Raw genomic sequence first — 139,607 nt, 5'->3', positions numbered from 1 at the left:
CTGTGGTGATGGCAGTCCTCTTCCCGAAGTCCCGTTCGAGGTCCTCAGACTCTCTACCCAGCATCCTCTCGGCCTCTGCAGGAAGTAAGATCCTTCCAAGCGTGCATCACACACCTTTTTAGCTCGGATTGTTCATCCGCTTGACAGATGCCCTTATCAGAGTGCGTGGTGAAGAGGGGAATCCAATAAGTGCACATGGCAGAGGGGTTTGTAGAAGGGGGGAGTGTTGATGTTTCGATGGGAGGGAGGCTGGGCCCCCGACGGCAGGAAGACACGACTCTGCACGACAGGACAGAAGGTCCAGCAGTCGCACTAGCTCCTGTGGCTCACTGTGTATAAGGTCACAGTCAAAGAGCAAATCCAATATCCAGACAGGCTGGCGGGCAGACGGGCGGGCAAACAGGCTGGCGGGCAGGTAGGGGCACGGGCAGGAACGCATTTAGAAAGTCAGAGATAAATCTCAGTCTACTCTCAGCTGTTCTACAAGCTGCCTGGAGGAGGGTGGGTGGAGAAGCAGACAGAAGAACAGAAACAGGGGCTATAAGACAGGCAAACACGGGAACAACCTTCACATGCAATATCTGTGATTCAAATATCTGATGAAAGGAAGGTAACATGTACAATTACGTTCTCATGCTCAGGTTCTGCCCCTAAATACAGTTCACTTACAGCTTTACTGAACAAACAACTCCACTCCGCTCATCTAGTTATTTGTAATATATAGTTTCAGGCTTTTATACAAAACAGTGCAGTGTTAAGTGCTCCAGTATGACTATTTGAACTGTTCATTTTCTAAGAAAATGGGAGGGCAGGGAACATGTTAGTCATGACATGACATGCAGCATTTTATTTGGATTTGTATTCAAAAGCAAATGTAGTGGTTTTTATTTTTTTACAACTACATTTTATATAAAGCACATTATTTCAAACAAGTAATACAGTAACTACATATCGTTGTTAGATTAAAAACACTAATACAATATTTAAAAAGTGTAACAATTGCAAGGCCTTGTATGTATATATACAGTAAAACTATAAATAAGTTACTAAATCCATGAAACACACACACACTTTTTATATTTATATTTTTTTTTCAATATATAGATAAAAAAGTTACTATACATTTTAAAAAAAAAACATGGCAGAGAGCAGTTTGCATAGACAGATTAATACAGACATACAGGTCTGTCTGTTTACTGCAGTGTGTGAGACCAGCAGCTCTTTAGCTTTAATCTCTGCAGAGCCTATAGTGGGCGACGTCGTCGTTTGCATTTATACTTGTGTGCTGCGTCTGCATCGTTTTGCCATTCGTGTCTGAAAGTGAGCTGATCATGTTGGACTTGGAGCTAAAAAAATATTGAAGCGCAGATTGTCAGAGCTATGAAAACAAGAAAACAGCATATGTCTACACTGGCAGAATACGAGCTATTGTGTTAGCATGGTGAGCAAACTAAATACAATTATAGCCACCACCACCCAACCCCCCCAGACTCACTAACACACACACACACATATACACACACTCTCTCTCCGTTACATTTTGTTTCATAGAGGCCTCATTATGTATTTAAGCAGCATACTACCAAGAAGACGAGTCACAGTTGTTGCCGTGTGCTTTGTTGAAATGTGTACTTACATCCCTGGGAAGGTCTCAGAAAATGGCATAGTTAATAGCATAGAGCATGCAATTACATGACAACTATGACCATAGATTTAGCACAGGATTGTAAATCAATCTTTAGTGTTGGGAAGGTAATTTCTGAAATATAGGTTACAGTTTACTATCTTATTAAAAATGTAAGGAATGAACTTATTTCAAGTCTTTCATAAAAGTCAAGTAAATTATTACATTTGGTTACTTTTTGATTACTTTTAATGTTTTAACTGGACAAAAAGCAGAAAAGTCCTCTGAAGATTCTATTTTCAGGTTTAGGGCTTTTATGGAGCTTTTTTAAATTTCCTAAGTAAATTAATGTTGAATTTTCGGCACGTAAAGGTTACCTGCTGTGGAGTGGTGTGTCGATCGCAGGCCTAACAGACTCAGGCTGCCAGGAGCAAACTGCATGGGTTTGACTGGCTGATAACAGGTGGTGAAAATCGAAACAATGTATCAAAAATAATGCTCAAAATTAGCTTTTCTATAATGTACCAAAGTCATCCTGCCTACACACATACTCCTCCTTTTTTCTTATTTAACTTGATTTTTTTTACAGTTACTCTGCAGGTAAATTTCATGCATTGCATACATTTACTTTTAAAAATCACACACAATTTACGTTACATTACATGTTACTGTAAGTAGCACACTACCAGTGTACACTGCTTATCACACACTGCTTATAAGGCGATATCATTTGCAGTCAGTAATTTCAAGTAAATCAGCTAATTCTAAGATCACGCTGCATAATTCTAAAACTGTGTTAACTTTTTTAATTTTTTTATATTTTTCAAGTACATCCATAGAACAATTTCAGCCAGGTTATATATACTTATATATCTACGTATAAGGAGACGATACATCTCTGCTTTCACTAAGCAGAGTAAAAATCCATGACTTTATGCTTTGCTGTGCAATTGTGACCTTAACCACATAAGTCCTTCCACCAGCCTCTGCTTCAACTCACTAATCGAGTCATGTTTGTGGGGTTGAAATGTTGGTTAAGTAATCTCATGAAAATGCTATCCCCTTAATATCTTTTTTGTGATTTACTTGCCCCAGCTCTGGTGCCATGTGGGGTGGTCAGATTGTCAGTTTCCCCCCACTCCAGTCTAGTTTGCAGGGCACTGGATCATATTAGCGTTATTGTAATGGGATGTAATAAGATTATTCAAATCCCTCTATTTCACAGTGGGCGAATGTGATGCTGGGGCTCATCCATGTAAAGGGCCCTTTGACAGAAACTGTGTCTCTGTGCTAAACCCTGGAAATTCCCAGCCAAGAGGATTCTCCATGCCACTCCCCAGAGACACCACTCATATCAGTGCCACTGTCTGTCTGTCACTGTGCACGGGTGTGTGCATGTGTGCGTGTGTGTGTGTGTGCACGCATGTGTAAGATTGCAATTTTTCAGTCTCTTCTTCCACACAGCAATTAAAGATCCAATTGATTTCCCTGCCTACACTGATTACCTGCTTCACTAGTTTGGTTTTTCTATGATATCTGATTAAACAGGGAGCTGGAACAATAACGTGTACACCTTACCTTTAAATACAATGCCTTCAAAAGGAAAAAGAAAAACATTTACTAACAGAATGAATAATTATCCACAGAAAATGTATGGCAGGAATTTTGTTAGCAGTTAACTATTTAAGTACTTTTAGCTTCTTAAAGGCCGAGATGTCTTTGTTTCATACGGTAGGAAATACTTTAGAAATATTGAATTTGCTGGCACCTGATAGCATATTTTTCAATATTTGTGGAAATTTATAGAAAAAAAACAATGATTATTATATCCACTGATTGTGCATTTAGCTACAATCTGATGTAACGCCAACATTTTCTGTGTACAAAACAAAGCTAAATGTGCATTTAACTCTGACATTTCCTTCTCAGATATCATGAATCAAGTTAAAATATACACTTAAGGTTGGTGTTTGATGAGAAGATGGTGTCATCCTAACAAACAATCGTATCCCCTCATTATATGTGTTCTCATGGCAAGCTATGCAACAGATCAAACAGACATTTCAGCAGAGCAATAAATGTCAACGAACCATGTACGCCTGACACACGTTCGATTTTTCTGCTGGTGGCACTAGAGGGAACGAGAAAACATCAAAGTTACTATAGGAGGCCAATTCTGATCGGGCATTGCACATATACATGTGTGGCGTCGTAGAATTCTTGCCTTCACTGCACAACGATTTTGCCAAATCCACGACAAGTCGGACGTATTTGCAAAATGCCTGATATCAATCGTCTCTAAGTACACAACTTGCAGTGTTCAATTTGAGAAATTCAAACATCGTGCAAGTAAGTAAATAAAGTGCACACAGAAGTGCACAAACTAAAGTATACAAATTAAGACTGGATGACTCTTGTTTGTTTTTTAAAGCAGCTTAAGGTTAAAACAATTAAAGTAGTGGACTAATATAATAAAGAGTAGTCTTGTGACCTATGAAGAAGCTATGAAGGAATACATCATAGGCAGTTTGCTGTAGTTCATATTTCGCAGCCCTCTCAGCTCTACTTACTGTAACTCAACTTCCACCCCTATGTCTCCACAATCAGTAAACTGACCACATTCCCAACACTCAAATCAACCTCATTTCTTCATTGTCCACTTCTCATAGAGCTGCTGCTGATGAACATGATTAATCTATCATTTCCGGACAACAATAGCAATCTGCCTCTCAAAAGCGATGGCGCTAAACATGGCCATCAAATAGCCCCACATTACAATCTGTGACTGAGCTTACATCAAAGCAACCCCCATCAGAATCAACAACGTGGTCAGCTGAAGCACCACCCACCCTAACCCAACCCCTTTCTCCTCCATCTACACTGTCCCCCACCCCACCCCCGACAGATCAGTCTGTAATAACCACAGTAAGACCAAACAAAACAGAGACAACAGGCTCTGAATGAATAAGTATGCCTTGGGTTTGGCCGCGCAGTGATAGAAGTAATTTCCTCCTCGATGGGTCACTCCATTACAATTACCCTGTAATACTTATCCAGGAAAACAAAAGGCCTGCTGTGTGCAGGAGTGGCTGCAGGGATCTGACGGATAGACGGAAAGGGAGAGAGAGAAAGGAGATGCTGTAGGTATAGAAGGATGGATATGGAAGAGTTGGGGGTGGGGGGAGGTGGGGGGGGCAGTAGGAGATGAAGGGACAGAGGGAGGAAATCACAGCGCAATAAGAGCCCTCTCATTAGGGCCTGTCTTTATCACTGTGCAGCTCCTATGAGACGTGGCAGATGAGAGGAGGGAACAGAAGGCCAGGAGGAGAGCAGGGCTCAGATTAGGATCCTTATTGCTATGATAATCACTGTTTGTCATCCAATGCGCACGTTTCACACCTGTGGTAAATGCAGATGGGTTAGCTAGTTAAGGTCTCAGTCGTTTGTTTGTGTGTGTGTGTGTGTGTGTGTGTGTGTGTGTGTGTGTGTGTGTGTGTGTGTGTGAAGCTCATGTATTTGTGCTTGTGAGTGCGAGATGAGCAGAGTGTGTGTGCCTTTCTGGTGCATGGAGGGTGCGCACGTGAACGCAAGTGCAGACGCATTTAGAATGAACAAATAGATAAAGATAGAATTAAATAAATAAGTAACAATCACATGCATTGCTCTCGGTGCCTGGCAACCGGATCTCTCCGTTGCCTTGGAAACAGTTGCTACAGAAAGTGAGGTGATTGGCAACCGTGACAACGAGGAGGGAATAACATTTGACCCCGCTCGCTGACGAGGGGGGGGCAAGTTGGGGTGGGGGTTGGGGTGGAGGCAGGAGGGGGGGTAGCAGAGGAGAGAAGAAGAAACATAGAATAGTAGATGGAAGATAGTATCAGATGTGAGCACATTTAGAAATTCAGCCTCTGAAGCCGCTTTGCTCTCACTCGTTCCTTAAGACACACGCACATACACACACACACACACATACACACACACACACATGCATATATATAATATACACAATATACACACACGCATGCACACATATATAATACACACACACACACACATGCAACCTCTTCCCCCCTGGCTCAAACACACATGCTCACACATTTACTGATACTGTAAGACCATGCATTAGGACACACACAAACAAACACACACACGCTCGAGCTTTAACATACCAACACTTGTGCCAACCCGAACTCACACTCTGCCACCCACCACCATTACACACATACACACAGTTGTCTTCAGGACTCGCCACATTTTTTACACTCTAAGTGTACACCTCCCCTATCGTATGTAAAATCTGCACAGGGCGTGTTTGAAAAAATTGCATGAAGGTGTGTCTGTGTGCAAAGTCTAAGTATGTTGTAAAACACAGAGCACGCGTTTAGGAACAAATACCCCCGGTATTAATCTGGGGAAGCATCGTTTTGCTCCTAAAGCTTCACTATGTGGAGTCACAGACAACTCTGGTGCCAAGAGGAGAGCCTCTCCCCCACACCCCACCAGTCTTTCCTCCTCTACTGTTGCACTTTCCACATCTTTCCATCCCTCTCTTCACTCTTTCCTTCTCTCTGCCTTGCTAAACTAATAAGGGTGTGATTAATGGTCTGCTAATTGCTGTAATCTCAGTTAATTAGTGTGGAGATTCTTCAGTTGTGGAGTGCTTAGGGAAAGATGCATGTTGATCTGGAGGTAAGGAACTGGCAACACTCCTCGTAGATGGCAAGGCAGATGCGCATGCATCCACAGAAACACTGAGTTGTGGTGCTGCTTCATTCCAAGGCTGCTTTTTACACATCAACACATGCAGACGAGTTACTGCCTTTAAAACATGAGAGACAGACTCTCAAGACTTCAAAGATATACATCATACTTTGTGCAACAACTCTGTGGTGTGGTGGCAATTCACAATTATCTGGACTTTTTTTGTTGCAGCTCAAATATCAGAAAATAGTGTAAACGTCCACCACATTTTGCCAGAGACACTCCCAAATGGCAGTCCTCAGGATAACGATACTTGGACAAAAAACAGAAAATAGGCCGGAAACATGATCATTTGAGAAACAGGAACCAGCGATGAATGTGATGCAGTTAATCAATATGTGACTGATCTGGTATCAAAATATCAAGAAGCAGCTTAGTCACACCTTAGCTCAGTAAAATAACTGTAACATAAAAAAATGAATCTCAATGAAACCTCAGATTAAAACTTCTACATATATAATATATATATGTAGTGATATTTGTTTAATCTTTGTGACTGTCATTGCTCCCTGTCATGAACAGCCTGACAAATAGATTTTACACTTCACACAGTCTTCTAATGATTTGCAAAAGACTGGATGACAGTTCTTGGGGTAAAGAGGGGGAGTATGAAAACACTCTAAACACCTTGGTTTGTCTGATTGTTGACTTCTTGACACTTTTCTAAATAAACCTTGACGACACAGAAAAATAAGACGCTTTTTGATCTCAGACATGTACTTGCTTATGATTTTTCTTTTGTAACAATTCGTCTAACCAAAAGAGAATGGAATCAAAAATAAATCAGGGCTGAGAAACATGTTGCTCTCCTGATCACGATAAAATACTTCACTAGAGAAGAACACACACACATCCCTAAAGACTGACATAAACGTTCATAACCACTTTGTTAGGTACACCCTTTTTACCTTCAGAAACTACTGTAATTATTTATGATGGAATCAACAAGAGGTTGGAAATGTTCATTAGAGATTTTGGTCTATGTTGACATGACAGCATCACACAGTTGCACATCCATGATGAGAATCTCCACCTTCACCCATAGGTCCCATAGATCCCATAGGTCCCATAGGTGCACTATTGGATTGAGATCTTGTGATTGTAGACATCTTATTCAAGAAACCAGTTTGAGATGATCTGAGCTCTGGTGTAACCATCAGAAGATGGGTACAGTGCGATCATCAAGGAATGGACACCGTCGGCAACAATACTCATGTAGGCTGTAGAATTTAAACAATGTTCAGGTATTACTAACGGTCCCCAAGTGTGCCAAGAAAGTATCCCTACACCATTACACCACCAGCAGCCTGAACTGTTGATACAAGGCGGGATGGAGCCATGCTTTGAATTAATCCAAACCAAATTTTGACCCTACAATTCAAATGTCACAACAGAAATGAATACTAACAGACTAGGCAAGATTTTTCCAATCTTCTTTTATGAATTTGTACAAAGGTAGCCTCAGTTTCCTGTTCTTAGCTGGTGGCTGAAACACCTGGCATGCTCTTCTGCTGCTGTAGGTCATCTGCTGCACACACATACACACAGTTGTGTTGTGAATTTGGGGATGCTCTTCTGCATGTCTTGGTTGTGATCAGCGGTTATTTCAATTACTGTTGCCTTCCAATCAGCTCAAAGAAGTCTGGCCCATTTTCCTCTCACCTCTGGCATTAACGAGGCATTTTTACCCAGAGAGCTGCCGCTGACTGGAAACATTTTTTTTCTGTAAATCCAAGAGATGGTTGTGTGTGAAAATCCCCACAGTTTTTTCTTACCCTTCTGGTGCTCAGTTTGAACTTCACCAGGTTATCTTGTGTACCTAGAAAAGTGATTTTAATCTCTGTACTTGCATAAAAAATAATATATATCACTTACAAAGATGTTTCTTGAGGCTTCTAATTGCCAAAGCGTTAGCCTCAGCCTCAGACTACCAAAAGATGAATTGTATTTGTCACATCCATTGGAAATAATCTTACCACAAACACAATAAAAGTCTGCCGAGTAAAAATTGTTTTCTGTGTTCGCTCTGGTGATGCAAAATGTAAAAACGAAACTAAATTTGCTTCAGGTCATATTCAAGATATTTGCATTGGAAGCAACTCAGCTGGTTCACATCCATCCCCAGCTTACTTTCTGTCTCTTTAACGCAAAAAGACTAGATCATTATTGATGCTATCACATGTCTTTGTTTCATATTTTAAATTAATATTCTTAAATCTATTTTTCTTGCATAAGTATTTGCTTCATCACAAAAGCCTGAGCTTCAAAAATCTTCCCTCTGAAGCAGACTCTTTGACCCATATACCCAGCGTGGCTACAGTGCCTGGTGTGTCTTTCTGGGTGTGTTTTCAACTGAAAGGTGTGAAGACTGGAGCCTCAGCCCTGAGGACATACATGTACCCTCAGTGTCACACACACACTCAACAACACACAGCTTCTCACATACACACCGACACACACACACACAGAGAGCAGATGTGGTAGTGTGGATGCACATGTAGCCAGTGTCTCGCCTCTAACGGTGAGGTGGGCTCCAGGTAACCCGGAGTGACAGCTAGGTGTCTGCAGGACGCTGTCCAGACGTGTGAAGAATGGGACAGCTGGATTGCCTCCCAGATGTGGCAGGACTCGTCAAATGCACGCCCCGTAAACTGACACACACGCACCAGATGTGGCAGCGGGAGTCATAACACAGAAGGCCCCAGCTGTTCACATGTCAAGGAAAAGAAGGGACCAGCTCTTCTTGTCTGATGGCGCTCATCAAACTTCCCAGGATAGAGGACAAGTGGGGTTAAATCATAGTGACAGTAGGTGCCAGTCTGGGTAAAAGGATGGCAGGTGCATATGAATCTGAGCGTGTGTTTGCGCCTTTGTGAATCTGAACACGTTTTGTTTACTCTTGAAAAAGCTTTTCTCCAGCGTTTTGTTAGTTGCTACAGTAGTTAGTTTAGTTGTGTGGGTGTAGAATGGAATAGATTGCGGCATGGCACAACACAAACTTATGGCACCCCCCCCCCCCCCCCCCCCTTTTTATTTTTTTTTTTCTAACGCCTCCGCACACCCCCACACACACACTGGGACCTGGCATAGGCTGTTCTGTTATACCCATTAGAGTGTAACAGCTTTACATTAGCACATCACCAATATTATGTAACGTGGTACAGAGATACATGTTAAAATTCAGCCTCGCAGGCTGATGGGCTCTATCTGGTGGGATTTGGAAGTTTCAGGATTTTCTTTGCACACTCTTTACTCTCCACTTTCTAATAAATGCAGGCCGCAGATTTGAGTATTCCACTGATGTAGGAGCTGACTGGGAAGGAAAAGCCACCCCTTTCTGGGCCCTCTGAAGTAGTTACTGGAGGACAGTATCAAGTATGCCATCTTGTGTTCGTCATCAGAACAACAACAACTTCAAAGAGTTGATGGAGGACTGAAGGGATTTCTCCTTATTCCACTGTGTTTTTGTCACTCTGTCATGTGTAATCACTGTACAGTCGTGCTCTTGTTCTTATTAAAAAATGGGTAGGAGCGATAAATTGGTCAGAAATTACCACATTTGGATGAGAACACAGAGCGCCAATTTATCAGCTAATAATAGCAGTGCTAAGTAATGGGCTAATAATACACTAAAACTTTTCTCACCAAAACTGAAACATACGCCTATTCTGCAGCCCACACCTCACAGAAAACCATATTGTTCACCGGATAATTCTATTAAGAATGCTCCAAAATCTACCACCAGGACAAACATGGTAACAAGGACGAGCTCAGTGACTCAAATTAGCCAAGGTCTCAGTCACACAGGCCCAGAGACCAGTCAATCTGGGATCCTCACAGGATTCCTTGTGATTTTCTTGGTTGGAAGCACATTGCTTTGGTCACTCATTGTTTGAATGATGGAGGCCAACTTGTCTGCAAGCACTCACTAACTCCTGAGCTGTAGCAAAACTAGCTCCTTAACTCTGAAACCAACATACTTCAAAAGACTGGACAGCAACAGCTTTCTGTTCCATCACTATTTCTTAGAGAGTAGTTGGCAAGTGTTTGCAGAACAGTCAAAGTGTTCTGTACAAACTACAAGCAACCTCAGCAGCTAGATTTCAGTTTCATAGTGCAACCAGTTGGAGAATACTAATTTTTCCCTAGTGATTGATGGTTTCCAGGCAGTCACCAACCAATCTGACTAGGGCCTAATGTAAGCCCTCAAAAAAGCTACTAGCTAGAGCTGCTTCAGTCGTCACACCTCACAAAACAAACAAACAAAAATCAATAGCCCCAGATCACCCGTTGTACATTTGTTTTAAAGGGGAACTTATTCATAGAGGCCGACCCCCCTTTTATGTGTACCAGGCTGAGGTAAATATGATTTTTAATGCTTTAGAATATGGAGGGCCACTCCAGGACCTGCCGTTTTGGGCACTTCCACAATGGCTTCACTATTCAGAGGTTTATGCTTGGTACTTCCAGGCACATTAACATTAAGCAAGAATAAATTAAATTCTAGGTTCTGGATTTTTTCTCTCTCCAGGTTTTATAATACAAGTGATAAAAAGTGATAGAAATGAGTCTGAAGCTCTAAAAATGTTTCATTAATGTATTCTGAATCAGTCGTGTTCCTATTTGGCTAGTTAGAAAGCACTTTGTATTACTCATGCACCATTAGCTGGAGAAGCACTTTTACTTCCAGGGTTCTCTACTATCCCTATTAGTATGAGCCTAAACCATTTGCATTTCTTTTTCACATTTTAATTTCAAATAGTCCACCAAATATCATGATTATATGAGCCTTTAAGTAGCGTGTAATATCTGCAAGGAGCTGAAGAAGTTGCCGTTAAACTTAACACCTCCTAAATCAGAGGAGTGGGAGGACTCGACTTTATTCACCTATGGATACATAGATTATAAAAAAAGATATGAAACAGTTTGTCAAAACGTGTCGCAGCGCATCGATAATTGTGCTTTGAACAGAAATAACTATGAGAAGTAACAGGTTTCTGACAAAGATATTATATCGGGCTAAAATTATCATCGTGTGTGCTGCACAGCCGCTCCTACATCTTGACCTTCTCCCACAACTGAAATGAAACAATTAAACTTAAGATGGATTTAAATTGCATGTTTATTTGTTGAATAATGGCTGTTCTTAACTCACTACCTGCAACAGAGTGCCAATTAGTCTCCTCCCGAGATAATGAAATATTTTGAGCCTTGGTAAGTTCAAACATTGCTCAGAGGGCCCAAGGGAGGTTAATAATTACAGTAATTGACTAAGGAAGGCAACACAATGATTTATTCTGCCAAGTGTTTTCCTGGGATTACAACTAATTTTATTGCTTTATAAATTCCAAACACGCATAAACTGGAGAATAAAGGCGTCACAGCGTCAATATATTAATAATGCACTACAACGACTACACTTCTGCACTGTACTCTCACGCAGATAAAGATGTGTTTCTGCACACGTGCACTCAGACGCACTGTCAGACTATAATATTTCAAGCTGAAGACACGCTGCATCTGTTAAAATATTTAGGTTTGTGCTGTAGACACTTGTGCATTTGTCTGTTTTCAAACATTCTCATACTCTTTCCTTTCTGGAACAGATGGCTCAGTATTTCCTCATTATTCAGTATACTCATCCATGTCAAGTGCAGTTCTGGGTAAACTTTCATCCTCACTTCTATTTTTCTCTGCTGGTGTTTTATGCGTGCTATTCAGATAATTTCATTATCCTTTGTGGCCTTCTCTTGGCGCCTGATTGTGTTTTATAGGTTATCTGAGAAAAGATCCAATCAAGGCACCAAATGCCCCTGACCTGAGGGCAAAGCTGTTGACATTTCCTGTGAGTCTGTGGCCCCATCTCATGACTGTCTCTATTTCAGTTGGGTTGGGGGTGTGGGGGGCAGTGGCAGCTTCTCTGCTTTCCCCAGCGTTTATCCACTTGTGCTGAAGAAAAATGAGCAAAGACTTTGATTATTTAACAGTGCTGTATCTGAGACTCAATTATACCCCTAAGTAGCTTTCTGCACGAGCCACATGGTGCAGGGCAACAAAAAGTTCATAGACAGAAACAGCTCTTACACAGATACTGCAGTTGTGTGGAAAAGAAACAGAACTCTATGCAATCCTGTGAAATCCTAAGGAGGAGGTTGTAGAGCAACATTTGGCTGCAGTAAATTGAAGTAATCCTTTTCTGTATGACTGTAGGTGTCTTTTACCTTTGCTTATAATGCACGCTACTACTAATTAATATTAATATTAATATTAATATTATTGCATTTTGGTGTTTATTTATAGTTTACACCATAAGCCAGAAAATGCTCAGAATTACAATTAAATAAATAAAAAAATGTAATAGAAAGATAGACTGTAAGACACGTGTCTCATCTTATCTTATGTTATCTTATTAAAAATGACTCATATCATTGCATTGGATGTCATCACTTACTTATATTTCTTGGCACTATCCCACAGATGCTGGAGAATCTTTTTTTTTCATTACAGTGAGTTGCTCGTTGTCCTCGACCTGTTTTCTTCAGTCAGTTAATCTGTTGTCATATCAACTTTAATGTCCAAACTTTATTTTTTTTGTACTTGAGCTTTGTTTCATTGCGTCCCACTGCGAGTGTCTCGGGGCGATGTTCAGAAATCCCATTCTTTCAGCCCGATATTTCTTTTTTTTTTTCTTTGCTTAAAAAAACATCACTGTTGAAACTGTTTGGAAAGCTGCGCCTTTTCTGGCTTTGTCTTTGCACGCCATCCTTCAAGTTTCTTCAATCAGACCTTCTCCTGGTTTCTTGATTTAGAGATGCAGGTTTCACTACGTTCTCCACTTCACCTGGATGAAAACATGTTTCCTTATATAGAAAAATGGAGATTGCACAAACATCTTAGTTCTGAATGATTTACTAACATATGCATGGAAGTAAGTGCGCAAGCTTCATAAATCCCAGGTAAGTTTCTATGCACTGGGAAGCTGGTAAGACAAAGACCTTTCACATCCTGTATGCACATCAGCCAACTGCCTCGAAAAGTTCAGAGCTGTGGGTGTTTGAAAATGGCTAAAGTGTACACATTTCCTTTTTGCCACTGGTGTGAAGTCATGGTGTCACAATCAGGCTAGACTCTACTTCAGTATTTCTTTCAAGTGTATTCCTGGTGATAATTGTCCATATAATAACACAAATTATCACCCAGCAGACCAGTTCCAATAGAATAATTGGCAACATTCTGATTTTAATGAGGTTAAGAAAAAAATGACTGTGTGACTAAACAAAAATGTGGACTCATATTAAATATATACATCTTAAACTTCCATATTCATAAATCTCACAGGTTTAATATTATGGTTTAATTACAGCTATGCATGTACAGAGAAAGCAGAGAGAATGTGACCTCAGTGTCCTCAAAGTTGGCTGCAACCCTGGTAAACCTTTTTTTTAAGATGTCTGTAGCTATCAAATACAACAACCCCTACACTTACTATACACCTCCCATAGCTTTTTCCAGTGATGTGGATACACATAGCTCTGCAGGCACATTGTTCACATCACTACACCTTCTCCTGCTCAAATAAACACTTTACCAGCTCACCTCACTACGAGCAAAGGTCCAGGCTATAAGTGATCTGCTCTGCACTCTTGACATTTTAATATGATATATATCTTGCCCTGTTCAGCATATGGATGTCCACTGCAGGGCTACTGGAAACCAACTGCCTCTTTGTCCTGGGCTACAAGCCAACAACCTTTCTCCTTCCAGCAATTACTCTCAAGGTTGAAAAAAAGGCCACTACACCCAGACTTTATGCTTCATCCAAATAGAACCAACAGAGATGGCACCGGCCCAAACTCTCAGCCGGCCTGCAGATCACTACACTGCCCTGCTGTGGCTTGCCCTTACACCTTGATGAGAACAGCCCTCTGTCCTGCAGTGAGATGAAGTAGCCTGCTGTATTCAATTGCGCTTGTAATATAATAAACAATGTCACTGTTGCACTCATTATCATCATCATTACGGGTTAATTACAGTCAGTCATCAGGGACGTGAAATTTCCATGCTTGAAAATGTAAATTAAGGATTTGTTTAGTGAATCTGACTAAATTAATTAAATCTATCAGATAACAAAAGCTTTCTAAAACCCCTCTGAGGTTTTTAGGAATCCAGCGGAGAGTTGACGGGTTTTGTTTGTTGATTATTAACAACCATCTTGTACCTGTTTACCAATTTGGCATCAAAGTGCAGTAAAGAATGTAAATTGCATCATTTTGCACCCAGTTATGAGTCACTCTCACCAATTTCACACCATGACTGAGAATCAGTTTTTCGCACCCAACAACACAACAGGAGCGTTGGAGATCTACAGTAGGCTACGCAATACAAGAAACATTTTAAATGAACCTCTTATGTTGCTTTTTTAATCATAATTCAGTGTTACAAATATGGATGCTCATATTAGACAGGCCAAAGTTTCAAGTAGTCCCACTGAACTCAGGCAGCTCTGCTTGTCACCACAGACGCTCCACTCATCTGCCTTCGTGAGGGGCAGCCAATCAAAAGACAGTTTGCTCAAAGGGAAAGGAGCTAAACCTGTTTCAGAGAGTGGGTGATATGCAGGGCTGCTACTGAGACCCAGCAGGAGATAAATTATTTTGAACTGCAAATCCATCCATTCTCTTCCACTTATCCTTATCAGGCTCACGAAGTGGCTGGAGCCTATCCCAGCTACCATAGAGCGAGAGGCCGGGTACACCCTAGACAGATGGCCAGTCTGTCACAGGCCTAACACAGAGAGACAGAGAATCATTCGCACTCACTTTCACACCTATGGGCAATTTAGAATCCCCAATTAATCTAACTCCATTAATTTCAAATCTTGCAAAGCTAATAAAGTCCAAAAAATAAAGTTAAGGAGCTGGAAATGAGCATAACAGGTTTAATCTGTGTTTTCTGCGCATTTAGGATCTTGTCATGTAATTCTTGGCAAGAAATAGAATAAGTTTATCATCATTATTAACCTGCTCTTACATCCTCTCTGATAGTGCTGATTAGCCGTTATTTTTTGAAGTTCGTTTATTAATTATTAGTTGAGATGAGGATTGCTAGCAGTCCTGTTTTCAGTGTTTGTCTTATCGGTTTGGTTTTCGAATATTAGTTTAGCCCATTGTGTGGTTGGTTCATGGCCCTCTTTCTCTTTTGTTTGTTTCTGCACAGCCTCTATCTTCTTATTTGAGTTCGATTTTTGTAAGTAATTGTTTTTGCATGATTAAAACAATTTTGAAGTGCAGCTGGGTTGTCCCATCTCATATTTTAGGTTCCTCTGACCCATGGAGTCACCGTAATAAAAATTATTGATTTATTTCTTTAACGTATACTCTACAGGGTAATTGCATCGAAATTAAAAATGTGATTGCACTTTTGGTTTTCTTTGTGCAGGTTTTCACATATGTGAGATCTCTGCTGTCACCCCAATGTAATGAAGTCAGTAAAAATGTGGTTATGGTTACAAAATGTGCAGAATACAGTCAAGTGTTTCCATCAGGACTTTTTGTAGAAAAGATTAAACCTTCTCACTGCAAGACCACTGTAATTTCTGTAGTAGTTTCAACCTGAATTTTATTTATATGGTGCCAAATCACAACAGCAGGCTTTATATTGTAAGGTAAAGACTTTACAATTATACAGAGACATCATATGAACAACCACTTGGTGACAGTGGGAAGGAAAAACTCCTTTTAAACATTTTAACAGGAAGAAACCTCTGGCAGAATCAGGCTCAGGGAGGGGCAACCATCTGTGTTGGCCAGTTAGGTGCAAGGGGAAAGAGAAAATAACAGAGACAGACAGGACAAAAGTCACACTATGGGAGAGAACCAGAGACGAATAATACCTAATGAATAAACGCAGAGTTGTTCATAAAGCCATAGAGAGGGCAGTGCATCATGGGAAGCATGACAAACAACAACAAACAAAAAGAAAAATGTAGAAAAACTAAGGAGCCCTGTGCATCAGAGGCACATACTACCTTTGCAGAAAATAATTCTTTTTCTTCTTGTTTTTTGTGTAATTGCCTACCAGTCTCTGATGTTGGCTTACTTAAATTTTGTATTCACTTCTTGCAAAATTCCTCCCAGTGGAGCGGTCTGGGGGATTTGCAGTGTGTGCTGCTTGTTTCAAATCCCCTCTGTAGAATTTAAATCTGAGCTTTTACCAGGTTATTTCATAACCATGTCTTCTTTTTAAACCATTCCTTGGTGGATTTGATGTGTGATTAGGATCATGATCCTTGTAAAACGTCTAAAATATTTCTGGTTCTACTTAGCTTTTAGAAAGGTGGCCTCACATTATGTTCAAGCATTTATTGATACGATGTGGAATTTGTAGCTCGGCGATGACAGCAAGCTGAAATCCCTGAGGCAGCAAAGCAACCCTAAACCATTACATTTCCAGGTCCATGTTTCACAGCAGGTTCTTCTCCCAAGGAACTGTCTTTGATCTACACTAAACATGTCTGTTACTGCGGCCAAACAGCTCTATCGCTGATTCATCTGACCAGAAAACAGTTTTCTCAAAGGATCTGCCTTTAACCAAGTGGCAAAGACAATGGTACAGTTTCTTTTTAACACATAAGTCTTATATGTGTGGCTCCATAGTGTGGTTAGACATTTGCCTAAAAAATGAACCACAGCCACATGCCCCATGGCCTGGGTTTGAGTCCAGTGTGAATCCCTTAGCTGTGTGTCTTCCCCCCAAAATAATAATAATTAAAAAAAAAAAAAAGTCCCCCATCTGGCCGAGACCTTTCTGCGTGGAATTTACATGTTCTCCCGTGTCTGCATGGGTTCTTTCTAGGTACCCTGGCTTCTCCCACAGTCCAAAGACATGTAAGTAATGGTGTTAGGTTAATCGGTGGTTCTAAATTGCCTATAAGTATGAATGTGAGTCTAAATGGTTGTCTGTGTTAGTCCTTTGTCAGATTGGCAACCTTTCCAGGATGTACCCTGCCTCTCGCCCTATTATAGCTGGGATAGGCTTCAGTGGAAGAGATAGATGGATGGATATTGCATTGGAAAGGTCATAGTCTCATAGCATGACACTCATGTAATGAATAGGAGAATGCATATAAAGCATAAATATTTACTACGTTTCTGTTCACCTCCAAACTGTGATGAACTTTAATGTTCTTTACAGAAAGCAGAGGTTTTTCTTCCACTATAATTCAGGACTTTGCAACTGCTTCCTTCAGTTTCTGTGATGCGTTTTCAGGTCTTGTTTTGAATTATATCATCTTTTACTGTGTTGAAACTGATCAGACTACCAGTCCTGAACAAAGAAATCTATGGGATGTCAGACTCATATGCATTCACCTCTGTTATTTGCTATAATAAAATTGTATTAAAAAGCTAGATAAATATGGCGTACCTACTCTTTTTATGCATCATTTTTTAAAACTTTGGCTCTGTAGACCATTACAGGGGATTTTAAACCAATCAATCAATGTGTGACTGAAGTGCAGACTTTCAGCTCTAATTAAAGGGCTTTAACAAAAGTATTGTGTGACTGTTGCATTGAAATCTGCATTTAATTATGAGTCATTATTCATCTCTGGCTCTCTTCCATATGATATATTTTATCTTTTCTCCCTTCCCACATCCCAGATGGCTGCCCCTACCTGAGCCTGGTTCTGCTGGAGGTTTCTTTTTGTTAAAAATGAGTTTTTCTTCCCACTGTCACCAAAGTGCTTGCTCACAAGGGATTGTTTGATTGTTGGGGTTTCTCTGTATTATTGTCTCTTAACTTTACAATATTAAGCACCTTGAGGTGAATTTTGTTGTGATTTGGTGTTATATAAATAAAATTGAATTCAATTAAATAGAATTACAAAAAAAATAAAAAATAAAATAAATAAATAAAATAGAATTACAACCACTTTTATGCACAGTCATCAATATTCAAAGGCTCAAAAGGAACTTAACAAACGAACATAACATTGATTATTGACTGCTTTATGTCTAAAGCCCCTGAACATCACCAAATGCTGTGGTTCCTCCTTTGCTCTACATGTCACCTGCTACTTCTATCAGCAGTCACATCAGCAATAAACACTAGTGATGCACTTCAAGTGGGGAAAAGGCCTAACCTGACCGTGAAACTGCTTGACAGCCAATTGTCCAATTGGTTTTGAGCTTCTTAAAGTGTATAAAAATGGCTGCAAATCCTAACCAGTTACTCTGATACTTCTGGTAAAGCCCTAGAATTAAAGCTGAAAGCCTTCACTTCAATCACATTTTGATTGTTGGTTTAAAATCCAGTGTGGAGTTGCCAGTTAATGCAGAGGCCTGAGCTTGAATCTGCCTGGAGGCCATTTACTACATGTCTTTCCCTTGGTCTCTCTACCAGCTTTCCTATCACAAAATTGGTATCACTGTCTAAACACTTATGGACCTAAATGAACGTACTTAATGCACATAATGTGCTTTTTGTGTTGACAACCATAGTAAACATTATACTGTACATGCTTCACTTAGAGTAGGCCACTATGGAAGCTAAATTCAATTGTAATGGTATGGAGGCACACAATTTCTGGTAATGACACTGACACATTGTAACCCAATGCCACTGGGAAACCAAGTGATGGCACATCAACCACTGCTTGCATGCTTGCCTCTGTCATATTGTCTGACATTATTTAAAGGCAGTACGTTCCCCACGCCTCTTTATTTCCCTGTGCTACTCCCTTGATTGGCATCTGATCTGCTCTAATTACCAGCTGATGTTTAGTAAATCTGTGAGGCTCTTCATTGTTAGTGTAGGGATTAGATTCATCCTGTCTCGACACACTCTTTCAGTGAACACAAATATAATTTCTCCATCTCTGTATGCTTTCTCACATACCTTCTTGCCAAAGCATTCAGTCACAGTGTCCTTTGTTTCCACTCTGCACATCTGAAAATTAAAATCTAATTCTCTATAAATTTAGATTCTGCCATGTCACAAAGTAATTTTGTGCTTTCTGCTTGTAACCAACCTGTAATTCCTTATACGTGTGAGATTTCACCTTCGTATACAGTCTATAAACCTGCACATAAATTTCCTCTTGCATTGACTCAGGCAATCTCTATCCCTGCATCTGTTCTCGTCTGATACATTTTTAACTCTTTGCGCTCCTTCTGCTTTTTTCTTAGCACAAATTCAATAAAAACTGTACCTTCATAAATTTCTTATGAATAATGCATCACACAATATAACCCCACGGCTACTGACTACACACACTGAACATGCTGGTGCACGAGTGTGAGAAGAAAAGATTCCCGTGGTGTAGGTATTAAAGATGTTGTGGGGACCTACATCCATTTACTCACTTTCATTACGAGGATACGTCTTCCTTATGAGGACAATTATATAAGTCATTAATTCTCGGGGTAACATTTTTTCAAAGTTCTGGAGGCGACGGGGTTAAATGGGTGGCACTTATGCTTAAGGTTAGAGTAAGACTGTGAGCGTTTGTGTCCTGGAAGAACAGGACAGACAACCTTGACTCAGTGTTATCTCTGCAAAATGACTCAGAAGCTGAAGCAACAAAGAGGTCAAACAGTCACCATGCCAAAAGTCGCCTGATGGAGGAAAAAAAAAGGAAAAGAAAATTCAAAGGGTTACTTTATGCATGGTGTCATTATTCATGAATTTACATTTTCCTCCAGGTGCAGCCATTTCTTCCTTTTTTCCTAAAACTAATCGTGACTCAAGCTGTTTTCCTATTGTCTGTGCAGTATGCTGGTATAGGCTGGATTCAGCTGTAACTTCTCCTATATATCTTTTCAGATTAAAAAAAAAACAAAAAACAAAAAAACAAAAAACAAAAGAAAATGAAAATGAAAATGAAAACGAAAACGAAAACAAAACAACTGAATTGTCTGGATTGTCAAACTGCTATATGAAAGGAACATAAGCCTATGCTTGTAGCCTGTTTGCTGGTATTTCACTCTGCCTGGAAACCTGCTTCAACAGTAGTCTGCATCGTTTTTTTCCAGCTATGTAACTGAGTGATGTCCTTGAATTCAGACCATGGGTTTACTGACATCTCAAAAGAGATTTTTATGAATTATACTCACAGCATACATGTATTTTTTTCATATAGAAATGCACACACACACTTAAATATATATATATATAAAACGGACACATTAATATAAAAAAAGTCCCTCCACCGCTAAGAGAAAGCAGTTATTACATTACATAAAAAAATATATTGAGCAACAGAGCACTGTATAGCAGACAAAGGAGTTTACTGCAATCCCTAGGTGTGTCTCACCATTAAATTTCTAAAGCAAATCAATCATGCATTTCAAACCTTTTGCCTGTTTGTTTCATTTGTAAAGGATGAGACGTGCTGATAGCTGCTAGGGCTTTTTTATGTCTTGCCAACAGAGAGAAATCACGCATCTTGCACGTGTAATATGCACAAGTCGATCATTTTCTTTTCTTTGTTTCTCAGCACACACTGCCCTCTGGGTACAAATAAAATACACAATGAGTAACTGTGTTTAAGATCATTTGACAAGTACATTTTGAATCTTTTTTTACAGAAATAAGGGTTTATTTTTCTTCCTAGATTTTATTTGCATTTCATTATTTTTCAGTTTAAATATAATTAGTGGCCTTATAGCGTTGTGGTTTACAAATGACAATTAAATTTTATTTACACAATGCTAAATGATTTATATCAAATATGTAAAAATTTTAAATAACATAGTGCTAAATCATAACAACCATAGTCAACAGCGATGGCGGCACAGATGAAAACGTTAGGAGCCACATCAACAAAGCAAGGCTGCATTCAACACCCTGCGACCCATCTGGAACTCCAAAGCCTTAACTCAGCGCAGCAAGATCTGCATCTTCAACAGCAATGTGAAAGCAGTCCTCCTGTATGGGTCCGAGATGTGGCGGGTGACCAACATCACTACCAGCAAGATACAGATTTTCATCAACAAGTGCTTGCGACACATCCTCAACATCAGATGGCCTGAGAAGATCTCAAACACAGACCTGTGGAAGAGAACCAGCCAGAACCCGGTCGGTCAAGACATCAAGAAGAGAAAATGGGGCTGGATAGGCCACACACTTCAAAAACCACTCGACAACATCACAAGGCAAGCACTGGACTGGAACCCACAAGGGAAAAGGAAAGTGGGGAGACCCAAACAGACGTGGAGAAGATCTGTCGAGAGCGAAGTGAAGGCCGCCAGAATGACATGGACCCAGATGAAGAGAATGGCCATGAACAGAGTCCAATGGCGTGGTGTTGTTGCGGACCTATGCTCCACCAGGAGTCTACAGGAAAATTGAAATCATAACAACAGTCACCTCAAGGTGTTTTTTGTTACAGAGCAATCAGACAACCCCTTTATACAAGCACTTGGTGACAGCGGTGACAGCGGGAATGAAAAACTCCATTTTAACAGGAAGAAACCTCCAACAGAACCAGGTTCAGGGAGGGTCAGCCATCTGCATAAAAAGCTTAAAAATCTGCCAAAGCAAACATACTGAGCTATTTGACTCCTTGTGAATATGGGAGGAGCTAAAAGTAGTTCTTATAGTTATTATTATATTTTATATTATATTATATTATATTATATTATATTATGTTTTTATTTTATTCTTTAATGTTTAATTTCAATATTTGAATTTTATTTTTGCCTCAGTGTCTTGAATGGTACTTGTCAAATGCAAAGTTTAAGAACTTCTAATTATGTATAACAACACAAACACTGTGACACACTGTGTCAAGGCAAACTTCCTACAGTCATGTTGACATTCCTATCTCAGTAAACACATGCACCAGACTAAATTGTTGAAAAAAGGAGAGATGTCCCGTATATATTTTTTTTTAAATATTACATTTATTGTATTGTTAGACCTGACAAAGGTTCATTTAATTTTTAGCTAAAGTGTGGTTTTCATTTTTATTTCAGTGCACTACGAGTCACGTTTTCATAGTTTTCCTTCCATACGCTTTAAAGTAAGGGGGCTTTTTCAACATTACATTTGACACATACATAAGGAGTGTTTGAGCTCATATTATTTAATACACCTGGGGTAACTTAAATCCTCATGATCCACTTATGATGGATAGGTTTGGTGCTCAACAGTTGAGCCCCTTGAGCATATCTCAGTCCACTCTGTGCGTGTGAGATATCTTCTTGCAAGTCGTTAGTCCATCGGCCAGCAGAGCAGCATGACTTGCAGACTGTACGTCTCCGCTACCTGTGCTGCAGCGGATCATCATCAATCATAATATACCGTGGCCTTTGTTCCTGGTGGGTGTAACCCACAGACTGTAGCGTAGACTCTTGTCTGGGGAAGGGGTGTGCGGCGGTGGGAGGCGTGTGCACGTGTGGGCGGGTACGTATCGACGTCACCACTGGGTCCTTGCTGTCAACGCCAAAATAAAAACGAGTAAAAAAAACAAAAAACTTTTCAAGTAGACTCATGACAGCGGGGAATCGGGGAAAGCCTCTCTTCTCCAGGCTGTAATGGTTGTTCTGCCACGTTGTGGTGTAGCAGCGGAGGTTGTTTTTCTTCTTCCCTGAGCTCGCACGGGGAAAGCCTGCGGGCTGCCTCCGATTAGCAGACTTGCTAGCTAACGTCAAGTTGGAAGAAAGTGGAGAAGACACGGGGCGAACCGGGAGCTCATCCGCCTACACAGACGCATGCGACGGATAGCAGGTACGAGAGCTCACCCATCTCCTTCCACCACATCAGACACAGCGCAGACTAAAAGCCTTGCCGTCTTTATTTTACTCAGTTTAGGCAGTTCTCCCCCGCACATACCTTAGGACTGCAACAGCTCCCGTGTCCCTCTCTCCTCCTGCCGTGGCGGCAGAAACAACAGGACACGTAGCAGTCCACACAGTTTGAGCTTTCTTCTGGAGCAACTTTGCTCTCCTGAAATCAGTCCGCTGCGCTTTGGCGGCTTGTTACAATCCGCTCAAAACCTCCTGTCTTTGTGTTGTTTAATAAGCTGTGTTTCTCTCCCCCATTGTCAATGAGATTCCTATTTTTCGACACATTTTTTGCCATTCTCTTCAGCCGTCTGCAGTGCTTTTACGATGCATTTGCAACTACAACCCCCGCCAAACATAGTGGATTTATTTATGGGGGGTATTGCTGTTACATAGATCCATTTTTACTTTAAGCCGAACCCGCCAATCGCCGATGAGGTGGTGCGGGCTGCACAATAGTCCAAATCTAAGAAGAGGGGGTTTGCTAAATCTGGGCATTTCTTCCAGCTTCAAACGGCAGTAGCCACCAGTCATGTATCAGTATTCGTGTCATGATCCTGCATGCTTGCTTGCTTGCTTGCGGGGTTTGGTGTGATGAAGCTGGCCGAGGACTGAGCCTCCAACTCGGAGCGAGCCAGACCCATCCCTCTGCTGTAGCAATGCGGTAGACTGGGGGGGCCGGTTTAGATTTCCAAATGAAAAAGGAAGGGGGTGGGGGAAGAGTTGAAGCCCTATTATTTATATTTGGTCGATATGTCACAGGGTCACGGTTTGCTGACAGCAGCAGGATAGTCCAGCGGACCAAGGTCGGACGAGGATGGCAGAGCACTTCTCCCGTCCGACCTGTCAGCCGCAGTGAGGAGGCTCCGTGAGCTGCTCCTTCCCATGGGGCGCTATGAACCAGCCTGCCAGGTGAAGAATGCCAATGAATTATTCAGGCACATGCTGCATATGATCAGGGTTGCCCGGGAATGTGCGTAGCTGCTTCTGGGGACAATAAGAGCCCACCCCCCAAAAAAGAAAGAAGAATGGCCTGCCTCAGCTTCCCTGCTGAACATGCCAGATTTGAGAGAATGGGGCTTTGGAAAGCTGGAGTGGAGTTGCACTTCTTGCAGCGGCTTTGATTCTTGGTAAATGTGTTTATTTACTGCAGAGTGAAGTTTGTCCTACCGATGGGAGTTTGTGCAGAAGATTACTCCAGCGCTGTAATCATGGTAGACACTGAATTGATGCAGTGTTGCTCGTGGCACTTTGGCTTGAGGTGCTTTGGGTTTTTTCAGCAGGTTGTTCTTCCTTGGCTTTCACACAGCAGTGTATATGCACAGCACTGGACATTTTAATGTAGATGAAAAATGTTGGATACACACTTAGTAATATGGGTCAAAGTGCTTAGGTTACTTTGTAAACAGCATGACTGTACAGCAACTGCTGTGTCGGCCAGTCAAAAGTAGCCCTTTTCTTGCGCAATACTATTTTTCTGGAATCACGTGGCTTGCATAACATTCGTTCATCCCTTTATATTTTTTTAATTGAGAATGGTAAAAAGACAGTAAATGCATGCCATGTTTCCCACTGTGTTGCAGCCCCGCTTCTCTTGTTGAGGAGGCCAGTTGCTGTAGTTTGAAAAGTGAAAGGTTTTCGCTTCGTAGTTTGATATAGGATTTTAGCCACTCTATGGGCTTCCTTATTTTTATTTTATTGTTGCAGAATAATCTGAATGAATTGACTGCAGGCAGTTAAGCACCTGTAGGAGTGTGTGCGTATCCTTGCTGAAACAAGCAAGGCTTTCCCTGACACAGACTTAATAGCAGTGTATGATGCTACAAATAAATACATAAATAAGTATTTCCACTAATCCACACTTAGTGGGTTTTAAACTTTTTGCTAATAACAAGCTGCACAGTTCCTCTCCTCTGTAGCCCTGAGGATTCTGTGTCCAGAATTTCCTAATGAATTCAAGAGTTTCCACTTTGCTTCACTCGATCCTCAATGAGGCTTGGCCCAGAGGAGCCAGCAACGCTTCTGGATCTCGTTCGAGTTTTAACTTACGTGTGTGGATGTGATGCTGAGCTGTGTCCACTGACACAGGTTTTCAGAGTGTTTCTGAGTCCACATAGTGAGCCATTCAGTCCTGCATTACAGCCATTTAGTGCTGCTTTTCAGGCTTGTCCCTTGACTTCACAGGCTTATGTTAATCTTTTAGTACTATTGCGTAGTAAATGATCAAATCCTCCAGTTGGGGTTGGGCTGTGTCCACATGCACATGATATACACCTTTGAATTTACAAGACCAAATCTGTTTGCCTTGTCCAGGTGTATATGGAGAAACTGAGTTTCTTAAAATCCTTACATTGGAAGGATTTTTGTTTTAAAGATCAGTCACATAAAACACTGTTTATGTGTAAAGAAATGGCAAAAATACATAGAAAGGGCTATGTTTACCAAAAGACTTACTTATGTACATGTGGACAGGCCCTTAAATCCTTGAACTGATTAACCGCAAAGGCCTTCACAGAGTAGTGACGCTTTTCCGGTCTTCTGAAAAACTCAGTCCATTTGGGATGCTCTTTTTAAGCTCAGCTATCTTACTAGTTAGACTAATTAGCAGTGAGATTTTCCACCAAGTCTTCTTTACATTTTTTTTTTTTTTTGCTGGCAAATATCCCAATGTTCATGAAAGAACCGCTATCTGATATTTTTATTTTTTTAAGTACATTTGATCAGTTTTAACATTAGATATTACGTGTTTGTTGCAATTTTAAAGTCAAATATAACATTAAAAAATTCCAAATATAAACAATGTCAACTCTAAGAATTTAAACTTCTCTACTTTTTACTCAGAGTCACAGTTTTTTGGGAAACAGGGTTGTATCAGGACAGAGTCCAGATCAGTGCTGACACAGTATGTAGTGATAACTGATAACAGGTCATTATGTGAATGCACTTCAGTACCCTCTGTTCCCTGTGAACTTTGGGTCTTTTTTGACCTCCTTTTTAAAAATTGTTTGTTTAAACATGGACAATTTGGCTGTAATTGTGGTTGTGATCTGTTGAAGGGGGAAGCTGAGAAATGCAAGTAATTTTTGCTTGCAGGAAACAAATAACAGGAACGGCAACACTCACAAGCTGATAAGTGTCGAGACTTGTAGTGCGAAGTCCTCTTAGGGAAGTGGAACTTCTTTAAATACTATCTGTTTTTTCAACTTAGGGAAGTTCTCAGAAAAATGTCTGAACTTCTTGTTCTTGTTTAACGTAACAACCAATAGGACTACAGTCTGAGCTTGTATGAACTGATGAAAATCTATAAGGACTCAAGGACTCATTAAAAAAAAGTCTTTTTGATTCAGTGGTTTTAGTGAGCGTGGTGCTGTTCCCTCGCTGATTACCTGCGGTTTGAAAAGACTGGTTTCTGGTGCAATGACGTGAGTCAAAGTAAATAAATCTCATAAGCTACTCAAATATAGTCTGTTCACAGTGTATGTTTACAATCGGTAGTTTGCGTAGCATTCCCTGGAACGGTTTCCTTTTAGTTCAAATTGGCTTTATCATTTTAAGATAAACTGTCAGCAACATGGAAGCGAGGCAGAATGGCAAAGATTGAGTTAAAAAAAGAGGTTTAAGCCTAAACAAAGCTGTAACAACAAGCATTGTTTTAAGTAAAATACCGCCTGAAATTCTTTATGCAATCCCATGAGCTGAACTTGTTGCTTCATCTTGAAAATCCTCTTTCGCTCAGGCTTTGTTTTCTTCTCAGGGATTTTTTTGGTGTGTCCTAAACAACTCTCTGTAATCCCCTTGCAAAATGTGCATAATAACACAGAGCCTTTTTTCAGTTCTAAATGCTTAGCATCACGTATTCACACCCAGTAACTTCTTTTCTGTTTCTGCCACTCTGTTATCCTTAAAAGCTTTTTACCCCACCCTTTCCCACCGTGCCCTTCTTGGCTAAAGCGCTCATGTCACTTGCATTAGACGGCTCATGTCTTCAGCTTATATTTCTTCCGTCTGTCTCTTTCCCTTTCCTCCTCTTCTTTGTGCGCCGGCTGAACCACAGTTTCCCTCCGTTCTCACTGCCACCTCAGTTTCTCTTCTGGCACTGCCCAGAATGACTGACAGACATCGATTGAACCTGTCCATGTGTATCACTCTCTGTGCATCCCCACCCCCTCCTCCCCCCTCCTCTGCTCCCCATTGTGTTTAGGTGAGTGATGGAGACGAGAGAGTTGACCGTGGTAGCTGGTAGCTTTGTGGGTTTCCAGCTTCTCTTCTCAGTGGCCAGCCCGCCGCTCTCCTCCGCCATTACCCCAGGTTATGGACGGCTGCCTCCCACCAAGCTCACTGAATGGAACTCCAGGTACGTCACAGGAAAACGCTGCTCGTCAACAGGCCTTTTCTGTACACCTGAGCTACCTTGTTTTTTTACAGCAGCGCTGTGCTGTAGTGCCATTGCTGGTAGTAATGCCGGCACATTTTAAGAGGAAAGGGAACCGATTATGTTGCATTACCAGCAGAATTGGATGTAATGCCTGTGGGAAGAAAATTATGGTGGACGATCATTGGTGAATTTTTTGCAGTAAAGACAGTAATTTCATCATTTGGGACTGTAAATTTCAGTGAATGTGAGTTAATTATTTATTTTTTATTTTTTGGTAGAAATGCATGGAATTGATTCTGGACTGAGCATCAGTACTTTGTTGGTGGAAATGGGGTATAGCCAGGGATTGCTTTCATTTTCCCCCCCTTTTAGGAGGTGATAAAACATTAAGAATGATCGATTAGGATAATAAATGTTGAAATATACTGTACAACAGTCCCTCCCCTCCCATTTCTTAATATTTTGAAGAAGCCTGATCTCCTAATTTTTAAAAGTAGTCTTGAGAAATACCTCTCCAGGTTTTCTGAAGGTCTCACAAATGTTTTTTAGGACATTTGTTGCTTTTTCACCATTTTCAGAGGAATGGTTTTTGTTTTTTGAGCTGCTTAACACAGACCTGTGAATCATTCAAGCATAAAAAAAGGTCATGTTGTTCCATGGTGAATCGACCCGAGTAGGTACTAATGGAAAAGGGGCTTAAGAGTCCACAGCTTTCTGTAAAACACGGTGGAGGCTCTGTCATGGTTGTGGCTGCAATCAGCCAGTGAAAACTGATTTATAATTGAATAAACAGTATCAGATTTTGATCCACCATGTAGTGTCATCTGAAAAGCTTCTGATTGGGAACAGCTTCATTTTTCAACATGAAAATGATCCCAAACACAGTGCCAATACAGGAAAAGCATATCGGGCCCGAAAAAACACACATCAGTCAGGCATGGATCGGCCCCCCAGAACCCGGATTTTAACATTATTGAAGCAGGGTGGGATCATCTTGAAAGAAAACTGAAGAAAAGGCAGCCAACATCCAAAGAAGAGCTTTGAATGTCTTTTAAGAAGCCTGGAGAACTATTCCTGAAGACTATTTAAAGAAATTACATGACTGCTTTCCAAGAGACTTCAGGCTGTGCTGAAAAATAAAGGTGGTCAAACCAAATATTGACTTTTAAGCTTGTTAGTCTTTTTCTACCATTTGTTTTAGCTTGTTGATTGTATTTCCATGCATGTTTGTGCATATTTCAATAAATTGTAACACACACTTCCCTTATTCATAGCAAAATATAAAGTAATGATATTATTTTTATTTTTTTGTCATAAAATTGTACAAGTGAGATGCACTTCCTCAAAAAAAAAGTAGCCGCAAAATGTTATAAAGCCTTGACCAAGCTAACCTCTGTGCGGTTCTGTTGAGATGAACCTCGATGTGCCTCAGGCCAGCTCATTGTTCTGCACAACTACAGCTGTGATGTGAACGGCTGGTGGAGCACAGAGTGGTTTAAAGTTTCAAACTTAAACCTCAGGGGTGAGGTTCAGGGGGCAATGTTTTGTAGTTGCGTAACATCTTTCACTGTTTTTATTTTCTTCCTCCATCTGTTTTCTGTAATGTACTGCTCAGAGATTACACTTTCTTCATGCAGCTGTGGTTTACATTAGCCTGCTTCTACCTAACTGAAAGAATGGAGTGCACTGACCAAGGAATCCAAGACAAGTCAAAGGCAAAGCGCTGATGGCCCACTCTAGAGTGGTCTGCTGTTGTGTAACAGCCAGCTCTCAGTGTGTCAGTGTGCTGTTTATGTAACCACAACTTAAGTGCAGGGAGAGAAGGGAGAAAGCACTTCTAAGGAAAAGCAGTATGGTTGTGAGCAAAAAAGTGTGTCCTGTACTTTTATTTCATGTCTTTTCTGTTTTTCCTCATCCTCGTATTTATTATTGCACATCCTCAAATAGAGTGACTGCATCCAGAACTTTCTGTAACAGAAAATAACTCAGTGGCTAGTCATACTTTTAAGACTGGGCTTGTACAGCAGCCTGCCATCGAGCCAGTTTTGGCCAAGGCTCAGGCTGGCAGCTGCAGTCTGTGGATAGAGGCTGCATGGTGACACTGGAGGAATTGTGATTGTGGTAGAGAAGAGATAAGACCCACTGGACCTCTGGAGTATCTCTTCAGTGGCCCACATAACTACTCCAAAGGTCAAAGAAAGTAACTCACTTGAACACAGTGCATAAAATAAATGCAGCTATCATAGACTAAACGTAAAACTTGGGCATAGTCATCATGAACTCACCCAGTAGGTTCTAGTCTCTGCATTTTGAAGCCAAGTGTTAAATTTGGGAAACTACCATGCTGTTTTGTTTTTTAAAAATGATCATTTTGGGACCAGATATTGGAAATCCAAGAGTCCGTAAACTATATGCAATGCTACCCACAGATATCTCCTGATTGGTCCTAAGTAACAGACCAATGAAACAGCAGAATTTGACTTTTATTTGTTTTATTTGTTGTTGTTTTTTTGAGCTGTATGCAACAAAAAAAAACAGCAACAATAAGGACCCACGTAATATTAATATACATATATACACATGTATATACATATACATACACATACACATATACATATATACACACATATATATATAAATAAATAACGTGGGTCTCAATATACACGTAATATATATTATTATATATTATTACGTGTTATATATAATATAAGCACCTTGAGGCAACTGTTGTTGTGTATTGTAATAAAACTGAATTGAATTAGGTGACTCTGCTCAACTGGCTGCCAGCTGGTTCCTATAAAACAGGAAGGTTTCCGAGTGCAAATGTAATGGTGAAATATGAATTTCTGTCTATGTAGACAGAAACAGATACGTGATTTTTGATGATTAGCTGTATTATCAGAAACAGATTGCATGTAATTGCCAACTTGACCCCATTCACTATCAGACTGAAGGCTGATTTTAGTGATAGTGTTGATATGTTTTGATAATCTCATCTTTCAGCAAAAAATAACTGAAGTGAGAGAACTTTATCTTATTAATGTAACAGATACTGACAAAGTTAAACTTTGAGAACATAATTTGCAGTTTAAAAAAAGGGGGATAAATCACAATATAAGTTATTGTAATTCTCAACAGATTTCAAAATGTCATGTGTTTATACCATATCATGGAGTGTCTGGTGATTGCCACCTCTAATCGGGATTGACTCACTTTTGGAGCTAGCTCCACTTTTTTAGCTCTTTCAGCCCCATAGCTTGGTAAACCTGTACACTATGCATGTATGAACAGATGTGTAAAAAAGACTGATGATTGTTCCTGACTGTAAACCTATTAATCTGTTGTCACGTTCACTAATTTGCTCTTGTAATATGTGTGTGTGTCTCCCAGGTTAGTGTCCACAGTGCACGCGTTGATTGTGGGCTTGTTCTGTTTGTACATCCTGTGGTACGATGACGCAGTCAACGCCAACCCTGTCTGGTAAGAGGAACAGAAAGGAAACACTCATGCATAAAAAAAAAAAAAAATATCCATGAATGTCATGTCACGTGCACAAAGAAAGACAAGATTTGGAGCATGCAGCCATATGCTGTCCACATACTGTGCAACCATATAAACAAAAAATACTGAAGTACTGTTAAAGCTGTGGGTGCTTTTGGGAGAAACCTGTGTTCCCACATCTGCCTTTTCAGACTGGCAGCCGGAACTTTCTCACACGGGGAAAGGTGGAAACTGAAGGGATGAAGAGGGAGGTGGGGGTGAAATATCGTCGGGATTGGTAGTTAATACCTTTTGGCGCGACAGAGATGGCATTGCCTTTATGAGAACGAAAGAGGGAAGGCGAGAGGATGGATCTAACGTGTCAGTGGAGTCTCCAGAGAGTTGTTGATTTGGAGGATTTAGACTTTGATTTTTGTCTTCGCTGTCTTCTCTGCCTTCACTCTCCCCACCAGTGCTGACTCTGTTATTTGGATCAGTGAGTCCTGAAAAAGAGAAATGGCAATCTCTCGCTCACTCTCCCGCTCTCTCTCTCCCCCCATTTCTTTCTCCTTTCTAGTATCTCAATCAGTCTTTTGAACACATCTCTCCTCAGCTTTCGCTCTCATTTTTCTCACTTACAACACCACTTCCTTCCCCTCTCTCCTCTTTTTCCTTACCTTCACTTCCTCTCTGTCTGTCTAGCAGACTAGAAATCCCACCAACAAGATGCCTTTTCATAGCAAACAGCAGCAGCTAATCCCCCCCCCCCCCCCCAAAGAAAAAACAAAAAAAACAACAAAACAAAACCCACTCTCCCTTTCCCTCGCACCAGCCCTCACGATCCTCCCCCTGCCTTGGGTTGCCGATTACACATGTCTAGCTGCCATATCAATGCAATGCTCTTTTATTCTGTTTCTCTGGCTAGCATCACTGATGGAGCAAAGAAAAGGGGAGAAAACAGCGGTGGGTAGGGGCACGGGCAGGAGGGATGAGCTCTCCCTCCCTCCTCCTGCTGCTAGTCTTCATCTGCTCAGTGTTCAAGTGCTTAATACCTTACCAGCATTTTTGGGGGGTTGCAGGCAGGATTTTTCTTCTATCACTTCTCTGAGACACCCCCCCTTGAGGAAAAGGTGACAGTCATTTCTCTGCTGAAATGGTTTCTTTGTTCCAACTTTATTTCTTCACTGCTATTGTTGAATTTCTTAAGCTTATTCCCGTCACCCACCGGCACCTAGCCGATTCCCAGAAGTATCCTAATGCCTTTTTAAAGCTCATCTCATTTCAACACCGGAGTGGAGCAAGCCTTAATTCTCCAGTCAATCTGATTGCGCTACAGCATCATTAAGGCCTGTCACACAGCAGCATTGTTCTCTCGGCGCTGTGCTAAATGGTGGCGCAGCGGTCAGAGCCAAACTGTTAGAAGCCTGCTTTGTTTGCAGCTGCTGCTCGGGCTCTTTCAGGTTGTCACTCCGACTGTCAGCACAGCTTCGGCTGTTATCATAATCCTTTCGGTTAACAAGCGCCGTGTCTGCCGGCCTCGCCCCTGCTGCATTTCTTGATTGGCTTATCTGGACTTGAACTTAACATGTGCATGACAGTCTGAGGAGAATGGAGGACCGCATTTCAGTTAAATTTAGGACAACCTGAGATATATTTTTGACACTAAAGGAAAATAAGCAACAACAAAAAAACAAGATAAGGTGAAAGTGCATTTTATCAAATCTCATTTAATAAATAAAAAATGATATCTAGTCCTTTATAAGTCTTCAGATTAGGAGAGTATAAAGTCAGACAGACAGATTATCTCATTGTTTGTTTAACAAAACTAAGCTAAAATGCAGATGCAGTAAGAAAGTAAGTAAGAAAAATAAGTACTCCCTATGAGTCACCAACTTGTAGAACCACCTTTAGCACCAGTAACTTAAAGCAATTGTTTTCTATAGGATTGTATGAGTCGCTCACATTGTGGTTGAAGGGTGTGCTTTCTTTTTACCATGACTCTTTGTTCTCGTGTTGCTTTTCCAGGATGTTTAGTTCAAGTCTTTCTGGTGAGATTTAGAAAACTCGGGCACTAATAGTTATCAGCTTGATAAGTCAAACCAGTTTATTCACAGCGCTGTAAAAGAGGTGGTGTTGGCAGCATATGGGCAGGTCTACTGGCAGGCAGCAGACTGGCATATTGTACAAACAACAACCAAGCTATAATATTAGAAAACTGCAAAGAGGTTAATCACATAATACATGCTCCGCAGCAACACAGTTTTTGCAGCCAAAGCATCAGAGTGTGAGTGTGTATCTTCTGCTATAAAAAACTGCTATATTCATTCATTCATACATACAGTTTAAAGCACTTTAGGCCATCGGGAAGCCTGGAAAGGCATTAGTGGCTGTAAATGCAATCTTATTTGTATCACTGCTCCATTATTAAGATACAGGATTAGAAAAGGGTGTTCCATTAAACTAATGTTTTGCTTCAATGTATTCTCATGGTATTTAAATAGGTTTTAGCCTTCTTTCAACTGCTGTCCCAATGTTGTTTACACAAGTAAACACCCTTAAATACATAAAACAAAAAAACAAACAGAATTTAGACTATTAAACAGGCTGACTTGCATATTTTAGAAGCAGCAAAGAAAGGTCCCTGTATTGAGAAGACAGAGGGTTTAGGTGCTGGCTAATAACTCAAATCCCTCATGTGATCTTGCAGGAATGATTATGTCATTTAACGGTGAACTGATTGGTCAGTAGGTAATTGTTATGTGCATGTTGATGTCTTATCTCATGCACAACCTGCCTGGGAACAGGTTAGGTCTGCCACAGAAGTTACCACAGCGATTTAAGCAGATAAGACGAGAACTGCATTTGTAACACTGAAAATCCAGAGGTAAACCTGAATTCACCGTACCTAGCAAGGCCCCAAAACCTAATTTATAACACCAGTGTCTTTCCTGAGGAGGGTCAGCATGTCATCATCAGCATCCGGCCCCATTTGTTTGCAAGTTTTATTCAAAGAAATGCAACCCTGCAGCGAAAGGATGCTGTTGCTGTTAAGAATCAATAGAGGTGATGAAAAGAGAGGTCCATCAACTGTTTTTGTCATCCACCTGTATCCCAGCAGTCCTTTCTTTTCTATGGTTTTGGTAAATTTTTTCTTTCTCCAAACTTCATTCAAGTGTGTTTTATTGTTGCAGTTAAAATGCTTTATTCCTTAGATTTCCCTTAAGGATCTGCATGCACAACACTAAATGCAAATATCTGAATGAAGAGTCAAACTATCGATAAAGCAAGCAAGTAGAAAGCTAATCAAATTCATATAAGATGTCAGTGTTACCAACATTATCCTCCTCATCTTCATTATAAGAGAACTGGAGTTGAGTTTGTTTGCCTCCTAGTTGTCACAGGTTGAATAAAAGTCCTTGAGAATCAATTAATAACCAATAAATTATATTTCTTTCTTTTGATCATACTGGAATTAATATTTAAATCAAAAATTGACATTGAATGGGACTTCCAGTATCAATCTCATCAGGTGGAAATGAAAAGCGCTTTCATACATCATAGTTTCACCAATGTGCTGCTATTCGTTTCCCATTCTTGAACGTCAAAACTTTTCAAACCTGTTTCCCTGAATCTAAACCGTAACCTGTTGAAACACAGCCAGCTAGTTTGTGATTTATCTGTAGATCTAAGTTGTTGATAACTCTGGAATGACTTAATGAATTGTTGCAGACTGAGACTAACAAAAAGTCTAAGATGCACTGAAAGTCAGACCCTTCTATTCCCATGCTGTCATTTGTCACCACAGCTCCAGATCAGCTGCTGGTGAACATAACTCATAGCCCAAGCATTTCACCACACTTCCCCCACTTAAGTCTGTGTGATTTTTGGCCATCTGAGACGAAAGTTGTCAGAGTTAAAAAGCGGAACAGTCAATGATTTAGAAGAGAGGCAGTCAAGGGTATGCAGCTGTCACAGAGATAAATGATACAGAGTACAGTACAGACGCTACAGGTAATTCTATACTTTGATGTGCCAGTGAGGATGTTCTGCTGAGCAAAGACAAACTCTGAGAGAGAGTTAGGTTTTTTTCTTCAAGCTGCGTTCAGTAAGAATATAGAGAGTTTATTTAAGTTTCCTTTGCGCTTTTCTTTGAACCACATATTAGCTCAAGGTTCATTCTGATTACTACGTATCTGTAGCCCCATGGAAAAAGCCTAGCAAACTGCTAAGTGCTCTTAAATGAGTTCTACTTGCCACTTAACAGCATATCATTTGGCTTTGAGTGTCTTTTGTATAATGCCTGTTGAGTCGGCGCTATTGTAGTACTTCCTGTTTAAAATTCTACGTATCTTTCTGGGCCAAATTCCAGTCAGTGAACCATTCATGAAGAGAGAATGTGAATATACTGTAGATCTGATTAATCAAAGTTGAGTCACACTGATGAGATTACCAAGAAGTATGTGGATTTTCAGGCTCCCTGACAATCATCAGGCATGATGGGCATTAGCCAACCTGATGTTTGCACGTTGCATTTCTGTCCGAGTGTGAAGAACACTTTTTTTTTTTGTCTTTTCTTGGTTATATTGGTATACTTGGTTATATCTCCAGATGTTCAATGCACTTAGTTAAAGTACTTATTTTAAAGTGAAGCAGTCGAAGCTTGGAGATAAAGAATACATTTTGAAAGCAGTGAGCCCAGGGTCATGTTGTTGGTGTGGGTACAGTGTATAGTAGAGCATGTGCGCTGTGCTGCGAGCTCCTGTTACACAAGCAGTCAGCCAGTCATTTGCTATGCGATACTTGTGGCTGATACAAGGATCGGATCTCTATTGAAGCAGACATACCTCCATTGTTATTTTAAACCGATGTTATTTGCAAGGACACTTTAATGGTAAGAGCAGCAGGTCACAGGTTTATGGCCCGAACTACTGATTGCTGATTGAACAGAAATTCTGTCAAACGGGAGGAGAGGAACACAGAGTGCCAGCATTGTGGATATCTTTTCTGCAGAGCTATCTGTCATGTTATGGATTCACCACAAGCATTGCTCTTGTCAAGGCAGTCGTCTTTATACCGCACACAACAGTATCACAGCAAATTCATCAAGGTTAGACAGTCAAACTTAAATGACCTTTCAGTTTTAATCTGCTAAGAAATGCAAGAGGTGCAGTATTGCAGACTGTCGATCAGGGAAGCAAGACAACTTAACATATTTAACTCGTAAACTGAAGCTTCTTCTTCACGGTTTTTTTTTCTTACTTTCTTTTTTTTTAAATCAGGATCAGAAACTTTATTAATCCCTAAGGAAATTATGTAGTTACTGTTTCTCCAAGACACTGTAACAGACTGAGCTAAATTTTAATAATACAATATATTACAAATTTACAAAATATTAAAATGTCTCTAATATACAGGTAGTTTAATTGTAAGTTATTTTGACTATACAGGATGTGCAAAACGGTGCAACTATCGCACTGTGTGCTGTGCATTGGGTGGAGGAGTTGTACAGGCAGATATCCACAGCCAGCAATGATTTCGTGTGTTGTTCAGTGGTACATTTGGGTAATCTCAGTAATCTCAGTCTCTCACTGATTGAGATTGAGCATTATGGCTTTGTGCCTTTACACTGTATCCTTTGCTTTTCCACAGGGGTGACCCCAGTCTCGTCAAACTAAATGTAGCCATAACCTGTGGTTACCTCCTATATGGTGAGGTTTTATTTTTTCTTCTGTCTTTGTTTTGTTTTTTTGCATATGTGGCTGCCATTACCCTTCATGTGTGTGTGCAAGTAGAGCTTTGTATTGTAATCAAGTTACTGTAGAGTTGGATAGTTTTAATTAAATGTATATTTAATGCTATGAAGGGCACCTGTGATACATGAATGCATAGGAGCATCGAAAAAGGACAAAATATTTGACATGTCAGACTTGGAAGAAAGTCATTATTTTGTCTTATCATGTGTCCTTGAATTGGAATTTAAAACACTTCCAATGTTTCCTTCAGAATTCAAACCAAAGGGAGACGCACCTACACTTTCTTTTAATAAAAAAGAAAAACCCTGTACATTAAATGAAAGAATAGTCAGGAGTCCTTCATTCCCTGGTTGGTGCACTCCAGGTCATTTGTGAACTTGCAACGTTAGTTTTTGTTCTCCTCTGCAGCCTTGGAGAGCTCAGCATTGACATTTTGTAGGTTCTTTAATTTACAATATAAAGTGCCTCGAGGCGATTGTTGTGATTTAGCGCTATATAAATTAAAAATTCTAACTTGCATAGAATCTGCAGAACAGGACAAAAACTATTATGAAGTTAATAATAATAATGGTAACTTTATTTTTATAGCACTTTTTAAAATGCTTCAGTTTGAATAAAATAACACAAAAGATAAGCGCATGTCTAAAACATACAAGCGCATACTTCCATACATTCAAAGAACAAAGAACATGGGCTGAAGAAGAAGAAAAACTTCTCCTAAAGAAGGTTTAGGAGTTTTTGCCTCTGGTTTTAAAATAGATGTGGAAGTGTGAAACAGTTAGGAGACATTGATCAGTGATTGCAGGCTGAGTGCTCGAATAAGGTCTTAGCAGGTCTGCTAGAAAGGCAGAACCCGGCCATGTAGGGTTTTATATGTAAAAAAGGAAGAATGAATTTGAGAATATGAGATTACAAATTCAAATATTGGTAAAATACGGTTCTTAACAGGTGACTTGATATTGCTGGATAGCTGGACAATGTAATGACTGATCTTAGAGAAGCTGTAAGAGCCAAACACAAGAACCTCAGTTTTGCCAGTATTGAGATGGCAGAAATTTAAAGACATCCAACAAATAACAGCAGTGAAGCATTCCCCGAGATAGGAGAGGCTCTTCAGGTTGTTTGACTTAACAGAAAAATGTATCATCAGCATAGCAGCGGTCGGAAATCCCTGTTAGAAGCTGTTTAATAGATAACCCAGGAGTAACATATATACAGAAAACAGAACTGGACCCAGGATTGAGCTCTGTGGAACCCCTCATATGAGGGGCTCTGATAAGGACATATAGTTAATATGAATTCTGGAGTATCTGTCAGATAAGTATGATGAATGAATAAGAATGGGATTATCAGTGGTGTCAAAGGCTGCTATTACATACAATTCCACATTTTAGGAAATGTAACGAAGATCTGTCGTGGAGAAAACTTAGATAACAGAACTCCATGACACAACTGAGCAGGTTGATAGGAACTAGGGTTTAATTGTGACCTGATATAATTGATCTTAACAGACAACAGAAGAGGAAAAAAAATGTTTTTCACATTCAGCCGAGGGCTGGGCAGGAAAACCAGACTGAGCGGGATTAAGGAGTCTGTTCGTGGTGTTAAACAAGAACCTTGGACTGTTTTTCATGCTAATTAAGCCAAAGAAGTAGACTGGTTAGTAACTGGTTCCTTCATGAAAAGGCAGTGATTTGTATTTTTCTATCTCAGCTTTTCTGCTTCTCTGTTTATTACAAATATAATTGACACTTCGTAAGACAGTTAAAAATGTAGCCACTTTGTTCTCATTAAAGATCCTAGGCTTTATGATTCTCCTCTTTGAAAACGATACTGGCTGCAAAACTGTGGCAAAAAATATTACACTTATGGTGAAACAGTAAATATGACATACAGAGAGAGTCTAAAGATGAGCCAAGAGTAAAACAACCAACCAGGATGTGCCCACCATTGTGTGCGACCATTAACATGTTACACTAAATGAAATGCCTTGTGTAAAATTCAGTTAGAGGAATCAATGCGCAAGTTAAGGTCGCATACCAAAATGAGCTTGTCAAATTTAACAATAGATGAAGGTCGATTGGGGAACTCATTTAGGGAAGTTGGTAGCAGATTTAGGAGGTCAGTAGATAATAATATAGCAAACTAGATTTTCACAGTCAATTTTGAACAATAGTAATTTGAATGAATGAAAAGAAGTGGGAGGAAATGGAACACAATTCAAATTACCCTTGTAAACCACAGCGATTACCCCACCACAGCCTGAGTGCCTCAGGGCATTCAAGAATTTGTAGTTTAGTCAGCAAAATTCCACAAGGGGGCAGTAGTCCTCTAGTTTGAGCCAATTCTCAGTACAGAAGATGGTAATAAACCATTAATAATAAATGATTCATTAGTAAAAGTTCAATCGTTTCAAAAGAGCAATAACTGCTGACTCGGGAGGCTGGGCTTTGTCAGGCACGGTAATTAGACTGTTAGGCCTGGTTGCAGAAATTTGTGATGACTAATGAATGGTTTCCATCTGCGCCTTTATAATTACAGGGATTGATAAAACTGTGGCATCAGTCGAATATGAGATTGGGGAATTAGCAGGGGAATCTGTGGAATGATGCAGCCAAATAATGGCCACATGAGTGGGTTGGTCATCGTGATGGTAGGGAAATGTCCAGAGCAAGCTCATTATCAGCGACTAAACATTTGAAAATACTATGAAAGGAAATTGTCCACTAGTATACCAATTTGATTGTTCTCTCAAAAGAATGAGAAATAAAAACATATTTCATGGACTTTTTGCTTAAGTCCATGAAAATGCTGCATGAGTGCTGTTGAAAATGGATGACCATAAATGTCTCCTTCAGTTTCTTCTGCAAATTTGTGTTCTTTGTTCTTTTGTTCTTGCTCTCCTTATCTGCAGTTGCTGTTTTATGACTTGATTATAGTTATGAATGTATTGTCAGCTCTATTGTCAGTTTTAATTCATCTGTTGACGAACTGATCACAAAGTGATTATGTCAAAGTCATTTTTAGAGTCAAAGTCCTGAGTATTCTGTGTTCGTGTTAGACTCAGTTCAGCCTGGGCTTTGTTCTTTTCTTCTAAAGTCAGCTGTGTAATGTTTTGCTAGCTTAATGACCAATGTCTCCACCTGCTCTCTAGACCTGGTGCTGCTAGCGTGTAATTGGAGCACTATGGGGGACAGCTTTTTCGTTTGCCACCACTTGGCGGCGCTCTATGCTTACGGATATGTTTTGGTGAGTGGCTCATTTTTCTGAAACCGGATTCTTGTTGTTTTTTTGTCCTTCTGCTTCCTAAATTCCTCATCATCTGTGTTGTTTGCTCTTCGCAGACCCGTGGTGTCCTTCCCTACTTTGCCAATTTCCGTCTCATTTCTGAGCTATCCACACCATTTGTGAACCAAAGGTGAGTCATCCTCACTTGTGAATATGTACTTGTCAGGATCCCCTTCACACCATATGGCAGACATATCTTGTTCCCTGACATTTCCTAATGGCTCTTTCTCCTCCAGGTGGTTCTTCGAGGCATTAAAGTACCCACGCTCACACCGGTTGGTGGTATTGAATGGGGTTGCTATGGCTGTGGTGTTCTTCCTGGTGCGTATTGCAGTCATGCCATCCTACTGGGCCAGTGTATTCGCCACTTTTGGCACTCCGGAGTTTGAGCGGCTGGGCTTGGGTGCCCAGGTGGCATGGATCACCTCCTGCATTGCCCTGGATGTCTTGAACATTATTTGGATGTACAAAATCACTCGGGGCTGCTACAAGGTCCTGACTGGGAGAGGAGGGCGAAAGGTCAAGGTAGAAGCAGAGGCATCATCTTCCTTAGATAAGAAGCACACAAACAACCATACAGACTGAGGAGGTGTAGAGCACAGCATTTGTAGACACAGACAATAAGCATGGAGGGAAGCTGGACAACCAGGAACCTCGCTCTTTTAATAAAGCCTCAGCTTCCCTCTCACCCTCAATCTCAGCCCCTGATCTTCTTGAAGTCAGCTAGTGGCCTGGGCTAAGAGTCCTCAGGTTCTCACCCTGGCACAGGACAAGCACCAGCGTTTGCAACTTTTTTCACTGACAGATTAGTATCCTGCTGGGTGATAGCTTTCAGACGACAAGGTAGAGCTCAAAAGCACACTTTTAACTCTGTCTGTTACTCCTGTCACTACCACCAATCCTCTGTCATCTCCCCCACAGCCTGCTCTCACACTCAACTTCAGCCAAAGCCCAATCCTCTGAAGTGCCTGTGGGAGGGGGCGTGAGGGGAAGGGAAAAAAACAGGAAAGCAATAACAGTAGAGGAGTATATCGCCCATTACATTACTGCTTAGCCCCCTTCAAAAACAACAAAAAAACCAATCGCACTCACTTTTGCTCCTGAACAACTCGAGGCTTCTTCATCATTCTCCGTCCACACTCGTGGCCTGCAGAGTGACTAATTCACCCGTCAGACCCGTACAGTGTTTGTGAATCTATAGGGCTCTTGTCTTAAACTCATCAAACCTCACAAAAAAAGAGACAGGAAAAAAAACACCATGAATGCCTCTTCTACAGTATCACCTGCTGTGGCCTCCTCGTAACAAGTGGCACCTACCTGTATCACCAGCCATGCCCCTCCAGCCTCGTTATCATTTGGAGTTTCTATGTAAAACACAGAATATGCATGCAGGAGAGACAGAGACTCACTCTCTTACACCTTTCGCTCCTAACAGGACAGTTTTGCCTTTTCAGTATTCTTCATGATGGCTCTTTTTTTTTTTTTTAATTTAACACTTGTCATTAGCAATGAAAGAAATATCATTTCCATTGCAACCCTCTGCCTCACTGGGTAGGGCTCCATGATTGAGCTCCAGCATTTTCGTTCTACCTCTCCCCCTGCCTTACAAAAGAGTCTTCGATCCCGTCCTCATGAATTAATCAGCTGTTTATTTTTTTCCCTGTTAAAAAAGGAAAAAAAATGTTTTTATCTTTCAAGACTTCATCTATCTCAACATTACTGGCTCAGAGCGACTTCTCCCTCTGTCTTCAGAGCTTATCCCAGCCAGTGCAGTACAGCAAAGCAGCTTCGCTTCGTGTTGTTTATTGTTTGTTTGTTTGTTTGTTTTTCTAGTTAGACCCCCCCCCCCCTGCTTATCCACCCTGTTTTCAGTGACTCTAATAGTGGAAAGCAGTCAGAAGACTCACCCACATTTACTTGTTTGCACATGCACTGCATAGCGTGCAATCTTACACACTGTATTCAGTGCCCTTTTTTTAAACACCATGGTGGTGCTTGTCCTTTTTGCAGAATCTGAGCAATAGGAATGGTAGCAATATGCCATTTTGTTATTTACATTAGTTTTTTCAAAAATGTCAGGCAGATAAGAACATGAATTTCGATGGACCGGTCTGCGACAACAGAAAGCAACGTGGCAATTTGCATGATTTACTTTACTGTATAAAATGTATCGTCACGATAGAGCATGGTACGATTGACATATTTCTGTGACGCCTTAGTGAATAGGGTAAATAGATGACTAACATCTAAATATTAAATGCATTAATCTAATGCTAAAGGGGTTGGGTGGGGCTGGGCTAGGTATCTATACCACCAAAATGTGTTGTCCTGTCAGAGCATACTCAAAGCATGTACTACTTGTATTTTTTGATTGTTTCCCCTCAACCTGCATGTCTGTACAGTGTATACGCATACAGTAGGTAAGTTGTGCGTACTGTATGGCTAAGATGTTACCACACTTTCCGTAGGCCAGTTGGCATTACTCAGATTTACAGACTTCAGTTCTTACAGATTCATCAGTTCTTCTGTCAGCAAATTCTTAACAGCTGATTTCATGACAGACAGAAACACAGCAGATGTTTCAGGGTTTTTTTGCTATCAAATCTTGAAATAACAGGTTGCAGGTTTGTACATATCCCTAAAAATCTGCAAGAAAATCTAATTTAATAAATTTTTCCATCCTTGCACAACTTAAACTAAACATTAATTATATAGCGTTTAAATAAAACCTTTTTTCTTTTAGCCTCAGCCCCCCCCCTCCTCCCAGCAAACGCTACCTGCACAGACACACACACACTATGAAGTGTTAAACTGGTGGATTTCTCCTTCGAGTCTTTGTCTCGTTGGATCAGTGTTTAAAATAGTCTGAGAATCTCTGCTGCTGTTTTCACTGTGGAAATATAAAGCACATTCCCCGTGGGGCTGTGACTCTCCTGTATTTCTGTCTGTCACCACTAAGGAGGGGCTACAGTATCTTGTGCCTTTTTAGACAAACGGTGGATGTGATGCAGTCAGATTTGAATTAGCATGAACTTTCTAATGTAATATTCAGTGATTATTTCCTCTATATTCCTTATGTATACTCTGTGTGTATATATATTTTTATAACCTGCCTGCACAGTGATTAATCCGGCCAAGTATTATAATCCCAAAGCTGATCCCAGCAGGGGAGCCCGTTTTCTGGGCAGGGTATATATCTGAATGTTGCGAGAGGTTATTTAGTGGCATTGAAATGATCTTGCAGATGTCGAAAATGAAGTTATTTTTGTTTTGTTTTTTTTTAAACACAAGTTCTTTAAGCTGTACATGTAGTGGACGGGAAGGCTAGTGTCTCATTTCTCCAGCCTCCTGAAATCAAAGCTGTGAATATTCAGTCTGAACTACCGAGCACGGGAGACTTTACTGAGACTCGGCCGAGCAGTGATGCTGGTACGCTTCTTGTTGTAGCGTATTGCTCTTTTTGGATGAGTTTAGACTGAGACTGCTCTCTGGCACATGTCTCATGCACAATGTAAAAAGGACACAGTTGGGATGTTTGTTGTGTAGCTCTTTTGCGAACTGGACAAATAGAGTTTTTGTACCTGTCAGGGTTTTTCTACAGAATATATTTCAAGATCTCTGTCGCACACTTTGGGGCTTTTTGGAAAGAGACAGTGAGTGGAATGATATAAGGCTGTGATCTGTATTCTGTACTAATTATTTTATTTGTTTACAACAGCCAGATTGCCACTATTTGTTATGGCATTTCATAAAGAGAAATTGCTTAGCTATATGTATATATATCAAAAAGTTAGCAAAAATCATCCTGTGATCAACCTCTGATATATTTGGAACAAAATTGCAAGTTTGGATTTGAACCTCCACCAGTTTGCCTGGAATGCGGTTAGGTTGTTCTTCCACATGCTCAACAAGCATATGTTGAAATGAAATACGCTTTGGCCTTACAGCTGAGCTTTTCTGTTGAGGTCTCAAAATAGACAGAAATTTAGACAAAAAGAATGCTGATATTAAATGGTTTGCTTCTGAGCTGGTGGAAGTTGTATGCTATACTTCAGTTTCTCTCAAGGGTATTCACGGTACAAGACGAAACATTCTTTCCTTTAGTTTTGTCGTTCTTTGTTTTCTGGTTGTACAATGAAATGTAATCGGCTGAATCTGGAAGATTTCTATAATGATAAAGTTCAGTGATGATCACGTCTTTTCTTTTTTTTTCCCTTTTTCTCCTGTGAATGATTTGCCAGTGTGGCTTCTCCTTTTACATCCTCTGTCTGTTTTTGTGTTTTAATGCAATGATCTTGTTATGTTTTCTGGAGATTTTAATGTGAAACAGCCTACACTACACACACACGGAGACGCACGCAGCCTTCGGGGTCCTCGTCCGAGCATTACCTTGTGACTCAGGCTGTTGTTGTCTACAATGACCACTACTAATCATCACATAATTGTAGTGCTGAAAGCTGAGACTTACTTGAAGTGTTTTTTTTTTTTCTTCAATAAAGTTGAAAACATAGAAAACCAGTATGTTGGAGTTTTATTTTGACTCTAAATTTCTATTTTCATTATGCAAACTTTTATAATATGGCGAGTGGCTACAGGTACAACTCCCCTCTAATTCAATGGCGCTTCAGTGTAATTTAATTACAATGTAATTATACTGTATATACTTAAACCTGTGTACACTAGAATAAAGTAGTAGCAATCAGGGTTTTTTTTTATTATACTTTACTTAAATTTACTTTAGTTTGTGTTTGAACAGGAAACAAAAGTAAGTTGGACTTACATTTATATTAGTAAAATAAAAGGACAATTGAATAATAGAACACCCATCATGTACATCAGTATAATGAAGATTATTCCACTCCATAATATGACCCGCACCCAACAAATACGGTGCATTTAACATGTAAGATGGAGAAATACTGTTTGTTTTTCTGCAAAATTACCATGAAATTGCACAGTAAAACATACTTATACATTTGTTACCCCATTATTCTAGTCCACTGACTTTTCAGTATTTATAGGTAAATATATTTAGATTGTAATTTCAAATACAATACACTGAAGTTCCATTTAGTTACACTTTTAGTGACAGGATGTATTATAAAGTGTTATCAAAAACACTGACGTCAGCATGACCTGTTGTTTGTGGTGTAACCTGTCCAGTCATTTGTCAGCAGTCAGTAGTATGACAGTTCTACTTAGGCAAGCCAAAACTAACTACTGGTAGCTGGCACCACTGCTCTGTTTTCTTTTAAAAAGTGTTTGTGAGGAAAGTGATGGAGATATTCAACAAAAAAGGAAAGGTGAAGCACGGACTGAGACATTCGCTATGAGATAAAAGGGGGGAGAGCATTGCTCGAAATGGGGATGAAAGAGACCCGTGAAGGAGCACGGAAAGTGAAAAATTCGGAGGAGGGGTCTGAGCCACTGTAGAGGTCTGTGATTGAAACCATCTCCTGTGTGTGTGTGTACCAATCGGTCAAGGGGTTTGGTCAGAGTCCGTGCTTGAGAAGCTTTACCAAAAAAGGTCACATAACAGACTCAATGAACATTTCCTCTTGCTACTACAATGCACATTCACTGTTTAACTTCAGTCATGTATGGGCTGAATCTCATCACCTGTGTGTTTTGTACACAGAGAAACACACCTGCCTGTTACAAAAACACGTCATCCGTCAGCGCTTTTCTTTTTTTAAAACATTTTGTACGGGCTCTCTGGTTTTCACAGCACAGCCGATTTCCCCGAGAAAATCACCGTCTCCTATGGGTGTTTACCTTACGTCGACTGTGTGTTTGTAAGACATTTTAACTTAATGAATTCATGTCTGTAAATGCCAAGTCTCCTCTCTCCCTGTCTTTACAAGGTCCAATATCTGAGCTTGCTCCTAGTATGCAGCACAAGCCAGACACAACATTGAGCAAGTAATAGTTATGTAAAAATAAATAGATTATAGGGATATGTCTATTTCAAGAGGAATTTATTCTGAAGACCTTTCCCAGACATGGAGAAACAAAAACAGACATTTAAAAAGAAAAAAGAAAAACTCAAATAAACATTCCAGACTTTGGAGGAGCTATAAACGGAGTCCACTTTTACAAGGTGCTTAAAAACCCCTGGCCTGGGCATTGTTTTATAACAAACACGCTAACAAGCAGCACCTCACTGACACCAGCAATTTTAGCCAAAGGTGTCACTGGCCTGTTCTAGCATGTGAGTGAGAGCCAAGATCTGGACATAGAGGAAAATAAGCGAAAATAAAGACAGGCTGCAAATGTTCACAACTGGAACTAAAGAGAAACCCAGATATTAGAGTGCTAGTGCAAGTGTATAGATGGAAAGGTGTCAGCTGATGTGAAAAGAATAAGTACTGACAGCAGGTGATCTGGTGCAGGTGACGCTTGGAGATCTGAATGTGCCATTCAGAGTGTAAACACTGAAAAGAGTTGACATGTTAGCTGAAAAGAGAGATGAAAGCAGTGGACATGTAAGTGTAAGAGTAAAAGCTGAATAAAGGTGAGGGCTATAACTGAAAGCTCTAAGACGTAAAGGAAATTAAAGGCTGGTTGATGTAAAAAGTCAATAATGTCAGTGTTAAATCTCTATGAAGAGGGAAAGTTAAACGTACAGTCAGTTAAATGTGCTCACAAAACATACATTGATTAGTGTGTAAAATTACATGTTCCAAAGAATTAAGCATTCTCATAAAATTAGAAATAATCCATTAAATATTGATAGGAGTGGGCACTGGTTTGTGGAAGATGTCAAGTTCATTTGTGTATAAATTCAGTTGACTGTAATCTGCAATCTACTGACATCTAGTGCCTAGGGGTGAGATTTTATACTCTGCATCTTTAAAGGCCTTGGAAGAGTTGAAGGAGTTTTTTTAATCTTTTGTTGAAATGTGAAGTCCTAAAGGCTGAAAAAGTTTGAGGCAACATTGAAAGGTATTCTTACAGTCATTGTAAGAATAAGGTACATCCTCTTTCGAGGTTCTATATATATATGTATTTAAAAAAAAAAGAAAAGAAAAGAAAATTCCCCTCTCGCCCCTGCGGGCAGTCTATCCTTCAAATTTGGGTTCTCTACCAGAGGATTGGGAGCTTGAGATTCCTGCGCAGTAACTTAGCTGTTCCTAGGACTGCACTCTTGTGGACTGTTGTTCCTGGGATCTGCTGGAGCCACCACCTAGCTTGGGAGTTACGGTACCTAGTGCTTCGATTACCACTGGGACCACTATTACCTTCACCCTCCACATCATCTCCAGTTTTCTCTGAGCCCTTGGTACTTCTCAAGCTTCTCGTGTTCCTTCTTCCTGATGTTGCTGTCATTCCGTATCGCTACAACTATCACTACGGCCATCTTCTTCTGCTTGTCTGTATACATATATATATATATATATATATATATATATATATATATATATACATATATATGTATATATGTATATATATATATATATATATATATATATATATATATATATATATAAATGTAGTCCATACCAAGTCTTAAAGTATTTATTAAGTATTTATATACAACTTCAGATGAATAAATATTAGGCTGACTCATTATTTATTTAACAAAATCCAAAGTACACCTTATGAGTCAATAGATTGTAGAACCAGTTTTAGCAGCAATAACTGAAAGTGTTGGATTTCTAGATGACTTTATAAGAGGAATCTTCGCTCGCTCTTCTTTGCAATGTTGCTTCAGTTCATTGAAGTCTGTGGGCATTTGTTAATGCACAGCTCTCTTAAGGTGTAACCACTAAAAGCAGCAGCAGTAGAACTGAGCACAGTCCAGGTTCTGCACTGTAAGTGTCAGGTACACCAGCATGGAAAAAGTAAAACCAGTGGAGGTGAATTGGGTATGAAATATGGAGATTGAAGACAGTTCCACTGAAAAACTGTTCATCTTTTTAGGTGTCAGTCAGAGCCTAAGTAATGAATGGAGCAAAAGAATCGAGTACTGTGATGTTCACTGCTATACTGGCTCACTGTTGAAGTGGCAACAACTTTCACTGTCTAATGCAAACATAGACAGAGTGCTGAAAGTCCCTGAGTCAGGTAAAACATTTTGTTCAACATTTTATTTTTAAAAGTACCAGAGACACATATGCAAGAATATGACAGGACTGATTGAATAGGTCTGAGCTGATGTCTGAGGGCTTGTTGACCAAATCCAGGTATGTTTAGAGCTTCCTCTCCTACTCTAGCGACAGGTTGGAATTATGATGCCATGAACTCAGCCTTCAGAAGTCCTCAGACTTACGTAGGATCTTGAGGGCTTCTACCATAAATAGCCAGACCCAAGACGAGTTGGGAGAGGGGTCGGTGGGTGGAGGGACAAACAGCTTCCAGCAGAAATGCCCTTCTGAGTTTCAGAAACTACACTAATCTCCTCTTTCCCTCCCATTCTGTATTTTTGCATCTTTCTTCCTTAATAGTTTTAAGCCCCTTTAAACTCTCTGTCTGCACCTCGTCAAGTTTTGTGACTCTGGACTTTTTCTCAACCTCGCGCCTTCAGAGCATATCTCTATAATCCACCCAGATCTCTTCAACCATCCAAGACACCCCACCCCCACCCCAAAGAAGTTTGTCCGATGATGTATCCACTGACTTTGAAATAGTTTCTGTGAACTGGGCCATGCGTGTACAGTATGTTTCCGTCACCTTGGAAATTGTAAACTAACTCACCGGGCACTTAAAATTGCTCCTTTGTCAAGAGTACTGATTGCTTAAAGTGAAAAAATGTCCAGTCACAAAATATGACTGAGTAAAATACTGTAAATACAAAAGCACATTACTGCAATACTTCTCCGCTGAGTTTATGAAATTGTGACACCATTATCCCTAAACCAAGACTCTTTAGTCATCCATCCACATGACACACAATAAATGTGCCCAGAAGTAGCCTATTAGCCTAGGTGTCAGATGAACTGGAGCCAGTATAAACAGTAAAGCCCACCGTACAGTAAATATCTGACTGTATTCTGTTATTTTTAGTGTGAGGGATTCCTCTTTCACGAGACATTACATTTCTATCCCTCTCCCAGTCAGCTCAGGCCCTTCCCTTCTCCCATCATGCCCAAATAAAGCGTCCAAATTCCATGTGTGTGCTTCTTCTTCTCCCTGTGAAATGTTTATAAGACCCTCGCTTAGTTTGTGTGTGCGTGTGCACATGAGGGAATGTGATTGTGCATAAATGAGCACATCTCCTGGCACGCAGAATTAATCCAGATTTCTATATTCTAACAGGCTGTTTATGGTAATCTACTGTGATTTGATAATGTTTTATTTGCTTTCAGGTTAGGAGTGTCAGCTTTTACTATGTTGTGAGAGTTTAAGGTTGTGCTTTAACCAGTTCATGAGGTCCATTATGATGTTTCTCTACTCTTTTTATTGGACTTTCAGTAATCTCAGCATTAAGCCTGTTACTGATGCGCTGAACTCAACAGGTAGCATTTTCATAAACTACAATATTATTGTTATATGTTCTTCTCATTGTCCCTGTACTTTATTACATTTAGCATTTTACATTTTTACACTTCTACAGCATAATTCTGCACTCTAAGAAATAAAACATGGGCTTTTTAAAAATTAATTCATAGTTTTATGTTCAATATACTTAAAATTGTTAATCTTATGGGTGTAATTAATATTTTTAAATTTGATTTAATTAATTCTAAACCGATTTAATGTTAAATAATATTGATATTTCCAATTTATTGAACACATTTAATTAAATCCAAAGAGCCCTTTTCACATCCTTTCTGAGCATGCGCAGAGAATTAAAAAAAATCTTCGCGCATACGCGTTGACCTTCTTCATCTACGCCACAGTGTGCTTTGGCCACGTGTCTGGAGAGAGGGATTAATCACGATTCATCCGTTGGAGTTAAGGTAATTTCTTCCTATTTTTAATAGAATATAATTTAACTAGTACTTTGTGATAATATATGGCGTATATTTTTCAGGTAAATATGTGGGCCGTATGTGTTCTGTAGGTTGTAGCATTTTGCTAGCATTGGAAACATTCATTTGCATATTCGACGTTACTGCACATCTGAATATTGCCCCATCTGCGTTTAAAATTTCATTCGAACTCCGAATAGCACACTTATTTTATTTGTTTTATTGCACTATCAAGTTAGGAGAACGTTAGCCCGAACAAGAATTGGGATACATGTGCAGTGATTGTTGACGAGTCCATACTCGTCAGTTTCACTGAAGAGAACCGCGAACTGCGTAGTTTGAATATCTTCGTGCATCGAGTCTCAAAGAGACCTCTGAAGGTGACCCCCACTTGCCCCCAAAAAATAAAATCAAGTATACTGGGTGGTTAGTGCTCCGTTTGTTTGCTACGGTGTCAAAGATATTGCACTTTTATTTAATAGGTCATTGAGAGTTGAAGAGCCCCCCCCCCTCAAGCAAAACGAAAACGGCCCAAAATAGGCCAAAACATGCCACAAAATGCTCTGCTTAGTTTGTGCTTGTTTGTGCCGTTAAAATTAACATTTGTTCTGCTACGGTTTTCCAATTATTAATGTTTTACTTTTTCGCCATGACGTCACGGGCGTCAAGCACGCTCCCCGTGCTTATGGGCGCGAGTGAGCGTCCGGGTGATGTAGACGTCGTAGGAAACGCTCGCTCGCACCCGAGCATTTTGTGGCATGTTTTGACCTATTTTGGGCCATTTTCGTGTTGCTTGGGGGGGGGTGAACTCTGAATGATCTATTAAATAAAAGTGTAATATCTTTGACACCTAGCGATACAAACGATGATTTTACCAGCACAAACGAAGCACTAACCACCCAGTATACTTGATTTTATTTTTGGGGGCAAGTGGGTCACATTCACAGACTGGGCTGCTCCGGTATATAATGGTAAACGTGCTCACAGGAACAGATTTATGAAATGAGTAATAGAAATTTTGGAGCATTAGAAATTTAACTTGTATTATTAATACATTTTAAAAGAAACAGGATTGTTCTTAAGTTTAGACCATCTCTGTGCTACCCCTTTGCATGTGTGTCACTGTACACGATTTTGGGAAAACAGGACGTTGCTAGCATGATACATGTCAGAGTTTCCTTTTACAACTAAAGTGCAAAATTTGTGCATTTTGTGATTTTTGTACTGCATGGGTTATGGGTGGCATGTTGGAATAACTTTTCTGTCAATTTAAAAATCTTTTTCTTTTTTTTTTTTTTTTTTTTTTTTGTAATTGTAATTGATTTTGCACATTCCCATCTGATTAATCGATCCCCCCCCCCCCCCTTTTCTTTTTTTTTTCTTTTCTTTAAATCAAACCTGGACAGCACCAGAACGTTTTGTCTGGGATTAGATCAGGTTTGGTCTGGATTTAGTCCTGTTTTGAGCTGAACTATTTAAAAATTTTATTTTTGAACTTTGTAGATCAATGCGGAGTTCACCCAAATCACCACAGTTCCACTGCTGTCCACATTCATGAGCAGTCTTGACCAGTACTCTGACCAGTTGATGAAGATTCTATGAAAAAAAGGAGGGGAAACAGCGCGGCGGATCACAGCAGCGTTGTCTGCAATTTCACAGGTATTCTGTCTTGTTAAAATGTTCTGTAACTAATAGATTAGTTGCAGGTTGATCTCAGGTCTGGTTATTAACCTGTATTTTTAACTTTCTTGGGTCATTTTATGCTTGTTCTCTCCTGCGTTATACTTCTCATCTCGCTTTTGGTTTATATTCTGGATTTGGTCCTGACACAAAGCAGAACTAAGTAACTCATGCCCCTTGAGGCCATAAGTGCTGCTGCTGGCATTGTAGCTTTTTTCTTTTCTTTTTTTTGTTTACTCATTAATTGTCCAAAGGAATAATTAGCTACACTGAGAAAAGACAAAGGCAGAGGACATCTCACATTTCGCCACAACTCAGTGACACAATAGATTTTTTTTCACTCAAACTTGGTATAAATACTGCAAATGTGGTGGTAGCCCGCATACCTCATATTAACGTGACAGTGTGTAGTTTTTGTCATTAATTTTTGGAAATATCTATCAAAATGTTTTTGATTCCTTTGAACAACACTCCTATGCAACAACACTTTTCTTCCTTCTTTCGGGTGGTACACCACGCTAAAGCTGCATTTTCCGCGACCCAATGTATCGCAATCAGTGTAATTGGACTCATGACTTATAATCTTTATGGGAATGAATTGGTAAGCTTCTCATTCTCTAACACAAAATACTACTTGCTTACAAAAAGCATGTTTAAAATTACTTAGAAACAATTATGAATTGGTTAAACAACAATAAGAATTGACTTAAGTTCTGTGGGGGTCTCTAAAAACTTCAAAAAAGTAATTGCGCTGCATGTGTTGTTTTGTTTAGAGTTCCCGAATCGAAGTGAAGCGTGAATGCATCCTTAAAGCTGTGATTATATACCTGAATGAGAACCCTGAAAATCTCATCAAAGAGTACATGGTAAGTTTATTTTTAAAGGGATATTCCACCCCTCAGTAAAATTTTGACTGTCATAATTCCCAGAGTTTTGTATGTTGAAAAATGTATTTTCTAAACAAGCCCAGGCATTCTCCTGTTCTGGCAGCAATCAGTTTTCTTTAAATTAGCTTACAACAATAAAGTGCATGGGAAATACTAGGATTTAGTTTCCATTCCAGGGCTCGCAAAATCGCTAGCCCGACGTCCCGGAGCTAGCGATATCTCCTGTCGGGCGACCAAAATCTATCTCAGCCCCGCCCGTCGGGCTATATGGTAACCCAACGGGCGGGGCTGAGATAGATTTTGGTCGCCCGACAGGAGATATCGCTAGCTCCGGGACGTCGGGCTAGCGATTTTGCGAGCCCTGCATTCACTTACATTGTTTTATGCGAAAGAAAATAACCCTGGTCAGCAGAATATTGATAATATTATTAATGCATACTCCTGCCCTCTGTCCATGTTTCATGTATCTTCTTCTTGGTCTTTATTTGGTGATAGTCTTAAATCCACATTTTTCTTTGGTCTGTTCTCCTCAGTCTCATTCGGGGATCTGTGTAATTAGGGTAGTGTGGACCATTTTAACTAAAATGGAGTGAATAGCCAGATGATGCGATGGCCAAAATACAAGGGATTTAAAATATTTCTGTCCTTTTCAGGATTTCAACGTGATGGAAGCTGAAGAGCTCGAGAGGAACGGATTTGGGTGTTTATAAAATAATCCATGAAGGAGCACAGCCTGATGACTCCCTTGAAGATGTTGGCATCATTATCGAGAGATGCACCGTCTTGCCGGATCTTCTCGATGTGGCGAGCGGGTGTGCACTTTTGTTTGGGCTAATTTACTGCCTCAATCTGAGTTACCCAAAGCCACTTCGCTACACATTTGAGTTCTTCCAGAAGCTGCTCATGGGACTGGAAGACAAAAAACTGTCTAACAAAATACAAGTGCTGAAGAACAAACTCTGCCAAAAGGAGACGCAATGACTCTTCTAGATCGAAATGTCCCCCAAAATAAGTGCTCTGTTTTACTGTTTAAATGTTTATAAATATATATATGTTGATCCTTGTTTGTAAATATTTTGTCATAGCTTTTAATATTTAAGAGATTTACTGAATGCCATTTTTCTTTTGATTGTGGAAAAGAAAACATAATTCAGAGTTTTTTGAACTGGGGACAAAATTACCCAGATGGATTTGACATCTTACAGCACACTACAATGTCACTTTGTTGAAACTCGAAAGTTGTTTCCAATGTTTAAATTTTGGTCATGCACTTTAAGCATTTAATATTGCCTTATGCGGTGTTGTTCCCTGTAGAAGCTTTGCCTTGTTAAGGCTTACCGTAAATAAAGTTGTTGATGCAGCACCCTTTTTTTTTTGCATTTACACTTTATGTAAGCTTTGGTGTAAGAGTTTTCTATTGAAGTGCAAGGATCTTGAATGTTATAAATGGTAACGTGTGAGCAAGTGTAAAAAGGTTCTTGAGTTGTCACCTGTACTCTGTAGTTAAGTGTTAGACCTTTGCTGAAGACCTCTGAAAGGTCCAAACACCTAATTACAATGTATAGATGACAACTCAGGAACCTTTCTAGACTTGTTTTGTTGGTACCTAAACATTTAGCATATAGATGAAACTATTCATTAAATCATAATTAATCAAATTAATTAGGTCCAAAACACAATCTAAATGGTGCCATTAAATTCAAATTAATATTGTCAATTGAACCTAAAGCAATACAGTTAATAAAATGAACAAAGTGTTTAAATTCTAATTAATGGTGTTAAATAGTAACAATGAAAGGAAAGCTGTTGCTTTTAATGAACAATTTCACTTCTGATATACATCACCATTGAAATTGCAGATAACAACCATATTGATTTATGTTTAATTGACCAGGTTTTGTGGAAAAGATTGCCTTAACTTTGTCAATTAAATCCAACGTTTTATTTCTTAGAGTGTGGTGGATAACAACTTGCATTAAAAGTGTAGAACTAAAGACATTAATCTAATATTTAATGTAAAGTGTTTCTGTGTATAATCACAGCTTTGGAGCTGACGCTTTACTTCCCGTCACTGTTACCCTACTACATCAGCTGATTGCAATTCACACATTCATTCAAGGTTTCACCTCGATTCATCTTATAATTCAAGTGCTTTTATCTCTTACTCATAAGTGCTGTAAGCAACCAAACTGTCAGGTTAGGACACTCTGAGAGAGCAAGCAGCATCCGCAGTGCCCCATGGCTGCATTTATGTAGTGCTTTTACCCAAAGTGCTTTACAATTTGCCTCTTTTTCACCTGTTCTCTCCATCTCTCTCACACACACATACACTTCAAACAGATAGCAGCAAGCTACAATATTGAGTGCTACTTGTGACCTCTGGGACAAAATTGGGGGTTTAGTGCTTTGCAGAGGAATTCTTCCAGAGGAGACTGAATAGCCATCCCTGCAACTGGATGCTATATTTTGCCTTTTGGCAGCATCTAATTGCTTTAGCTGGCATTTTAGCAAATTAGCTGACACCTTAACAAACTTTTTAACAAATAATTTAAAGCCTTCTTCAAGTTTGTATTTCTTCCACAAATAAGTCTGCTCCAAAAAGACATGCATTCTAAGAAACAAACAAACAAACAAAAGTATGTCTTAAATTACAACGTGGAAATTGAGCACCAACAGGTACTGAAATGTTTGCAGCCTCACTGCGAGCTACATCCTTATTAAATTTCCCTTTACTCTCTCAGTTTGCATTGATTTTGCCACAAAATTCCAAACTTTCTTTTTCAATAGAACAAGCCCAAAATGCAACTGTTACACGATTCATTACAGAATATGCTTGATATAGTAAGTATGGGCAGCAGCAGTACTGGGTGACACACCTCTATCACTGAATTCAGTAATGGTATTCGGTTGTTTTTCCAGAGTTGGTTTGAGCCCCTAGTTCCAGTGAAGGGAAATCTTAATGCTTTAGATGTTGTGTGAGTTTTTAAGGAAGGCACTTTTCTGTTAATGGCAATGTATTGTTGGATAAGTTTTATTTGTAAGAACCTTATAGGACTACACTGATCTCTGACATCAACCCTATAAAGTACCTTTGGGACAAACTAGAATGAAGACTGTGAGTCAGGCTCTCTCGTCTAACATCAAAGTCTGACCTTACAAACGCTCTTTGGGATGAATGGGCAGAAGATTTCCACAGGAACACTCCAAAATCCAGTAGGAAAACTTCCCAAAAGAGTGGAAGCTGTTATAGCCACAAAGAGGAACCAATTCACAATGAATGTCATAAAAGCTCCTGTAGGTGTACTGTGTAGGTTCTCCTTCCGTCCTTATAGTGTATAAAACAAGTGCTATTTGAATTCAATTTCAGTCAACATACTGTTAAGATTCCTCCATCAGCTGACCCAGAGGTCATCCAAATGAGCATGGCTAACCATGGTCATTGTCCATGGTTAATGCTATGGACAATGGCCACTTTCTGCACATGAAGCTAAATGCTTTCAAGCTACTGAGATGTCATTGGAGCAACTTTGAGTTCATGGAACTCAAAACATAATGTCCCAGAGGTGTTCTCTTGGATTTAAGTCAGGCAAGTGTGGGGACTAGTCCATGGTATCAATTCCTTCATCTTACAGCGACTGCCTCTATGCTCTTCCCACAGGAAGCTGAGGATTGTCATGCACTAGTAGGAACCCAGGAACCACTGCACCTGTGTAGTGTTTGACACTGGATCCAAAGAATTTCATCTTGACACAGTTAGGGTGCAGTAGCCTAACCTGTAGAGGTCAGGCTACGGCACCCTATGTGTGTCCCTCCATGGATATGCCTGCCTAGACCATCGCTGACCCATCACCAAACTGGTCACACGAACCGATGTTACAGGTAGTACAAGGTTCTCCTCAACTTCTCGAGACCTTTTCACACCAGTCACATGTGCTCAGGGTGAACCTGCTCACATCTGTGAAAAGCAAAGGGCGTCAGAGGTTGACCTGCCAATTCTGGTATTCTACAGCAAGTCAATCAGGCTCCACTGAGCACCGACTGTTTGGACTCCTCCACCAGCTGAATTATGAAAAGCAACCACATGGCTCCTTTACCACATTCTTAATGATTCCTTTAAGCTAATGGAATTCAAACCTTGTCAAAGAATAACAGAAACAGTTATGCCTTCCTGTATATAATCATCATTATATGGAGGGAAAATTTTGCCATTAGACCCACTATTTTCCCTTGATCAACACTGGACCGTCTTGGTGGATATCAATTGTGTTCTAAACTCCTGAAACTGAGAAGGAACTTTTCGGTCCTGTGATGTGTGTTTTCAGTCTTTGGATTACCATGACAGATTGTAGCTATGGCATGCTAGACTGTGAACATGCTAATCCCACTGTGGTCTCCAAAAGTCTCTCATGCAGACCAGTGCTCTGCACTAATTAATTTCAGCTGGGTCTGTATAAATCTGCCACTGTCTGACTAGAAGCCCTTGCATTGCTACGGTGTAACAGTGTATATCCAATAGTTATTTGCACTCTTTTATTGGGTATCCCAACCACCACAGCCACACATCCTGCTCTTTGTTCCTCTCTTTTTCATTCATCTCTGGCTTTTCCAGAACGTTCCTCTCTGAGTCTGGCATGCCAGCAATAATCTTAACGTTCAAATACACTCAAAAGAGAGAAGAGGGAATGAATCATGCTACTTGGGAGTCGCTTTCCCTGTCCTCCCTGGCTCCCTGTTACACAGACCCCCCTGAATCTGCTGCATTCCTTTCCTTGTCGTCTGCCCGCCTATGGGGGAAAGAAGCGTTAACGCTCTGGAGTAAAACAGGAAAACCACCTCATTGTTCCCAGGGTGACGTCAGGCACACTACAGTAGCTTTTACGCACAGTCAAACACACGTCAAACATGCGGGAAAAAAAAGTCCCACAGCAGTGTACGGGCATGAGCACTCTATTCTTTGACATAACAAAGTATTTTGATAACTTCTCATCCATGTTTGGGGTTTGAGGCGACCGTGATTCAGGGGGTTGGGAAGCTCATCTTGTAACCCGAAGGTTGTCGGTTCAATCCCCAGCTCTGTCTGTCCTGGTCATTGGATCCTTGGGCAAGACACTTCACCCTACCGCCTACTGGTGTTGGCCAGAGGGGCCAATGGCGCGATATGGCAGCCTCGCTTCTGTCAGTCTGCCCCAGGGTAGCTGTGGCTACAACTGTAGCTTGCCTCCACCAGTGTGTGAATGTGAGAGTGAATGAATAGAGGAATTGTAAAGCGCTTTGAGTGTCTAGAAAAGCGCTATATAAATGCAATCCATTATTGTTATGTTGGCTTGAAAACTAACATGGAAACACTCATTGGATCCTGTCAAACATTTCAGATCTGTTCTGGAATGTTGTCTTCAAAATCAATAGCAAAACTTTAAATTTCAGCCAGAACCAGTCCTTTAAGTGTTCTGATTACTTCAGTCAGCTGAGGACGATTGTGTCGATTAAGAAACTACAAACCTCATGGTTAGGTCGCTTTGCCACATTTAAATTCACACAACTTGGCGCGATTGTAAACTACATTGAACAAAATACTTAATTCTACAGATGGTAGATTGACTGATGCTGTTCTACTCTACCTGAACACTCATTAGTACTTTCTGCCACAAGCCTCATTCACCAGTTCACGCTTTTATTCAAACAGTGCTTTGATTCTGTGACTTGTCTAACATCCACACTCTTCAACTTGTTTAAGGACACTTAAACATGCAGACTGGAGGAGTCAGGAATCAAACCACCAGCCATCAGATTGGGAGATAGCCCGCTCTATCGCCTGAGCCAAGGCCAATGTCATCTACAGCCTCCTAAGTTACTGGCTTTTTAAAAAAAATATTCTTTTCTTGGCATTTCTTGGTTAGCAACAGTGATGATAGACAGGAAAGCTGAGAGAGAGAGAGGGTAAGACACGCATCAAGGACTTCTATAAACTCTTTACGCTAATGGACCTAATTCAATCAAACCTATGATAGCACTAGGTTTATACTGATTTTGGTCTATGTATTGCCATGTGAAAGAGAAAATACACCTTTTTAACTGTAATAAATATAATAAACATTATCTGATCTTTAACAGGTTCTAAAGTGATTTAAAAACAACCTGACACGAACAACATCACCATGCATTACACACGGTTACAAAAACTGAGACAAAATGCATAAGCCATGTGTGAAAACTACACACAACCCACGATTCATCACCTTGTAGAGACAACTGATTCTTTTCTTTTTTTCAGTTATTCTGTTGTACATTTGCTCTTGTGCTTGGGATCATTGTCCTGTTGCATGACCTAATTTCATCCAAGCTTTAGCTGTCAGACTAATGGCCTTGACTGTGAAATACTTCGGTATACAGAGGAGCTGATGGCCAACTCAACAACAAACAGTTGGTATGAGGGGTTTGTATTAATATGCTATGTTTAGTTTTCTTCAAACATAGAGCTCCACATTTTGGCCAAACATCTCCACTTAGGTGTTTTTGTCCAAAGGACGTTGTTCCACAAGTCTGTGATTTGTTCAGAATATACTTTGCAAACCGAAAACGTGCTGCCATTTTCTTTTTAGACTGAATAGGCTTTCTCTTGCCAACTCTTCGAAACAAGACGTTTTTGTTCAGTCTTTTTCTAACTGAACTTTCACATTTAACATGCTAACAGAAGCCAGTAGAGTCTGACACGTAGCTCTTTTATTTTCTGTATTGCACAATCTGACTTCGGGCTGAATTTGCTTGGATTTCCACTCGTAGAAAGATTGGCAATGGTGTTGCATGTTTTGAATAATCTTCTTCAGAGTAGATGGACTTCAAATTGTTTGGATTCGGCCTTAAAACCCTTCCTAGACTGACAGACATCAACAGTTGCTTTTCTAAGATAATTGCTGATGTCTTTCCTCCTAGACATCGTGTAAACACACACCTGAACACTCCAGACCAGTAAGCAAACTGACACAACTGATGATGCTCACACATGTTGATGATAAATTGATTAAGTGCTTGATCAGTGCCTGACTGCTGTAGGAGAAGCAACTTGGGAGCACTTTTTCACATACTGTGTCTGCATTTTAGCTTAGCATTTGTTGAATAAAAAAATCAGTGTAATATATAATGTTTTACTGTTCATCTGAGGTTGTATTTGACTAATTTTAGGATCTGATAGGGTCACTGGAGGGTAGTGGTAAAATTCTTTCCCTCCCACACTCACCAACCTCCATTTTGCATTGTGTTGGGTACTAATTAGCAAATGCTAACATGATAATTTAAGATACAGAACAGAGCAAACAGTACCTGCAAAACATGTTAGTATTTTCATTGTGAGTATGTTAGTGTGCTGATTGTTAGCATTAATCTCAAAGGTTTGCTTAGCTGTAGGCTCGTACAGCTCTTTTTCACCAACTATGCACCACGCTTATCATTGCTTGGTATATTACATACACTATATGGCCAAAAATAGTCATAGTCGTCGTTTCTTCAAGAACCACTTTTGTGAAGTCAGACACTAACTGATATTAGACAAGAAGGCCTGGCTCACCGCCTCCACTCTAATTCATCTCAAAGGTGTTCTGTCAGGTTGGGGTCAGGACTCTTTGCACGCCAAATAAGTTCTTCTACACCAAACTCACTCATCCATGTCTTTATGGGTCTTGCTTTGTGCACTGGTGCACACTTATATTAGAATGTGCACACTTATATTAGGGCCCATCCCCAAACTGTTCCTACTAAGTTGGGGGTATGAAATTGTCCAAAATGTTTTGGTATGCTGACGCATTAAGAGTTCCTTTCGTTGGAACAAAGGGGCTGAGCCGGAATCCTGAAAAACAGCCCCACACCACAATCCCCCTCCACCAAACTTTACACTTGGCACAATGACGATGTTAGACAAGTGCTGTTCTCCTGACAACTGCCAAACCCAAACTCGTCTATCGGAATACCAGACTGAGAAGCACAATTCATCACTCATGCTTTACACCACTGCAAACAACACTTAGTGTTGTGCTTTGCAATATGCGGCTTGGATGCAGCTGCTCGGCCATGGAAACCAATTCCATGAAGCTCTCTATGCACTGTTCTTGAGCTAAACTGATGGCCACATGAAATTTGGAATATTTAATACAGAAGAAATTTCACAACTGGATATATAACACAGGTGGTATCCTATCACAGTTCCACACTGGAATTCAGTTAGCTCCTGAGAGCGACCCGTGGTTGAAAAAGCACTCTGCATGCCTAGGTGCTTGATTTAATACATCTGTGGCCATGAAAGTGATTGGAACACCTGAATTCAATGATGGGTGATTAATCAATTTTGGTAATAATGTGTTTTAGTAGTTCTATTAACATAGTAGACCAGTTTTAGACATATATTAGTATTTTTATATATCTGAGCGTGTATTTTTAAGATGTTTTAAGACTTCCTTTTCTAATATGTTACTGTAAGATTGTATTGCAGTTATCTAGGCTATAGATGTCCATTAATTATTCATATTACTGAATTAAATGTTACTGCAACGTGAATTTCCTTTTAAGACCTTGAGTAAAAACAGAAATTGATCTGAACATGGCAATGACATAACTCCTTCAAACTGCATATTAACACACGTGTGAATTATCCCGGACCGGTATGAAGGTGGAAAAAGTGACACTGATTAAATCCAATACCCGAGCGGTGACATCACTCCCCTCCGTGATGGGGCTGCGTCCGGATTGGACGGAGTTCGCGGCCAATCAGAGAGCACACACATGGGAAGAGTTTTAAAAACATTCGGAAAAGTGTTGGAAAGTTGTCCAAAAGCCTCCACCAGCAGGTCCGAGCACGACTGGGGCGAATAATAATATTATTAATAAAAAGAAAAGAAAAGGGGGGTAAAAGATACCCGCGGATTTTTTGGGGACTTTCTCTGCGTGCTTTCCCTGCCTTGTTTGGACAGAGAGCTCTAACCTGCTTCTCCATTTTTAAAGCTCTCCCCTAGCTCCACTGTAAATAGCCAAAAGAAAAGAAAACCCGACAGAATGACAACACATTTCAGGAGCGGCCCAGCCTTCGGACTCTCCGCCGAGGTCAAGAGTAAGGTATGTTTTCTTTCTTTTTTTAAATATTAGTTATCCAGAGTGTGTTTGGACGCTGTAGGTGAAGCATGGGCTCCTCTGGTGGGGTCAGAGGTCCACAAAGGGTCAGTAACAGGTTGATCTACGCAGTATAATAGCAAAGTAAACAACAAGCTCTCTATGCTTGATGTAAATAGGCAGTTTTTCCAACAAAACTAACTGTGATACAAAGAAACAGAAGAGAGGGTTTGTGGCTGCTTTTATTGTCCAGTATGTTGAAACAGCTCGCAGCAAAAGACGTAGAGATAAATACACCTGCTGTTGTGTTGCTGCCTGTGGCTCTGCATCAAACAGTTGGAAAGGAACTCCTACATGTAACTTAATGTTACACCGAGGGGGGGGGGGGGGGGGGGAGAGATATCATCGGTGATGTGATCTCATTCCAGTTTAATCTCACGTTGCGTGGGCTTGGGAAAACCGCTGCGGTGACACACTTCTGTCTTTTGGTAAGAGATCACATAGTGAAGGAGGTGATTGTTTTGGAGCAGAAAACAGACTTTAGTGGCCAAATAATTCGTGCGATTATGCAGGGTCAGGGCTTTATAGTGTGCTGGAGTGAAGCACATGGTGGAGGACGTGCTCTGTTATTGTTGTTTGGCTGATCTCCCCTCAGAGAAATCAAAAAGTGACTGAAACATGGAAGAAGGTGTGATCTAACAAAGGCTGAGCTTGAAGCTGCACTGTGCAGTGAGAAAGGGGATTGAACAGAGAAATTAGATGCAAACTACACACACGCCAACATTAAAAACTTAGTGTATCATTAGTGAGTGTGCACCCCTCACTAATTATACTACATTAAAATTCACATCCTCCACCTTTTATGAACCTTTTCCTAGACGTAAATGGATGTGCATGTGAGAGAGCAAACTGGAAAGCAGTTCCATATACATAATTACATATGACACAAGTATTACATTCAGTAAGCTTTGAAAGATTGTAATGATTAGGTCAGTGAGAGTATTTATTTTGGGATGTGGAATATTGTTGCTAATATACCCAATATAATATATATATCACTTTGAAAAATTAATTTCTCACTATTTTGGCAAGGTGGAACTTATCTGTGTTGTGCCATTGCACATTATATTACTGGATTTTTTTTATTTTTTAAAAAAACTGGCCGGATCACCTGACAAGTGTTGACTCACATTCCACCTTTAAATCAGTTTGTACCTAGGTAAGGATAAACATGCACAATCCTGTTTTTCAAGCTTTTTTGTGTTGTCACCATTGTGGGGAAGCTAGGCCGTGTTCACTTAGTGAGTGTGAATAAAATTACTGGGATTTTCTGCCTGTGCGGTGACAGCAGTGACTCTGTATGTTTGGATGAGTCACAGCTGCTAATAGCCAGAATGACAAAGGTCAGCCTGTGACTGTTCCAATACCCAGATCATCATCATTATAATCATCATTGCCCTGGCCTCTTCCCTGAATGGTGCCATCTCTCAGCTGTGCTTTAGTCTCATGCAGAGGTGCAGCACACTCTATGAAGCCCGCATTCCTTTCAGCAGTCAGGCTGCTATTTTACCGACACCACTGTGCTATTTCCAAGCCGATCACGTACACACGGTGAGTGGAAATTGAGAAGTAGGGTCGTGTGTGTGTGTGTGTGTGTGTGTTGGGGGGGAGGGGGATATACAATTTTTATTTAAGCCTAAGGGCTTAAATGAGAGTAATGGCGGGATGCTGCGTTCCAGCAGCGTGACATCAGAGAGGGGCAGAGATGCAGCAGAAAGACTGACAGGTACATGATCATCATCTAATGGCCTTTTATGGAGTGACTGGGCTCTGACTTGGAACCTGAGAAAGTGTGCTCGCTCTAAACAGTTTACATCCAAGTCAAGAATGACAAAACACTGTCCTGATAGAACACAGGTGGACAGGGGACAGATAGGCGATAGATAGCAAAGACAAGGCCATGCCAGTAGTTCACACAGTGAATCCAAGGAGACTCGATGCAAACAAATAAATGAGGGAGGGGCGGAAATCCACATATCAGGCACTAACAGCTCAACTCGCGTATTTACACCAGCGGTTACGGCAAATGGTCTGTGATAGTGTAGCAAAGCTTTGGAGCCATTCTTGTGAGCCTGTTTAATTTTCTCTGTCACAGTCCACTGCCACAGTCAGTACACCCAGAGTTTAGCTGCGCAGCCCTACTTGGTTCGAACTGACCGTTAGCTTATGGTGACAAACGCTGGCAGTTTTTCCTCCTGCAAACTGCTGTGTAGGTGACGTGTGTGACATGGCTGCTTCAGCTTACTGGCACTTTGTTGCTCTTTCCTATTGTTACACTTGTTTTTGAACTCACCACTATACAGTTCAGGGCAGTCCACTTTTTTTTTTTGGGACAAGTTGTGCTTTAAGGCAGGCTATCAGTTTGATCTTTGAGTGTAAGGTTAATATTTCAAAATCCCATTAAATGTGTTTTCTTAATAAATCCATGCTGTAGCCGCACAGTGTGACTCCTTAAATAAAATTGGCTGTAAGCTCTAAGATTACTGAATATATATTTATTTGAAGTACAAAACATCTGAAGAAAACACCAAATTAGCAGAAAATTTACTCATAAAACGAAGTGATAAATCTCAAACATGCAATACATCAATGGAGATGAAGCCAGCAATTGCTAAACCTCTTGGTCTTATTGATCCCTGTGAAAATGTTGGGGTTACTGGGGGCTTTTTCTTATTTTCCCTTTTAAGTTTATTGTTCAAAAATCTAAATTATTATAACTATAAAAGAATTACAGAGCTATTGCTTTATTTCTTCTCATTTATTAATCATCCTACAATGTCTTGTTAATCCTTTATTTCAAATCTTCAGGAAAGGGCCAACCCATGGTTTTAGAATCAATATACTGTAGTATTTGCCTAACTGTATATAAAGCAGACAAACATGGGCTCACCTCAGTTATCTGCAAAACTGACTTTATATATTGATACTGGGTGTCCCCTCAGGGATGATGATTTATTATTAAGTTTTCTTCAGAGTAATTCATTTGACTTTTCACGTGACTGACATCCTGACACACTTTGCTGACAATCTTGTACTGGTTGTACTGGTTTTTTAGCGTTACGTGCCACTATTTAACCCTTTAAAAAGAGCCCATCATTAATCAAATAAAAAGTTCTATTCATAAGAAATGAAATGCACCAAACTGGAGTTCAGTGCAGTCAGAAGATTTACTGCCACAGCCTTACTTGGTCTGGTATGATCAGCCACACGTGGGGCTACTTTTAGCTAATGCTGGCTAAGCTAAGGCAGCTAGCATAATGTTCTGATAGCTTTTGCTCGATCTTACAGTTACTAATTCTTTTTATTTATTTATTTATTGTAATTACCAATCATGGTGGAATTACAAGTGTTACATGCTCTCGATAACATCCGTCAGTATACAGTTAGATAATTTTTTGTTCTGTTTGCCTGTTCTCTCTGTGTGTTTCATGCCTAAAATAGCTTTTATTGTGGCAGTGGTGTTCGGCAATCAAAAGACACAGCACAATTAAATCAAACTCCCCCCGACTGGAAGGGGGACCTGTTGACTTGGTGTGCCTTTATCGGACATTGGGTGCCTGAATAGTCAACTCGCTGTAAAAGGGCAGATTCTGGAAAACCCAAATGGAGAGAAGAAGAAGGAGAGAGATTGTGAGGGAGAAATATGAGCGCAGCCAATCGAATACACAGAGCGAGACAGGCAGAGGGAGAGGGAGGAGTGTTTAGGAAAAGCTGTTTCTCCCAAGTTTGGTGTGATGGACTGGAGTCCACGCTATCCCCTGCTGCTTTGAAATACTTGTTTGTGTTGGCTGCTGATCCCAGACTGTGAAGACTTATCTGCAGAACATTCAGGAATAGGGGCTGAGAGTGTGTGTGCGTGTGTGCGTGCAGTGAGGGGGGGGGCAGCCTTAAACCCCCATGCCAGAATTCAAAGTATTAGGGCAGTGTGTTTGTGCCAATAAGGAAATGCATGGAGCGAGAGAGGGAGAGGCCTGTGTGTTTCTGCATGCAGAAATGTCCACATTTCATTTTCCTTCCTGTTCTCTTTATGCACCTCAGCTTAGAGTATTTTTCAGTAAATAGTAAGACTTTCAGATATGGAGCATCGTCCTCTGTGAGAAACTGAGGCATGAAAGAAGCTGCTATTCACGTATTTAAGGATTTGAATGTTGTATTTTAGATTACAGACTCTACTATTCTCATACCAATTTCTCACATACAGTATCCTTATACTTTCAACTATCAGTAAGAATGATAACACTTTATTATACATATGTGTAAATTATACATAGTTTCTTGATAAATCTTTAGGAAGGCACTCCACCTTGAGATAAAACGGAGAGGCCAGTTTTCAATTAGTGCACTTAAATAATCCATCTCATACAGTAATGCGCAAAACTCTTTAGCCACTCATCATTTCTTTATATTTTACCTCCCAGGAGGCTAACTTTGTTGCCATTTTTTAAAAAGAGGTCCTGAGGAATATTTTTTACGTTCTTCAGAGTTTTTCTTTGTTTTGTTTTTTATACTTATTTTCAGTCCCGTTCTTGTACCTGACTATTTTCAGAGGAATGTTTTTGTTTGTTTGTTAAGTCACTTAATGCTGACCTCTGAATCATCAAGCATTAAAAAAAAAAGTCTTGTGTCGACACATAACAGACAACTTCCAAAAGAACCAATTTTAAATTGTATCTTTTGGCATTTTGTTACTAGCAGCCTGTCAAAGAAACATCTAATTTGTTCATGTTTCTTTTGATAAATAATAAAATAAAATTTGCAAAATATATGAGTTTGAGGGGAATAAAATTGTATTTTTGCACCAACAAGGTGATTCCCAAAGAGCTATTAGCTGAAAATGTAGCAAGCTCAGCCTGTGTGTCCTTAAAAGGAGGGACAAGTAAACAAAAGAAAGTGCCGGGTCTTAAAAAGAAAAGAAAAGAAAAAAAACAAATAATATCTTCAGCAGATAAACTTTATCTAAAAGTCATTAGGAACATCAAGAAACTGGGGAAGAAATCCAGCAAAGATCTGACTCAGAACCTGAAAGATGTATCTGGTCCTTTTAATCCATCTCATCAGAAAAGGTGTCAGTGGAAGGATGGCTGAGAAGTAGCCATTCTTAAAGAACCGAAACAGGAAGAAAAGGCTGGGCTATGTCACATTATACAAGAAAATCAGTGGAAGCCAGTCTGAGGAAGCAATAAATCTGCATTTGAAACTTTTGGTTCAGATAATCTCAATATGTATGGAGAACGTCAGGAGAGGGGTATAACAGTGGGCGGGTTAAGCCATCTGCAAAACATGGTGGAGGTTAGGGCCACATTTCAGCTAGTGGTGTGATCTTGTCAAAAATGATGGAATTATGAATACTGAAAAAATACTGTCAAGTTTGATCCTTTCAGTACCATAGGGCAAGAAGCTGTTGCCAATCAGATACATTTTTCAGCATGACAATGCTCCCAAAGACACTGCGAATGCAATAAAAGCATACACACACAATAGAACTTTATCATTTATGCACTCGCCTCCCAAGAGCTGGGATGTCAACATTATTGAAGCAATGTGGGATCAATTTGACAGAGAATGGAACAAAAGGCAGCTAACATCAAAAAAGAGCTTGAAATGTCCTTCAAGAAGCCTAGAGAACTATTCCTGAAGCCTACTTAAAGAAATTATAGAAAGCTGCCTAAGAGAGATCAGGTGGTCATACCAAAAGTTGACTTTCAAGCTTGTTAGAATTGTACAAACGTTACCATATATACAGCATTTTTCTTTATGTTGGCATGCTTCAATAAATTGCAGCAGCCATTTTTCCCAGAAAAATATAAAGATTTAGCTTCTCAAACACACAACACACATCACAGCAACTTGTCAGTCACAAAGCAGGTCTGCCTTTAAGTGTGGCCTGTTTTATCACTCTTTCTGACAATATTTGGACTTCACTATATGTTCCATAAGACTTGGAAACAAGCAATTGGAACCATATTCTCATTGGAAAAAGTGTTTATGGAGGTCATAAGTCAAGGAAACCCAGCCACCGTTTCCCATAGATTTGTAGACATCAAGGCTTCTTTGTGTTAATGGAGGACTCGACCAGTGTCAGTTTTGATTTAGTTTTAGTCAGTCTTTTGACTAAACTGTTAAATTCTTTGAGTCATAATTTAGGCTTTTAAATTCTTTTAATTTTGGTTGACTAAATATCATTAGATTTAGTCTACAATAATCTTAAGTTGAATCAGTTTACAAAAAGTAAAATTTTGTTGTGAGTTGTATAACATTTTTCTGAACACTATGCATCAGTTGGCAGTCTCTTGAGGAGAGAAGTTGCCCAGCAGATGAAGTAGAAACCTGATGGGGGGGAAAAAAATAAAACGATGCTGCAAAGCAGACCCTATGCAGTAACCCCCAACGTGACCCCCTGAATGAGGAAATATAATTAAGCCCTTCTAGCACTGCATAATTTGAAATGGTATCACTTGCAAAGTTGCCTTTCTTTATTTTGCTCTGCTTTTTTTGTGTATTTTGTTTGGATGTTTTACAGTTTTGCTCCTGGGTGAGATTGAAACTGGACCTTGTTTTAACTAGGTCCCAAGACTAAACGGAGGCTTCTAATACCAATGTCCTTGCACTATCTTAGCGCGCCTGGAGAACATTGTCTTTGATGAATATTTACAGCTTGTACACAGTTACATTGTTCTGGTCAGAGCAGGCACAGTCTAATACGCACTAAATACAATATAAATGTTTAATGTATATATGATCCACTGGATATTATTTCACTGTAGACACACATTAATGCCTCTTTGTTCTTCTACAGGGCCCATAAAAGGGGAAGCTGTCTTATTTTTATTTATTTAATTTTTTAATGTCTTACTGTTTTGAATCAACAAAACCAGAAAAAAATCTAAATTCATATCATGTTTGAGCGATCATCTCTGCTCTGTTCTGCTTCTCAGCTTGCAGGAAAATATGACCCACATAAGGAAGAGGAGCTGAGACTGTGGATTGAAGATGTGACTGGCAAAAGGACCGGGGACAGCTTCATGGATAGCCTGAAAGATGGAGTACTATTGTGCGAGTGAGTGGATGGACGCCACCTTGGGTTTTTTTTTTTTTTTTTTTTTTTTTTAAAGAAGGAACTTTCTTCAAATCTCTCTCTCGCTCTGTCTTTTTGTAGGCTCATAAATGCTCTCCAGCCGGGCTCTGTGAAAAAGATCAACCACTCCAGTCAAAACTGGCACCAGGTAATGCTCCAGCTCTCAAAACTCAGGCCTGTTTTCCACACAGAGTGGAACTTGGTTTGTCTCCCGCACTGACAACAAAGACTTTTATTTACCTTCCATAAAGTAGCTTCCATATCAAATGAGGCTCATCTTAGCACAGCTTTTATTAGCCTAGTATTGGACCAGGAAAAAGCAAACAGAGCTCTTAAGCGTTGATTAAAACGCCTTTCAGAAAGTTCTCGCTGTGATATTGACACTGCCGCAGATGCACACAGACCGTCACACAGTCGCACTCTCCAAGGGCATGGGCGCAAATCGAGAGAGTCAATATTTAGCAAAAGTTATTGAGCTTGAATCTTAATACTTGGTGCCAAGGTAAGCTGACTGCCCACGAGCTGTAGCCTCAGTTCCGACATGAGATCACAAAAAAAGGCGAATAAGATCATTTCTGAAACTGCAGAGCTTCTTGTGTTACAAGATGGCAACCGTCACAGATTTTTCTGTTGCTATGCAAGGTTTTATTCTAGGAAGAAAAACACAGGATCTACTCAGACAGTTTGTAAAAGGCATGCATTGCTTATGAAATTCTGGGCCGGTAACATAAGAGTTTAAAATAATATTAATTTGGTTGATATACTGATAGATATTTTAATTGTTTATTTTGTTTGTTTGTATTGATCCCATCATTTGTACCAGGGAAACAAAGAAATCTAGTTTAAAAAAATTTAAAGGACCTTTCAGATCTTTTATTACATTATTTTTGGACATTCTGCCTTTTGCTGAATGTCACTATTTGCCGATAGCAAAATAGGCTGACAGCTGTCAGCAGAGCCAGACTGGCCAGTACCATTGTTCTGCCAATATATCCAGGCATGTATAAATGCCCAAAAGATCTTATTCCAGCCTGTATTCTTGCTCTTTCTCTCAGCTGGAAAACATAGGGAATTTCGTCCGTGCCATCACGGAGTACGGCCTGAAGCCACACGACATCTTTGAGGCCAACGATCTGTTTGAGAATGTCAACCACACTCAGGTCCAGTGCACACTCATCGCTCTGGCTGGAATGGTGAGGGCGGCGGTGCACACACATTCACATACGTCGGCATCTCGCTGAAATCACCACTGGCTGCACATTATTATTTGATCTTGATACTTTTTTTTTTGCTTAGATTTCCATGGCAACAGCATGGATCTAATAAAAGCAATGTGGGTATGAAGAGTGCATTCTTATTACCACCATTTTTCCTTTCTGTCACCACCACTTCTGTCTCTCAGGCCAAGTCCAAAGGTTTCCACTCGAAGTACGATATAGGCGTGAAGTACGCAGAGAAACAGCAGCGGCGCTTCGCTCCCGAGAAGCTCAGGGAGGGACGTAACATCATAGGCCTGCAGGTCAGAGTGGCAAAAGGGCTAAACGTGTAATGTACTGTGTTATGGCCAAGCTGTCATGGTGCAGCGTTGTTCTGCTGGCCAAGCCTGTTCTCAGTGTGTTGTTATTGTGCCCCCTGCTGGATTCTTGCTGAATGAATATTCCCCAAACAGTCTTCTCAACTTTTTAACAACAAACAAGGAACAATGCATGAATGAATGGACAGTTCGATAACCACACCTCATATGTGATCCTAAAGTGTGATGTTTTTGGAGACACTCCAAAGAATAACCGTGGCAACTACATTGCATGTCATGTAAATCCTGTCGTTTTCCTCTGTATTTAGATGGGCACTAACCAGTTTGCCAGTCAAAAGGGCATGACCTCTTATGGGACACGACGCCATTTGTATGATGCCAAAATAGGCATGGACACCCCTGACCAATCTACTATCAGCCTACAGATGGGCACCAACAAGGGAGCCAGCCAGGTGAGAAGAGATGTATAATTTTAGACTAAAGTAACACTTGTTTCTTGGTGATATAGCTCTAGCATGGTTAGTATGTATTGCCGTTTTTAAAATGTATCTTGAAATGAACAAAATCCCTTTTATTGTTGCATCAAAGAGATAAAATGTTATTACACAAAATATATACACTTATTAAAAAGACACATTAAGAACATGTTAGGTGGAACTGCAACTTGAGTTGATCTGACAGGGTTTAGTCTAACCATAGTTGCTGCACTCCTGCAAGCCACTTTGCAACCCACCTCCATCCTCAGCTCCTACATTTCATACTGTGTCCGATCTAAGTGATTGCACATCTGTTGCCAGTATTGCCCTCCCTCATTTGCCTTTTTGTGCATATACATGAAGCTCCAAACAGTCAGACAGTTATCACAGATTTGATAACTGTTCTTTCTTTGACTAATGTGGTTCTGACTGGACTATCTTATTATAAGGACACTTAGTGAGTCACATCTTCGTGCTTGTTGACTGTTTTTTAATAGCATTTGGAGGACTAAGACACGTCAGGCTGAAATATAGAGAAATTGGTTGCTCAGATCACTTCATTAGTTTTGGTGGAATCTTTGGATTTGTTAACACATCTCCGTCGTGAATGCAACGGTATAGTGTATTTACACCGCTGCGCCCTCCATCTTGCTTTTCTCTGCTATAGTCCGGCATGACGGCTCCAGGAACCAGGAGGCATATTTTTGACAAGAACCTGAAGCTGGAGGACTGTGACACCACCACCATCTCTCTGCAGATGGGCACAAACAAAGGGGCCTCTCAACAGGGCATGACCACTTATGGCCTGCCCCGCCAAGTCTACGACAACAAGTACTGCATCAACCCCACTGAGGCCAACTGCAACAACGGGAGCGAGATGGAGTTCGATGGCTACAACCAGTACTCTGACTAAGGGGAAAAACCATGGACAGCAGCATCCTCCCTCCCACCTCCCTCTCCCTCACCCCAACCCCCACCCCCCTTTCTTTTTCTTTTTTTTTGCTTTTACTTTAGCCAGCCAGCCGCGACTGTCCTTGCGACGATCAGACCTTTCAGATCGATTGACGTCATTGTCTGCTTCATTTCCCGTCTTTTATAAACAAGTTTTTGACTCTTCAGCTTATTGTTTGGCTTTCCGTGAGTAAAAGAGAAAAAATGTGTTTACACTGACCTTCCGTCACAAAAAAAAATGTGGTGGCCAAGTTCAGTCGCTTTAGTTTATGATGTTATTGTTACAGCTAAAAATAACCACGCTCTGAAGCAGACTTTTTGATCTTTGATCTTTTACTATTTATAGTTTTTTTTTATTTTCCTAAAGCTTTTTATACTTGCATTGTAATTTAGAAAATTTCTTTTTTTTTTTTTTTTTTTACCCCCGTGTAACCAGTCCAGTTTGAACATAATGAAGCAAAATATGCAAAGTTCCTGGAGGGGAAACAAGTTGGTGCTATTGAACTTTGACCCAGTTGGAACACGTCCACATTAAGAGCTCTGCAGGCTCCAGGATACCACTCCTTTGGATGACACATAAGCTCCGGGTCCACAGACTGATCGCGATGCGCAGCTTTTGTGCGGACATTGCTTTTTTTTTTTCACCGCGAGCACCTGCGCTAACAAATAGTCATGTTAAGTCTGCTAAATTACCCATTGTGCCATTTTTGCAGGGCTCATTTACATGGCTTGTTGTGGAGCATTTTCAGAGTCTTTTTTTTTTTTTTTTTTTTTTTTAAAGGTTCTGAGAGACACGGTGCACTGGTTTTTATAAAGGAGTACGTGCAGGTGTGGTGGTATCCAGATTGAAGTTTGGTACGTGGTCACCAGTTGTTTTTGCACTGCAAAAAATAGTCCTGTAATATTTCGACTTTTGGGAACTTTGGCTTTACTGTTGCACTTCTACCTGGCCACACGCCACCAGTGTTGGAATGATGCCCGAACAATTAGTTACACATTCGAGCACCTAAACTTAAATATTTTCCATTTGATGACACTCCTGCTGTACAGTCCAGATAGGGTTTTCCTTTTTACTTCATTTATTTATTAGCTATACTTAAAGAATAAAACACAGATACAGTTTACCACACACAGGGGGATATTTTTCATAAGCAGGACCTATAATGAAGTATTATTTATTTTTTGATCACCTCTGGCTGTGAAAAGCAACAGCAAAGCAGACCCATGCGCTTGCAGATATATCCTTATGTGAGTCATGACAAATATGCAGAATTTTTAAGGATTCTACATCATACTGTTTAACCCACCGAATGTCTTGAATGTAACGTTATTTGTAAAGCTAGAGGTCCCACTGCCTATCACAGGGTTCATGATATGTGCACAGGATGTCTGCTTGTATAAGCAAGTTAAATTTCTTGCTTACATTTTAAACTTTTAAAGATTTTTTTAATCCCAGTTTAAATAAAATCATACATGTGATGGAAAAGTGAGAATATGCTTTCTAGATAACCTCACTGACGTCAGTTTGGACAGAACTGTTGGCTAGGCCTGCTACCCTACTATTTTTATGTCAAAACGACTGCTGCAAACTAGGACTGCTGTCCAAAACGAAACAGTCAACACACACAGCACAGTTTGTATAAGCACCAAGACTGTTATTTTAATAAATAAATAGTTTAGCAGGTGGATAGCACAGCCATCACCTCTTCATCACACGAAGAGCCTAACCATCAAAGATGGGCGTGCCTTTAATAAGTTAGGTTAGCTATTGTATGTACTCTTCCCATTAACCATTAATGCACTCAAAAACAGCATGAAAGAGGAAGTGACCTTCAGGTTCAGTCGAATTGTTCGATCTGAGGGGTAAATCTGGCAGCATTACGTGCTGGAGATTGTTGGGGCGAAATAACCCGAGAACATTTAAATCCCATTTGAGCTCAATTTCAAACTGTTTGCTACTTTCAGCTGTCTGGCTTTCAGACTGGCTTTGGATTACAGAAAGTGGTGCATGCTTTTTCTCCTCTCAGCTCCCCATCATTCAAAAGCTTCCATGATTTATAAGTTGTAGAGGTGTGCCATCTAGTGTTGTACAAGCTTTACAATCTAGCTAAGAATGTAGTGTTTTTTTTGTTTTGTTTTATTTTTTTAAACAGCATATTAATTTTTCATCATCACTAACCCGCTGATACTGGCACTGACAAGTACAGATTCATTAACATTTCACCCTGACATGCTGGCTCTTGGTTTCTTTATCAATATGCTTTTCACTAAACATGAAGCATTCATAAACCTTTGTGCAATAAAAACACACAAAGCATTTTCGTGACTTTATTTTCTTACTACTGTCAGCAACTTGAAGTACACAAATACATCAAAGTAGTGTACAAGAGATACATGAAGTGATTTTGTTTTTGTCTGTTTGTTTGTTTGTTTGTTTGTTTTTTAAGGAAAATCTAGCAGTAAAAATATAAATTGGTCCAAAAGGAAAAAATGTTTTCAGTGCAATAGTGACACAGTTGGGAAAAAATAAACAAAATCTACATGTGACAAAAGTTATTCTATGATTGTGTCACCAGAATCTAAATATGTCAACATCTAGATGCTAAATAAATCTTTGAAACGATCTAAGAGAAGATATATAAAGAAATATTTCATAGGTTACATTTTAAACTACTATATAACAATTTGGTCCAAAAAAAGGGAAGGTTAAGTCCTACAATAGTTCACTAACATAAGATATGAAAACATTTACATTGATCTTTTTATAGCTACATGTTACTGTCAGAAGAACATGGCCACACTCTGGCCCAGCCAGAGTAACGTGTCATAATCAGCAAGAAAAAAACAAACCTAAAAGAAACTAGGAACACCAGGTGACTCAAGAGAAAAACAAAATGTTTGCTACATTGTGCTAGCTCAACAGGAATTACTTCAAGAAGCAGAAATTGAGGTTAGAAGGTCAGTTAGGAATGTTACTGGTTGGCTGCTTCACAGGCATCGATCCAGTCGCTGTAGACGTCCACCGGCTCGGACAGATCTATTGAGAAAAGGTTAAGGACCAAACCAAGTGCTCAAAAATTCAACACACACATGCTGCATCAAAGTTGATCAATCCTTAAATGTATTACTTTAAATGAAAGTACTTTATGTGCATGTGCATCCAGAACTGTATTCAAGTGCAGAGTGGATTTAACCTTCTGAGGTCTAAGTCATCATCACAGACAAACCCAACCCTAACTCTATGCAATCACATGTCTGTGTCACAAGTCATGGCAGCCAGAGAACAAAGAAAGTAATCGTTCAAGTGATTAGTTAAAAAAAAAAAAAAGTATGTTTTCCCTTTTCCCAAAATATAAAGTTGGGGTCGAGTAACCACCTCTGATAACTTAGACCTCGGAGAGTTAATACTTTTTGAAATATACTTCTAAATAAAAAGCAAAATAAAACATCCCTGGCAGCAGGCAGCATCTTTTGTTGATTAAAAGGATACATGTTATGGGAGTCTGAAACTCCTCCAAGCAAACGCTGCAGGATATAATTCCAGTGTTGCGGGTTCGTTCCCTAGGAGACAGTTACTTTAGGCAGGATGTCCCCCGATGCATGAATGTTTAAAGAATTTGGAGCGATACTTACATTTTGACATCGCAGGATTTCTCGTGATTGCAAAAAGGGCAAGTGAACTGGGTGTCCAAGTTACCTGTCATTTTCTTCTTGGGAGGTGGCTTTCTTTTTGACTTTCTGCGGCCCATTATATCTCTGTAGACAAAAAAAACACAGGTGTTTCCATTACGCTTTCACATTCCATTTCATTTAGAAGATTTTCTTAGACATGTATCTGTGTGTCCTGCCTAACTTATGTGATCCATGTTATCTGACTAGTCACTGCAGTGGTGTCTTGCACTCATATGGACTTTGAAGTTGTGTTTATGCGCCTTTACATTGATCTCATACGATTTTATTGCTTGGTGTGTTTTTATATTCAACATAATCACACAGTATATAAACACTTTATCTGCATTGTTGCAAGTATGGCTGTTATAAAACAACTTTTCTGACTAATATAAGTAGACAGCAACTATTACTATCCTATATGAGCAGCTAAGATTAGCAAAAACCATCATACAAAACACGAACTTGAAATGTTGATTAAAATTGCAATCAATTATTTACTTTCATCTGCTATAGATTTTTTTTTTAGAGAAAGTCTTGGACTAAAATTTCTCCGAATTACCAAGTTGTTTGCTAGGCCTGAGTGTACATTCGTTTAAAATGTCCCCACAGGAAACTCGTTTTTCCGATTATTTCAACACCACATGAATCTTTCACATATTGTACTAAACAGAGACGGCTCTAACCCATCACTTACATAGCTTACTGTTAACACAGCAGACAGTGCAATCCCAGCACGCAGCTGCTTATCAGTAAAAGTTTATTTTCCAAAACAATGACTGCCGCGAGATGTGGGTTACTTAAAATATCTTAGAAACGATAACCAACGCTGTTGCCAATGTGTAAACAAAACCTGAAATGTGTTTTATTATAGTCATAGCTTCGAAGTGTGGACACTCCTCCAAAGAGCTAAAATAATAACAGACGGGATGCGGAGATGCTCGCTCTATAAACGCCAAAAAAGCTACCGCTATATGTTAGCAGCTAACGCGCTAACATGCTGCTATCATGTATGAGGATTCTGACTGACGCAAAAAGTTACTTTCCGAAACAAACTAGAAGGTAACCGGTAAACACAGTGCGCTTCTCTGCACTACAGCTTTTGACATTTGAGCGACGACGTGACGGTTGTCTTACCAACGAGATGTCTTTCGACAGAGGATGCTCCGCTGTTCAACTTGGTACAGATGCAGCGTCTCACTGAGGACGCTTCTGATTGGTTAGGTGGGAGTTTGGTCAGGCTTTTGATTGGCTGTCTTCTGGGGGTCCGCTTCCAGATTGATAAACAAGCTGATACTGTAGATTAGTGACATCAAACCGCCCCGGACTCAGCAACCGGGCCAACGAAGGACTCTGGACTGCTTTGTAAAATGTGAAGGAGGGCTGAAATTCTGGACTTGTACCTGTATTTTCGTAGATTTTACAGCTTTCCTTCCTGATAAAGACACCCCACCGTGACCATTAAAACCACACCAACTTAATTAAATAATAGATAAATACTTAAATGGAAGAAAAGTTTTTTTGTTTTTTAAATCTACTCTAGAAATGTTGGGTCCACAGTATAAAAATGACATTTTACATGAATTAGAAATACTTTCAGTTTTACAAAGGACCACCTAGGTTATAAGAAATCAGCAGATTTTCTGTAGTTTTACATATTTATTTGTTGCAGTTTAATCCCAACTGCAATCATGCTCGCAGATTTCTTTCAATCACTTTCAATCACTGCTGTTTATAGGGTTGAGGGAAACCTTCAGTCAGCTGAGGCTGAAGAAGTCACTTGGATGAGTTACGAAACGTTTTTCCCACTTAAAACGCTACGTACAGATGAGCAGAATCAACTACAGCAATTTCTCCATCATGTAGAAAATGTCTAAATTGCACTTCTTTTTCTGATATTAGGATGTCCCCGTGATTAAAGCTTTTGTAATAGAAAGAGGAGTTTCATTGGTCGAGATGATAGTGGGCCGTATGCGACCCATGCGGTAAAATGAGTTTGACATCACATATGTAGACTATAGATCACATGCACAGGCATCTTCATATAGTTCCATATATGAATCAGTAAAGTAACTTTTCACTTACCTAGAACATGATATTAACTGTGGCGCTGCTGGGATTTGCACCCAGCATCTCCTCTTTGCATTTTTACCCCCTATGCCACAGCACCTTCTACAGATTACTTTGCAGTGCTCTCCTGGTGCTTAAAAGTGTCCTTAAATAAAAGTAGGTTTATTTAATTTAAAATATACTCTACACTCAAAAAATGAAATTGGGTGATTGTTACATGTACAAGATTCAAACTTGTAATTTGAACTAAATAATTTCATGTTTCTAGGGTGAACATAATAAAATCATGTAGCATCTGCATGAAATTCAGCAGCTTAATTTGTTCTTGTTGAGATGACATGATACAATCTAGTAAGAGTGGTTTGTTGCCTGGACTCACGAAATTCACAAGGTCACATTAGATGTCAAACTGCAGGAAAGAGTTTTAAGAGGCAGACAGCTACACCCACACCACGTGTATGCTATTGCTATTTATTGTGGTTTAACCTGTCAAGGACAAAAATGTACAGAAAAGTCTGCATCAAGCCTTGTAATCATAGCTTTCCTAGTTTTGTTAATCCTTGATTGACAGCTTGGTGGTGTGATGGTTAGTGCTGTTGCCTCACAGCAAGAAGGGCCTGGGTTCAAATCCACAATCTGGCTGGTGTGCGGTGTGTAATTAGAGTTAGGTTAATTGGTGATTCTAAATTACCCATGAATGTAAGTGCAAATGGTTGTGTGTCTCCATGAAATCATCAACCTGCATATTGGTTCATTAAGCAAGACTAGCAGTATTTCCCTTGATTAACAAAGCAGTTGTTCAAACAATAAGATTTCATTGCATTTTCCTGAAGGTTTTTAACTTGTGTAAAATGAATTAAAACAAATTTCACTCTACATACTTAAATCAATCACTTCAAGTCAATACTACGTTGATCCAATTTAATGTGATTACATCAAACCACCAAATGCCAAATGTGTTGGTTTGACATGGTCAATAAAGGGGTTATTGTACTTTGTTAAATCACATGGAAAAAGGTGCCATGATTAAATTGTGTTCGTCCAACAACAGATTGTTTTTGAGTGTAGTAAAAAGCACCCTAGTACTCATGAAAGCACTCCAATCAAAATGTACTCTGAGAAAACATTACACATTACATCCTCCAAAGGGTGTTGAACACTACTGCAAAGAAAATGTGAAAGTATGTAAGAAGGTTTATTAATGCCTGACCATATGACTAATAAATTAGAGGTAAGTGGTTACTAAAGAGTGCATAATCATCAAATTCTGTATGAGCCACAGCAAGGCTTGTGTCCAAACTGACAGTAAATCATTTCCCTGTATGAAATCACTTGTCTTCTGTGGAAATAACTGATTATCATTATTAAATATTTGACTTCCTGTCTCAAATTCGTTTAAAAATTATTTAAGGTGCAACATTTTCAAAAGGCTTAGCATTGGGTCGCAAGGACAAACTCTCAGATCAAACTGCTTCACAAATCGTCCAACATAATATCCCTAATAGTGTTACACAGAAAACTGGGGAACACCCACTCAATCAAGCTGCATAAATTGCTATTCAATTTTACAGAAAGAACGAAACAGAAAGTCAACAGAAAGTCTGTTATCATAAGCTACTTATCATACTGATCCATACACCAGTGCCTAAAGTATATTACGTCCACTATAATTCAATTCAATTCAATTTTATTTATATAGCGCCAAATCACAACAAAAGTCGCCTCAAGGCGCTTCATAGCCTTCACATATCAAAACTATAATTTTGATATGTGAACTGTAAAAGGAAGATTCTGTTATTTCTTGCTTCCAAAGTTGCAAAAGAATGATTATACACGCACTGTACACAGATTAGATAGTAAATCTTCAATCCACTATGGCCTTTAATAATTATTCTATGAATAAATAAATAAATCAGTTGATTAAAAAATATATAAAACACAACTGATACATCTATATTGCAGTGCAAGTTCAGTAACTGCTAGATTTATTTTTAAACTGACGTTTTTTGAGCTAACCAAAAACTTGCAGATTACGCTGGTCCAATCATCCTCCCAACATCTGCAGGGCACACTTGTGTAGCGGGTAAGTACAGGGGAGGGGCCCTGGATGTAAACATCACAGGGGAACCAATGATTAACACGCATATCATAAAATGTTCATTTTCATAGACTACCATTGGCTCGTCTTCGGTGGAGGGGCGGAGCCTGCAGGCAAGATAAGTAGACAGAGGAAGTGCCTGATGACCCGCTGAAACTTGGAGTCCATTGACATTATTAGTTGGTCCTTTTCATTCAGAATAACGCAGAGGAAAGGAAAACAGCTAAGTGCAGGTTTGTGTAACAAGTAGTAAGCGCTTGTACCTGTCACAATGAGGTCTAAAACGAAGCCAGCACCGCCGCTGATATAAAACTTAAGCAACTGTTTGTTAGCTCTGAGGCTAAACCTGGCTAGCTTGACATAACGTTAGACTTTTGCCTGCTGTTATCAGAGGACATGCTGCCTGCTTCTCTGCCGTGTTGTGTTCTTTATCGATGTCTTTTAAGGAACTTTTGCATTCGGGCTGCTCATTTGTCAGTATACTCTGATATGTATTTTTCCTGCTCTGCCTCTCCTGCCATATCTTAATCTGTGGACTTTATCAGGTCTGCTGCGTATGTGGAGAACCACCCTCAAATGACACATTTATCTCTCTGGCGCCATTTTATTATCACGGATGAATATTTGGACTCTTCCAGAGCCTTGGACTTTATAGCTCAAAAAAGAAAACCTAACAATATATTATAAAATGAATGTGATGCCCAGTTGTATGTTTATACATTTGCTTTCAATGAGTCATACTTTCTTAGAATATTTATTTATTTATTTATTTTAAGTGGTCTTGAGCAATAGTTCTCCAGAAACTGTTGCTCAGCATTATTGAAGCAGTAAGGGATCATCTTGACAAAGAACAGTACAAAAGACAGCCAATATCCAAAGAGGAGCTGTGAATGTCCTTGGAGAAGTCTGGAGAACTATTTTGGAAGACTACTTAAAGAAATGACAAGATAATTCAGACTGTTTTGAAGAATAAAATATTGACTTTCAAGCTTGTTAGAGTTGTACAGATCTGTTTTTGCGTTATTTCTATAATTTCCCCAAAACAACCTAGGTAACCGGTAAACACATTTCCCATTTTCCAAGCAACATTGTAAAGAAAGGAGGGGTGATGCAACATTTTTGCACAATACTGCAAGAGATTTGCCTGTAAAACACTCTGGCTGTGGAACACTGTATGTTGATTTCCAGAAGCTGCATCTACATCTGTGATCATATATGGGACATGTATGATCATATGAGCATGCGTCTGTGACTGCTCTTATACAGCAGAAATCCTAAATGTTTAGATTTTTTTATTATCTCAGTCAAATGCAAACTTGGTTTGTAGCACAGCGAAGGGCTCTAATACATTTTTTTTAAAAATAAATTTTAATAAAATCAGAAGGGGAAAAAAAATTAAGTCTTTGCAATTTGCCCAACACTCTATTAGTTTTTTTTGTAGCCAGGACCTCGTTTGAACAAGGGTGGAGTGTTATGTTATCTTTAGCACGGAGTAGCAGACGGTTAAAATACTAGAATTTCACTCATAAAACCTGAAAAACAAACACCTTGGCTGGACTGTCCCACACAGCATGTCTTGTCTCTTTTGAAAGGTGACACCATGGTGACGGAGGGGGAGCCAACAGATTTTGTTAAAGTGTTGCACCTCCTGGTTCTCTCTTTCACCTGGGGCATGCAGCTTTGGGTTTCCTTCATTGCAGGTAAGTGGGCCACAGAGCAACAAGGCATGGCTTCAACAAAATGCATGCGTTCCTGTTTTGACACCGTGTTTAACGTCCGTGGCTGCAGGCTTTGTGTTGATTCGGCAGGTAACTCGGCACACCTTCGGCCTGGTGCAGAGTAAGCTTTTCCCGGTGTACTTCTACTGCGTGCTGGGAAGTAACTTTGTCAGCCTGGCTGTGTATGCTGTGTACCATCCCAGAGAGCTGCTGGACTGGCATGAAAGTGTACAGGTGAAATATCACACGCTGCTAGGAATGAAAAAACTGAGCACTTTTGATTGGAAAAAAGAAAAAATTAAACATTTTGTGAGTTGCATCATCGAGTTGCAAGCTTTCCCTTTTCATCTTCCAGATGCTTCTGTTCTTCGTGGCGCTGATCACTGCAGGTCTGAACGCCCAGTGGTTTGGCCCAGAGACCACTGAGCTGATGTTCCTGATGAGGGAGGTAGAGAAGGAGCACAACCTCGGCGAAGAGATTGGCCTGGGCAGCCAGAAAGAGGCTTACGCCAAGCTCAAAGAGCAGGATCCCAAGTACAAAGCCTACAGGAGCAAATTTGGCAGTTACCATGGGTTGTCCAGCCTCTGCAACCTGATAGGATTCCTCTGCACCACAACTAATTTGGTCTACACAGCTTTGAATTTAGCCACCATTTAAAGACAATATTTTAGTTATTAAAGAAAAGATAAAGAACCAAAATGCCGTGCACACTTTTGTACTTTGTTATCTAACAGTGTTTCTGGGTCAGAACACTGATAAATGTGCAGGATTTGTTGGTTCTTTTATCACTTTATGATACAGTAGGGTTAGGACACACACTCATACGACTTGGATTGGAAGTACTTTAATTTACAAAATCATTTCGCCAACTGTTTCTATATCATATCAGTGTTGAATATGAAGTGTGAATCATAAATAGCAGTATATGTGACATTTTGTAAATGTAATTACAGAGAATTCTGCATCACTTTATCTGCCCCAAGTGTCCTTATGTGCAAGAACTATCTCCAGTGAGCATGCAGAACTCATCATGTGCTCTTCACTGCTGTCAGTTAAGCACTCTTAACCTTTTTAATTAAATGTTTTTTTTTATCTTGTATAATTTTATTTTATTTTTTGTATTTTTTTTTAAATGTAGTTGGTTTTATTTCTCAGAAACCAAAGAAAAGTACCAAGCGACATGGAAGCAATGCACGTCCCTCCCCAGTAGGGGGCGATATTTGGACAAAGCTTTCAGATCCATCGTAGCACACAACATAATGCTATTTTATGTGCACTATGACATTCTTGATCTTGTAGTGCATTTTAAACTTGTCACCACTGTTTAATGAAAACTATGACTGGATGATTAAAGTGTTGTTTTGATTCTTCCATTTGGATCAACCGAGTGATGTCAAAGTCTTTCTGGTGTTTGGCCTAGTGACACGAGCTTTAAAAGCAAACACTTATTTCAAAGAATTGGTTTAGGAAGAAGTGGTCCTGTGATCCTTGTGGATGAATAAAGCCAGGCCAAACAGACAGCGCCTGCTTTCGGAATAAGCAGATTTTAATTAAATTCTCGGTGATGCACGTCAGGTTTTGAGGAGAGCAGCCTTGGATGCGGGGAACAGAGCTTTGCCGGCCAACTACAGGATAATCGAGGCACCATTGCTATTAGAATATGAGCACTAATGGACTGTAGTGAAATCATTTCAATATAAAAAGCATAGGCTAGAGGCTGAAAGTAAATGAATTACCTTGTCCCCAATGCAATTAATGTTGGTCCTTTTAAGGCTGTGATCAGGTTTTTAATGTTTTCTTCCAACCCAATGAAAACAGCATTGTATAAACTGGCAGAATTGCTGTTGAACATACAGTTTTATCTTACTAAAACACTGATGTGCCATGCAGTCACGTCACAAAATAAACAAGGAAGTTAGTCAAAGAGTCTTGAGGAAACAGCACAGCTACACATGCCAACCTTTTGAGGAGTGTAAGAGCTTTACCTGCCTATCAGGTTATCTGCTGCAGTGGAATCAGGAAATAAACCTTTTTCAACCAGGGAAAAGGTTTATTCACTGATCTCTTCAATATTTCTCATGCAGTTACAGGGCTGTTAGTGATTATCTCAAAAAGTTAATAATGGTACAAGAATTCTTTGTATGAGGAAAAAAGGTGGACACAGAGAATATGGATGAACACACGATGTTAAAAACAGCTAAAATTCCTCAACCTGGCTGTGCAAAATAAAACAAAAGAAAGCTGAGAACAAAAGGAATTGTTGGGGCCTCCTAGCAGACAGGTCCAACCATTCCTCCCTCATTCCTGAGTCACACAAGGAAATGACTCTGTATTTGTTTCCGAGAACGTAAGAGTCTCTACTGCAGTCGGTATTCTGAAAACGCCTGCTAGTTTGTGGGGGACTATCATTTGGAGTCGTGATGGTACTGCAGTGCAGCCCTGCAGTAATATAGTGTGTTAAATTAATTATGAGTCTAGAAGTTTCAAGCTGCTTTATTCCATCATGTCTTGTGGAGAAATTGGTCCAATTTGCAATTGTCTGATTTCAGTGATGGATAATGCACCTATGCATCATAAAACACTGAGCTCCTAATAGAACCATCTGTCAAAGGATTCTGCTGCTCACTTTGATACAAGCATTAAGGGCCAGGTCTCACACAGCTTCACCTTAGACATGATCAGGTTTTCTGCAGTGTGCACCAGAGGAAAAAAATGAGCAAAGCTCCACGTCTTAACTGAGATTTTGTGATAATAGCTGCTGGACATTTTTCCTGATGCCAGTGTTTGCACCATTTAGGCTCTCTTCTAATGTTGAGTATCTATTCTTATCTATCCTTCTACTTAACAGGTTCATTTGTATCTCTCATGTTATCGCTTATCTTATCTTATCTTATCTTATCTTATCTTGTATATAAGCTTAAAGGGTCAATCACAGGACAAAAAAAGGGATGGGGGGGGGGGGGGGGGGGGGTGTAACAAAAGATGTCAGCAAGCACAGGTTAGATCCCTTTATATTTAATGTGTATATCTGTCTGTCTGTCCGTCCCCCCTCCCAGATGCAGTTCCTTCTGAAAGCAGAGAGCTGGTGACTTCTCTTACACTCAGCTGTACTTCACGCCACCAAGCTTGCAATCCAAATGCACTTAGCTATGGAGTGCATTACTGGTAGTTTAGTTTAAAATGACACAGAAAGGCTGTGATTGTTTGGAAGGATGAATCTTAGTTACAGTGAATACTACACGGTGAACGTTTGGCTCCCCCACCCCCACTATACCCTGACAAGTCAGTCTGGCACTCAGCACAGAACCACAAAGTATCATTTTACTGGTACCAATTGAACAAAATACTACAGTAAGCTTTAAGCCTGACCACAAATAAAGCAAATAAAGATTTGCTTGTTATCCATTCATAGTAGGCTCTTGCTGTACTCCTTTAAAGGTGCTTGTACAGGGATTTATTATTCATTAAACAAAGAGGAGTTAGCTGTTTCCACCCCCAGTTCTAATCTCCATACGTGCAACAGCTGCTGGGGCAGAGTGATGTTATCATCAAACTCTCTGGGGGAAAGAAAAATAACCTAAGTATCACCTCTTTCACAAAAAAGGAAACAATTAATGTAAACATCACAGGGTTACACAGCGAACTGGGGGGTGTTGCCATGCTAATGCAGCCCTGCCTATAGTGAAAACATAGGAGTAAATATAATATAATATAATATAATATAATATAATATAATATAATATAATATAATATAATATAATATAATATTCTGAACTAACTACTGAGTCGTTCACGTCTGCGTAAGGATATTAGAAATTGCTTGTGTTGTTTATTCAGGGTGTGTGGCTCTCGCGCGTGCACTTACGCACGCACGCTGGTCAGCCCTCTCTCCTCCTCGCGCTGGTGGCAGACCTACACAGTGTCGTGGCGTTTAGGGTGCTTGAGTGTCCGCACCAACTGTCACAGCGAGAGCCGCGGCTTCAGCCCCAGCTGTCCACAAACCGAGAGCAGGTTGTAGTCCGCGAACAGCGAAGCGAAGGAAAAAAAAAAGTAGTTGTTGAGGAAGGGAAACAGGTCAGCTACTGCGGGTGCTGCTGCTGCTGGGGAGGGATATTTCAGGTGCACTTTATTAGCAGACTTTGATAGGTCGTTTGCTCCGCGTATTACCGGACGGAAGATACCAGAAGTAGAAAGGGAACCGAGTTGGACGTTTCCTTTCTTCCGCAAAAAAAGAGGTACGTTTCTCGCTTTCCCAGCTGTTTTCCTGCACAGTGCTTCCTTCATGTCCGACTACTAACTGGGAACCTTTACTAAAACTTCAATGTTTCCTGCTTTATGGATAATAGGCTTATCCCTACAGAGTAATAATACACACTCTCGTTTTGCAGGAAATATGTTGACATAGACTAAGCTGTTATCTGTTTTGTTTTGTTTTGTTTTCACCCAGTATCGAGATAGTACTGAAGCCTAAACCTGAATTTTCCATCTGTGTTTGTGTCTCAGTCCCGCTCCTAATGAGAGAACAGATGTGCTGCTGCCAACTAATCGATAATGGTCATTTCCTGTTGGTTCAGGCAGACTGCTGCCTCTGGCTCAGCAAACAATGCCAGCTGAGGGATCTGGCCGCACTGCCATCAGGCTCTATATACCATAATGGCCTCTATTTGTTTTACTGGGGATAATGACGCTCCTTTGTGCAATAAAGGAGCTCCCATTCTCATCCACTCTGCAGCTCCCTGAATGGCAAGTTTCACTTCATGGAGGATGGCTGGTCTGTGGTATGAGAGCAGGTGCTTGTCTTAGTCTTCCCAGCTGCTCACTGAGACCTGGTCCTGTGGTGATGTTTGAATAAGCTGCTTTTATTTCCCCATATTGTTCTACTTATTTCAGAGACACCATTGGGTACTTTGACCATAGAAAGAAATCTTTATAACTGTCCTTCTTTGCAATAGTCTTTTTTTTTTTTTTTAAAGATCATTTGCATACCCAGAAGTAACTTGACTCTGCAGAACTGAGCAACACCACAACAGAAAAAGCACTTTAAATTCTTGTAATCTCTACAACATGTAATGAACAAGTTTTAAAGTTTTAGTTTCTTAAAATTTTAAGAAACGTCAGCAAGCCTATGTGAGTCTGCTTCTGCCTGCAGGCGTTCTACGCTGCACAGTAAACACAAAGGACAAGTGACACAGAACTTGACAGACAGAAAAATGTACCTCAAGTTGCACAGGCATCATGTGATTCAGGGTTTTAGAGCCAGTATCCTGAGAGATTAGAAAGAATTGGGAGACATGGTGTGGGGCCCAGGACCTTTAATACCTAGAAACACATTTTTCCATTTAAAAGAATTGTGAGAGGGTATAGCAGGTGTGCCTAGGGCTCACATTCAGCAGGAAAGAAAACTTGTTTTACTTTCACACAGTTTCACAATACAAAACCCACAGAGGCAATTTAAAATGCTCAACTGAAGTGAGGCTTAAAGTCTGGATTAACCCTCCAGCTAAACTGCAGCTACTTTTAAAAAGGTGGTCTTACACTTATATACAGACAGAGTTCTTAACAAGTGAAACACACAGACTTGTCCTCTTATGCCCTGTATGGCAATTATTCTGACAGTACAGAGTGAATACACTCTTTCCTCCTTATTTTGTTTTCTTTAGCTCTCATGGTAGTGAGATAGATATCTGTGTCGAGCTCTGGAGACCTCCATCTGACCAGTTAAAAGCTGAGCGTACTGACTGCCTTGACCGCTAATGGGTCTTGCGGGCAGCTGAGTCAAAGTCTGGTCTCCACGGAGACGGGTCTGACCAGAGAGAGGCACGGCTGAGCTGCAACGATTGATCTGCTGTGTGTGTGTGTGTGTGTGTGTGTGTGTGTGTGTGTGTGTGTGTGTGTGTGTGTTTGAAAGGACACACATGGCCAGCTCTCTACCCTCCTCCTCCCTGTGTTTGGTTGACTGACAATAAAAGGTTTGATGGCAGGTAATCTCACACCTGCCCCAGAAGAGATTACACTGAGATTAATGGCTATAATGAAGCGATTGGACAGATGGCAGGACGTCCTGTACTTTCATTTAAAGGAAATTTTCAGGTTTTTAGTGTGTGTATAAATGGCACATCGAATGAAAATATATACAATCAGCAATTTTGTTTAGTGACTTAGTTAAGTCACAACATCATCAAGTCAACTTCTTGAAGTAGTCATTCAGCGTGCGTACATGCCAATCACTTCCTCCTCTCTGCTTCTTTAAATTAATGATGATTTCTGCTTTTCCTCAGTAGAAATCTGCAAACTAAACATTTTTCTATGTGTGTGAGAGCTGTGAACAGAGGTGTTATGTTTGTGCGTTGATTGTCTGTCCATGACGCTGCTGCTTTGCTAGTTGTAACCACTAACCAGTGTGAAGGATGTGATAATGCAGTTGTGATGCCGTTAGATGATTTTGGTAGGATGTTTCAAGCAAGTGCTTTAGTTTATCCTGATTTTTCACATAGACTTTGTCCTCTCGTAAATTCTCCAGATGGCATCAACTGAGTCGCGGCTCCAGCAGCAGCCCTCGCAGAAGGATGCAGCCGACCAGAACTTTGACTACATGTTCAAGCTGCTGATCATTGGCAACAGCAGCGTGGGGAAAACTTCCTTCTTGTTCCGCTATGCCGACGACTCCTTCACCTCCGCTTTCGTCAGCACCGTGGGCATTGACTTCAAGGTCAAGACTGTCTTCCGCAATGACAAGAGGATCAAGTTGCAAATCTGGGTGGGTAGATTTGAGATAAATGAGAAGTTCTCTCTGCCAAGCTACAGCATCAGTTCATTCTGCCTTTTTGTTTGCTAGGATGAAGAGGAGCTTCATGTGTACTCTGTGATAAGCTGTTGTAAATCAGAGTGGAAGCTCCATACTTCTAAAGGTGTTATTGGTTTAGAACATGTTAAGTCTTTCACCTCTTACTGAACAAAAGTCTTAAAAATACATTTTTCTCAAACTGTGGTTTGGCAGTTGTGCAAGTGTAACCTGTGAATTGTGTAAATGTAAAAAGCATGACTTCCTCATGTTTTATACGCATTCATTATGGTATGAATGTTTTTTGACACTTTTTTGACCACCTTTTGTATCGGTATGGTGAACGTGTTAGCCTAGAACAGGGACATCAGACTCATTTTACATTGTGGGCCATATTTTGATCTTACGTGGGCTGGACAAGTGGATCTGCCTTTTCTGTCAGTTTAACTTGTGGGCTGACCGTGGCTCAGGGGGTTGGGAAGCGTATCTGTAACCGGAAGGTCGCCGGTTCGACCCCGGGCTCTCTGTCCTGGTCGTTGTGTCCTTGGGCTTTACCCTCTGGCCAACTGGTGTTGGCCGATGGCGTGATATGGCAGCCTCGCTTCTGTCAGTCTGCCCCAGGGCTACAACCGTAGCTTGCCTCCACCAGTGTGTGAATGTGCGAGTGAATGAATAGTGGCATTGTAAAGCACTTTGGGTGCCTTGAAAAGCGCTATATAAATCCAATCCATTATTAACTACACATTTACATACATACAATTTCAACAGTATTTCTTACGTTTTCTACATGCTAAAGAAATGCTCTTGTGGTAAATGAAAAAAATCTGTCCATACGATTTGGACTTAAGCTGTAAGAGGTAAATGTGTAAAATTACAGAAAAAGTTCTGGTAGCTCAATCTCCAGACTGTGCTGTATTTATAAAACAGATGGTTTCTGTCAATTAACAGAAAAAATTTTCCAAGGTGTTGTGATGGTGTTGTTTGTAAGTTAAACACCATCTGAAACAGTACAGTAGCTCCACAGTCACATTAGCACTAATGCTTCCTTGTTGTTGAAGTCTTCAGGTGTTGATTCAGCTATTTTTCTGAGCTACAGTTTGTAGTATTGTTGCGTGTTGCGTTCGACAGTTGATGTTGTTGCTGTACTTCACACCACTGTTCCTCTTTGCTAACTCATTTTGTCATGCATGTTTATCACACAAGAACATGATTTTGGAGAATTTGCTATCGATGCTTTTCATGAATTTGTCATTTCTTTGACGGGCAAGCAGATATTACTTCCCCTAATAGTCATACAGTTAAGATAAAAATATCAAAACACACATAATTAGATTGTGAACAGTTCGATTATTATGAATAAAACTGTTAAGCCTTACATTAATTGTATAATGTCTACTGTGGGTCAGCACTATAGACTATAACTAAAAGATGATGTACTGTAGAGTGGATGCAAACTCCGGAAAGGTCTGAAAAGTGAAGTCGGCGAGATTGTCTTCTAAATAGAGCTGCTCGATTGTGGAAAAAAATCATAATTATTTTGTTCAGCATTAAGGTCTCGAATCTTTTTGTTAACCAAAGTCTCTCTTTCTGTCGTCTTGGCCATAATCATTAGAAGTTCTAATTGTAATTTAATTTAAATGTAGTTGCACAACCCTGGCTTTCAGGAACTACTGCCGTAGTTGCAAAAAGAAGTCAAACTGAGTTGAAGTCTCTGAAAGAATAACCCTGCTTCTCGCTTGATTTATGACCTCAGTAAACACTTTCCCAATGAGTTTTCCGCCTCAGTTATTAACTTCAACACAACATTATGCTTGTTTGTTAAATTTTAGTTTATTTAGAGTAAATTACATGAAAAAGCATTTTGACAGGTCACTATTATATGAGGATCCACCCCACGCCGTAACAACAGCCAAAATAGAGTTGGGGCTTCAAAAGGAACTTCAATGGCTGACCCCACTTTTTAAACTCTATGGTAACATCTGGTTAAGTCACTCAAATTTATCTGCAATATGGTGACAGGATGGCATGGGTGGATTACTAGTTTTTAAAAAATCGATGGGTAGTTGCATTATGGGAAATCTAGGATTCAGTGTTGGACCAGGGCTGGGGCAAAAAAAATATGTCAAACTCTGTTGTTTCACCCCAGTTTCTTTTTGTTCTTCTTTTAAACTTCCACCTTCAGAGAACTATAATGGGTACCTTTAAATGCCTGTGCCAGTTTTTGAGACAATACTTTTACACCTTTTTACAGTTAGCAGTTGAGAAACAGCAGGAATCAGCTTCTATGATTGATCAGCCCCACTGACAGCTTTACTAACTTTGGAATGGGCTTTCATATTGTACTATAAGGTGTATCCTGGCAGCTCGCCTTCCCTCACACTATGCCACAAATCCTGTCTATATACATTGTTTAGGCTGATCAAACAGATGATTCATTCAAACCAGCAATCTGTGAGCCACTGTATGATCCACAAACAGTGACCCGAATGAATCAGCAGCCGAGAGGAGCCCACACCAAAACACACAGTCACCTAGTGTGTGAATATGTGTGTGTGAATGGGTGGATGACTGGTTGTGTAAAGCGCTTTGGGGACCTTAGGGACTAGTAAAGCGCTATACAAATACAGGCCATTTTTACCATTTACTAAAACTGTGTCTCTTATAAATGACATGCAGTGTTAGTGGTGTTAGTCTAACAGCTGATCAGGAGGGAGAAAAAAAAACAGCAGTAACTAACTTGACTGTGTACTTTGTATTCAATAATTAGAGGACATTGTTATGGGGTTCTACAGAAACAGCCCTGAAGTACTGATGGTGCTGTTGGATGACAAAGAAACCTGGTATTTCCTAGGCTCAGGAAGCAGAGGAAGTTCCTTATCAGCGTCTCACTGAGCCATAGCGAAGATCGACTGCAAACTCAGTAGTGTATTTAAAGGGTGTGGGAGCAGCAGGCATGTCTTAAAACAAGCACTCTCTTACATCGTGTTAATATTTAACTCTGTAATAATTCAGGAATGCTAAATTAAAGTTGGATACCTAACATAAGAGAATTCACCAGAGCCTTTGACAAAGAGAGTTGCAAATTAAGCCATTGTGCCAGCTGCCAGCCTCACTGTGTGTATCATGGAAAGTAGTCTGATAACGCACCACGTGGCCCTTGCACAGTGCATGAACATACGGGAACTCATGTACAATATGTACACACTGTGCACACACACTGTGTACATCCCTGCTCTCATGTCATGGAAATACATTTCCTTTCTTTAAGCAAACACACACACCTTTTGCACATTTAGCATAAATACTGCCGCACATATGCCCGGGCGTGCTATCCCTGGGGATGATGTCCTGTGTGTGCCACTGCTTCATGCCGGTCGCTTATATAAACGCAGGTGACGCATGTTTAAAGATCAGAGTCCCAGAGACGTCAGAGCTTCTGATTGTGCACAAGCCTAATTTAAACTCCTCCCTATCTGTCATCGCATATATGCACACAAGGGAGCAGCTTTTGTTTACTGTTTGGGGTTTATTGTAGCAACCTTGGAGACTGGCTGTTTGGTTAGTAATGCTATTATGCTGCCAAATATTTGATCATCCCTTCGTGGATGAGATAAAGATGGACCTGGGCTATATCACACGTTACTGAAACAAAAATAAACTCTGACAGAGTAGGCTCTGGAAAGATTAAAGAATAAAGCTTGATCGCTCTGCTCGAGGGATTTTACCAGCAGACTGCCCTCTGTGTTGGTTGTTTTCGTAAAGTGAGAAGGATCGCTCTGGTTGTCCACCTAGAGCAGTCCTAGCTGTAATGGAACATGCATAACCTTCAATGCCCTCTTGTTACCTGGACAACACACTCTTCCTCCTCATCAAAATGAGGAAAACATCAGACACACACAGGCCCCTGATGCAAATTAAGGACTTTAGAAAGGTTACCGGGTAACCACGAGAGTGGCGGCGAGATAATCAACCAACTCAGTCAACCTTTTTGATGTTTTATCCTTTAATTGTCCAATAAATAAACTGAGCCGTTGGCTGTGATATTACACAGCCTCCAGGTGGTTAGTAATCCAAGCCACAAGTCCCGGTGTGATGAGAAATGATTGTGGCAGGAGCTCATATCTAAATGCCATCTTCCCCTGGACTGTGTGGTGCAGAGAAATGGCATTTTGAAGCAATGCAGCCAGTTGGTTTGGAAGAAAAAAACTACATGAAGGTCTCACAGAGTGCAGCTGAGGCATGACCTACCCTGATATTTACCAGTACATGTCTAATAAAACCAAATACAAATCTGACTTGAATTTAACTTAAAAACACTTGAATAGAACTTACCTAACCAGTACTAACAAGAATCATCAAAGCTGGTGAAACTAGGAGTACTAGTAGCATCATTACATGAAAAAAATAGCCATCCCTGCAAGATATTTCTAAATTATAGGATGTAAATGCAATTATAGGGCATTAATGCTGTAATGGATGACTGTCAAACAGCTCCACTTGGTAAAGTCAAAGCTGATACCTTAGATAACTGTTACTTGGAAAGAGTCCAGGGTTAGTTTTGGCAATACTGCCCCCTTGTGGTCTAAAATCATATACTGGAGATTTTTAACCTTAAAAATGTAAAGTGAATGAAGCAGATAGAATAAAGTATTTCATGGACTGTGTATTATTGTATAATTGCAGGACACGGCAGGGCAGGAACGCTATCGCACCATCACCACAGCCTACTACAGAGGAGCCATGGGCTTCCTGCTCATGTATGATATCACTAACCAGGACTCCTTCAACGCAGTTCAGGACTGGTAAGTGTGGAATGAGTGAAAAGCTTTACTATTAATACTGTCTACATTAGATTATGTATTTGTAATTTTGTTTTATCTAAAAAAAAACAATTTAAAAAAATACGTTCTCGAGTATTTTATCTACAGTGTGAAGTTGATGCCAGTTGATGGAACATGAAGAAGTTTTTGGTATGTTAGTGCCATCATGTGGTCAGTTGTGAACTGAGGCGTAGAGTGACATCCCTGTTCTTCTTTGTCCTTTTTATATACAGTTAGAGCAATAATATATTGTACAAAGTTAAGTAGTTTTATCTCTGTACACAGCCACAGTGGAAACAATCAAGATATGAATGAAGTGCATATTTTCAGCTTTAATTCAAAGAAATGAACAAACAAAATCTTTAATGGTTTAATAGTAACGTGACTTATAATGAGGTCCAAAGATGGTGCCATTGATGTCAGTGCAAGTGAGGGAGGCCATCAAAAGGCAGAAAAATAAAAGTAAACCTATCGCTGAGACAGCACTATTTTAGGAGGAGCCATTCTTCAAAATAATGAATGCAGTGGCCGCCTCAGCAATACCAAAAAGCCTCACAAATCTAACCAAGTTAAAAACACTCTTGAGAAGGTATCATTGTCAAGGTCTACAATCAAGAGATTCCTTTGTGAATGTAAATATAGAAGGTATCTAACAAGTCCTTTTATATTTACATTCATGAAGGGTGAATGTAAATATAGAACTTCCTGTTCGTCTCAAGAAGAGGAAGTCCAAAAGAATATCTAAAGAATCTAATAAAGCCTGTGCAGTTCTGAAAATAATTCTCTGAACAGATGAAACCAAGATGAACGTACCAGAATAATGGAAAGAGAAAAGTGTGGAGAAGGAGAAAACTGCTCATGATCTGAAGCATACCACAAAGAAATTGGAGATACTTCAAATGTCAAGTCAGTCACATGATCTCAACCTAGCAGAGTGCTTCCCAGTTATTAACTTAAAATTTGAATGCAGAATGATCCACAAAGAGCAGCTGAAGGTGGCCGCAGTAAAGGCAGCATCTGGTGACATCCATGGGTTGTAGACTTCAGGTGTCACTGTTTGAAAAGGATTTTCAACAAGGTTTAAAAAAAAGTCTTTATATTTAAATGCATGTTAGTTTGTCCCATTCATTTTGAACATCTGAAAACAATGTATTGTGTATAAAAATGATTGAGTTATAGGTGGAAGTCTGCATTTCAATCATATCTTGATCATTTAACACCCACTGCAATGGTGTACGTGGGCAAAACTTCAAAATTGTGTCACTGTCTAACAAGGTATGGACCTCAATGTATTTTTTTCGCCAGATTTCCCAAAGAGTTTAGTGAATCTACAGCAAATATGCTACTTATCATATTTGGATGATTCTAAATAAAAATGTTTATTTAAAAATACTGAACAGCACTGGATAGCTGGTTTTTACCCCTCAGCCGTAATTGTCGTCACCCTGACGTAGACACCGAAGTTTGTGAACTTTAGAACAAAGGGATGTAGGAGTTTCAAATTGATACCGTAGGTATATCTACTAAAAATCTCAAAACAGTTCAAAATCAGTGATCCCAGCGTCAAGATCAGTGGGCAGAGGACAAGTTTTCTGAAAGTCTTGTGAATGCGATAATTTGAGAAGGACGTCACCCAGGATTTAGAAATTGATTCCATAAATGTATCTAGTAGGAGCCTGAGGGGTGCCACCAACCCTCTGCAGGGAGTTTAGATTCTTGTGGTTTGGAGTTGCAGCCCAAATTAGATGAGAAATGCATTGCCATGCTATATTAATGCAAGAATTTGTAAATAATGTACAATAAAGTCTATATTTAACTGAAAATAGTACAAAGTACAGTAGACAATACAAAAAGTACAAAGACAACATATAAACTGTTGAAACTGAGAAATCATATAGCTTTTAGAAAGAAAATGCTCATTGGAGATTAGATGAGAGACCAGTAATGCATCCATCCATCCATCCGCTTATCCTTTTCAGGGTCTATCCCAGCTGTGATAGGGCGAGAGGCAGGGTACACCCTGGACAGGTCGCCAGTCTGTCGCAGGGCCAACACACAGGGACAGACAACCATTCGCACTCACATTCACTCACACCTAGTGGCAATTTGGATTATCCAATTAACCTGTCCCACAAGATGCATGTCTTTGGACGGTGGGAGGAAGCCGGAGTACCCGGAGCAAACCCATGCAAACACGGGGAGAACATGCAAACTCCACACAGAAAGACCCCGGCCTGATGGTGGAATTGAACTCAGGACCTTCTTGCTGTGCGGCAACAGTGCTAACCACCGTGCCACCATGCTGCCCACCACCAGTAATGCATTTCAAATGTATTTGAAATGCATTTCAAAAAACGTCATTAACAACAGGCATAACTAGCAGTTTAACTCGATGATCTCAGGAACAATTCTGAATACTATTCTCTGTGAACACAATTCTTCACTGCGTCCTTATATGCAGTTTAATCTCTGTCATGCGGCTGGCAGGTGATTGGCCTAAACCTCTTCAGGGCAGTCTGAAGTCAAGTGGAAAACTGTTCTGTGACTGATGATTCAAAATGTGGGAATCATGGATGCCACGTCCTCAGACTAAAGAGGGTTGGGACCGTGTGGGTTGGTATCAGGGACATGTCATATAATGAATACATTTGGTGCATTATAAAATGAAAAGTTTTGTGCAGTTGGAATCCTTTACCAAGAAAGAAGAGAAAACATTTAGCTTTCAAAACAACAGTTTTATTGACACTAGGAAAAACTCGCCCTATATATCTTATTTTCTTCTTTATTCAAAACAAGAATGATTAGCAAAAACCACAAAATATTTAAAATGAAAAATTAAGTTTTAGACAAAATGTAGTATTACTTGCTGAAGGGTTCATTCAGTCGTGATGGTTGCTAAAATGTCTTTGGCTTTGGGCGCTGGCGACCCCACACTGCATTGGCAAGGAGATAACAGAATAAAAAGGATGTATATGAAGATGTAAAACAGTGGGATTTATAATAAATCGTTTTTTTAACATATAGATATTAATAGTTGTTGTATATGTAACAATGTTTTGCATATACAATGGTCCCTCGGTAAAACGCGGTTCACCTCGCTGTTTCGCTGATTTTTTTTTTTTTTTGTGTGTGTGTGTGCAATTTTGCATACCTTTTTTTTTTTTTTTTTTACAGTGCATTGTGTTCTGCATACTGATTGGCTGTAGACTATTTTCAGTTGATCTCGTGCCGTGTTTCCTGCACAGTACAGAATGCGTTCAGCTTGTCAAATTTACATAAATCTTCGATCGCTATCAACGTGACTCTGAAGTGCTGTACTGTATGTTTATAAGTTTTCTCCCCAACAAACACAACAATGTCGACAAGATGTCATCACCTGCGGGTGCCTTTGGTTTCATTCTATAATACTGGACTTATTTGTCTGCAAGGTTTGAACTTTGAGAGTGTTTAAACAAGAGAGAAAAGTGAAAATGTTCATGCCTGTCTGAGAAAAGTGTATGAAGTATGTAGTGAGGGGTTTTACAGCCTTAAAACATCTATAATAATTGTAAAAAATAAAGTTGGCTGCTTCGCGGATTTCACCTATCGCAGGTTATTTTTAGAACGTAACTCCCGCGATAAACAAGGGACCACTGTATGTTATTCTGATTGGCTTACCCGTTAAGAGATACAGTTCATGCAGACATATGTATATACATATGCTTTGATCATTATAGTAAGAATAGTTTAATCAGAGTGTCCTATATATATATAAAAAAAAAATTCTGCTGTTAATCATGTAGACTTTGCAACTCTGCTTTTGTCTTTCAGGGCAACACAAATCAAGACATACTCGTGGGACAATGCTCAGGTAATCCTGGTTGGTAACAAGTGTGACCTGGAGGATGACAGGCTTATACCCACAGAGGATGGCCAGCGACTGGCTGAGGAGCTAGGTAAAAGCTGTTAGTGTCACAGTGTTATTTCTTTTTAGCTTAGAGTCTGCAGACACGTCTGACTTTGTTTTTTTGTAGATTCTGACATTAGTACATCTATTTTTCATAGCAAATGAACTGAAATACCATTTAGCTTTGTGACTTTGCTTCATGTCAGGTTTTCAGTTCTTTGAGGCCAGTGCCAAGGACAACATCAACGTCAAGCAGGTGTTTGAACGTCTAGTGGATGTTATCTGTGAGAAGATGAACGAGAGCATGGAAGGAGACGCCAGCCTCATAGCCAACCACAGCAACCAGGGCCTTAAAGACTCACCTTCAGAGAGCCACGGGGGCTGTGCTTGCTAAACCATCTGCCTTCTTAGTCTCCCAACACACACACACACACACACACACACTGAAGAATAACTTGTCTGTGCCTCAACCATGAAAAGTGCCGCACCTCCCCTTTCACTTGAGCCATACCGAGCTCTGCCCCATCCACACAGCACAGATAATCTTCAGCACATCCTCCTCCTCCTCCTCAGACCTGTCTTTCCTTCGAAGAGACCCACTCTGTCGCTTTCTTTCTCTTAAGGGAGACTTTAAGCCTGCAGACTTTAAGCCGCCACATACACCTCTTTGACTGCTGTAGCCCCATTAACTACCACGTGAAATCTAGTGAAACATTTATTCAGTGCATTCAGTTTTCTTAGACAAATATTTTTATATACAGCAACAAGCTAGCTATCAGTTTATCTTGAAAATTTTGATTTGATCGATGAACTGTTTAAATGTGTTATACTGTAGAAACCAGTAATGTCATGTTCCAATAGGACTTCTCTTTGGTCTAATATTTATTAAGGTATTGATTTCTGATGGATTTTAGCAGGTCCAAGACGTTTTGTGCTTGATGAGTCTTGTCCAGGATGCTCTAGGGACTGATTAAAGGGAGGAAACATGAATGAGTCTTGCACAGCGTGCTGAAAGTTTTCAGCATTGCCAACCCTCAAGGGCAAGTTTGACAAGAACTTTGCTTTCTTGTCAGGAGTAAAAAAAAAAGTACCACTGCTGCATATGGTAAATAAAGCTACTGCCTAGAGCTGGTTAACTTAGCCAAGTATAAAGACATTGATATACTAAACTTCATATTCAAAACATGCTGATTTTTCCCCCACTCAGAATATAGTAAATCAGCTGCAGTAGAAGCGTAATAACTACTGTACAAACACGTGTGACCAGTCTAGAGCTTCCCTTCACCTCTTCTTCTTGCTGTTTACTAAATGTCAGGTCTGCCACACAGTGTGATGTACTAGTGTCAGCAAGCCCCTCATGTGACATGTCCTCAGTCACCCCATTGTGCCACTCTTTTCTTTAACGCCTTCTGTCTCACACACACAAACACACACATACTGCTCCCTTAACTGTAGCATGGCACTGTGTTTAGTAGGTGAGCAGTTACAATGTGTTGAATTATCTTTTTTTCCCTTTGTTTGTTACTGACACGACTGTTTTCAAGAAGTGCAGCACATTACGTGTGTTTGTGCCCAGAAAGGGGGACAACCACTGATCTGTGAGGACGATAAGTCCGGACACCAACCGTGCTGTTGCAACTATCAGGATGAACAGTGAGCCGGTGCAGAGCATCACTTTATTCCCCGTTACTGTTATAAATCAATGTGAATAAAATGCAGTTTTAGAATGACTCCACATAATTGTATTTTATACATCTTGTTTTGTTCCTGCTGTTTGGACAAGATTTCAGCGTTGAAAGGTCAGTTTGACCCTCCTGAAAACGTCATCCTGATGGGAAAGATTGAAATTTGGAGCGTCTTTTGGATTTCACCACAAATCAGGGATGGGAATACAAGAATTGTGTGTTGTTGTTTTGTTTTGTTTTTAAATATTTTTATTTTTATTATTACCATCCATGTGCAGACTGTTGACTGTCAGTTAGTATTAACCATAGCCTCTGTACAGCGATAGCAGCCTCACACTGCTAACTGCTGGTCAGCCCACTCCCTGCTACTGTACGAGCCTGCGGCCACTTATCGCTTGTGTCAGCATGTGCTGCTGAATAGTGATATAGTTTGACAGGTATTAGATGTTATCATATCACGTGTCTGTGGCATGCTGCGCTTTGATGCAGGGGTCTAAAATAGGGAAGTTGTGTGCAAGATCAGTAATTCATAACACTATTTGTATTATATCATGCAGTTTTGCAGTGTATTAAAATGGCATGCAAAAACCATGTTTCTCTTACTGAGCTTCTGATGGGGACTGCTGCTTGAAACATGCTGTTCTGCTCTGTCCACTGACATCACATTTTAGTTCAGCAGGTATCTGCCATTGTGCTCAGACACTCTTGTGCAAACAGGTTTGAACCTCAGCTTTTAGTCCTAGAGATGTTCTTTCTTTCTTATGCTTATGGCATATGTATTTTAATGTCTTACATTCCTGATTGATAGCTTTCTAAAAGATGGGAGATTGGATCCTTTGTGCTGTTTACTATATTTTCTGAATGTGCAGGGTGAACCCATTGTTTGGAAAGAAAAAAGTGCATCTTATAAACAAGGACAAATGTAGAAATCTGTTTATGAAAATAAAGAATATATTCACTACAAAAAAGAGGGGGGAGCACAATAGTCTGTTCATCTCATAAATGAGTTCGGAAACCTGCACACGTGTCTTTGCGGTCATGGCTACATCTAAGGTTTAATTTATGACCAGGAATCACACATCCTAACCCCAAACATCTGTTTTATCTGAAGAAACAGAGAAACCACATTCTGTCCTTGTCCTCCGCAACAATACAGATGTCTTCTTCCTGCCATAAGACACAACTTCCCTTCCCTACGCAAGGGAGGCCTCTGCTTCTAAACAGAATTCTCACTTAGCTGACTGGAAGGGATGTGAAACTGATGTGAGCAAATGTATGCAAATGTGTCATTATTTAAACAAAACGTAGCTCTTACGTCGGTGCCCATCTCACAGTCATTATACTGCCCTTTGTAAGTGATGTAAAGACGTGCTGAATTGCATTTAAACTGACGGGGATGGGCTGAGACTACTTATCTTGGGTGAAGAAACAGGGCTGTCTGCACCTCTGATAATACTAGCCAAACCAAGAAAACACGGGGGTGCAGTGAGTAGATAAGGAACCGTTTAGGCCTGCTTCGTACAGAGTGTGAGTGGGTACTCAGCGGTTTCTGTTACATGAGCACATGCAGGAATTAAACTGTCCCAGGAGACAGCAGGGGACTACAGACCACCTCCTCGGGCCAGTCAGTGTTTGCGCACCATTTCCTCAAAAGGGGTGTTATCTATCTATCCATCTAAATATCCATCTATCTATCGATCGAACTCGCTATCTGCGCGCCTTTACGCAAAACAGATCTCAGACATCGCAAACATGTTGTAAACATCAATGAGCGCGTGATTCCCGCCCACCATGCCAAAAACTTCTGAAAGACTTTATTTGCCCCACCTCTTCTGTTCTCACTCAAGGAGAAAGTAAACAGCTCGGCGTATAAGCACCTTATCGCTCACGAGCAGGCGCGTAATAACCGCGCTGCGCTATGCATGGTATCGAAACACAAAACAAGCGAGGAGAGAGCTGCGGCAGATGTGTTTGTGGCAGGTTGTTTTCCGGTGATGCAGGTGGACAATAGAGGGCCGAGGTCGTTCTGTTCCCCGAGAAGACATGATGACATGTGAGATTCTGAGTAGACTGTTGGCACTTTGCGTGATAGCCTGCGTCGCGCGAGCGGGTTCCACCCTCCAAGACGCTCGAGATTTCGAGGAGAAAGGTAAGGCATCTTTTGGTTTTGTTTTTTTTCTGGAACTTTTCAGGAAGGCGTTAGTGTGCTCCTATCATGCCATTTCACATAGTGCTCTCACATTTCCAATTTGCCACCCTCAGTGTCCATTCTCCTGAAAGAAGAACCAGAAACCCCCAAATGCTTTGCTGAAGGGAGGAAGGACTTCACGTGCTTCTGGGAGGAAGATGAGGAGAGAGCTGGCTCTGTGCATCAGTACTCCTTTACATACACCTACCAGTAAGTCACACTCATTATTAGATAAAATGAGTCTATGTGGTGATTTTTCCTTTTATCTCTTTTTCATATTACACAACCTACAATGAAAGTATTTCAGGGTTAGTGGATTTGGGTGGTTTCAGGAGATACCCCTTATACTTTCAGGTTTTTTTTCACAGCTTCAGTTCCAGAGCCTATTATTAAAAAAATAATCCAAATGCTTGATTTGTTTACAAAACAAAAACTAAAATACAATATTACTATCACAATGTTCCCATTTTCCTCTATCCTGAGCAGAAATGAAAACAGCAGCAGGTGCCCCCTCAGTGCCGTCCCTGCAGCAGGTGGGAAAATGCTGTTTGTATGCCATCTGAACCGAATTCAGATGTTTGTCCAAATGGACATCCAAGTTCATCGGGAGGGAATACTGATACACAATCGCAGCCTCCTCATCGAACTCGTCTGTAAGTGATGTTTTTTTTCCCTGCAAACGGTGCTCCTGCCAACAAATTCTGCAAAGCTTAGCACTAGATTAATGCTTTTTAAATTCGTTTTTAAGTATTTGTGCCTTACATTCTGCAGTGATGGTTAAAGGGGCTATGAACCTGCTGAGTGCCTAAAAACAAAATTGTGTACTGTAGGTTGAAATAACTGCCATCATCTGCCCATTTCTACTAAGTATGCATGCAGCATTACATCAAGGTACCTATAGATTGAGGGGAAGTGTTTCAAAGTGAGACTCTTCCCTTAACTGCTATGCAACTCTATGTCTGTGTGCAGTTCTTCTGGATCCTCCTGCTAATGTAACAGTGAGCAGCACAGGTCAGCAAGGCCAGCTGAATGTCAGCTGGGTGCCACCTCCTCTGAAGTACATGGATGACAGCATGATGTATGAGGTCTTCTATTCTCTGGCTGACAGCCACATCGGGCAGGTAAAGCAGCCTCACCCATTTGAACGTTAAACTCTGAGCAGCAGGTTTAATGATGGCCGCACATGGACTTTTTGGGGCTTTTTTGCAGGTTGAAGTGGCCCGGGCATGCTCAGAATATATCTTGAGAGGCCTGCAGTCCAGTAGAAAGTACAAGGTTCAAGTCCGTGTAAAACTGGATGGAGTTAGCTACAATGGCTACTGGAGTGCCTGGAGTGACCCAGTGTTCATGGAAACTCTTCCTGCAGGTGGTTATTCACATCAAAATGCATAACAAAAATGTATTATGTACCCCCAAAAGCACTGGCAACTCATGAAAGGGACTAAATGATGCCATGTTTTTTTTGTTTTGTTTACCGTATTCAGAGATCTAACACACATTGATCATTCTGTTCCTCCCCTAGAATTTGATCCACTCATCATCTCCCTGACACTCATCATCTCTTTCATCTTCATTGTCCTGTGTCTTGCTATGCTCCTGTCCCATCATAGGTCAGTAAGCCTGGCCCACACAAACAGATTGCTTACTGTCTGGTCTCAAAAAATGTCCTTCAGGAATTTTAAGTAGCAATAACAGAAAACACAAGTTGTGAAATATATCTTAAGAGTCTGTTCCTTTTCTAGGTTCCTTATAAAGAAGATTTGGCCAGCTATTCCAACTCCTGACAGCAAATTTCAGGGTCTTTTTACCATTTATGGTGGGAACTTTCAGGTAAGAAAAATATTAAAAGTCTACAGCCATGCAGACTGAGCCTTAGCCTGGCACAATGACACTTTGAGCTTAATGTAACATGCTCACATCAACACCATCATATTCTTTTTGTCTTTTTCTATAGGAGTGGTTAGGGCAAACCAATGGAGGTTTGTGGCTGACGCCAGCTTTCATCTACTCAGAAGAATGCCCCTCTTCTCTGGAAGTACTCTCAGAACTGAGCCTATGCCCCTCACTGCCCTCTCCACCTCTGCCACCCAAGGCCTCTAGAGCTTTGAGTGCAGTCAGGAATGAGGGCAGGGAATTGAGGAATGGGGTTGAAGAAAGAGCACTGTTGGTAAAAGACAATTTAGATGGCGAGACAGATGGGGAAAGAGCCGCACCGCACCACCACTGGTTACTGGACCGCTTGCGGGCACTCCACCAGCACCAGGTTCCCTGCTCGCAGTCTTCTCTGCTGGAGTCTCAAGACACCTACGTCACCCTCAGTGCCAACAACAACAGTGACGATGAGCCCGTGGATAGCAACCTTGAGGAAGCCTTGCCCCTTGAGGCTCTTTTTCCCTCTGGAAATACAGCATTGTGTGAATCTCACTCTGACCTGGGATCAGCGCCTCAAAGCTCTGGATCAGGTTGCATTTCTTCCCAGTCCAGTTTTGAGTACCCAAACCATGCCTGGATGGCCAAGGGCCCCGGGTACACCTACATGGCAGTGGCAGACTCTGGGGTCTCAATGGACTATAGCCCCATGAGCAGAGTTGATGAAAATGGAAAAGTGCCTGTCTACACTAACGAGTACAAGAACGCGATCCCTGCTCACAGGAAACCCTTCTTGGTGAGGCAGTACCCTGTCCATGGTGATGGCTGAGAGGAAGCTAAACTGTTTTAAAACAGACTCTGTAAGGGAATTCGGATATTCACCCAAGGCAACATGGCTTCCCATCAACTGTTACGAAAGTAACTGGGGAGGTGACTGACACCACAGTGTAAGCTAAAGAACTCTGTACATGACACTGAGGGATTGTACTTCTTGAGTTTCTCCACCATGAAGAATTTTGTAAAGCTTCATGTTAAGGCATACATATTGACCATTAACAGGTTTCTTATTAGCACCCATACTGGTAGCAGACTGGTTCTTTATTAGTCATTATAAAGCACTTTCTGATGCTGCAGTCTGCACCATATACTACAAAAATAATTAATTTGCTATCTAATTACTGCTCATTGATGGTAAATAAGGAAGTAGTTATTCATAACCTATTGCCAATATAATAGCAGTTTTCCTTTTATAGCATTTAATGAATACGGGGTATTCTTGTGAAAGACTGCACAAAAGTAAGTGTTAAGTGTTGTAATAGTGTTAAAAAACCTGTAGGTTGACAGAGGTGCAAAGGAGCAAGAAGTACTAACCTGGCACCGTTAACACCATTCTCCTTATTAATCGATAGCATACTTTTGTTTTCATATCATGTTTAAGGTATAGAATAAATGTACTGCTTTAACTAAATTTTATAATTTTCAGCTGATAGAGCTTTTATATTTCTCAGCATGAGGCACCATTTAGCACCCTAATTCACACATCACAAAAGCTACACAGACAAAAATGAACTTGCTTAAAGCAATTCATGCTGCTTGGTTAGAGCAGCATTCTCTATATAATGCTTTCCGTGCAGCATAACAGAATTTTAGGTGAACAAAGCAGTAGGAGTTTGCCTCTAGCTTTTATGTCTTCTTGTTAGAAGTAATGCGACTTTCACATTTTTTACATTGTTGTAAAGTCAAACTTCAAGTTTCTGCAATCTTTGATAAATTGTATCATTACCGACATTAAACTGTGAAATAGCACCTACTCAATCATCCAATTACCAGAAGAAACTTTGTACAAACATCATCATACATATAGCAGTTATTAATATCTATGTATACTTTTGTTCAGCTCACCGCTAAATACTGAATGAAGGCCTGGAAAAAAACTCTGCCAGAGCAGGTTTTTGATGATCATATTAATTAAGGCTTTGTGCAAGAACAAGCTCATCACCACAGCTGTTGTTACTTAATTTTTCATCATCACTGCTGTGAAAAAGAAAGTTGTGTTGTTTTTTTTTTTTCAAACTCAGCATCAAGTGTATATTATTCCAAAACGACAAATAAACTTAGCTTGGCTAACATTTGCTAAAATCTATAACGCTCTCTGTCTTTTTAAAAATAATTATGGCAAATCTGGCAGCCATCTGCAGCTATGAAAAAGCATGCCCTCTTTCAGTTAATGGAACCTCCATTGTATTATTGTACGGTCTTTACCTCACAATATGAAGGGCCTTGAGGCAATCTTGTTGTGATTTGACGCTATAAAAATATAATTGAATTGATCTCAGTTCTCGAGCTTTAAGTGACAGGTGTACTCAGTCTTTCTATACTGCTCCTGCATTTTGGCTTTGCTTTTGATAAGTAATATATATTTTTAATATGTTATTTGCAGGTGTTCATTTGAGGTTTTTTAAATTTTAAGAACTTTTGGATATTTTGGATCATATCCAAGTGTGAAACTCACTGTACTTGTACATAATAATACAGTTTTTGTTTTCTGTTTTTATCACAATTGTTTGAGAAGATGATCAAATCTGTAAATTGCTGCCATTTCCAAGAAAACCTTGGATCTTGAAGTAAAAGAAATCTAGTAACCACTACTAATGCAGGGCGTGGGGACATTTTAAGCCAATTTCCATTTTCATCAATCACTCCAAAAAATTGATTTCCATACTTTTGCACATCCTTGTTTGATTTTGTTGCTCAAAAACATCTAGCAACTGAAATTGTAGTTACTCTAAAAGCACAATTCTCAACACTGTTGAATTATTTTAGTCCAGCAAAGTGTGATATGGCAGGAAAACAAATTTTATAGCGCAAAAACTGACAACTCGCTAGCTTTCACAGTTAGTTTGCGAGAGCTTTTCTATAATAAAGTTGTCTTTTCCCCTACAAACAGGAACTAGCTCTTTACTAGGGGGAACTCACCAATGTGTATTTCTTTATGCTTAAATATACATAATAAGAGAAACTTTTTCATTTTGTAATTTATTTGAATGTGATATCAGCTACTGAAGTCTCGAGTTTCACAAATTATGATAAAAGAAAGACAAACAGAAAAGCATTACACTGTGTGTTTATTGGAATTTACAATGTGCTTTAGAGACTTTTTACTCTGTGTCATTTTGTCTTGTTATTAAGGCACTCTCAGCCAAAAATGTTGGAAAACCACTGTTTAGTTTAAGACATTCACATTCCTTAAACGTCTTTGTAAGGACTGTTAATGTTTTTGATTAACCTTCATGTCATTTAAAATTCAAACTCATTAAATATTGTACTGCTACAGCTGTTATGGTCCTTTTACCTGATATCTGAAAGGAAGAGCTTTTTTCCCCCATTTTTTGATAATCCTGTGACACTGTAATGTAGCTGTGACTACCGTCTCTACACAAAATTTCTCTCAGACCATCTTAAACTGCATTAAACCATCAGGAAAAATGAAGAGCTTCCACTCTTGGGCTACACCTGGCCTGTCGTTATAGTCTTCAGTAAAAGAAGGGTCTGTGATTCCTCTCCCGGAAAGGTAAATGTGCCACACTTCCTGTACAGCAGCTGCTGTAGCTTCATAGCCGCTGTCCTGGTCCAGAGTACAGCGTACCTGGAAATAGCGGTCAAGTACATCAAGGATAGGATCTGTTGCAGATGGGTCCCCACCAGCATTCACCTCCGACAAGAAAGAGGCAATAATGCGGCAGGGGGCTGAACTTGAACCTCGCTGTTCCAGGACTTGCGTGAGAAAGGCAGCAGTGTCACACAGCAGCGCAGCAATGTGCGCAGCGCAAGACTTCTCCCCAGGGTGAAATCCACTTTGGCTGCTGCCCCCAGGACCACACAGGAAGCTCTCCAGTCTGTCGACTATGATGAGTGAAGGAGGTGTGGGGGACGTGTTGGTAGGCTCATGAAGGCTGGCCACCTGCTGGAGGAGTTCCTCCACTGTCCTGGGATAGGAAAACTTGATTTTCTTTGACAAAAAATATATAAATAAATAGATTATTAATAATAACAACAACAATAATAATAATGATGATGATAAATACATAAACACACAAAAAATGAAAAGCTAAATAAATCATGGTAGATTATTGATTTAACCACCTAATTTTATCACTCCTAAAATACTTTTTAAATCTGGGGCTATAATTACATTTTTGTTTTAATTGCTGGGTAACTTTTCAGGCAATAATTTTTTTGGACATTTTAATAATTGATCAGCAAATTATTATGGCATTGTTGCCTGTGTTGTATTATAATCATAACCTGATCCATTTTATCTACAAAGGCTTAAAACACAATTATAATACTAGTGTTTTTTGCTTTATCCAGCTCCACGTGACACGTGGTGATAAATGCTCAATTGTTCAACTACTTGTGAATTTCTAATTTTCTAACTGCAATCAAAGATATTGATATCACAGATATTAACAAGTCAGTGACCAGTTAACATAATGCACCATATCCATGGTTGTAAAAGTGTATTCAATTATTATGTGCTTTGATTGAGCCGTACAGTAATTGTAACCATGGAAGTGGCTGGTGTAGTTCTGCTGTGTTGCAACCCTAAACCACTTTCAACCTAAACTAGACCTCAGTTATTTCTTATAGGGCTGCCACGATTAGTCGACTAGTCACGATTATGTCGACTATCAAAATCATCGACGACTAATTTAATAGTCGATGCGTCGTTTGAAGCTTTGTAAGATCCCAAAAGACGCAGGAATAAGTAGTAGGATTTAAGAGTGTAATAACGGAGTGAAACATAAGATGGCAGCACTGCATGTACAAGGATGCCAGCTGCCGTTAAACCCCGAAGAAGAAGAAGAAGCTGTGTCCCAGAATTCATATGGCCCAGCTAGTTAGTTTTAATATTACTCTTATTATTCTTTCTGGGTCACAAAACAAACGTTTAACGTGTTTTCATGCGAGAATGTAGCTATTTAAACTTCAAATATCTGTTCAGTTTATCAAGACACCACATATTTTCAAAAGCGCTCCGACATTGTCGGAGACATCTTTTACCCACCAGCTCGATAGCTAGCTGGGGGCAAGGCTCACTAGAGCCCGTGAGAACACCGGACTCCTGGCAAATCGTTTTCAAACCCACCGCCGTCTTTCGCTGCTCAGGTTAAACATGATATATAAGTCACTTAGATAACTTAAAAATGTTATTGTTTGGCTTTTTTCAGTATTTTATTTGTTCCTGAGTAAATTGGCTGAGTTTATTAAACTCCACCGAAACAATCTGCACATTTAATTAAAATTTAATAAACTACCATCTTGTCTTTATTTTTAGTTAGCACATACCTTAAACACTTCAAGCTGTAAGCTAGTTATGATTATATAAGAGCAGATGCATGCTGGTGCAATAAGCTGTGGTTTTAAGTACAATGGATGCATGATCTGATTAGTCAACTAATTGCAAAAATAATCGGAGACTAGTCGACTATCAAAATAATCGTTTGTGGCAGCCCTAATTTCTTATAATATTTATTTGTTTCCCTGACCCAAAAAAGGTTAACAGATAACAATAAAAACGGGAGTTAAAAAAAGAGGGGTATCACGTCTGCTCAAATGTCATTTTAAACACTTGCACAGGTCTGTAACGTTTATATATTCATATTATAAAACGTAAATAGCATTCACGGATTGGATGATCTGCAACTAAATGACTAAATAATTAAATAAAATGCAAGCACCTATGTTGGAAGAAGAGAAAACTTCCATGACAACGACCCTCAAAACACTAACACACAAGGGACCTGGGCTACTAAAATGTTGTTTATCACGAGTAGTGAAAAAAAAACATTTGCGAATTTGGGCACAGTTTAAACATAAAACGACCCCTACCTTTAGACTTTCTGGGCTCAGGTTGGGAACACATCTCTGCAGAGACGGTGGAAGGCTCTGGATCTGAGTCTGGGTAAAGAACATCACTTTTATGCCCATCTCCGCGGCAGCTGTGACGGAAGCCAAAAGCAGCACGGAGCGGCTGAGGCTGTGGTCTCCGACCACCAGGGTGCTGCAGGTCATTGGTGACGGAGTAATAACTTTGACATCCTTCTTTAAATCGGATTGTGACATAAACGTCCGAAAAACGAGCGTCAAAATATCAGCCATGTGTCACAATCCCACAATCAACACTTTACTAACCAAAAATGATGCTCTGGCTCAAGCTTCCCGCGTTTGTTTACATGGTGCACGATGGTGTTCGTGCTACTGCAGTCCGGATGCAACGCATTGTGTCCATTGTTACGTTCCGCTCGGTCCACACGGTTCATATTTCTATTAGCATTTCACCGATGTCTTCGCCTAGCTTAAAAGGAAAAACTAGATATTGCCGACGCAAAGTTTATAAATCTATAGCGCGAGGAAGACGAGCTCAAAATGCGTTGATATCAGTGTTTCCTGCGAGTCCTTACACAACTTCCGGCATGTCGGATAATCAAAGCATCAGCTGTTATGGCCAAGATGGCGCATCAGCTGGCAGAAGTGGAGGCTCCCCTGGACACAAACCAAGCCGGGGAGCAAGGAAAGGGTGTTTTGAGGCGCTGTAGGGGGCGACCCAGGCTTACAGACTCCGACCGAGCGCAGAGGCGGCTGGAATCCAGAAAGAAGTACGATGTCAGGAGGGTGTACCTCGGAGAGTCGCACAAGCTGTGGAGTGATCTCCGCAGGCGGACCGGTCTGAGCGACGCCGGGCTGGCAGAATATCTCATCCTACTCAACTCCACCTATGGAGAAAAATACCAGCAGAAATACTGCGGGTAGGAATGTGCTGCAGACACGTTATCTAACCTGAGTGGTATATTGACTAGCTGTTTTCTTCTGTCAGACATTGCTCTTCACATTTGTGCTAGTTTTCATCTTAAAGGGCACTTACTGTTATAACTGGACTCTACGAGGGTATATTTTCATTATTCACTGTTCAAAAATAATCTTTGTTTATGCCCTAGTTCAGTCCCTCTGTTCAATCTCACTCCCCCTCCCCTTAAGCCAACTCTTTCCTGATTTGCTGCATATAGCAAACAGAAGGTTTGAAATAAATGTTGCAATTTGTAACATCATTTTTAATACGAGTACCCACCATTGTAACAGTATGATAAAAAGCAAGCAAAAGCACAATAGTTCAACTTTAGATAAGCACTGTTTGTTTGTTGTGACTATGATGTGTTTCTGTGTTGCAGGAAGAAGATTGCCCCAGAAGTCTCGGCAAAACAGAAAAGAGGTGTGTGGAGCCATTATTACATGGAAATATTTCCAAATTAAGCACGTAGGGTTTGAGGTTGGGAATGAAGTCTGTTTAAAGCGGCTCAGTTATTTGGTGTATCAAACTGGAGCTTGCCTAAATGTTTTCTAGAGAAAAGTGCTTGCATCAAGTTAAATACACAGACAATAAAGATCCAAAATTTCACAAAGATCCAGAAGAACAGTTTTGAGGTTATAACTTAAAAAGAGTATTGTATTACACATTTGTCATTATTTTTTAAGCAGTGTGTGAGTATTTATTTACTTATTCCAACATAAAACTTGAGTACAGTGCCACATCCCAACACAAATACCTATCCTAAAGCGGATATGCATAAAATGTTTCTCATATTGTTTAAGTGTGAACGCAAATGTTACTGCATTTTCTAACGTTTTATAACTAAAAATCAAGTTTTCAACATTATCAACATGTTATGAAAAATGAAAAAATAAAAATAGTATTAATTACATAATTGTATGTGAAATGTAATCAAAGCAGTCAAACAACTAGAACTTCTTTAAATTTCGGCTGGTCTCCCTTTCAAGGGGATCGATCTCTTTGTGCCCCTCTTTCAGTGCTGCTACTATTCTTAGATCACACCCTAGGTGTCTTGTTTTGCACGCTTGCACCCTCCATCTGCAAATTATCCATCTACTTCAAACCTGTGGCATAGAGCAAACAGTCATATCTGTGTCAGACTGATCAGACGTTCACCAGTCATTAGAGACTGTCTGCAACTCAGAAGACACTTTCAAACATTGGAAGATGTCTTCCATGTCAAAGCCTGAGTGCAAGCAGGAGCATGCTCGTTTCTGTGGTGCTGCATGGAGAAATCCTTCAATAAATATCCTGATCTGTGGCACTTTGGCACTTGTTGTGCCATCATGCTGCTTAGGGCAATATTGTTCTTCACTACCTGCAGTACTTGCCACATTTGCATCCCTGCTTCACCAAAGTGAACTTGTACTTGAAGCATTGCTGTTTTGACTCATTGGAGGAGGTCTAGTGAAAGAGTTATGTTAGACCAGGACTTCCATGGAGTGATCTAAAATAGGCAGCATTTCTGCAAACAGAAAGGTCACCTTGAAGCCAACTATGACCAAATTTAAATCTTTTTGCTTTATGCATGTTTACACTGACTCCACATTAATTCTTCTTTGCTAAGGAATCAACTTTCATGTACGCTATTACTGCATGTGTTGAGTCTTAGTTGACATGTGGTTAATCTCATTCTATAAACTGTTTATCCAACAAAAATTAATCTGCCATTCATCATCCATCTCATATGCCCCCCACCCCGCAACCCGGCATATACGCTCAGGCAGGAAGCAATGTGTGTCCAGCCTCCAGAGCCTGGTGTGTTGGTACCAGCAGCACTCGCACTCTTGCCCACACGAGCCCCAGCTTAGAGCTCTAGAGACCCAGTCCAACTTCTCCACCACTGCAGTCTGGCAATGTGAAGGCAACCACTCGTTTGTGCAATACCTTTTCTCACCTCTGGGGGAGGCAAGTGACTCTGAGCATGAGGAGGGAGTGAACAGGGACAGCGAAGGAGAGTGTGCAGTCAAAACAGACGTGTCTGAAGCAAAAAACATAGTAAGCCGGAAGAGAAGGAAGGAGGCTCACAGACAGTTGAAAGGTGTGTAGAATCGTACTGTAAGTGTTTGTTTTGTTGTGTAGACTTCAGTAAATCCTACATTTCTTAATGACCAACTTGCCCTTTTATTAATCATTTTCTTTTTGTAGACGTGGGAGAAAATGTGGATGTTTCTGAGGAACATCAGGAAACTGTAAGCCAGGTAGAAGAGGTTGTAGCTCCAACCCCTGAAGCCAGCGTACTGGCCTCTTCCAAGGATGCTCCACTGACAGGACAGCCTATCTGGGAAGTGGAGATGGTGCGACAGCAAGGCTCCCTCACAGCGGCTTTTCACTCCGTCCCCACAGAGGAAGAGGAGGAGACTGAAGATCTGAGGCAAGGTAAGGATGGAGGGGAAGAAGAACGCCTCAGAGAAGAGGAAGTCAGGACTGTTAGGCACGATTATGAGTGCGTTATGACGGCATCCTTAGCTGATGAACTTGACAAGTCTGATGAGGACTTGGTGCTGTCGCAGAGCCTGAGTGGCTCAGTGCGCCTGAGTGCTCAGACAGAACTGTCAGTCCCACCGACCATGCAGGTCCAAGAGCAGAGCGAACTGTTTGAGCCTCAGACTCTGCAAACGGTGGTGACCGGCTGTGAGATTCCTGACCAGAGGACTGCTTTGGAGGGCTCACAGGTAGGTAAACGAGTATCTCACAGAAATAAGACTGCAGGAGGAGTGTGTTACTCTTTTTCATAAACTACATTTCCCATCGTTCCTAGTTAATTATCATCACTGGCCCCAGCTACGAAGCCCTGGCATCCGAGGGAATCCAACTCAACATGGGAGGCGGAAATGTGGAGGAAGTCACCTGCACCGTCATCGGGGGCGTCACCTACAACCAGGTGTGCACGGCTGACTCGAAAATCAGAACAGCAGAGGATGAGGACTCCATGACAGGTGCGCTACTTTGGAACTCGAAATTCCTGGACTTTGAAATGAAATGTTCCTATATCTGTCAGTCTTTTGATGATCATTTGATACTCAAAGTCTTCAGTCTTATTGTTATAAATAAAGCATAATTAAAATTATCTGATGTTTTATGTTTAAAATGTAACATTTGTTGCTAAAATGAGCATAAAAGCTCTGAAGAAGTTTTGAAGTTGTAAGTTGTTGTAAGTTCCTAATAAAAACACAGCAATTAAATATTGCTGTTGAATATTAAAATATTCAACTGTTGAATATTAAAATATTCAACTGTTGAATATTAAAATATTCAACTGTGCGCATCTTGAAAACTGTAAGCATTTTATGAAAGTTTAGGTTCTAATAGGAAGCACATCCGTTCTGGGAATGATTTCCACTTTTAAAAGATGCTTACAGTAATCGGCTTCACTAAGTCTGCTGGCTGACTCTGTGAGAGACTGTCACATGTCCATAACTGACGTCACTGGAAATGCAATAAAGTGCCTCTTTTTGTTTTGGGTTTATTTACTGTCAGCAAACTCAAGAGAAGCATATTTACATAGATTTGAATCATACCTGTTTCATGTAAACATCCCGTCCATTGATTTCCATGTGAATAAAACACAGAACTTGAATGTTATGATATGTTCGTGCTACTGAGATGTGTCAATTCAAGTTATATAAGCATATATTTGATTATGTTTATATAAACTTATATAAATTCATGCCAGTGTATATATGTCTAAATCACATGCATTTTAGCGCCACTGCTCGCAGTGGGCATGAACTTTGTAAAACAGGAAGTTCTAGATTACCTGTGTGAATCCCTTTTGCTCTCCTGCAACATGCAGCACCAGTCTGATAGTTTCTGACTAAATCCAGCCAATACCTAATACCAAGAAAGAGTAGCTGAGTGTAATGTGCACTGATTTGCATTTTGTTTTCTTTACACTTTGGATATTGACTTAAATGATTTGAATTTTCTTCCCAGCACTAAGATTTGACTAATGGGAGTCTTTATGTCGTCTCTAAAAGAATTTACTTGTCGTTTCCCTGCAGGTATGACTGACAAACAACTGCTGCAGCCCAGTGTTGACACTTTGGAGCTGGGCAGTGACAGACAGCTGCAGAGGAGTCTGAGCAGGTTTGAGATTTACGTACTCAACATCATCTTAAAAGCAAATAGAGAATGCCATTGTCATCAGGTCACTGTTATAAGTTGGTCTCCTTAGTGTGCCGCTCAGTCCACTGCCCCTTTTTGCAATGTCAGGTCAAAGAGAAGCAGACGAGGCCCTGTGATCGAGGCTGATGGGATGCTCAAGATGTTCCACTGTCCGTACGAGGGTTGCAGTCAAGTCTATGTAGCAATTAGCAGCTTTCAGGTAAAGTTAATTAGTCGTGCTCTGCATTTGAGCTTTTTCTGTTTCCACACACGAGATCTAAATGTCTGCTCTCTGTAGAATCACGTGAACCTAGTTCACAGGAAAGGAAGGACAAAGGTTTGCCCCCACCCTGGCTGTGGAAAGAAATTCTACCTGTCGAACCATCTGCATCGCCACATGATCATCCATTCTGGTGAGTTTGCAAAAGACGCCCCTGTGTATTTCCTGCGTGTTATCTGCATATACTTCCAAATGTAAACATGAATCTTCCTACAGGCGTTAGAGATTTTATCTGTGAAACTTGTGGAAAGTCATTTAAACGCAAAAATCACCTGGAGGTTCACAGGCGGACCCACACAGGAGAAACACCACTCCAGTAAGTTACTAATGCTTCAAACAGATCCTATTGTTACTCTTTTTAGTAATTAAACACTCAGAAGTTCAGATCACTGTTGCTTTATATTGGAATTAAAATGTGGAGCAATTGTTGAGTCACTAGTCTCTCTGGGAGCTAAATTTATTACATGGCCCCAAATATTAACATTCTCACATACATCTTGTCACCCACGTCATCGTCTTCATCTGTCAGATGTGAAATCTGTGGCTACCAGTGTCGCCAGCGCGCATCTCTGAACTGGCACATGAAGAAACACACTCCAGAGGCCCACTACAACTTCACCTGTGAGTTCTGTGACAAGAGGTTTGAGAAGCTGGACAGTGTCAAATTCCACAAGTTAAAGAGTCACCCAGACAAGCAGGCAACCTGAGGTGCATAAGCATTACTGGCTGGACACCTCCGAGACCAAAGGAAGTCTTCCAGTGAAGAGAGAGACTTTGCCGCGTCTGTATTGCCTTGCACGCCCAGGGCGATGAACATCAGCCGTGTTCTTACAGGCTGAGGATGAAGGCAGGAGTGATTCGGACTAACAGCTGTGCAGGACGCATGCTGTGTCAGAGGCTAATTTCCTCATTTGGTAAAGAGTGATTCCTAAATATTTCAAGCAACTGTTCACATACCAGACTTGGCAAAATCAGTCAGAATTAATTTGATATGTTTTCTGTTTTTGTTTTGTTTTTCAGGACAATTTCTGATATTAAAAAAGAAGAAGTGATTAAACATAGCTGTAAACATTAGCAAGGCTCGTTAACTAGCTTGCTAGTAACTGTTGCTTTCTGAGCTAGTTGTGCTTTGTTACATGTTAATTTTTATTTGGGGTTACAAATTAAGTAAAAGAACCGGTCCCATTCATGACCAGCCCACACACCGGGTAGTATATCCCCAATCTGTGGGAACCAATTCAGGATGCTAATTTTTTTCAGCAACCATATTTGTTTCCTCTGGCGTGAGCAGACAGTTGTGTAATAATAAATGTTTTTGTAGGCTCTGGAAAGTGTCCTGCAGTTACATAAAGGGCATATTGAAAACATACAAAAAAAAATGTATTTTTTCATGTGTAACCATGAAGATCTCTGTTTCCTTAAACAATTCAGTTCAGTTTCATTTATACAATGCTAAATCCCAAAAGCTGTCACCTTAAGGTGCTTTAAATAGTAAAGTCAATATAAAGTCCAGCAATCAGACGACCCCATATAAGCAAGCACTTTGCAAAAGTGGGAAGGAAAAACTCCCTTTTAACAGGATGAAACCTCCAGCAGAACCAGGCTCAGGGAGGGGCAGCCAGTGGGAAACAGGACAAAAGACACTAATGGCATAGAGCTAAAAGGTCAAAATAGTGCATCACGGGAAGCCCCCTGGAGCTTAGGTTTATCACAGCTTAACTAAGGGATGGTTCATTGTGACGAGCCCTAGTTTATAAGCTTTATGAAAAAGGAAAATTTGGGTTGCTCTGGACAAAAATACTTCATTGGTTTCTCGGCTTTGCTCGTTAAAAAGCAAAATCCTCAGCTGATTTAAATATAGCTAAACTCAAATTCACAGTCCTTTTCCGAAGCACCATTGCTATGTTTGAGTCGATCCCTGGAAGTCTCATTCTGACCACTTACATCTGTGGTCCTGGTAAAATCGACTTTCGTGTCAAAATGACTAAGAAAGTACTTTCAGCTCCTTTGATATTTTCCAAGTTGATGAATCTGCAGGTTTTAATTTAGCACAGATATTATAGGAGGTTGGTGCAACTCTAGCATATATCTTGCCTTGGGAGCAGTACCAGGACTACAGTAGCTTTGGACCACCTGAGGCTGGGTTTGTGTCTCCTCCTGGAGTTGATTTAGTGATCTTTTGCACATAAGATGAATGTGCTAGCCACTACACCATGGACTCACTAGACTGACCTACGAGTCATAACTGTTAAGGAGACCTGTATCTCTGTCTGTGACTTGGAAAACAAACAACCATTTTCAGTTTTCTTTGTCATTTACAAGTTAGAGTTTAAAGTCCTGAGCTATCTGATTAGTTGGAAATGGCCTCCTCAAACACAGCAACTATTATTTGCTCTCTGTCAGTGCAGTAAAATTCAAATTTTTATCCATCCTGACAAAGTTAATTCCCAACCCTTCTACTTGCTTCATTTGGCTTCCTGCTTATTCGCCAAAACTAAATTCAAATTGGAAGAGAGTGGTTTTGGCATGTTTGCAGAGAGGAGCGATTTGCTTTTTATGGGCAGAATCACAGAACTGATCGATCCAGGTAACATAACTGGTCTGTAGGTTGTGTCTGTCTACACTGCATGTACAAATTCAAATGTAGGCTTTTCTGTTTTAGTCACTCAAGGCGACTGCTGCGTTGCTCGGGAGAGCAGTATTTATTTGACAGAGTCCAATGGGAAAGCATGTGAGATTGATGTGACAGTTTCTCAGGAAAATTCACCTTTGCCTGTGATATTTTTTTTGTATTTTTATTTTAATTTTTTAAGAAAATGCACTTTTTCTTCTCTTCTGTCACTTTGGCTAACTGGTGAATCAGTAAAAAATATGTCACTATGACTCATGTTTGTGCCATTTCTTTCTTTTTTCTTAATGACACCTATTTGACACATGATTAATATGCAGGCTGTTTGTGCCTGTTACATAATGCAACCCAGGGTGTGTGTATGTGTGTGTTTTTGAGTAGGTGTGCATAAGGAGTAAGAAGCATCATGAAAACCATGCAGATGACACCTAGTTATGAAATCTTTTCACAGGATCTGGACCCTGTGAGTCAGAAGAATATTGAACATTAGAAAATAGTTTCAGTAAAACGTTTAGCTTGGGGCACATTAGAATCCTCCTGGTCACATTAAAATACTGAGATGAGATGCTTAGGAAAGAAATTACAGGTTTTCCATGTGAAATATGAGGTCATCCAATAGGCTACCAAGATTTATTTAGTCTTCACCTCTGCTGCGCCTTAACTCAACATTTTTTTAGTGTTTTTGATCTGTTCTTTCTTTAACAATTTTGAGTGAGTGGTTTTTGACCCTCTTTGATCTTTTTTATTAGCTTGTGTGATTTTCAAGTAAAACGAAAGTCACAGTGTAAGCAACACGAGGCCAAAGTCTCAGGAGCAGTCATCTTGCTGCTAACTAACTTTCCATTTATTTAAAGGAAACCTATTATGCTTTCACAGAAACCAGTTTGAGGTGTTTTAAACTTTGTTACGTTGTGTGTTAGCAGCCATCAGAAGTTTGGGTATGCTGTGGCCATAAATGGGTGGACACGGTCAGCAACAATACTCAGGTTAGGCCGTGAAGTTTAAACAGTTCTCAATTAGTGTTAATTTGCCAAGAAGCTATCCTTATGGCACCACCAGCGTGAACTGCTGATGCAGCAGAAATCAAAACTCATGAGACCAAAACCTTTGGAAAGGAAGTACAGGACATGGCAAACAGCAACAACTGTAAAGAGAAATAAAAATACCCCCCACTCACAGATGAACAGTTTCCATCCACTCTATAAGCACAAACACATCATACACAGACACCTTAGTAGGACTACCGAATGTAGTGATGAAGATTTTGTAATGAAGGACGGAATATATTTGATGTGTGCATGCGTACAAACAAAGCTCTATTTAAAGAAGCAGTCCTATTGTTCTGAGAAATATCACAGAGAATAGCCGCTCTGCTGATGCTTGTGCAAACTGGCACTCCCTCAGTACGTCATCATGGTAAACAACTTCTTTCACATTATAATAGAAAAGCACTGTCCCATATTTTCCCTGCCTCTTTCATAGGTGGCCTTCCCTGCTCAGATGGAATAATCGGGTTCCCCAATTGAGCACGAGACACAGATCGTTTTGTTTTTCTTTTGTTTGTTTGTCCAATTGGGAAAAAGCTCATATCACTTTGGTATAAAAATCACTGTTAATTATTAGTGAGCTGACAGTTAAATGAATTTCTGCAAATGGTCATTTCAGTTTTAACAAACAAACAAGTTTGGGTCTTAGGAGGTTAAAGCAAGTTAAACCCTTTGTCCATTCTAAAGTTTGTATATGATTCAAGACATAATAGATGATCTTGACCTTACCAGGTCTTAAAATTAGGTAAATACAACATCAGATGAACAACAGTGTTATTCTATTTAACAAAACCTAATCCAGCGGCAGAGTGGGGAAAGTATACTTCATGATTCAATAGCTTGTAGAATAACCTTCAGCAGCAATAACTGAGCAGTTTGTAATGAGGTGTTTGAGCTGATATGCTGTGTTTGGTTTTCTCCAGATATGGCGCTGTGCATTATAGCCAGTCATCTCCACTTTGGTCTCGTCAGTCCAAAGGATTTGTTCAGATGCAGCTTTGCAAACCTAAACGGTATTTGTTCGTTTTATAAACAAGTCACACCTTTTCACTCTGTTCCTAATTATACTGTCATCAGCTTTAACATTTAACATGCTAACTGAGACCTGTAGAGTCTGAGAGATTTTGACAGTTTTTCTGAGTATTGCACGGTCTGATGTTTGAAAGATATTGATACGATATTGTGTTAACATACACGTGAAAGCTACAGAGCAGCAAACAACTGCCAGAACTCCTGCTTTTATAGAGGTGCTCACACTCACTGATGATCAGTTAAGCAACTGCATTTGATTATCAGCACCTGGTCGGTACTTACCCTTTTAATTCCTATGGAAGCTGTAAGCGTGTGCTTAGTTTTTCCACACACTGCTACCGCATTTTAGCTCACTTTTGTTAAATAACTAATGACACAGCACTGTAATGTGTTGCAGTATTTACTTTTATGCGAATCATTTAGTATTTTGTATATATTCATGTTGTTTTCTTTGTTCTTTTTAACTCTGTGATGCAGTAAATATCAGATACGGGTAACATGACAAATGTTCAGTTTATAAAGGAGTAGGTAATGGATGATACTAGATTCTAATTTATAAATAATCGGGTATGAATAACTTGAGCTTACTATATAATATTATACTGCAGTATATTTCTAACTAACTAGGCAGTTCATTCTGTTTCTCTTACTTCTCTTCTTTAACGCATTTTTTCTAATGCCAACGTGAAAGAAAGGAAGACTTGAAATTAGAGGTCAAGTGTGTGGCATGATCTTTGGATGCCAACTACATAGTGGGACATTTAGACATGTCATTTAGTAGTATCATTTCCAAAGTTTTGCCAATACAAACAACGGCAGCAGAATTCAAAGCAAAGTTTTAAATATAAAAAAGACATTCTCTCAACATTTGACCTTATTTGACCTTGAAGAAGAGGTCAAAGGAATATTATCTGAGGTTGGGTTAATATTATTAGGAATATTATTTATAATCCCTATATATCACTCTCTATTTGTCTATATATTGTCAATATAATGGATGATTATATTCCTGGATGATTGAGAATGCATCAAGACATTGTCAATACAAGCAATGGCAGTGCTAAACATAGTTTTACAAAGCTTTATGTAGTATTGTTGTCACTAACCGTCAGATTAATCTACTGGCCTTTGAGAAAAGGTCAAAGGTCAGATGTGACATGATTTTTTTTTCAGTCTAAATTCTAAATAAATTACTTTTTTCTTTTTTAATTCATGTTTTTGTCTGACAGCAGAACATAAAAACATTGACTACAGGAATAGTTATCCCCATACAGTCAAGTCTCTGTCCTGTTTTTTGAATAGTACTTAAAAAAAACCATATCGCACAAAAGTGAAAACAAAATCACAAACAAACAAAAATTTTAAAAAAGTACAAACAGAGTGTTTATAAACTTAGCTTGAGCTTGACCTCTGGGTATACTAAACGTTTACATTCAATACAAAACACATATCACAATATCTGTCTAAACAGACCTATCCTCTATGTAGTGCAAGAAGGGACCCCAGACCTGATCAAAGATATCTTCTCTCCTCTCTGTTCATATAAAGCCATTTTTTTCAGTCCATTCCTTAAAGCAGCAAGAGTTAGATGACGTCCAGTGTGCCATTATTATCCTGCACCCTGTTATGGCAGCCAGACGCACCCACAGCTTCTGTCTTCCAGATAGATTAATGCTATCTGGTAACAGACTCAGGACACACAAAGTGGAAGACTTCGAGAGATCAAATTGAAAAGGACCTTTCAAAAGGTTAATGATCCCATTGCACATGTGGACATTTTTTTCACATGCATACAGCATATGAACGAAAGTCCCGGCTTATTTCTGACACTTCCAGCAGGTGTTTTTGTCAACTAAATTCAGTCTGAATAGTTTGTTAGGGGTCCAATAGCTTCTGTGGAGTAATTTGTACTGGATACGCTGTGATTGCGTGTGGCATGAGCAACCATACCAACATATAACCAGCTTCTTCCAACTGTCCTCTGAAATCTGGATTCCCAAATCTCTCTCCCAGCCCAGCTTCAGCCCCTCTAGACAGGCGATTGTGCCTCTCTGAAGAGCCCACAGAATTTAGACGGTTTGATTCTTTGGTTACCAAATAAATCCCCCAACTTAATTCCTGCACTAGCCTACGTAAACGGTTTCTTACCAATTAATAATTTCTTATTATACCAAATAGAGGCTCTAGAGGTAAGATAAGGATTGGTATTAATGAACTGGTGAGCTCTAAACCAAGTCTCTTGTTTAAAAGCCAGTACTGGTCTTCCCCTGTGAGAGAAAAAGGCCTCTAAAGATGTCGGAGTCACTAGGCTTTCCTCAGTCACTACCCAGCACAGCTTCCACTCAGGAGAGTTATTTATCTTAGCTAATTGGGAGATAGAAAACGCATAATGGTACCAGTTCATCTTGGATAGTGCTAATCCACCACTATCTTTGACAGCATGTACTTTGGACCAAAGAAAGATTGTTTTTTGCCTGCCCACACATACCCCTCCACAACTGTATTATAAAGCTTGAAGAGGTTGAGTGGAAATATTATAGGTAACTTAAACAGATTATACTGGAGCTTTGGCGAAACAATCATCTTTACTCCATCTTTTCCTCCAAGCGGGAGATTCTGTTCAGTTTCATTAAGAGACTCAATTCCACCTTTCACTGCGTTCATGTCATGAGCTATCAGCTCCAGAATAGATCTTATGCAAGTCAACTCAGCAGCCACATTATCTTTGGATGAACTCCTAACATCATCTCCATTTAGTGACTCGGCTATTCTGGATAACGAAGTAGCCTGAGAATTGTTGGCTTTCCCTTTGCGAGGTACTCGGCTGGGTATGTGTGAAATAATGACTTTTCTAACTCATTCCACTGCAATTGCAGGACCTAGACCAAAGAAAAAAAATCAATGGACTTTAACTTATTTTTTTACGAGAGTTTGGGAGGAATATGAGCTTTGCTCTGACTTAAGCTGCCATCCTGGGCGGGCATACCACGTGACCCTCATCTAAACTCTTTCTATATGTTGACAGTACACACAACACTTTTCAGAATAATATTTTCTAAATGATAAGGCTTTTTTTTAACTCATGAATCATTAAGTTAACCTTAAAGACTTGTGGTGAATGTAAAGCAAATTTTGCAGCTGGCAGAATGACACACACACGCTACATGACCTCCTCTGCGGAGGTAATAAACAGCAAGTGAATTCAGACACAGACCACGGTCTCTGGGTTCACAGCATGTGATATATCCCACCTGCCTCTTTATTCCAAATTAGAACATTATCATAGCCATCTAAGTAATGGATGAGCGCCGGTACTTGTAGAGAACTGTGTGAAACTTTAAAGCTAAAGATATTCTTTACACAACTAAATTATGATCTTTCAGAGAAATATGACTTAAACCAGAGTAGGGCATATCCCTTAATCCCAATGAAACATTCCTGTGTGGAATAAAACGTCATCAGTGGTCTTCCAACCTACATTAAGATCTGACAGGAAAATAAAAAAGATTATTGTCTGAAGATCAATAGCAACTTTCACCAGTTCTGATTCTGTGATATGATGTGCTGTATGCCCTGACTGCAAGGAGGTATGTAATTTGCAAAAGCTTTTTCAAGAATTTCAGGGTTTTCAGGCTTTGATAAGCTGAGTTCAGTGATTGGAAATCAGCCAGAGAAATCTTTGGAAAGGATGATTTTAGATTTGCATACAGTGTTGGGAAGTAACGGAATACATGTACCGCCGTTACGTATTTAAAATACAAAATATGAGTAACTGTATTCCGTTACAGTTACCGTTTAAAAAGGTGGTATTTAGAATACAGTTACTTTGCTGAAATAAATGGATTACACGGCGGTACTTCCCTGTTTCATATTGTGGCGGGTCAGGCCTGTTTGGGTTTTGTTTGACAGCTACGTTCTGGTGTTCCAGGCGGCAGCGTTGCGGTTGCCATGGTTACAGAGTGATGCTCTCTCTCTCTCTCTGCGTGTTTCCTGGGTGAGAGAGGCCTTTTTGTTGTTGTTGTGCTAAGCTAATAGGCAGAATGCTACCGGTATAGCTCTAAAGAATGTAGCATCATAGGCAGTGTAGGCCGTGCTGCAGGGAGAATGGACTGCCATACCCGTTATGTGTCTGTGAGCGAGGGAGGGAGAAAAAGGAAAAGTACGAGCTGTCATCGAGCAAAAACGGGAGCTGGAAGCATGTAAATATAATAATAACCACTGCAGCCAAGAAGAGTGCCTGACGAGCCCAGTTGTAAGTAAGCTATTAAGACTCGACTGTACACCGTGTTCGTGTTTTCCTCCAAAAACAATAAGTTCTGTTGGAGCAGCCTTTCAACGCCTCTCTCTGTCTCTCGCTAGCAAAGTTGACCCAGACAACAAAGTAAAGCTATTTTTCGGCTACGAGCCCGACACAGAACCCACCGTATTAGCCAGAGGTCCCTTTACTACGGTTCGGAGCCGCGAACCTTCAGTAACAGTAATAAATCACAGCAATAGTACATTCATGTAGATGTAAACAGCACGATAATATATTAAGTAATCCAAAGTATTCAGAATACGTTACTCTCATTGAGTAACGTAACGGAATACGTTACAGAATACATTTTGGGGCATGTATTCTGTATTCTGTAATGGAATACATTTTAAAAGTAACCTTCCCAACACTGTTTGCATACCACCTTTTTCTTTCCATTTGATTTCATATTTTCTTTAAAGCACATGCCTGTAAAGTGTACCATGGGGCCTTGCTTCCTTTGGTCCATGACCTTTTCAGGGGTGAGCTTATTTGCTTGTGTGTTTTTTTGTTTGTAATGTATTACTTACATCATGTTGAAGTTAAACTCTCAGACCTATGTATATAGATACATCTGAAACCATATTAGACATTTTATTTTGTGTAGAGAAAAAAAACATTTACAGTTTTCAGTAACTTTAAGATCAGCCTGTGGTTATTGCAAATTATTACAACTGGTCACATAATTATGCCATATTTACATGAAATCAAATTAACACCTTGAAACAGAGCAAATGTTGAATGGTTGCTTTGACCATGCACAGGTGATCTTTATCCCTCCCTCATTTCCCTCCTCCCTCCCTCCCTCCCTCCCTTGGGAGCTACAAAGCTAGATCCATGGTGATGTGCTATTACTCAGCTGCTTCGGTCACACCCACCCTGTGCACTCCCCTCCCTTCACTCTGCTTATAATCAGCCAACAGCCCAAAAATAAGAGCAGAATCCTGAAAAAGTCTCTTGCAAGTTGTTTACACATAACACAGTGCCACAGCCACAGAAGCGAGACGTACGTTTCACAGTGTGGGTCATTTTTGTGAGGACAGCAAAACAACAGACACCTGTGCTCCTGTTACCTCACGGTGCGCTCCCACAGCAGCTGTCTGAATCACAGCAGTGAATGCAGGAGCCGGAGAACGTCCTCGGATAACACTTGAGAAAAGGTAGGCCGCTTCACTTGGATTCGTTGCTGTTTAACTGTTCTATGAGGCTGCTTCTTGTGAGCGTGCAAGTCTGGCTATTTTGTTTGAGAGCTGTACCCGCGCAGGGAGAGATCCACCCAACAATGATCCTTTGTCTCCTGAGACCTGCCTGCAATTATTCTGTTCAATGGCATCCTTTGAGATTTCTCCATCTGTGTTTTCTTTGATGGTGGTTGTCGAATTGGAGACAGTTTAGAGGTTCCATTTAAAAACACAAACACAGCACGTCATGTTTAACGCATAAAGTGTAAAATATCTCACCTCCAGACAAGACTGCTACTTCCAGTCAGTACGCCGTTGGGTCCTTTTACAGTAATCACGGAGGCATTTTGAGATTATTCTGTGACTTCGGCTCATTAATACATCACCAGGCCCACTCCTCAGTGTCAGAGTGAATCAGTGACCTTAAGGAAGCAGGAAGAGCTTGAAGGAGTGAACAAGCTAAAGTTTGGGGGAGTCAAGGCAACAAGTCATTATGCTTGGAGCAGTATCCTGGCATCTGAATGTATGATTAACTTGATGACAACCAGCTTTACTCTAACAGGGCAGCAGAGCTAAATTATTAGAGAAAACTACTTCCTGGTTTTGGTTAATGTGATATGTTTGGATGAATGGATGTTTGGTGTAAGCTGATAGGGAAGGACTATAAAGGCTGCTGTGGTTTAAATTTTCCAAGAGAGGTAATGCAGAGACGACGGCACAGGGAATATCCAAATTCTAGGAAGACAGCCTGCTGCTGTACACAGGCGGATTCTGCTCAGTCATAGCTGTTAACAACTTGTCTTGTTTCCTCACACCACACAGAGTGCTGTTCCCATTCTGGGAGATCTACACACACACACACACACACACACACACACACACACACACACACACTTGTAAGTGACAATCTTTAAGTGACTCAAAACAGAGGGTGGTAGGAGAAGACTTAGTGACAGCATGCTGTCATCTGTGTGCCTGAGTTTGATGGATGATGCATTGGAGTAAAGAGCCTTGTACAGAGTTAGTGAAAGGGTTGTCACACTACACCTCAGTTTAGCCTAAACTCAAACATCAATTCACCCCCACAGCATGTTCAGGGAATGGTGCGCTGGCTGGCCACAGAGTTCGCTCCCTATGCAAATACATACACTGGTGTTTTTACTAGGATCTATACCCTCTTTATTCTTAACATTTTAAAATATTATGAAAGGACATAGCAAGTGCACTGGTGAGATGAAAAAAAGTCCACAAATAGGGATCATTTGCTTATCAATAGTGTTCATCTTCCGAATTGGGTTCCTCCCCTCCTTTGCATGCCGCTGGGCTTTTTTGTTTTGTTTTGTGCGGTGACAAACTTTCCAGTATAGAGTGAGATTTACTTCCTCTATCGTCACCTCTCTTCTCCGATTACTGCTAAACCAAAAGCGCTCACAGTTACATGTGCATTGTGAGTGACCTCATAGTGTAAATGACAGGCTCAAGTGTTTAAGATAAGTTATTAAGCTCACAAAGACTAAAAGGTGACAAGAGTTTGAAGCTACCCCACCCCGTGCCCTCCCTGCTCACAGAGGAGGCAGCTCTACTAATTCATTGGCTAACAACAGGTGAGCAGGATGATTAATGCTCTTTACAGAAAAAGACATTCATGCAGGTAAAAGCAAAGTGTTGCTAAATAAGTGCTCTTAGTGAGATAAAACCAGACTAAAGTTGAAAAATGTGTCTCTATCATTCTTCCTCTGACTGTAGGTAGAAATATCAGCAGCAAAAATGGGATGCTTTCAATTCCTCAAATTCATGATGTTTGCGTTCAACGGCATCATCTTTGTAAGTAAAGACTCTCATTGTTTTATAATTTTATTTAAGTTTGAAGGATGCTGACAGTTACTTACAATTTTCTTTAAGTGTCACTCAGCAGTACTGTGTAGTCTGAATGTTGTACAAAAGCATACAAATACAAATCACTAGTTATTTTTACACCACCAACAAGAGTTGTAAACTGTAAATTGCACATTACAAATATTTTCAGAACATTGAGTATTGGACTTATCCATTTTAAAGTTATTAGAGTAAAAATGCATTTTCTACCAGACAGTCTCAAGGCAAAACCCTCCCTGCCTAAGTCTTAACAGACAAAAGCATGGTAGCAGTCACCGTGACAAAAAAGACTGTCTCTTATGCATAAAATCTGTGAAGTGCTCTTTTAACTTCTCCACCCTCCACATGTTTCTTCTTCAGCTGGCAGGTGCTGCCATCCTGGGTGTTGGGATCTGGGTGAAGGTGGATAGCGGTTCCATCCTTACCTTTCTTGGGAAAATTGACAACATGCCAGCAGAGCTAAGCCAGGTGCTCAATGTGGGCTACCTGTTGATTGCAATTGGGATCTTGCTAGTCGTCATCGGCTTTCTAGGCTGCTGTGGAGCCATGAGGGAGAGCAAGTGTATGCTACTGCTGGTAGGTTGTTGCCTGCTATTTTATAGAGGCTTAAAGAAATACTTTGACATTTTGGCACACTTTCTTGATTGTAGAGCCCTTGAAGGTCAATAGGGCAATAATTTTTATTTTATGGGAACAAGTCACCCTCAGTACACAAGTCCATTCATCTAGTACAAACATAATAATTCATTGCGTAAAATGCATACAGCCAACAAATAAGGGAGATGACTCACCAGCCTGGTTTCAGTTTTGAGTTTGAGTTTGAGTGACAATACAGAAGTTACGATATAAAGGTTAAGGAACTATGTTGTCAGTTATTGCTAGCAAGCTTGGTTAGCAAGACATATCTATAAACTCTAACGGAGAATTTTTGGTACAGCACTTGTGACCTTTAGCAAATGTATGGTCTATAAAATTACCTGAATTGTACATAATTACCAGTTAACAATATAAGCCTTAGGCTTCAGTTCTGCTAATAACACAAATCCCTATCCTTATGAAGACACATGTAGGATCTTTCTTTTAGTATTATAAACACAAAGCCGACAACACAAAGATGAAGACCAGCCCAAAGAGACTTCAAAGCGAACACCACAGTGATCCTACTTTAGAAACATAAACAGGTAGAAACAGAGGCTGGAGCCTCACTGCTCATCTGTTTATTACCTGCTGAAGTTCACAGTCTGGCTGGTGGGCTAGGGTCAGCAAGTGCTACACTTTAACATCACTCAGGGTTCTTGGCTAGCTTTGCATTAACGTGTTGTCCATGCAGATGCTTGCAAAGACCTCATTGTTTTATAATTTTATTTAAGTTTGAAGGATGCTGACAGTTACTTACAATTTTCTATAAGTGTGACTCAGCAGTACTGTGTAGTCTGAATGTTGTACAAAAGCATACAAATACAAATCACTAGTTATTTTTACACCACCAACAAGAGTGGTAAACTGTAAATTGCACATTACAAATATTAACGTGTTGTCCATGCAGATGCTTGCAAAGACCTGAAGCGTAATGTGGTTGTTTCTGTCCTAGATGCAGTTTGCACTTTACCATTGCACCCTTGTCCTTTTGTGCAATAGGAATAAAAGTAATGTCTATATCAACAATGCGGACCATCATTTTCTTCCTCTCGTACACAAACTGAGATCAGCTTTTCTCCACGCTTCTCCAAGGACCAACAACTCAAGCTAGGATTGCCCACAGGCTGGATGGTTGTGACACTGTTCTCTAGTGACAGTAAACAACTACAACATGTAAACAACAGTTTGCAAAACTTTATTCTAGTCTGTGTACAGAGACACTACAGAGCAATAGTTTACCCTTAAAAAGAGAAACAGACAAACACAGATGCCTGGTACCTGCTACTTAGACCACATGTTACCACCAGCTATAGCAAGTAATAAGTGCAATCACTGCAGTAATAGTGGAGTTTCTTTTTTTTAAGGTAGAATATGTGGAGCCATCTATCCGACACCAGCTTGACCTGGAGTACAATCCATTGCCTTTAATCTTTGTACTGAAAACACTGCTGCAGCAGGTTAACGGATAACGCTTGGTCCGTGATCTCTGTATGGCTAATTTACCAAGAAAATTACACAACAGTGGCAGGACAGATAACAGGTTTTTCTGCTTACGCCCACTTCTGCTATCTTGAACTGTGAAGTTGGTGTTGGTGTGGCTGCTCTGACCATCAGAGTAGGAAGTCTGACTTCCTGATCATTTCAAAAGAAAACTCATGATTCCTGACTTTCCACCTCAAATGGATCAAAGCATAAGTAACCAGATGAATAGCTGTATTGTTTAATCACCAAAATGAAGAACAAACGTTTTTGGAAGTCTGTGACAGGAAGCAGGCAATATTATTAGGAACGTAATTAGTTTTCGCACTTCAGCTTTGGCTTCATGTTCCACCTTCTGAGATTGCTGCTTGGTTAGAATACTACTAAGCTCCCCACCAACACTTTAAAAACATTATTTCTGCTAAGCTAGCCAGTTGCTGGCTATACCTCCATGTTTGTTTGTAATTCTTTACGCAAGAAAATTAATTTATGGATACTTTGTGAAAATAAAAGGTCAAAAAATTTATTTTAAAATGCTCTCTCAAACAAGTTTTTTTCTATTATTTTTTATTTAAGCTACACTTTAAACAAACCCATTCCAGTAATGGATATTCTTATCTCCTCAACAGTTTTTTATTATAGTCTTGTTGATCTTCATAGCAGAGGTGGCAGGAGCAGTGGTTATTTTGGTATTCAGACCGCTGGTAAGTCTCTAAAGAACTTACAGAGATAATCTTAGTAGCTGCATTATCATGACTATTTGAATGCAAAATTTGCTTCATGTGTGTATGTTAGGCTGAGGAGCTGTTTAACAAGATTGGTCAGGAAGCAGTGAAGAGCATCAAGCAGGGCTATGGGAACAATACTGACATCACAGGACTGTGGAATTCGACAATGAGCACGGTACAAAAATCTGCTAAACAATAAAGTCAGTGGCTTCTGTTTTCAGCAACACTTTTGGTAACGTGCCCACTTTTTCTGTCTACGCTAGTTTAAATGTTGTGGATTCTACAACTCATCAGAATTCAAGGATTCTCCTTACTATAAAAACCACAACAATACATTTCCACCTCAGTGCTGTTTGAACCCTGGAAGCACATGTACTAATGGGGTAAGGACAATTCAAAGTAGTAGAAAATAATTCAAAATGTCTTTATAATTACGATATCTCTTTAATCTACACCTACTACATATTTTCTTTAGACAATCACTGGTTGCTTCCCAAAGATCCGGAAGCTGATTGACGATAATACCGCTGCTATAGTGGGAGTGGCGCTCGGGATTGCAGCTCTGGAGGTATGACACCACCGTTACATTAAGTTGAACTATATGGTAAATGGATGTTTCATTTTTCTCCTTTTGGCACCTTTTCTTACCTTATTTTTGAAATTTTATTTCCTTCAGTTATGTGCCATGGCTGTCTCAATGATCCTTTACTGCAGGATAAAATCTGAAAGTGTCTAACTACAAAGGACAAAGGCCTGAGAGAAATCCCTTAAATTACTGGAATCTTTCTATTTTTTTATCACTTCCTGTAATGAAAGTCTTGTGCAATCAGATTTAATAATTTAATGTAACAAATCTATTTTTGCTACATTTAAATCTAGCTAATAGATGTGATTAACAAATGTATTTTATCCATGTAAACATCTATGTATGTATGCTATCTACTTAATCAGCTAAGCACACTGTACACACACATGCACGCACGCACACACACACACACACACACACTGTGTATTTGACCAATGATTATTTAATGTAGTCCGTTAATGAGGAATTCAGTGATAAATGTATTCATTGTGATAATGAAACAAAACCTGTTGTCAATATTGGGCACTGAAAGGGGGATTTTTTCTTTGTTTGCTTGTGTCCGTTTTGCACATTTCAGCTTGTAAATTAGCACCAAAGTTGATACATGATATGTTTATATGGTCTAAAAGTGACTGATTCTTAAATAAAGTCCACATTTCTGGGAGTTTTTGAACTGGCTGCAAGCATTTGTGCCATTTTACAGAAGCTATGATGGTAAGCGCAGGTAAGAAGGGACTAATTTATTATTTATTACACTTTATTACACAAGAAAACACATTGGACATATAGAGGTTACCTTTTACTTTTAACTAGAGAGTGTAACTTATCTGAAACCATTGAGACAGGAAACATGAGCCTAAATGTGAAATTCTACATGTTTTTGTATAACTTGGAGCAAATGGCAGCTTTAATTTAAAATAAGAAGGCTTCTATGTTTGACTCAGGCAGCATGAATTACCTACATTGAAACTGTTAGCAAAGCTGAAGTTTCTCACCCTGGTTTAGTCGTGTATAAATTTGGACTCTGGCTTCATTGGACACTTAGAGTCTGGATAGAAACTTCCTGGTGCTGAGTGAACAGTTGATCTTTGGAATTTGCTGGTTAATAAAAGTACAGGACAAGGGTTAAATGACTTGTCTAAGGCAATTTGCCTCCAGTGATTTCCACCATGTAGTAAATACACTTAACAGCCATTACATTAGTTGCACCTCGTGCCAGATTGGCCCTCCTTTCCCTTTCAGAACTGCCTTTGTAGCACAGATTCAACAAGCTGCTGGAAACATTCCTCAGATTATTTGCTCCATATTGATATGGCAGCATCACACAGTTGCTGCAGATTTGATATGAATCCATGATGTGAATCTCCTGTTAAATCACATCCCAAAATAGATTGAAATCTGGTGACTGTGGAAGCCAATTATGTTCAAGAAAGCAGTTTGAAATGATTTGAGCTTTGCGATGTGTTGCATTATCCTGCTGGAAGCAGCAGAAGATGAATACACTGTAATCATAAAGAGATGGACATGGTCAGCAATAATACTTGGGAAGGCTGTGATGTTTACACAATGCTCAGCTGGTATTACTGATCCCAAAGTGTGCCAAGAAAATATCACCCATCAGCCTGAGCTGATCAGGAAGGGTCCATGCTTTCATGTTGTTTTCCCCAAAATCTGACCCAATACCACAAATGGAGACTCATCAGATCAGGCGATATTTTTCCAGTCCTGTATTGTCCAATTTTGGTGAGCCTGTACAAATTATAGCCTCAGGTTCCTGTTCTTAGCTGACATGAGGGGCACCTAGCGAGCTCTACTGCTTCAAGGTTTGCTTTGTTGTGTGTTCAGAGGTGCTCTTCTGCATACTTTGGTTGTAACAAGCAGTTATTTGAGTTGCTGTTGCCTTCCTGGCCATTCTCTCTTCTTTTTTTTTTTTTATACTTTTTATTTATTTATTTAGGAACATTTTTATGCAGAAAAACCCCCCCCCCAAAATATTATGAGGTCATGGGAAGACAATATATGCCCGTGTATACAGCTGCACATCCACACATACAGTGGGGCAAAAAAGTATTTAGTCAGCCACCGATTGTGCAAGTTCCCCCACTTAAAATGATGACAGGGGTCAGTAATTTGCACCAGAGGTACACTTCAACTGTGAGAGACAGGATGTGAAAAAAAAAATCCATGAATTCACATGGTAGGATTTGTAAAGAATTTATTCGTAAATCAGGGTGGAAAATAAGTATTTGGTCAATAACAAAAATACAACTCAATACTTTGTAACATAACCTTTGTTGGCAATAACAGAGGTCAAACGTTTACTATAGGTCTTTACCAGGTTTGCACACACAGTAGCTGGTATTTTGGCCCATTCCTCCATGCAGATCTTCTCAAGAGCAGTGATGTTTTGGGGCTGTTGCCGAGCAACACGGACTTTCAACTCCCGCCACAGATTTTCTATGGGGTTGAGGTCTGGAGACTGGCTAGGCCACTCCAGGACTTTCAAATGCTTCTTACGGAGCCACTCCTTTGTTGCCAGGGCGGTGTGTTTTGGATCATTGTCATGTTGGAAAACCCAGCCTCGTTTCATCTTCAAAGTTCTCACTGATGGAAGGAGGTTTTGGCTCAAAATCTCACGATACTTGGCCCCATTCATTCTGTCCTTAACACGGATCAGTCGTCCTGTCCCCTTGGCAGAAAAACAGCCCCATAGCATGATGTTTCCACCCCCATGCTTCACAGTAGGTATGGTGTTCTTGGGATGCAACTCAGTATTCTTCTTCCTCCAAACACGACGAGTTGAGTTTATACCAAAAAGTTCTACTTTGGTTTCATCTGACCACATGACATTCTCCCAATCCTCTGCTGTATCATCCATGTGCTCTCTGGCAAACTTCAGACGGGCCTGGACATGCACTGGCTTCAGCAGCGGAACACGTCTGGCACTGCGGGATTTGATTCCCTGCCGTTGTAGTGTGTTACTGATGGTGACCTTTGTTACTTTGGTCCCAGCTCCCTGCAGGTCATTCACCAGGTCCCCCCGTGTGGTTCTGGGATCTTTGCTCACCGTTCTCATGATCATTTTGACCCCACGGGATGAGATCTTGCGTGGAGCCCCAGATCGAGGGAGATTATCAGTGGTCTTGTATGTCTTCCATTTTCTGATGATTGCTCCCACAGTTGATTTTTTCACACCAAGCTGCTTGCCTATTGTAGATTCACTCTTCCCAGTCTGGTGCAGGTCTACAATTCTTTTCCTGGTGTCCTTCGAAAGCTCTTTGGTCTTGGCCATGGCGGAGTTTGGAGTCTGACTGGTTGAGGCTGTGGACAGGTGTCTTTTATACAGATGATGAGGTCAAACAGGTGCCATTCATACAGGTAACGAGTGGGGGACAGAAAAGCTTCTTACAGAAGACGTTACAGGTCTGTGAGAGCCAGGGATTTTCCTTGTTTGAGGTGACCAAATACTTATTTTCCACCCTGATTTACGAATAAATTCTTTACAAATCCTACCATGTGAATTTATGGATTTTTTTTTCACATTCTGTCTCTCACAGTTGAAGTGTACCTCTGGTGCAAATTACTGACCTCTGTCATCATTTTAAGTGGGGGAACTTGCACAATCGGTGGCTGACTAAATACTTTTTTGCCCCACTGTACATATATCAATACTTTGGTATTGCAAGTTCTATGCATTAAAGAGTGCTGCCACAATTTGTAAAGCCCAGCCATTTTCTCCAACGTCTCCTTCCCAAGTCTCCCTGAAGTCGCAGGGTGAAAGTCATACATTCCATCAATTTGATGTCTTCCACTATAGAGGTAAAAAGTATTATAGTGGGAGGGTCTTTACAAAGCCAGCGTTTTGTTATAGCCTTTTTTGCAGATGCCAAGAGAATTCTCAGGAGATAAACATCATCTGTAACTAAATCTTCTGCAAAATATCCCAGATACAATGATGCAAATGTACAAGTCACATTGAATCCAAGTACCTTTGTGATTATTTTTACAACTTCCATCCAGAAGGGTCATATGGATGGGCAGGACCAGAATATGTGTCTGTGGTCTGCCATGACTTCCCCACAGTTTCTCCAACAAAGCGCAGGTGTAGCACTGAATTTAGACTTTTGTTTAGGTGTTATGAAAAAGCGTATAATGTTCTTCCAACAAAAGTCCCGCCACATGTTGGAGTTAGTTGTGGTAAACTGTGTTTCCCAAATCCGTGTCCACCCATCTTCTGTAATCTCAATGTCCATTTCTTTTTCCCATTTCTGTTTTATGTAAATTGTTGAGTCCCTTTTGAGCTTAGTCATACATTTGTACAGTTTACTTATCAGGGCTTTGTTACTCCCGGAGTCATAAGCGTCAATGAAGATGTTAACAATCGAGAAGTCTCCAGGGACACAGCTGTTTATTCTTTTGCCAATATAGTCACGGAATTGCAAGTATCGGAAAAAGTCTTGTTTCTCGAGGTCGTAAGTCTTGCATAAGGTATCAAAGGCCATAATTTTAGATTTTACAATAACAACACACAGCAGTAATTCTATGCCATACCCATTGTCTAAATCTACTGTCGTGGGAGGCAGGTAAAACATCAGGGTCGTACGCTGGCCACCTCAGAAGTTTTATCTCTTCCTGAAGTTGTGCCTGCTTGACCACCCCCCTCCATATTTTTAATGTAAAATTGACCCATTGGCTGGTTGTCAAGATATTGTCCAACTCAGAAGCTGCGTGACCAAGTCTAGACTGGATCGGTGTGTCCGAGAGAGACATCTCAATCGCCTTCCACCTTGCACAAAGGATGGGTTACACCAACACACCAAAGACCTCAGCTGAGCAGACAAGTAGTAATCCCTTAATGAAGGTATGTCCAAGCCCCCTTTCTCCTTCGGCAACTGCAAAGTAGAAAACTTTACCCTTGGTCTTTTGTTAAGCCAAATGAATCTCGAAATCTGTTTATTTCATTCCCTGAACTGCTTCTCTGGAATTGGAATAGGTAAAGCAAGGAAGAGATAGAGTAATTTAGGAAGAATGCTCATTTTAATTATCTGTATCCTGTTGCCAAAGTCGAGAGGGAGCAGGCTCCAAATGTTGAGGTCACTGTATATTTCTCTATTAGTACGACTGTAATTAATATCATACAGTTGTGTTAGGTCTTTAGGCAGGAACACTCTTAAATATTTGATAGTGGTTGCCTTCCATTTAAACTTGAATTTTGACAATAGTGTCTGATCTGGAGAGAAATTAAACGTCAGAACTTGTGTTTTTTCGACATTAAGAACATACCCTGAATATAAGCCATATGTTTCTAACATCTTCATTAATACTGGTACACCTGAGCTGGGGACTGTGATTGTTACCAAGACATCGTCTGCGTATAGACATACCCTGTACTCGTCCCCTCCTATTACAATCCCTTTCAACGATGTTTCCTGACGTATAGCCTGGGCTAGGGGTTCGATAAACAAATTGAAGAGATAGGGACTTGCTGGGCACCCCTGCCTGCATCCGCGTTCTAAAAATATGGTATTGGAGAGACTACCGTTTATTTTTATTCTGGCAGTAGGGAGAGAATAAAGAGCTTGGAAACATTTGATAAATTCACTACAGAAACCAAATCTTTTCATCAAAGAGAAAGTCCCAATTCACTGAATCATAAGCTTTTTCAGCATCTAAGCTAAGAATAATTGAGCTATTTTTCCTATTATTAATGTGTTCTGTGATATGTAAAGCTCTCCTAATATTATCATGGGTTTGTCTATTTTTCAAGAAACCCGTTTGGTCTTCATCAATTAATGAAGGCATTACAGCATCCATTCTTTTTACCAAAATAGTTGTGTATAGTTTGTAATCTGAGTTCAGAACACTTATTGGCCTATAAGATTTGCAATTTATTCTATCCTGTCCCCCGTTTGGCAAAACAGATATGAAGGCCTCTTTCCAGGAGGGAGGTACCAGTCCTCCTTTCAAGATATAATTAAAACTGGTTTCCAACAAGGGTAGAAGGCTTTCCCTCATGGTTTTGTACCATTCGGCAGGGAACCCATCGGTACCTGGTGACTTATTGGAATTAAGGCTAGAAATAGCTTTAATTATTTCCTCCTGAGATATTAAAGACATTAACCTATTATTTGCTTCCCGACCAATTGTAGGCAGGTCTAAAGAGTTCAAAAAGTCAGTTATCTTATTTACATCACCCTGGATAGACTGGCTATATAACGATTTGTAATACGTTTCAAATGCTCTTAGAATTTTGTCCAAGTCGGTTACAACTTTATTACCAACTGGGTCTCTAATCTTATAAATAGTATTTTCAGCTTGCTGTTTTCTAATCCGCCATGCTAGCCGCTTTGCAGCTTTAGGTCCCGCCTCATAATATCTCTGTTTCATAAATCTTATGTTTTTCTCTACTTCTTCACCTAATATCTTATCTATTTCCTGCTTGATCTGTCTGATCTGGTGGGTTACTGTTGTATCTTTATCCTTCAGACCTGACTGTTCCAAGACCTTTAATCTATCCTGCAGTTGTAACAGTTCTTGTGACTTTTTCTTTTTAAGCATGGTTGACCACGCAATTATTTTTCCTCTGAGGACAGCTTTAGCTGCATACCACACGATACTGGGGTTTGTCTCTCCATTATCGTTGTCCTGCAGGTACAAGTTAAGATCAGCTATCATTTGTTTCACAAAAGCGGGATCATTTAACATACCAGTATTTAGTCTCCACAAGGTTGTCCTCCGTTTCCCATCCAAATGTAATATTATATAAATTCCACTGTGGTCAGAGAAATCTCTTGGACCTATTCTGCAGTCTTTTATCCTGTTTAAATCCCTATTAAACATAAAACAGTAATCTATTCTTGAGTACACTTAGTGTCGAGCAGAGTAAAAGGTAAACCCTCATGCTGACCCATGAATAGACCGCCACACGTCAATAAGCCCTAATTCCGTTAACATTCCTTTAACTTGTTTCTCTCCAGACGTGCTTTTCCTGCCACTATTATTTGAGTCTAATTGGGGGTTTAACAGTAAATTAAAATCTCCTGCACGAATGAGAGTTCCCACAGTTTCCTTAGAGATCAAATCAAATATCTTTTTGAAGAAACTTGTGTTGTTTCCTGGGGGTGCGTAGACATTTAGTGTGACAGCCTTGTGATCTATCTTGCCTTTTACTAAGACAAACCTACCTGCCTTATCGCTTATGTTAGATATATGTTCAAATTTTATTTTGTTTGAGATAAGGATAGCCTATCCTTATCTCAAACAGGTATAGCCTATCCTTATCTCAAACCTTCACCCCAACAGTAAGGAATATACTTTCTTCTCACATGTTCATCACTCCTACTCTCGTCTGGATTATTTTTTGGTCAGCAGCTCACTGCTGAGTGACATTTCAGACACTGAGATTCACCCTATAGCTGTCAGCGATCATGCTCCTGTATCTTTAACACTAATGCACAAGAATAATACTACGCCAAGTAAAAACTGGAGATTTAACACATCACTACTTAAAGATGAAGACTTTATTAAATATTTTAAAAAGGAATGGATTTCATATTTAGACTTTAATGACACTCCCGGAACATCTGCTTCTGTTCTATGGGAAGCAGGAAAAGCTGTGATGAGAGGTAAAATAATTTCTTTCTCATCACACAAAAAGAAAGAAGAAAACAAAAATATTCAGGAATTAGAAAAAACCATCAAATCCTTAGAAGAAGCCTACGCATTCCACCAAGATCAAGAAATAATGAACAAAATATGCAAAACAAAACTAGAATTAAATGAAATTATTAATAGAAAAACACAATTCCTTGTACAAAGACTTCGCTTGCAGAATTTTGAACACAGTAACAAATCAGGTCGATTTCTAGCAAACCAGTTAAAAATAAATAAAGAAAAAACAACTATATGTGCTACTAAAGATTTATCGGGGAACACAATATATGACCCTGGAAGAATAAACAACATTTTTAGGGATTTCTATGAAACTTTATATTCACCACAAATAAACCCGTCTAAAAATGAAATTGATTTGTTTCTTGACAACGTAACTCTTCCAAAATTACTAGACAGTCAAGCAATAGCACTGGATTCGCCACTGACGCCAGGTGAACTCCAGGAAGCCCTGATAAGTATGCCCAATAACAAGGCTCCAGGTCCAGACGGCTTTCCTGTAGAATTCTACAAAGAATTCTGGACAATTTTGGCACCAGTATTCCATAGATTGTTGCAGGAAATCAAGAAAAATGGCAGACTACCACCAAATATGAATTCTGCCAACATTAATCTCCTGCTAAAACCAGGAAAAGACCCTTTATTTCCCTCAAGTTATCGTCCAATATCCCTTATAAATGTAGACCTTAAAATAATCTGCAAAGCTCTCTCAAAGAGATTAGAGAAAATAACCCCCCTCTTAATTCATCCTGACCAAACTGGTTTCATAAAAGGTCGGCACTCCTCAACAAACACTCGTAGATTACTTAATTTAATAGACTACTCATACAATAAAAACATTGAAACCATAATATTATCTCTAGATGCAGAAAAAGCATTTGACAGAGTTAACTGGAAATTTTTATTTGCAACTTTACACAAATTTGGTTTTGGAAACTCTTTCATAAATTGGATAAGAATATTATACAATTCCCCAACAGCTCGTATCAGAACAAATGACCAGACATCCTCCAGCTTTTGTCTCATGAGGGGCACCAGACAGGGATGCCTACTCTCCCCTTCACTTTTTGCAATTTTTATCGAACCTCTAGCAGCAGCATTTAGACAGGCTACAACAATTAAGGGCATAAAATGTAAGAACGTAGAACATAAAATCAGTCTCTATGCGGATGATGTGTTGCTTTTTCTGCAAAACTCACAAATCAACCTCTCTGAGGTAATTACTCTAATAAACTGGTTTTCAAGAGTTTCAGATTATTCAATTAATTGGCCAAAATCTACAGTTCTTCCCATTAACTGCTCCTTCCATAATTCATCTTCTGCCCCACTACAATCTGGAAATATTAAATATTTAGGTATTAATGTTTCTCCTAAGCTTTCAGACTTAATTAAATTAAACCACATCCCACTTCTAAAGGAAGTAGAAGGCGATCTGACTAGATGGAAATCTCTACCCATATCACTCATGGGAAGGGTCGCCACTATAAAAATGATGATCTTGCCAAAAATAAATTACTTATTTTTAATGATCCCCAACAAACCATCACAAGATTGGTTCAGATCTCTGGATTCACATATTTCTAAATTCCTTTGGAAAGATAAACCCCCGCGTATCAGCTTAAAAACACTACAAAGAACCAAGGATAGAGGAGGATTAGATCTGCCTAATTTTCACCAATACTTCTTAGCCAACAGGCTTCAGTTCAGATGTTGAACAGGCACTATGCAATGATCTAGAGATTTCAGACCTACCATTTATTAGCTCAAACATCAAAAGACATGAATGCTTTAAAAGCATCAACATCAGCTTTTCTCTGACAACATGGTGGGAGTTTCTAAAAATAACGGAGTCTTCATTGATCCCATGCAAACGTACACCTATCTGGAATAACCCTGACATATTACAAAACAATAATAAGATTAATTTCCCAGAATGGAGTTGTAAAGGAATTAAATACTTAGAACATATATTAGAGGGAACAGAATTTATTCCATTTGACAGACTAGTTACACAATATGGGATCAACAAGAAAAGATTTTTAGAATATCAACAAATTAAATCCATAGTAAAAAAGAAATTTAACCTCAGTCAAGTTGAATTACAAACACCACCAAGTGTGGTTCAATTTCTTACTCTTAAATCCCCCAAACTATTATCTAAAATATACAGAACACTTTCTAAAATAGATGAATCAATATCCCTTCCTATTGCAAAGTGGGAAGCAGATTTATCAGTCAGCTTAGACCAAAACGTCTGGTCTCAGATGTGCTTAAAAACCTTTAAATTGATTAAAAATCCCAATCTGCAATTAATACAATACAAAATACTGCATAGAGTGCACTATACAGGTCATCGAATGTTCAAGATGGGCTTTACATCCGCCAACAACTGCTCACACTGTCAAGGCAATACAAAAGACAATTACATCCACGCTCTTTGGTTCTGTCCACCAGTGCAGAAGTTTTGGCACGAGATATGTGAAGACTTATCAAAGTGTCTGAAATGTAAAATTCCAACCTCCCCTTTAGTATGCTTGTTGGGAAATTTGGATGATGTCACTACAGAAACTAATACAGTCCACATGGTTTTTACTGCCCTATGCATCGCCAAGAAAACGGTCCTCATGAACTGGAAAAATAAAAATAAT

At 40.0% G+C, this 139,607-nt stretch overlaps 9 protein-coding genes and 1 long non-coding RNA gene across 12 annotated transcripts; 8 read left to right on the top strand and 2 right to left on the bottom strand.

Annotated features, from left to right (window-relative positions):
• Positions 1-22,778: 22,778 nt before the first annotated feature.
• On the top strand, positions 22,779-44,580 carry tlcd4b (TLC domain containing 4b). 2 transcript variants are annotated; one of them, XM_035913991.2, is made up of 8 exons: positions 22,779-23,116; positions 23,935-24,084; positions 27,374-27,526; positions 30,938-31,027; positions 36,677-36,735; positions 39,935-40,029; positions 40,125-40,198; positions 40,305-44,580. In XM_035913991.2, exons 3-8 carry the CDS (start codon positions 27,381-27,383, stop codon positions 40,651-40,653), a joined length of 813 nt encoding a protein of 270 aa, XP_035769884.2. In that variant the 5' UTR covers positions 22,779-23,116; positions 23,935-24,084; positions 27,374-27,380; the 3' UTR covers positions 40,654-44,580. The 2 variants fall into 2 exon arrangements, with proteins under 2 accessions (XP_035769884.2, XP_006805101.2); XM_006805038.3 differs by lacking the exon at positions 23,935-24,084 and having other exon boundaries at positions 22,781-23,116.
• A 6,927-nt stretch (positions 44,581-51,507) lies between these two features.
• On the top strand, positions 51,508-53,902 carry LOC148102878 (uncharacterized). Its single transcript, XR_015719011.1, has 3 exons — positions 51,508-51,641; positions 52,436-52,528; positions 53,203-53,902. It is a non-coding gene; the product is annotated as an uncharacterized LOC148102878 (long non-coding RNA).
• Positions 53,903-61,385: 7,483 nt separating this feature from the next.
• cnn1b (calponin 1, basic, smooth muscle, b) lies at positions 61,386-75,359 on the top strand. The gene is made up of 7 exons (XM_006805037.3): positions 61,386-61,648; positions 68,638-68,759; positions 68,859-68,925; positions 69,833-69,970; positions 70,180-70,296; positions 70,620-70,763; positions 71,455-75,359. The coding sequence occupies exons 1-7, from the start codon at positions 61,589-61,591 to the stop codon at positions 71,698-71,700; spliced, it is 894 nt and encodes a 297-aa protein (XP_006805100.1). The 5' UTR covers positions 61,386-61,588; the 3' UTR covers positions 71,701-75,359.
• Positions 74,157-76,613, bottom strand: elof1 (elongation factor 1). The gene is made up of 4 exons (XM_006805035.2): positions 76,545-76,613; positions 75,372-75,494; positions 75,229-75,299; positions 74,157-74,775 (listed from the first exon to the last, which is right to left on the bottom strand). The coding sequence occupies exons 2-4, from the start codon at positions 75,485-75,487 to the stop codon at positions 74,711-74,713; spliced, it is 252 nt and encodes an 83-aa protein (XP_006805098.1). The 5' UTR covers positions 75,488-75,494; positions 76,545-76,613; the 3' UTR covers positions 74,157-74,710.
• A 3,086-nt stretch (positions 76,614-79,699) lies between these two features.
• tmem205 (transmembrane protein 205) lies at positions 79,700-82,266 on the top strand. The gene is made up of 4 exons (XM_006805034.3): positions 79,700-79,808; positions 81,168-81,275; positions 81,364-81,527; positions 81,649-82,266. Exons 2-4 carry the CDS (start codon positions 81,176-81,178, stop codon positions 81,949-81,951), a joined length of 567 nt encoding a protein of 188 aa, XP_006805097.1. The 5' UTR covers positions 79,700-79,808; positions 81,168-81,175; the 3' UTR covers positions 81,952-82,266.
• A 2,950-nt stretch (positions 82,267-85,216) lies between these two features.
• rab3db (RAB3D, member RAS oncogene family, b) lies at positions 85,217-99,514 on the top strand. Of its 2 annotated transcripts, none has more exons than XM_006805033.3 (5): positions 85,217-85,529; positions 87,815-88,051; positions 92,759-92,877; positions 96,706-96,830; positions 96,988-99,514. In XM_006805033.3, exons 2-5 carry the CDS (start codon positions 87,815-87,817, stop codon positions 97,173-97,175), a joined length of 669 nt encoding a protein of 222 aa, XP_006805096.2. In that variant the 5' UTR covers positions 85,217-85,529; the 3' UTR covers positions 97,176-99,514. The 2 variants fall into 2 exon arrangements, with proteins under 2 accessions (XP_006805096.2, XP_035769891.2); XM_035913998.2 differs by having other exon boundaries at positions 96,706-96,839.
• An 811-nt stretch (positions 99,515-100,325) lies between these two features.
• epor (erythropoietin receptor) lies at positions 100,326-105,856 on the top strand. Its single transcript, XM_006805032.3, has 8 exons — positions 100,326-100,615; positions 100,729-100,864; positions 101,141-101,307; positions 101,624-101,775; positions 101,864-102,020; positions 102,177-102,264; positions 102,397-102,484; positions 102,609-105,856. The coding sequence occupies exons 1-8, from the start codon at positions 100,510-100,512 to the stop codon at positions 103,350-103,352; spliced, it is 1,638 nt and encodes a 545-aa protein (XP_006805095.1). The 5' UTR covers positions 100,326-100,509; the 3' UTR covers positions 103,353-105,856.
• swsap1 (SWIM-type zinc finger 7 associated protein 1) lies at positions 105,613-109,107 on the bottom strand. The gene is made up of 2 exons (XM_006805031.3): positions 108,416-109,107; positions 105,613-106,532 (listed from the first exon to the last, which is right to left on the bottom strand). The coding sequence occupies exons 1-2, from the start codon at positions 108,683-108,685 to the stop codon at positions 105,972-105,974; spliced, it is 831 nt and encodes a 276-aa protein (XP_006805094.1). The 5' UTR covers positions 108,686-109,107; the 3' UTR covers positions 105,613-105,971.
• On the top strand, positions 109,007-116,568 carry znf653 (zinc finger protein 653). The gene is made up of 10 exons (XM_006805030.3): positions 109,007-109,332; positions 109,753-109,793; positions 111,136-111,453; positions 111,561-112,087; positions 112,174-112,351; positions 113,417-113,501; positions 113,628-113,739; positions 113,818-113,932; positions 114,016-114,115; positions 114,329-116,568. The coding sequence occupies exons 1-10, from the start codon at positions 109,028-109,030 to the stop codon at positions 114,504-114,506; spliced, it is 1,959 nt and encodes a 652-aa protein (XP_006805093.2). The 5' UTR covers positions 109,007-109,027; the 3' UTR covers positions 114,507-116,568.
• Positions 116,569-123,721: 7,153 nt separating this feature from the next.
• tspan34b (tetraspanin 34b) lies at positions 123,722-129,931 on the top strand. The gene is made up of 8 exons (XM_006805029.3): positions 123,722-123,960; positions 125,728-125,805; positions 126,217-126,432; positions 128,604-128,678; positions 128,770-128,877; positions 128,966-129,085; positions 129,178-129,270; positions 129,379-129,931. Exons 2-8 carry the CDS (start codon positions 125,749-125,751, stop codon positions 129,436-129,438), a joined length of 729 nt encoding a protein of 242 aa, XP_006805092.1. The 5' UTR covers positions 123,722-123,960; positions 125,728-125,748; the 3' UTR covers positions 129,439-129,931.
• The last annotated feature ends 9,676 nt before the right edge of the window (positions 129,932-139,607 follow it).

Source organism: Neolamprologus brichardi, chromosome 4 (genome assembly GCF_056152115.1).
Source record: "Neolamprologus brichardi isolate AB-2024 chromosome 4, ASM5615211v1, whole genome shotgun sequence".
Lineage (NCBI taxonomy): Eukaryota > Metazoa > Chordata > Actinopteri > Cichliformes > Cichlidae > Neolamprologus > Neolamprologus brichardi.
Note: the sequence above shows the minus strand (reverse complement) of the source record. Positions and strands in the feature narration are given on the sequence as shown.

Coding starts and splice junctions, on each gene's coding strand:
- tlcd4b (XM_035913991.2), top strand. CDS start 27,381: ATGGAGACGAGAGAGTTGACCGTGGTAGCTGGTAGCTTTGTGGGTTTC. Junction 31,028..36,676: donor GTCAACGCCAACCCTGTCTG/GTAAGAGGAACA, acceptor GCTTTTCCACAG/GGGTGACCCCAGTCTCGTCA. Junction 40,030..40,124: donor ATGCTTACGGATATGTTTTG/GTGAGTGGCTCA, acceptor TGCTCTTCGCAG/ACCCGTGGTGTCCTTCCCTA.
- cnn1b (XM_006805037.3), top strand. CDS start 61,589: ATGACAACACATTTCAGGAGCGGCCCAGCCTTCGGACTCTCCGCCGAG. Junction 68,760..68,858: donor GATGGAGTACTATTGTGCGA/GTGAGTGGATGG, acceptor GTCTTTTTGTAG/GCTCATAAATGCTCTCCAGC. Junction 69,971..70,179: donor TCATCGCTCTGGCTGGAATG/GTGAGGGCGGCG, acceptor TCTGTCTCTCAG/GCCAAGTCCAAAGGTTTCCA.
- swsap1 (XM_006805031.3), bottom strand. CDS start 108,685: ATGGCTGATATTTTGACGCTCGTTTTTCGGACGTTTATGTCACAATCC. Junction 106,533..108,415: donor TGAGCCCAGAAAGTCTAAAG/GTAGGGGTCGTT, acceptor TTTTTGTCAAAG/AAAATCAAGTTTTCCTATCC.
- rab3db (XM_035913998.2), top strand. CDS start 87,815: ATGGCATCAACTGAGTCGCGGCTCCAGCAGCAGCCCTCGCAGAAGGAT. Junction 92,878..96,705: donor TTCAACGCAGTTCAGGACTG/GTAAGTGTGGAA, acceptor TTTGTCTTTCAG/GGCAACACAAATCAAGACAT. Junction 96,840..96,987: donor TGAGGAGCTAGGTAAAAGCT/GTTAGTGTCACA, acceptor GCTTCATGTCAG/GTTTTCAGTTCTTTGAGGCC.
- tspan34b (XM_006805029.3), top strand. CDS start 125,749: ATGGGATGCTTTCAATTCCTCAAATTCATGATGTTTGCGTTCAACGGC. Junction 126,433..128,603: donor GCAAGTGTATGCTACTGCTG/GTAGGTTGTTGC, acceptor TCTCCTCAACAG/TTTTTTATTATAGTCTTGTT. Junction 128,878..128,965: donor GGAATTCGACAATGAGCACG/GTACAAAAATCT, acceptor TGTCTACGCTAG/TTTAAATGTTGTGGATTCTA.
- elof1 (XM_006805035.2), bottom strand. CDS start 75,487: ATGGGCCGCAGAAAGTCAAAAAGAAAGCCACCTCCCAAGAAGAAAATG. Junction 75,300..75,371: donor AAATCCTGCGATGTCAAAAT/GTAAGTATCGCT, acceptor ACTGTCTCCTAG/GGAACGAACCCGCAACACTG. Junction 74,776..75,228: donor GTTTCAGACTCCCATAACAT/GTATCCTTTTAA, acceptor TTTTCTCAATAG/ATCTGTCCGAGCCGGTGGAC.
- tmem205 (XM_006805034.3), top strand. CDS start 81,176: ATGGTGACGGAGGGGGAGCCAACAGATTTTGTTAAAGTGTTGCACCTC. Junction 81,276..81,363: donor TTGGGTTTCCTTCATTGCAG/GTAAGTGGGCCA, acceptor CCGTGGCTGCAG/GCTTTGTGTTGATTCGGCAG. Junction 81,528..81,648: donor ACTGGCATGAAAGTGTACAG/GTGAAATATCAC, acceptor TTCATCTTCCAG/ATGCTTCTGTTCTTCGTGGC.
- znf653 (XM_006805030.3), top strand. CDS start 109,028: ATGGCCAAGATGGCGCATCAGCTGGCAGAAGTGGAGGCTCCCCTGGAC. Junction 109,333..109,752: donor TACCAGCAGAAATACTGCGG/GTAGGAATGTGC, acceptor TCTGTGTTGCAG/GAAGAAGATTGCCCCAGAAG. Junction 113,740..113,817: donor TAGCAATTAGCAGCTTTCAG/GTAAAGTTAATT, acceptor TGCTCTCTGTAG/AATCACGTGAACCTAGTTCA.
- epor (XM_006805032.3), top strand. CDS start 100,510: ATGATGACATGTGAGATTCTGAGTAGACTGTTGGCACTTTGCGTGATA. Junction 100,616..100,728: donor TCGAGATTTCGAGGAGAAAG/GTAAGGCATCTT, acceptor TGCCACCCTCAG/TGTCCATTCTCCTGAAAGAA. Junction 102,265..102,396: donor ATGCTCCTGTCCCATCATAG/GTCAGTAAGCCT, acceptor TTCCTTTTCTAG/GTTCCTTATAAAGAAGATTT.